The sequence below is a fragment of the Malus sylvestris genome, chromosome 10 (genome assembly GCF_916048215.2).
Source record: "Malus sylvestris chromosome 10, drMalSylv7.2, whole genome shotgun sequence".
Taxonomy (NCBI): Eukaryota; Viridiplantae; Streptophyta; class Magnoliopsida; order Rosales; family Rosaceae; genus Malus; species Malus sylvestris.
Window position 1 is genome coordinate 31,204,701 of NC_062269.1, and position 144,179 is coordinate 31,348,879.

The 144,179-nt window shown below is 37.7% G+C and overlaps 9 protein-coding genes and 1 pseudogene across 11 annotated transcripts; 6 read left to right on the top strand and 4 right to left on the bottom strand.

Moving 5' to 3' along the window:
* Positions 1 to 7,627: 7,627 nt before the first annotated feature.
* Positions 7,628 to 11,780, bottom strand: LOC126585886 (transcription factor UNE12-like). Its single transcript, XM_050250463.1, has 6 exons — positions 11,228 to 11,780; positions 10,299 to 10,418; positions 10,087 to 10,152; positions 9,098 to 9,163; positions 8,451 to 8,528; positions 7,628 to 8,368 (listed from the first exon to the last, which is right to left on the bottom strand). The coding sequence occupies exons 1-6, from the start codon at positions 11,561 to 11,563 to the stop codon at positions 8,138 to 8,140; spliced, it is 897 nt and encodes a 298-aa protein (XP_050106420.1). The 5' UTR covers positions 11,564 to 11,780; the 3' UTR covers positions 7,628 to 8,137.
* Positions 11,781 to 23,814: 12,034 nt separating this feature from the next.
* On the top strand, positions 23,815 to 27,298 carry LOC126585885 (tryptophan synthase alpha chain-like). The gene is made up of 9 exons (XM_050250462.1): positions 23,815 to 24,157; positions 25,019 to 25,165; positions 25,279 to 25,344; positions 25,748 to 25,856; positions 25,999 to 26,075; positions 26,194 to 26,271; positions 26,595 to 26,672; positions 26,813 to 26,872; positions 27,007 to 27,298. The coding sequence occupies exons 1-9, from the start codon at positions 23,963 to 23,965 to the stop codon at positions 27,139 to 27,141; spliced, it is 945 nt and encodes a 314-aa protein (XP_050106419.1). The 5' UTR covers positions 23,815 to 23,962; the 3' UTR covers positions 27,142 to 27,298.
* A 333-nt stretch (positions 27,299 to 27,631) lies between these two features.
* LOC126585884 (light-inducible protein CPRF2-like) lies at positions 27,632 to 30,452 on the top strand. 2 transcript variants are annotated; one of them, XM_050250460.1, is made up of 6 exons: positions 27,632 to 28,134; positions 28,204 to 28,303; positions 28,488 to 28,698; positions 29,328 to 29,403; positions 29,527 to 29,652; positions 29,787 to 30,452. In XM_050250460.1, the coding sequence occupies exons 1-6, from the start codon at positions 27,715 to 27,717 to the stop codon at positions 30,276 to 30,278; spliced, it is 1,425 nt and encodes a 474-aa protein (XP_050106417.1). In that variant the 5' UTR covers positions 27,632 to 27,714; the 3' UTR covers positions 30,279 to 30,452. The 2 variants fall into 2 exon arrangements, with proteins under 2 accessions (XP_050106417.1, XP_050106418.1); XM_050250461.1 differs by having other exon boundaries at positions 27,633 to 28,119.
* A 60-nt stretch (positions 30,453 to 30,512) lies between these two features.
* On the bottom strand, positions 30,513 to 35,031 carry LOC126585882 (histone acetyltransferase GCN5). Its single transcript, XM_050250457.1, has 13 exons — positions 34,328 to 35,031; positions 34,139 to 34,203; positions 33,811 to 33,891; positions 33,599 to 33,670; positions 33,294 to 33,462; positions 33,066 to 33,109; positions 32,699 to 32,798; positions 32,456 to 32,524; positions 32,212 to 32,266; positions 31,922 to 32,034; positions 31,311 to 31,404; positions 30,842 to 30,983; positions 30,513 to 30,763 (listed from the first exon to the last, which is right to left on the bottom strand). Exons 1-13 carry the CDS (start codon positions 34,907 to 34,909, stop codon positions 30,697 to 30,699), a joined length of 1,653 nt encoding a protein of 550 aa, XP_050106414.1. The 5' UTR covers positions 34,910 to 35,031; the 3' UTR covers positions 30,513 to 30,696.
* An 8,327-nt stretch (positions 35,032 to 43,358) lies between these two features.
* Positions 43,359 to 43,812, top strand: LOC126584458 (ubiquitin-conjugating enzyme E2 11-like; annotated as a pseudogene).
* Positions 43,813 to 45,260: 1,448 nt separating this feature from the next.
* LOC126585891 (uncharacterized) lies at positions 45,261 to 46,929 on the top strand. Its single transcript, XM_050250469.1, has 2 exons — positions 45,261 to 45,597; positions 46,364 to 46,929. Exons 1-2 carry the CDS (start codon positions 45,341 to 45,343, stop codon positions 46,782 to 46,784), a joined length of 678 nt encoding a protein of 225 aa, XP_050106426.1. The 5' UTR covers positions 45,261 to 45,340; the 3' UTR covers positions 46,785 to 46,929.
* A 1,197-nt stretch (positions 46,930 to 48,126) lies between these two features.
* Positions 48,127 to 55,551, bottom strand: LOC126585876 (ubiquitin carboxyl-terminal hydrolase 15-like). 2 transcript variants are annotated; one of them, XM_050250447.1, is made up of 14 exons: positions 55,307 to 55,551; positions 54,061 to 54,495; positions 52,961 to 53,417; positions 52,414 to 52,873; positions 52,194 to 52,339; positions 51,964 to 52,052; positions 51,414 to 51,499; positions 51,148 to 51,310; positions 50,852 to 50,975; positions 50,553 to 50,710; positions 50,360 to 50,444; positions 49,804 to 50,088; positions 49,177 to 49,238; positions 48,127 to 48,983 (listed from the first exon to the last, which is right to left on the bottom strand). In XM_050250447.1, exons 2-14 carry the CDS (start codon positions 54,354 to 54,356, stop codon positions 48,296 to 48,298), a joined length of 3,099 nt encoding a protein of 1,032 aa, XP_050106404.1. In that variant the 5' UTR covers positions 54,357 to 54,495; positions 55,307 to 55,551; the 3' UTR covers positions 48,127 to 48,295. The 2 variants fall into 2 exon arrangements, with proteins under 2 accessions (XP_050106404.1, XP_050106405.1); XM_050250448.1 differs by having other exon boundaries at positions 49,804 to 50,016; positions 55,307 to 55,550.
* Positions 55,552 to 69,658: 14,107 nt separating this feature from the next.
* On the top strand, positions 69,659 to 71,849 carry LOC126585879 (cationic amino acid transporter 8, vacuolar-like). Its single transcript, XM_050250454.1, has one exon. It carries the CDS (start codon positions 69,740 to 69,742, stop codon positions 71,507 to 71,509), a length of 1,770 nt encoding a protein of 589 aa, XP_050106411.1. The 5' UTR covers positions 69,659 to 69,739; the 3' UTR covers positions 71,510 to 71,849.
* Positions 71,850 to 86,352: 14,503 nt separating this feature from the next.
* On the top strand, positions 86,353 to 88,487 carry LOC126587457 (gibberellin 2-beta-dioxygenase 1-like). The gene is made up of 3 exons (XM_050252533.1): positions 86,353 to 86,980; positions 87,209 to 87,566; positions 87,982 to 88,487. The coding sequence occupies exons 1-3, from the start codon at positions 86,577 to 86,579 to the stop codon at positions 88,231 to 88,233; spliced, it is 1,014 nt and encodes a 337-aa protein (XP_050108490.1). The 5' UTR covers positions 86,353 to 86,576; the 3' UTR covers positions 88,234 to 88,487.
* Positions 88,488 to 104,505: 16,018 nt separating this feature from the next.
* Positions 104,506 to 105,075, bottom strand: LOC126584460 (uncharacterized). Its single transcript, XM_050248832.1, has one exon. The coding sequence runs from the start codon at positions 105,073 to 105,075 to the stop codon at positions 104,506 to 104,508; it is 570 nt and encodes a 189-aa protein (XP_050104789.1).
* Positions 105,076 to 144,179: the final 39,104 nt, after the last annotated feature.

The following is a 144,179-nucleotide window of genomic DNA, read 5'->3' on the forward strand; positions in this document are numbered from 1 at the left end:
AAGGCAGAAAATATGTCAAAGATGTAATGTATCTACCTGGGTTGAAGGAAAATCTGTTAAGTGTGGGGCAGATGGATGAACACGGTTACTACCTGTTATTTGGGGGAAAGATGTGCAGTATTTTTGATGGACCTTCATTGGATTGTCTTGTACTCAAAGTTGAAATGAAAAAGAACAGGTGTTACCCTTTGACACTGATACCAAATGATCAGGTTGTACTGAGGGCATGTATTTCTAAGTCTACTTGGATATGGCACAAGAGACTAGGCCATCTGCATTTTAGGGGTCTTCAGCAGCTTAAAAACAAAGAAATGGTGCATGGTCTCCCAGTTTTAGAAGAAATGGATGAAGTTTGTGAAGGTTGTCAGTTTGGGAAACAACATAGAAAGTGGTTTCCAAAGAATCAATCATGGAGAGCAAGTAAACCTCTAGAACTGGTGCATGTGGATTTGTGTGGTCCTATGCAGAATGATTCACTTGCGGGCAACAAATATTTCATGCTTCTTGTAGATGACTGTACAAGAATGATGTGGGTTTATTTTCTGAAATACAAGTCAGATGCATTGATATGTTTTAGAAAATTCAAGTCCATGGTGGAATTACAAAGTGACTTTAAGATAAAATGTTTGAGGAGTGACAGAGGGGGAGAATTCACATCTTGTGAATTCAACAAACTGTGTGAAGATGCAGGGATTCAAAGACAGTTATCTATGGCCTACACTCCACAACAAAATGGAGTAGTGGAGAGGAAGAATAGAACGGTTGTAGAAATGGCTAAGGCAATGCTTCATGATAAAAGCATGCCATACTTTCTGTGGGCAGAAGCAGTACACACAGCTGTGTACATTTTGAATAGATCACCTACAAAGGCACTCAATAATTTAACACCATTTGAGGCTTACAGTGGCAGAAAACCAGGGGTTGGCCATTTAAAGGTGTTTGGATCAGTATGCTATGTGCATATACCATCTGAAATAAGACAGAAGCTAGATGCTAAGAGTGTCAAAGGTGTGTTTGTTGGATATGCTACATGTGAGAAGGGATACAGAGTGTTTGATCCATGCACTAAGAAGTTAATTCTTTCAAGAGATGTAGTTTTTGATGAAACTATAACCTGGAATTGGAAGAAACATTCAGAGAATTCTGTTGCTGTGACCCACATTCAGAATTCACATGAGTTGGGTGAGATTCAAGACAGTGCCTCGAGTTCCTATACCTCCTCTCATATTGAAGAACAAGAAAGCAGCATTCAAGAATCTGTTGAGATCCCTCAGTCTTATGATCATACCCCAGTGAAATGGAGAAACATAAATGATATTATGGCACAGTGCAATCTCTGTATTGTGGAACCTGAAAAATTCGAAGAAGCTGCACAAGATCAGGCTTGGATAAAGGCAATGGAAGAAGAACTGCAAATGATTGAGAAGAATGGAACTTGGGAGCTTGTTGACAGACCAAGTGATAAGCAGGTGATTGGAGTTAAATGGGTGTTCAAAACTAAGTTGAACTTAGATGGTTCAGTCCAAAAGAACAAGGCAAGACTAGTTGCCAAGGGGTATGTGCAGAAACCAGGAATTGACTACAATGAGACTTTTGCCCCGGTTGCAAGATTGGACACAATCCGAACCTTGATAGCTCTTGCTGCACAGAGAAGCTGGAAATTATATCAACTAGATGTTAAATCTGCTTTTCTGAATGGAGAATTGCAGGAAGAAGTATATGTAGATCAACCTGAGGGGTTTGTAGTTAATGGCAGGGAGGACAAGGTCTACAAATTGCATAAGGCTCTTTATGGGTTAAAACAGGCACCTAGAGCCTGGTATGGAGAGATTGACAGTTATTTTACTAAGTGTGGGTTTGAGAAAAGCTTAAGTGAAGCAACTCTCTACACTAAGACAAAGGGAGAAAAGGATATACTAATAGTCTCCATATATGTGGATGATATTGTGTATACTGGAAACAATCAAGACATGCTGGATGAGTTCAAAGAAGATATGAAGGAGAAGTATTAGATGTCAGACTTGGGCCTTCTTCATCATTTTCTGGGGATGGGGATAATTCAAACAGAATCTAGCATCTTCATTCATCAAAAGAAGTATGCCTCTTCCCTGTTGGATAAGTTTGGATTGAAAGAATGTAAATCTGTCTCTATACCTCTTGTGGCTACTGAAAAGTTGAGTAAAGAAGATGGCAGTGGTGCAGCAGATGAAGAGAAATACAGAAAGCTTGTAGGCAGTTTACTGTATCTTACTGCTACAAGACCGGATATAATGTATGCAGCTAGTTTATTAGCTCGATATATGCATTGTCCTACCAATAAACACTATGGAACAGCTAAGAGAGTGCTCAGATATGTTAGGGGCACATTGGACTATGGTTTGAAGTATGAGAAAGGCAAGAAGGCAGTCTTAATTGGCTTTTGCGATAGTGACTGGGGAGGATCTCTTGAAGACAGCAAAAGCACCTCAGGCTATGCATTTTCTTTTGGAAGTGGAGTGTTCTCATGGGCCTCTGTGAAACAACATTGTGTTGCTCTTTCTACTGCAGAAGCCGAGTATATCAGTGCTTCTGAAGCCACAGCTCAGGCCATATGGCTCAGATTTGTTCTGGAAGATTTTGGAGAGTTACAAGTTGATGCAACCCCTCTGCAGTGTGATAACACATCTGCAATCTCAATATCCAAGAACCCTGTGTTTCACCAGAAGACAAAACACATTGACAGGAGATATCACTTCATCAAGGATGCCTTGCAGCAAGGGATAATTGACTTGGTTTACTGTCCTACCAAAGAACAAGTGGCAGACATTTTCACCAAGGCATTACCAAAGGACATGTTTAACTATCTCAGGGACAAGCTAGGAGTCATATCAGCTTTGGACTTGAAGGGGAGTGTTGAAGTATAAGTCCAAAATCTGATTAGAAATAAGTTGTGATGTTAATATGTGTATGCACTTATGTTAAATACTAAGTGAGAGGGTATATAGGTATAAAAGGCCATGAGTGCCATGTGTGATGATCTTAGCTATTAGCTGAATGTGTGGCTGAGATCTATTTCAAATTGTACTGATCCAGCTCAGTTTTGTAAAAAGCATTATATCTCTCTTTGCACGTTGTGTGCAATAGAGTGAGAGAGACAATTAATGAAATCAGTTATTCCTCTGTGACTTTGCAGAGAAAAGACCAACCTCATTCTTCTCTCCCTGTTTCATTCCAAAACTATTCATCTTCTCTTCTTCCATAGAATTAACCTTATCAAATTGTAACAGTAAAGAATACCCTTGATGATCTTCCAGACGTTTTACTAGTACTGGTTTAAAGTCTTTGTCTCTTCTCCCTTGGAAATCCTTTGTTCGATGAAAATACACGTCCAAGCATTGGTTGGCATTTCGCTCTCCTCGTCAATAATAATTATCTACATTTCTTAGATCAGGAATTCTGGGCATACTAAAAAATCTCTTGTACTTTAGGGTTACAACCAAAATACGGTGTAAAAGTGAGTTTTTATCTATGTCTAAGCTTTCAAAATTCGAAGCACACATGTTCTTTATAAGTTTCCTCCCTTACTTTCAAGCCAAAGAAGTGCCATGATTAATGACTCAAATCCACACAAGAATTACACGAAGAAATTTTTTTAAGGACTGTATTTGGTCTAAACAACTTTTATAATAGAGATAAGACCTCCTTATATTGTGGACCCTACCTCCTACTTCTATTAGATGAGAGGTTCTTGGGTAGACACCCGGATTGAAGTTGGTGTGAGAGGGGGTTGAGACCGAAAATGGACAGGTTAGCATGACAAATAAAGGGTGGGGTAGGTTAGTTGTTTATGTGTCTTGGGCTGAAGAGATGAGCAGGTACGGTATGCGGATTGGAGATAAGATTTTGGATGTGGTCTCCCTTTCACCACCCACGAAACCAACATGCACGATTAAAGTTACGGGTCATTTTTTGGTCATTTACTTATATACCCACTTATTCGAACTTTTTTTTTCTTTATATAATTGAATTTTTGGATTTGGAAAGTACGTAAATTTCTTCATGGGACTACATTTGTGATACATCGTGCACCCACAACCATATTGATGATGAATTCCAATTTTGTGTTTGGAATATGATTTCCAGTCACTGCTTATATTATTACTGAAAATCAATCAATTCCCAGTCACTAACATTTGAAAGAACAAATCAATTCACTAATAACCAAAAAATGGAAAATGAAGAACTCAATTGTGTAAACTGAAAACTCAACATTGCTATTACAAGAATTGCAAATCCTTATGTGCTCCACAATATTCTCTTATTCTCTTATACCCCAACAATTAAAGAATCTCATTTCGCAAAGAATCAATTATTCTTTTTGTAGTAAAGAAAAAACCAAGAGTCAAATTTTAGGAAAAAGTACTAAACTACACACTTCATATCGGCAGAGAAGCCCGGCCGACCCCAATTAATCTACTCCGGAGATGGTATGCTACTCTCTACGTACTTTGTTTTTCTTCTTCAATCTCCTTTTCTTTCTGGTCAGAGTGTGCTCCTCTAGTTTAGGTACGGATGTTGGCAGCCATGGGAGCAAAACTTGGAAGGCTTGTGAACTGCTGTTCTACCTAACTATCTCTAACGCTCTTGTACGAGTGTTGAACATGACAAGGTTTCACACGTAGATACAAGACATCCTCATTATTGTTAGGAATGTCGGTACTACAAGATAGAGAATGCACAAGGTAAAGTAGAAAATGGACACAAAAAATTTATGTGGTTCGGCAATTTATGCCTACGTTCACCAAACAAGGATCAATCTTCACTATATGAAAAAGATGAGTACAACAAGAGTAGTCTTACCAAGCCAAAGACAAGGCTTGATGGATACAAGAAAGTATAACACATACTTTCTATCACTCTAAACTTCACTCACATAATGTGTAGTGGAACACTCTCACTCTCACTCTTGGAGTGGAACTCTAGCTTTGGACTTGATCCTTTGCTACTCACACTTGGTTCTTAATTGGTTACTTCACTACAACATCACACCCATATTTATAGGTGAGGGTTTGGCATTCTACTAGTTTCTAGTGTATTCTTTAAACCTCTAGCATAGATAATTCTAGACTAGCCACAAAATTGTAGCTTCTGGATCTTTCTATTTGCAACCAAGGAAATTAGTACTCTCTAGCTTCTTCCATCAACTTAATAACATGTTAGAATTGTCTAGCATGCTCCAGCCACCTCACTTGCTTACTAGAATAATCTAGAACATTCATCATGGGCTGGACCATATACCAACAATTATTTGGGTGGACAGCTACTGGCATAATTCGATTCCCCCAGTGCTGGCTTAGAGATATGGCCAAATCCATTTGGTCGAACAAAATCTTGTGTACCAAACACCATTTGCAATTATCCCCTTTTTCTTTCAAATCCATTTGTACTAATTACCCGATTGATAAAATCCAATGCAGCACAAAAATAAGTCATCATGCGTCCCTAATATCTCAAACCGGTCTCTTATACTTGAGTGAAAGCCAGGAAGGAAATCCATACGAAGCCTGCGTGTCTTGAATTTGGCAGAATGGTCAGACATGACAAAAGATTCAATTCCCTGCGGCTTAAAATCTTTATTCAAGGTAAGAAACATGAATTCTTCTTCCTGTCTGCTGAGGCATAGAAAAGGATCCCGGATGAGAGTGAACCAACGCTTTGACACACACTTGCATCGACCAGAAGAATCCCGAGGAAGTCGGCGAAAGATTTCAACCAATAAAGTGTCAGGAAGATTGTCAATTGTGAGAGCATGTGATTGGACTCTTGGTGATAATTTTGATATTCGAGTGATGAGACAGATGATCGGATTTGGAGAGTGCTCCAACGGACTGGCATAGTGTGTTGAAGCGAGTTCCTTTAGTAGCAGTATCGCCACCTTTCATGGTGGCAGAAACCGGTTCTGCAGAAAATTACGTATAGCCCGCTGTTATCTAGGGTTTCAATCAATAATTAAAAATAAAAGGAATGAATCGATCACCAACAAATATAATGGATAAGACATTCAAACTGAATCATGAATTTCAGTTAACACTCCAAAAAACGTAACGCAATAGCGGTCTCAAGGAATATCAAAGAATTGGAACACTTGGAATATCAATGCAACCAAAACAGACGAAACAACAAAAACATAATCGACACTAGAAGTAATTAAATAGATGAAGAAACTAAATTAGATTCAACTAGGACACTGGTTAAAACAAATGTGATCACAAACATTAGGTTAGAATTGAATTGAGGAACAAATATTTAACCTAATTTCAACTGCGTATCTCAGATATATATATATATTTTTTTTTGTTGAGTATATTGCCATGGATCACTCTTCCTTGAGAGGTACGAGACGGGAACTCTACCCACCTGGACCCACTCTTCCATCGATGGTTGTTTCTCCATAGAATGGATGGTGTTCAAAAGTTTGGGGGCGGGTTTAGCCTCACAATGAGTTAGTAATAATGTGGTTCAAATTTGCATTTGATGAGAATTTAACTTAAGACCTCTCACTTGCGAGTGAAAAAGAATATCAGTAGACCGTAGTACTAAGTGACGACCTAATACATTATTTGGATCGCCTCTAAATACAAGATTATTTGGATACGTAGCCAATAATCCCGGAGGACCTGCTCTCTACCAATATAATGAGCTTGAATGTCTACTAGTCCTTAATTTCGACCTAACTTGCACCCTAAATTATATTTTCGTGTCCCACTGTAACATCGCGTTTTCAAAGTTTGCCAAATTTTATGTCAAGAAATAGGAATTGGAATCATTTTAATTCTTAAGTTCCTTGCGTTTAATATGGGTAAGGGAATCATTTAGTTCCTTAACTTTTGCCAGCGTTTACTTACATGTAAGGAATCAGAAAAGTACAAAATTTCCCTTAGAATCGTTAATAAAATACCAAAAAAACAAGACAATCGAATCGAGTAAGAGGGACTACCGGTTCTTAATCCCTTTCTATTTTTAAGCTTTCTGAACAATTTCATCAAAAGTTCTTTCAAACATTTTAAAAGCACTTTCCAAAACGAGATTTAGAGCTCGTTTGGATATGCTTTTAAAATGATTGAAAGAGTTTTTGGTGAAAATATTTTTGGAACTAATTCTCAATAAAAATGCAAATAAATCCTGAAAAAACACTTAAAGTACTTCATGGAAAAAACACATAACTGATGCTTCTTGAAAAAACACTTAAAAGTGTTTTTCAAACCCATACACTTTCTCTAAAAACGCTTTCAACCATTTTAAAAGCACATCCAAACGAAACCTTAGACTTCGAAGGCCCTTATTGTGCTGCAATGCCAAACTTTAACAATAATACTTGACTTCGATGGTTTAATTGCAAAAAAAATAATAACTCAGGGCTAGCGTAGGGTTCTCTCTCTCAATGATTATTATCCTCAAATGATGATTCGGAAGAATTGAAAAATAAGTCTAATTACTTTTCTGTTGGACTTGCACAAAAGAAACGCTAAGGTGGCCGTATCTCACATCTTATTATCAAACACGCTATAAAAATTAAAACACGCATCACATGTTAAGTTCCATATGCTGTCACCTTAACGTTCCTGTTTCACGTGTCTAACACCCAGAATTTTCAAACTAAACAACTATTATTCATTCTTTATCCCAACTCTATATTACATTCCTCTAAACATACATAGGAAGAAATAAAAAACAATAATGTTCATATATACTCCTCTAAATCCTTTTATTAGGTAGGTCCCACAACCCACTAAGCAAAAACAACGAGAGAACCTCCACTACAAAAGGGCTTTCCATCATTTTCCACTACTCCCACCATTGATGCAAAAAAGCAGAGCATATCAAGTGATCTTTGACAATTCCTCTCCTTTTGACTTGAAGCTGGCTAGACATGGAGGGCCAGCTCTATTTTGTTGAGAGCATTGACATCGATCCCTGTTTTGACAAAAGTTGAAAGCAAAAGGCAAAAAGCAACAACTATGGCATCTGACTTTGAATGCAATTTGAAGCTTAAGATATGGCAGGTTGGAAAACGACCAATATGGGAGTGGGACCCCAGAGCATCTAGTGAGTTTTCGGGTGGGACTGCGGGAATGCATACCTACCATTTTCTGGGGTCTTAGGAAGGAGGGTTCATTTCAGGCTTGACAACGCTAGAGGTGTCCGGTGATTGCGTGTGGTAAATTGCTGAGGCCAGTGAGATGGGCATGATGCAGAGAGCCTTTGATTGGAGGAACTGCATTGCAGCCCCAACGTTTTCTTCCATAAGCTTAGCCACTTGTCGTTCTGTGCCATCATTAGACCACTTATCCCACGCCGGTTGGTTTCTACCACCTTCGCCACCTTCTTCCTGCCATTAGATCAGGACCGTGTCTGGTTATAAGAAGATAGAAAACAGACCCTAGGAAATATAAAATGTTATCATCTATTACCTCAACGGAAGATAGTGGAATATCCGTTACAAGTGGTGCCACAGCACCAGCTCCGCCCAATCTACTCATGCTCAAAACCTGTAAAGGATATGACTAAAGCATTAATAAGAAAAGAACAAAAAACCTACACTTCTTTCATTATCATAAGAAGAACTACTTCCACACTATGCCCGCATGCCTAACAAATCAGAATAGTCGTTTGTTTGGGTCTTAAATAATTGGTCAAACAGACCAAAATAAAAAAAAAAATGAAATCTATCCTTTCATTGTGTTGTTCAATATAACAACAATAATTTGATTCGATATCTTACCAAAGAAAACAACACACTTGTATGAACATTAGGAAATCTGAAACCAACTTCCAGTATTTGATTGCACAGCAAATGTCTATGGGAAATATTCAGTTTTTTTCTTTACTATGCTCAATCATGTGGATTTTCTACCAGTTTATCAGAAAATGTTAATATCAAAGGAAAGTAAGCCTTTATGGAATAACAATCGCTTAAAAATTAATGACCATATTAAGTACAAAAAAGTTTCAGTAAAAAATTGAATGTAAAACAGACAAAGATGAGAGGATGGAGTAATTAGGAATTCTATCATGTACGTGAAAAAGAAAACATGCATTAAACTTGAAACAACTCTACCTTTACTTGGAGCCTTAGGAACTTCACGTAATCCATTATCTCATCAAGCATGGCAGCTCTATCCGTCTGCACAAAACATAAGTACATAGAACACAGATGATGAGGTCTCAAGAAGCCGTAACAATATGCAAATCCATAAAGCACCAGCATTGAAATTATTTTGCTACAGCATTTGTCAGATAACAACCTTCTGGAATGCCATTAGTATGTTGTTAAATTTTTTATATATAATCACTAAAAAAGTCACAAGAAACCATTGTGTGGATTAACAAGCTCTGTTGAATTCCTTATGAACAGTAACGCTCAATCACCCAAACTATTAGGCAATGAAGCAACTAGTCGTAACATTTTATTGCGGACAACATATTCAATTTCTTAACTTCGTAGTACCAGAGACTAAACTATTTTTACACAAATAAAACTATCCTATGAGTTGGAGGAATCATAATAAAAGGTCAGTTTTGTAAGCACTATTTCCACATACATACCACTCTTTCATTATGTTTTTCTGTACTGCTTCTAACGACAGTCATAACATGTAGTTTATACATCCATAAAATTTCTTCGAATGCATGCAACATTTGCGACAGCTTAGTAAGTTGCAGAAGAAATTATTTTAAGAAAAACTGATAGCTGAAAAAGGTGAATATTTCTATAAACTTAAGAAGGATTCAGTCCCCAATTTTTTCATTCAACACCGCAGAACAACACTTGAGGTAAAGTATATGTCTCTGAACTTTCTGAACAAGACCACCATATTCACTACATCTAAGTCGGATTTATTATCCGGGTTTCCAAAGGGGTATTCTCTTAAATGATTTAACATATTATCAAATTGGTAACAATTCAAGTTTTACTAGGATAGCTTGTGCACAACTTTTATCAACTTGGAGAACAAGGGAATCCTTCCTTCCCTTCATACTACATAAAACAATATGTTTCTAGTGAGCGTGAAATGAAAAACACGACATGAAAGGAGTGTCACTGACCTTGTTGACGCTAGGAACTAGTTCCTGCAATGCTCTGATTCTTTCTGCTATTCTTTCTCGGCGCAACTGCACAGAAAAGGTGCGAATCAAGAATAATTCCACAATAATCATAAAGGAGGGAAAGGAAAATAAAAGGTACAAAATTAAAAATTAAAACATAGTTTCAGAACATTTCCAAGGAATTTTGTGTGTGTAAACTATAGCAAACTTACCCGCTCGGCAATGCTGTGTGGATCTGTGGCTTGTCCTCTTCTAGCTCGCACCCTTGGTCGCATTGCTGGTGGATGTGGTGCTGCAGCAACTGTATTTGAGATAGGTTGGCCATGGAAAACCTGTAAAACGATATAGTTTATATTACTAAGGACAGTTGTAACGAAAGAAAGTGAGCTAGTTCCTCAACAACGCACAACACCGCAAAACCCAAAAGGTAAATTACATCAAACATTATCAATAAAATAAGCTGGCCTATCCAAGTTCCGAATTTCCATAACCAAACATCATACTTATACATACATAGTTAAAGATTAGTTACGAACTTCTGTTTCCATAATCCAACATCTTCCGAGGAAAGCAGAAATATTATTCTTGGTCTTAAAGTTTCGAAGGCCTGCCGGAATTGTACTCAATTGAGAAACAGAATTACATAAAAGTATAAAAAATTTAATCACTACTGTTAGATACTCTCTCTCTCTCTCTCTCTCTCTCTCACACACACACACACACACACACACACGCTCTCTAAAATCACAAGCAAACCCATCACTTTTCACATGCTTCCATCTTCTCTGACATCAGAATGCTTAAGTATAATTGGTTTTTATGCCAAAAAATTGTGAGTTTTCTGTTTGATTCTGGCCAGCCATTTAGCACCAATTTCTCTCAAGTAACCCAGAAGCATCCTCTTGTAACTTGCTTCTTGTCAGATAGCACTACTTGACTCTCACCCAATCAATCAAAACCCAATTTCTTATAAGTTTCTTGTTTCCATTCCTTTGTCTTCTTGCTTATTAAGCAAACAAATAAAACAGTTAATTAAAAAAATTGATTAACTTTATAATTAAAGCATATGAAGTGTTAAACTTTTGAATTAACAAAAAAAAAAACAAAAAAAACAAAAAAAAACCACCCAAACAAAACTTACATTTTTCACAGATGAGCCTCGACTATCAACGACGTCGTCTTGGAACCGCTTCCCGCTCCCAGAAGCCTCCTCGTGCTTCAAAAACCCAGCTTTCCCCTGCTCCAAGCTCAACCCCAACGGAAACACCCCTCCATGGAACCCCCCACCGCCGCCGCCTATGTGGCCTGAGCCGTTGCCGGAGTTCAGCTGCAGCATCATTGACGCCTGAGACACTTGACCTCCAGCCAAACCCCCATCGCTTCGCGCCAAATTAGCATCGGCGGAAGCGAAGTTCTGAAGGCCGAGAATTTGCTCGAGGAAATCGTCGGCCTGGGCCTCCGAGGGGTTGTTGGCCATGGGAGGAAAAGGAGGAGGTGGTGAGCGAGTAAGGCCGAGTCGAGGTGAGTCGGTGGGAAGCGAGTTAGGGTTTATGAAGAGAGCAGGTACATGCAACAGAGAGAAATGGAAAAGGAAAGCTTTGAGCTTTGAGAGAGCTTTTGAATTTTTTGCTTTGAGCTTTTGTTTTTTTGCCTGCCCGGACTCTCTGAGTGAGCGAAGGGACAAAAGAGGGACGAAAGGTGAAGGTGGCTTTATCTGGTTAAAAATGTTGCATTTTTGTAAAAGGGGCTGCTTTTTGCAAAATTTACCTTTCTGCGCCATTTTATTATTTTATCTTTGTGTTTGATTTTGCTGGTTGGGTTTCTTCGTTGGTTCTTGGCGGGCAACTATTTTGCCGCCCAATTGTTAAGTGAAGCCCCATCATCTGCAGGCCCAACCTCTTAGAATTATGGACTGTATTTCTTTGTTAAATTTGATTGTTTCTTGGACCAAATGGTGAAGTAGGGGGAAAACAAAGTAGGGAGGAAGGGAAGTTATCTAGAGGTGTCTCTCTGAGACGTAAAATCAAAATTTCTGCTAGTTCAGATGTTTTAACAGCGGTGGCTGATGGTGATCAGCCCCGCCGGCCACAATGAGTTACCTCAGTTGGAACTGCAGGGGGCTTGGGAACCTTCGTTTAGTTCAAGCGCTACAACGATTAATATCAAGTAAAGATCCCACAATTGTTTTTGTATGTGACACAAGAAGTAATGTTGCTCAGATAGAAAAACTTAGAAAGAAGTTGAATTTTGATAGAAGCTTTACAATGGCAAGTAGAGGTCGATCAAGTGGGTTATGTGTGCTTTGGAAGGATGATATCGATTTGAATTTACAATCATATTCTCAAAACCATATAGACTTGGATGTGGGTGGAATAGGAGACGTTGATTACTGGCGGATCACATTTTTTTTTGGTTTTCCAGTAGTTCGTGATAGGTACAAATCTCGGCAACTGTTAGATGCGTTGCGGGAAAATGGAGATAAACCTTGGTTATGCTTGGGCAACTTTAATGAGATTCTACAAGCTAGCGAACAGGAATGGGGCAACCCTCGAAGAACATCTCAAACGAAGAGTTTTCAAGATAGTGTGCTGAGATGTAATTTAAATGACCTTGGTTTTGTTGGCAATAAATTTACTTGGTTTACTACTAGGGAAGGGCATTAAGGTCAGACCAGATCGGGCAATGGCAAACCAAGTTTGGACGGACTAGTTTTCGAAATTCAAGGTATTTCATTTAAATAAAGCCACATTGGATCATATTCCGATCTTGGTATGTTGGGATGGGCGGGTTTCGGCTAGGAGAAAGAAATTATTCCGTTATGAAAATTGGTGGAGCTCTCGGAAGGGCTGCATATAGGTTGTCAACCAAGGATGGGCATGTGAGGTGCATGGTGTTTCAATGTTTCAAATTACCCAAAAAATTAAAGTTACTCGCTGTCTCAGTGGGCTAGACAAAATGGGCGACTGGGGCCTAACGAGATTAAGGAGGTTGAGGATAAGATTACAAGTCTTCTCGGTCAACCGTTCATAGAGGAAACAATAGGGCAAAATAAAAAGTTGATGGGTAAGCTCAATATGTTACTTGAACAAGAAGAAATGTTTTGGCGGCAATGCTCGAAGGAAAATTGGTTGAAATCTGGTGATCGTAACACGAGATATTTCCATCAAAAGGCCAATCAGAGACAAAGAAAAAACTTTTTGCATGGGCTTCATGATAAGAACTGTGATTGACATGATGATAAATCATGAATGGAGAAGGTTGTGGTGTATTATTTCTCGAGGTTATTTAATACAAATGGGGGAGAGAATATAGCCGCACTACTTGAGAATATTGCGCCTAAAGTCACACCTGAAATGAATGAGGATCTTATGCAACCTACAACGAATAAAGAATCCCTACGAAGGCTCCAGGTCTGGACGGTTTAACACTAATTGGTGTTGACATTTGTAATGGAGTCAGGTCCTTACTGCAGTTAGGGAGGATGCTTAGGAAAGTGAATTTTACACACATGACTGTAATTCCGAAAGTTAAAAATTTAAAGAAGATGAGTCATATTCGACCTATCAGTTTATGCAATGTATTATATAAGATTGTGGCCAAGGTACTTACGAATAGATTCAAATGTATTCTTCCTCAGATTATATTGCATTCCCAAAGTGCGTTTGTTCCGGGGAGGCTTATTTCCGATAATATTATCGTGGTTGCGGGGATTGCTCATTATATGCATAAACGTATGTCTAGGTGGAATGGAATTATGGCACTAAAACTTGACATTAGTAAGGCGTATGACCGCCTTAAATAAAATTGTTTGGAGGAAATGATGCGAAGATTGGGTTCCTCATAGGGATGGATTTGGCTGATTATGGTGTTTATCACTTCTGTATCATATTCTTTCAAGATTAATGAAAAGCCGGTGGGCTATGTCCAACCTAAAAGAGGTATTCAACAAGGCGATCCGATTACGCCGTTTCTATTTGTAATTTGCTCGGAGGGTCTATCGGCATTGCTCACAAAAGAAGGTTGTGAGGGGAGGATTAATGGGGTAAGAGTTTGCCGAGATGCACCCATGATTCACTACTTACTCTTTGCTAATGGTAGTTTCTTATTTGCTCGTGGGACACTCGAAGAATGCGGTAATATTAAGCGAGCATTGAAGACGTACGAAATGGTCTCGAGATAAGCAATGAACCTTACCAAAAGCTGTGAGTCTTTTAGCTCCAACCCTACGAACATAAACCAGCAGCTATTAGCCAAATTCTTGGGTGTGCAACGAGTGGCCTTCCATGATCCTTATTTGGGTTTGACGATCTTCATTCGTAAGTCCAAGAAGAAACGTTTGCTTATGGAAGAGGCTAAATGGATGGCGTGGTGGTTTTTGTCAGAATAGCAAAGAAGTTCTTGTTCACCATATGTATTCTTGAGAGAGAAAGAGAGATTTGAGAGAATAGCAATCTTAGAGAGAGAAATGAATTGTATCTTGTATGTATTGAATGAATCAAATGTGTTACAATATCTACACATATATATAGACAAGGCTATCTTAGTCACTAAGTAAGTTAACAAACTTTAACTACCTAGCAACCTAATCTACGTACACTTGTCAATATCTGAAACACCTAATACATCTTTACATCCCCCCGCAATCTCATGCTTGATCGAACTAAGCATGAGATTGGAACAATGAGACTGAAACAAAGGTGCAGCAAGGCCCTTGGTGAGAATATCGGCAAATTGTTCCTTTGAAGACACATGACAAACATTCAAATCACCTCGAATCACCCTTTCCCGGACAAAATGGTAATCTATTTCAATGTGCTTCACCCGAGAATGAAAGACGGGATTAGAAGATAAAGCAATTGTCGAAATATTGTCACAGTAAATCACTGGTGCAGTGAAAACATAAACATGCAGATCACACAACAATTGACGAATCCAGGCCAATTCTGCAGCGGCAATAGCTAGGGCTCGATATTCGGCCTCAGTCGAAGATCTTGACACAGTGTGTTGTTTCTTAGAAGCCCAAGATATTGGACTGGAACCAAAGTATACAATATGACCTGAAGTTGATCGGCGATCATTGGGATCACCAGCCCAATCTGCATCACTGTATGCTTGCAGATGTAATTTCCCAAGTTTGAAGCTTAGACCATAGTCCAGTGTTCCACTAAGGTATCGAAGAATACGTTTAACGGCAACAACATGAGAAGTCATGGGAGAATGCATAAATTGACAGCATTGATTGACAGAAAAGGCTATGTCTGGCCGTGTAAAAGTCACATACTGCAAGGCCCCAACAATGCTCCGATAGTGCTCTGGACTGTGATAAGGATCACCATCATCTTTGAGAAGTCTGTGGTATGGTAAGCAAGGGGTAGGACAGGGCTTAGAATCTTGCAAATCAACTTTGTTTAACAGATCTTTGATGTATTTGGATTGAGAGACAAACAGGCCACCAGAATGATAAGTAACCTGCAACTCCAGAAAGTAATTCAACTGACCCAAATCCTTCATTTCAAACTCCTTTGTTAATTCCACAATAACATCATCAATCAGGAGAGATGAACTGCCTGTAAGAATAATATTATCCACATAGAGTAACAACACAACCGTACCAGCATCATTATGTTTAACAAATAAAGAAGGATCTGCAAAGGAGGACTTAAAACCCAAACCAGGCAAAAAGCTTGTAAATTTTTCATTCCAAACTCGGGGAGCTTGCTTCAGCCCATACAATGACTTATTGAGCTTACACACATACTGAGAAGGATAAACGACACTCTGAAATCCAGGAGGTTGAGTCATATACACCTCCTCATTTAACTCACCATGCAGAAATGCATTCTTGACATCTAATTGACGCAAGGGCCAATGAAATTGAGCTGCCAAAGCTAGAATCAACCGCACAGTTGTTGGTTTAACAACAGGGCTGAAAGTCTCACTATAATCAATACCTTCCTCTTGATTATATCCCTTGGCAACCAACCGGGCTTTGTACCGAGCTATAGAACCATCAGAGTGTGTTTTGATCCGATAAACCCACTTACAGCCAACCAAATTCTTCCCAGAGGGTAGAGGAACTAGACTCCAAGTTTTCTGAGCATGAAGAGCATCGATCTCTTCTTGCATAGCTGCTTGCCACTCAGGACTTTGACTTGCAGATTTGTAGGAAGTAGGTTCAATGCCTTATGCAGAGGACTAAACAGTGGCTGTGAACACTTTTCGTTTGGAGATACCACTTTTGGACCTAGTTTGCATGGGGTGCAAACTAACTGAGGGAATGGGAAGAACAACAGGTAATTGCTCGATTTGAAAATCTGGATCAATAGGGATTTGAGACTGTGTAGAACTCTGAGAAGCTGGCTCAGTGGTAGAGAAATCCAAAGATTCTGAGGCATGAGAGGGAAGGGACTCTGAGGGTGGAGGGGAAGGAGCAAGTGAAGAAGATGGTTGAGGAGGTATGACGAGGTTTTGGGAGGTGACTAAGGGTGGTAAGGACCCTGGGATATGAACAGACACCTGTGACTGTGATAAAATGTTATGAGATTGAGGGGATGAGAGCTGAGAAGTGGAAAATGGAAAATCAAATTCATCAAATAACACATGTCGGGAAACCATGATTTTGTTTGTAAGAAGATTAAGACACAAATAACCTTTGTATTGTCCTGCATATCCGATAAACACACACTGAGTTGTTTTGGGTTGCAGCTTAGTGGTGTTATAGGGTTTGAAAAGAGGATAGCAAGCACAACCAAAGATTTTAAGATGAGAAAGTTGAGGAGGTCGACCAAAAAGACATTTATATGGGGAAGACATGTGCAAGGTTTGACAGGGCATGCGATTAATAAGGTACACAGAAGCAGCACAGGCATGAAACCAATACTTAGAGGGCATGGAAGCATTTTGGAGAAGGGTGATGGCAGTTTCTAAAATATGGCGATGCTTTCTTTCGGCAAGACCATTTTGCTCAGGGGTATAAGGGCATGATTTGTTATGAACTATACCCTTAGCAAGGAGGAAATGTTTAAATTGATGACTGGAGTACACCCCCTCCATCACTTTGAAAAACTTTGAGAGGGGCAGAAAATTGAGTTTTCAAAAACTGATAAAACTGAGCAAAGATACTGAACACTTCACTTTTATTAATCAATGGAAAGATCCAGGTAAACCTGGTACATTCATCCACAAATGTAACATAGTATTTGTAACCTTCAACTGAAACAGTGGAAGAAGGTCCCCAAACATCACTATGTATCACCTCCAAGGGAATTACAGTTTTATTTGCAGGGAAAACAAAAGGAAGTTTGGTAAATTTGCCTTCTAAACAGGATTTACAAACAGAAGACACATGAGAAACAGGCATAGGGATATTAGACTGTTTTAACATTGCAGATGTCACAATGTTGGAAGGATGGCCGAGCCTGTGGTGCCACAACGTTATTTTGACTTGTTGTCCAAGAAAACAGGATTGTGTGGTATTGAATGCAGATGGTTGATGTGCTTTATTGATGAGATGTTGAGGAAGAGAGAAGGGAATGGGATATAGGCCAGCTCTACACAGTCCCTGGAGAAGAATTCTCCCTGTGACCTTGTCCTGGATCCAGTAAGAGAACTCATCACATATAAATCGACATTTGTTATCCTTACAAAGTCTATAAATGGATAATAAATGTTGAGATATATGAGGAACATGCAGAATTTTGTGTAATTCAAATGCATATTGAGGTGTTCGTAGTGTACTAGAGCCAATATGAGATATGTTCAAACCTGAACCACTTGCCGTGGTTACGGTATCTGTACCAGGGAGTAGCAAGATTAAGATTTGCCAAATCCGAAGTCATGTGAGATGTGGCTCCTGTATCAGCCACCCAAAACTGGTCCAAAGGCGCTGATGGTTGACAAGTTGTATGCATAGCAGATAGAGTAGAAGATGGAGCCCTTCCTTGATGTGAGAAATCGGTGCGATGATAGCACTGTAAGGCAGTATGTCCAAATTTCCAACAAATTTGACACTGTGGCCTAGAAGGTGGATTAGGAGAGGAAGAATGTCATTGAAAGCAATCAACAGCAACGTGACCTCGTTTGTTACAGATTTGGCATGTTGGAATATCATAACCATGGTCAGGACATGTAGAAACATGTGGCTTTCCTGGACCAAGGATTCCGGCACTGGAATTGGAAAACCCCGAATTGAATCTAGGAGTTGAATTATAGTAGTTTCTGCCTCTTCCTCTGCCTCTGTAGTTGAAACTGTACCCTCCATTGTGATTAGAAGAACCACCATTATAAGAACCAGCATTCTGTGATGGAGTTTGATTAGACCCTTCTCCCAACATCAGAGCCTTTCCTTTGCCTTTGCTATCATTTGCCATCATTGCCGACACAAAAGATTCACTCACAGAATTATTTTCAACAACAGCTTCTTCGGCTAATAACTGAGACCTGAAATCCTTGAGTGAAATAACATTGTCTCTCCCCCTTATAACTGTCCGGAAAGTATTATACTCAGCAGGCAAGCCCTTAAGTGCCAAGATGACAATGTCATCATCTTCAAAGATTACTCCTGCAGCAGAGAGATGATCGCGTACATCCTTGATCCTTTGAAGATATTGAGAGACAGAATCAGAGCCTTTCTTGATATTCTGCAATTCAGTTTTCAACTGAAAAATACTTGCTTTCGTGACTGTGGAGAACCGATCCTTCAAATTAGTCCACATATCATAAGAAGTAAGACACCCAATGATACAAGACATGGCTGTGGGAGATAGGGTAGCAATGATCAACTGCATGAGAGCACGATCATGCATTTTCCAAATCTGAAACTCCTCAGTTTCCACACCTTCAACATCCAAGTCATCTTTAAACCGAGTAGGACATGGACGAGTGCCAGCAACAAAGTCAAAAATACTATGACTTTCAAGAAGTAATCGAATCTGATAATTCCATACCAGATAATTCGTATCATCAAGCTTCACAATAACAGAATTAGAGACATTCGAAATGAGATTGGTGATTGGAGACTGTACAATCTGTAATTGTGCAGCAGTCACCATAATTGCAAGAATTGGAGAATTCGTGAAAACGAGCACAAAACTATGGTTTCAGAGAGAAGAATCGGACAAAAAGATCACAAAGAATGCAATCGTGGAGATATCGTGAAATTTGATATCAATGCAAACAGATCGTGGAAGAAGCAATTAATCAAACACTTGGCGTGCACAATGAGACATAGACGGCAAGAAAGCAACTGCGCAGATACACAACCTCACAGAGCTATAGAGAGAGGAAAATCAAGAGCAGAAATGCACACCAGAACAAAGAGATCAGGAATGCGGAAGCAAACAAAGCAGATCAGGATCGAGAAGTCGTCATCACCGGCGAGGATACCATGTCAGAATAGCAAAGAAGTTCTTGTTCACCATATGTATTCTTGAGAGAGAAAGAGAGATTTGAGAGAATAGCAATCTTAGAGAGAGAAATGAATTGTATATTGTATGTATTGAATGAATCAAATGTGTTACAATATCTACACATATATATAGACAAGGCTATCTTAGTCACTAAGTAAGTTAACAAACTTTAACTACCTAGCAACCTAATCTACATACACTTGTCAATATCTGAAACACCTAATACATCTTTACAGTTTTCTGAGTAATGCAGGGAAAGAAGTTTTACTTAAGACTGTTGCCCAGGCTCTAACGTTGTATACGATGCAATGTTTCTTACTTCCAAAAACCTTTTGTGAAGAGCTAAACATGATGATCGCTAAGTATTGGTGGAACAGTGATCCAGGGAAGAGGAAAATGCATTGGTTAAATTGATGTATATTATGTAAGCCCAAGATTAAAGGTGGTCTTAGCTTTCGAGATTTTTATGCATTCAATATTGCACTACTATCCAAGCAGGCTTGGAGATTTGTCCAAGGTATAAAGTCGCTTGCATATAGGGTGTTCAAAGCAAAATATTTAACGACAACTAATTTTTTGAATGCTCCTGTTAAAGCTAATGCTTCCTATTGCTGGAAGAGCATTGCGACAACAAGGAATGTTATACACCAAGGTTTGAGATGGCAGCTCAGCAATGGGAATGAGGTGAAGATTTGGAAAGATAGCTAGATTCCTAGGGAAAACTTCTTTCGCGTTATTACCCCATGCCCCACAACTTGGAGATTAGAGACCATGGTGGATCACCTAATCTTCCCTATTATGCGATGATGGGTCAAAACTTGCTGAACACCTTATTTAACACAGAGGAAATGGCGCTAATTCTAAGCATCCCACTTAGCTTTCGATCCACTTGTGATAAACTTATATGACATCATGAGAAAATGACAAATTCTCGATATATACTGCTTATCATGTTGCTCGACAAGATGTGTGTCTGATAGGTGTTGAAGCTGAGCGTTCCCGGGCTAGTAGAGATGAGCAAGTGTTGTGGAGGCGGCTATGGAGAGCTCAGGTTCCTGGAAAGGTTCAAATTTGTGTGTGGCGGGGATGTTAGGATAGTTTCCCCACACGTACAAAACTAGTAAGAATATGATTGTTACAAGATATGAAGTGTGTTTTTTGTAGAAGTAACCCGGAAACTATTGAACATATACTACGAGACTGTGATTTTGCTGCTGTGGTGTGGTTAGCGGGATTGGGGCTACGAGTCCGTGAGGCACTTGTAACTAGTTTCAGAGCATAGATTTTGGGTGCTGCACAAAAATGCCAAAGCAGGCTTTTGACTTATGTCTTATGTTGGTGTCAAGTATTTGGGGTGCAAGGAACGCACTACTTTGGTATGTAAATCTTACTCCCCCAATGGAGATTTTGATCGCAACTGAGAGTAGGCTTCAGGAGTATCAGAAATGCATTCTCCAAATGGATCAAGTAAAGCTCAGACATGATAACGGTGGACTAAACCGAACTCAGGAGGGTTGAAGTGTAGTTTTGATGGAGCGTGGCATGAATGGTCACATCGAGGAGGATATGGTGTGGTAATACGTGATTGGGTGGTCATTTTTGCCATGTTAATTCGCCTATACAAGCTGAGCTGCTTGCTGCTAGAAAAGCAACAAAGCTCCTAATGGAATTCCAAAGAGCTAGTTCGAATTCGATTTTGGAGGGAGACTTAAGTGTTGTGCTTGCAGCCGTGAATCGTTCCAAGGATGATTGTTCATTATTCGGACCTATAATTAACAACATCAAATGAGTTTTACGCAGCATGGAGGGAACATTGTTGAACTTTGTGCATCGGGAAGTAAACAACGTAGCATACAGGCTAGCTCGTGCTGGTTTGGGTGTTTCTAGTGAAGATAGGTGGGTTGAATCTCCCCCAGTTTTTATTTTAGATGCTTTATTAGAAGACAATCAAGTGTAACTGTTTACGTTATGGTGAGGATAACTATTTGTGCAAGACACTCTTTTTCTCTTAGACCGGGTTGAAATCCCTGATAAAGTTTTTATTGAGGCTCATTTTAGCACCATATCCTCTCTTTGTACGCGTTTTTTGTATTAATGAATATCGTACTTTCTTAAAAAAAAAAACAAAAAAAGAGTCATTGCTACATATATGCTTGGACCATTTTTTTCCTTTTTGTAGAATCATGCTAAGAATTTACAAGGCAACATATTAGGTGCACCAAACAATTTGATCCATTCCCCTCTTCAAGAAATTACTTTAAAAAAAATATGTGTGCTCTCCAAAAAACACAGAACTTGAAATTAACTTTGAGAACCAGGTGGTTCAGTGATTGGGGATGAATTTCATGCTTGTATTTCACATGACACGTCCTTGGTTCAATTCTTGATGCTCAGGGGTGGGCATAAAAATCATCAAACCGCAAAACCCTATCGAATCATATGAAAAAAAAAACCGAAAAGAACCGTGTTGATCGAAAAAGTCAACTTTGAGTCAAAAACCGAATCGGACCGTTCAAACCGATTCTGGTTCTGGTTTCGAATGAACAAGAACTGGCCGGAACCAAACCGAACCGTTTATTAATAATAAATAAATAAATTATGTATATACACACAAGTCATGGTATAATAGGTTGAAAAATTAGTTTCACCTAGTCGCAAAGTAATGGATCCCATCCCAATTAGGGCTCACTCACCTCACCCTCTCACCTCACTCTCTCACCTCACTCATTGCCTCACATCCCCATTCCCCCATTTCAGTTTCACATAGCCGACCCCACTTGGTTGCACTTTTTTAGTTGTCGCTGCCATTTGGAAAAAAAAAATGTTTGCACTCTATTCTACAGAAACCAATATCAGTGGCTACCTTAAATTGACAATTCTCCCAAGAGGAGTGTCATTGATTTGGTTTAGTGTTCTATGGGTAGAGGAAAAGGGTGGTGCGATGCATCTATTGCTATGCTGTCTTGTTGCTAGGATATGTGATCTCATGTTAGTTGAAGAACATTTTGTTTCATCGCTTTTCCTAGGTTTTTTACATAAACTTTATGCCAAGTTCTTGACAAAAGAACAAGAAAAAAATAATTACGTGGACTTCAAATTGATGATGCTTGTGGATCAGTTTGAGGGACAGTTCAAATGGAAATTAGGTAGTTATTCTTCTGTTTGGCCAAACCCCTTTGTGAAAACGTACTGTACAATTCTTAAGGATTTGTGCCATAAATAATTTGAATGCATGATGATTTGGTGTTCAAATAATTTAGTATTCGGAACTGTAAACCGGCAAAAACTGAATCGGAACCAGTGTAGACCGAACCGTACGATTTTAGTAATAAATTTAAGCGGAATCGCACCGAACCAAACTGTTGATATTTTCCGGTTCGTGTTTCGATTTAGGGGTGGAACCGTACCGAAATGCACCGTGCCCATCCCTATTGACGCTTGTGTATCAAACGATGATGGTCAAGAGGAGGTTGAAATACCTTTGTAAGTCTTTCTAGTCCCCCAGAAGGGTGGACTTCGTGACGAAGCCACAATTTGGTCCCTTTATTTTTTTTATTTAACACTGAGTTTTTATTTAACACTGAGAACCTAATATAAAAAAATCACAGGGTCTAGTGATATTCTTCTTTACTTGTAATTGAGAGGTCTTAGGTTCGATTATTCCCAAATTCGAATTTAAATCATATTATTGCCAGTCCATTGCGGGGTTAAGCTCTCCTTTTTGTAAATAATATCGTTTGTGAAAAAAAAAAAGTAAATTGTAGAAATGGTCTCTCAACTTTAATCAAATTGGAGCAATGATCCCCCAACTAAAAATCCATTACAATTGGTCCTTCAATTCATCAAAATGTGTAGCTATGGTCTTTTTTGACAACTTCATCAGAATTTTGTCAAAATAAGTTATGCTGGAAGGATCATTGCTACAATTGGAGTCCTCCATCTCATCAAAACATGTAGCTATGGTCATTTTCGTCAACTTCATCAGAATTTTGTCAAAATAAATTATGTTGGAATGACCATTGCTACAATTGAGTTAAAATTTGAAGGATCATTGCTCCAATTGGGTTAAAGTTGAGGGAACATTTCACTAGTTGGATTAAAATTGAGGAACCAATAGCAATTGATTTTTAGTTGAGGGACCATAATTGCACATTTTAATGAGTTGAGGGACTTATGGTAATGTATTTTAATTGAGGAACCATTGTTCTAATCGAGTAAAAGTTAAGGTATGATTGCTATAATTCACTAAAAAAATAATCTAAATTCACAAATTTTTTGCCCAATATAAACTGAAAAAAATTCATTTGGGGGAAAATAAAAAATTTGCTGAATTCAACGGTTGAGACAATTATATAAGATAAGAAGGGATCAATGGCGAGTTGAAGAGTTAGGACCGAAGTGTACAGCCACACCTGCAGACAAAGGCTACTGAAAACCCTGCAAAACCCTCTCACTGCTGTGTATACTGAATGGCGGCTGCTTCTTCTCTGAAATCTGCAGCTGGGTTTCTCCAACTGAAGAAACCACAAAATCCTTTGCTTCTTAGCTCTCCCAATCAAGTATCCACCATTTCGACCAAGAAGTTTGCTCCAATAGCGGCTCTCACAGCCACCCCAGTCGTCAGCCTCTCCCAGACTTTCATAAATTTGAAGGATCAGGGAAAGGTAAGCAATTTTTAGGCATCTGGGTCAGGAGATTTCGATTGCATTGTAGAAAAGTTTCGTCGTTTGGTGTGCCTGTTATGCTTGGTTATTCTTTCATTTGAATCCATGTTGAAATTTTGCAGAACCCGCGAATTTTCGTGGCTTTCTATGCACAATGAAAGCTGGGTTTTGAAATTTTCATCATCTGGTGTGACCTTTTCTGCAGTTTTGTTCTTTCATTTGAATCCCTGTTGATAAATTTGCAGAACCCACCAAATCTCGTGCCCTTGTTTGCCCAATGAAATCTGGGTTTACAAAGTTTCATGATTCGGTGTGCTTGTTCTGCATGTTTTGTTCTTTCATTTGAATCCCTGTTGAAAAACTGGCAAAAACCCACCAAATTCACGGTTTTCTATGCCCAATTAAGGCTGCCAAATTCTTTGTAACTCTTAGTCGGGTCTTAATCACTGCCAAATTGCACCTTTTTCTTACCTCCCTTATTGCTCTTGGCATTGCCATGTTCTTAATATATTCAATTTCCCCTTCATATGATGGCCTCATTTCCAATTAGGGTCGGGGAAGAGATGCTGACTGATGAGACGTTGTTTAGTTCTTGTTCTTGAAAACGTTTTGGCCTTGACCAAAATATTCTGCATGTTACCAGTGTTGACAAAGTTGTTATAGACATTCCTTTACATTAATCATTCACAAGTTATGTTTCTGGTTATTTGTTCTGCATGCTTCAGACTGGATCGACATTGGAAAGTTGGTTTTCTTAACTAAATTTCATCTTAGGACTAGGACTGGGATTTGTGGCTGATTTCAGATGAAATGAGTTATTCTGTCAAATTTTGTTGTTCTAATGATTGTCTTCCTTTGAAGGTTGCATTTATCCCTTACATCACTGCTGGTGATCCTGACCTTTCAATCACGGCAGAAGCATTGAAGGTGCTCGATTCTTGTGGATCGGACATAATCGAATTAGGCGTGCCGTATTCTGATCCATTAGCAGATGGTCCAGCTATACAGGTTTGATATGTTTGTCGTTTGTATTGTATACTTCGGCATGTTCTTTTTACAATTTATGTTCAATAGGTTCCTGTTTTGTATCCTCCACTTACTTGTGTGTTATTATTTCTTAGGCTGCAGCCACCCGTTCCTTGGCAAGAGGGACCAATCTCAATGCAATTATTTCAATGTTGAAGGAGGTATATTTGTATGCAATGTTAAAACAACTTGATATTTTGTTGATGTTGTATCTGAAAAAAGTACGTTAGATTTATTACTGTTACTGCGACTACCAACGAAACGTGCATTGCGGAAACCCATGAAATATGTTGATTATAAGCATCCAAGTAATTCTCATATTACCATACTATGTATCTCTATGTGGGATGTAGGAATAAGAATTCATATCAAAACAATAGCATATTCTCCCATGACATTTCTTACTTAAATGAATCTACGAATGATATACATACAGACATCTTGAAGTTGTTGCTAGAGGGGGTATAACAAATTTGTGTACAGTTCTTGTTTCACGTTGGCACCTGTCTCTGTTTCTTTCTCCATCAAACTAATCTTATTATATTAATATTGTTGAATGGACAGGTGATTCCCCAATTGTCTTGCCCAATTGCTCTGTTTACATACTATAACCCGATTTTGAAGCGTGGGATTCCAGAGTTCATGTCCACCATCAAAGATGTTGGTGTACATGGTAATGTATAAGCACTTGCTCTATAATGCATCTGAATATCATAATTAGTTCTGTTTATCCTTTGTCAACTTGATTTAGTCTTAAAATAGTCTATATATCTTAGAGGAATATGACTAGATTCCTATTTCATTTTGGCTTGTAGGGCTTGTGGTTCCAGATGTTCCATTGGAGGAAACAGAAATTTTAAGAAAGGAAGCTGCGAAAAATAATATTGAATTGGTTTGTTTCTTAGTTTTTATCCCTGCACCATTTTTGGATTTTGTAAATAAGTTCAAATTATTTATTCATACGTTTGGATGTAATTGTAATACTTCCGATCCGCTTGTATGATTTACAGGTATTACTAACAACACCCACTACTCCAATTGATCAAATGAAGGCCATTGCCGAAGCTTCAGAAGGATTTCTGTACCTGGTAAGAATAGCATGTATTCTTAGTACTTTATATTCTATATAGGTTTAAGAATCTTTTGAGTCATGCCCAATTTTCCAGAATTATCATTCAGCTTAGAAAATGAAGCTATTGGATACATGCTATACTGGTGTCATGAAAGTGGATGTAAATGTGGCTTTTGTTAAAGAACTTTATTTTTCGGAGAGATAATCTCCTATCAATAACAAGTTGGCAAGTTGTGTTCTCTTCACAGACGTTTTGTTTATGCAAATTCATTCGTCTGTATCTTGGGGTGAGTATGACATTGCTAATTGCAATTTATTGTTTGTTGTTTTGAGCTATAGGTGAGCTCGATCGGAGTTACTGGTGCCCGTGCATCTGTGAATGAACGAGTTCCTGCTCTTTTAAAGGAAATTAAAGAGGTTTGTCTTCTGAACCAGTTCTACGGTCTACCAATGTAAATTTTTACCAAATGGAGCTAGAAAACATTATGCAGTTGACATGATCCCACTTTAACTAACATGTGTGTCTTGCATAATCACGCTTACCTTTTATGCGACAGACAACAAAAAGGCCTGTTGCGGTTGGTTTCGGCATCTCAAAGCCCGAACACGCGAAACAGGTCAGTAGTTTAACCTAACTCAGAATGCCTCACACCTACACCCTACACCCTACACCTTCAGTAGACTATCAGAATGTCTATCCTTGCTAAACGTCTAACCTCAATCGAGATACTTATTCGCGTGAGTTGTACAGGTAGCCGGGTGGGGAGCCGAAGGCGTTATCGTTGGTAGTGCGATGGTGAAGCTGTTGGGCGAAGCGAAAACTCCCGAGGAGGGGTTGAAGGAACTAGCAACCTTCACCAAGTCTTTGAAATCTGCCCTCCTCTGAAGACATTTTATGTGATTTTTCTTCTTATTGTTGCAAGTGCGTTACATTCGAAGCATGTAATCCCCGAATGATGTGAAAATCTTACCATTGTAGTTTCAAAAGTGCGTTGTAAAAAATACAAGATAGAAGGATCAATACAACCATTTTATCCTCTTAATTTAATTTCTCCTAATTTGATTACGGTTACGGAAGCGGGCTTTTAAAAAAACCAAAAAAATCTTTTCAACTTTACATGGGACCCACCAATGTGGATCCCCACTTTCAAGTTTCACATTTGTCCTTCATTTAAGTCTCTTGACTCGTGGGTTTCCTCCGATCAGCCAAAAATTGGCCCTTATCCTCTGCTACACAGGCCACCACATCAATTATTCAACGCACGACACGTGGCAAATACATACAAATCAACGCTGGCCGCCAGAAAAAGTCCCCGTGCATAATTATTACTCTGTACCGTACATCACCAGAATATTCCTCTATTTTGTCCGAAGTCCGATATATAAACACGAAAGTTCGCATCTCGTCGACGAAAACAACAAATATCGGATATTTCGGACACGCACGCGCGCACAGAGTATGCATTCAGTATTCACCGCGGACGACTCCTCCGATCCGTTTTGGGCGCTGTCGTCGCCGGCGGCGGAGATGAATCGGAGCGCTTCGGAGTGGGCCTTCGAGCAGTTCCTCGACGAGTTCTCGACGCCGGCCGCCACTCCTCGGCAATCGGTCGCCGAGCAATTTCCCGTCTCATCCGCCGCTTCCAGTTCCGTCGTGTCTCAGTCGTCGACGTCGAAGCGCGACGATGTGGACGAAGAGGTAGTTGAGATTAAGAAGCCCGATCGTAATCGTCAACAACCACCACCTCAGCAGCTCAATCATCCTCCGCCGCCGACGGTGTTGGATCCAGCTCCGAAGGCTCCGGTTAACTCGGACCAGTACCGCGAATTTCTTAAGAACCGGCTCGATCTGGCTTGCGCAGCAGTAGCTCTCTCTCGCATCAAATTTGTTTTTATTTGATTTTTTTTATTTTTTAAAATTTTTTTTCATTGATGAATGTGATTGCAGGCATCGTCTTTGACGCCTGTGGATTTGGGTAATCTAGCCGAGAATCAATCGCCCGTGTCGAAGCCTTCACAATTAGCCCCTACTCGATCGCTTGATAAAGGTTTGTCATTGGCTCCTTGCTTGCTTAGGTGCTTAATTTGCAATGATTTAGTTGTTTAATTTCGTAATTTGGTTGTGTAAATTAAATTTGGGAACTTTTTTCATAGCATTTCTCTGAGATATGTAAATGATTCTTATATTTGTGTCTAACATTCGAAAACCCATTTGATTTGAGCTATTGCTAGATTCTGGTAATGGTTTGCCAATGACACAAAATGAAGCTGACGCTAGTCCGCTTGGCGTTTCGGCTTCACCTGCAGCTCAGAGGAGAACGCCGGTGCTGAGTAAGCAAACAACAAGTGGATCGTCGAAAGAGGACTCGGATGATGATGATCTCGAAGGAGACATTGAGATTAATGAGAACATGGATCCTTCTGATGTGAAACGGGCTAGGAGGTAACCCATTTCTTTGCTTGTGTTCATTTTGCTTGCCTACTTTTCAAACTAATTAGGCAGTTTAATTTCATATCTTGGTGTAATGTTTTGGTTATTTCATCGGTCTACAAGTAATAGTAGGTGTTTAGGCTTAATTGACACGAGTTATAATTTCTCTACAACAATCGCTATATGAAGGGCATCGACAAATTGATTGCCTTCTTGAATGGATGATTTGTTAATATGGGCTCTGTGTGCAAGAAGGATGAGTAGTTGCTATTTGGCTTAATTGACCTGAATTATAGTATCTCCACAATAATCGATATGTGAAGGGCATCGACACATTGATTGCCTTCATGGTGGATGATGGTTAGTATGAGCCCCTGTATGCACGAAAGATGAGTAGAAAGTTTAAAACTTTAGTTTGTCCAAACAGAAGTTTGTTTTTTTTATTTTAGTAGAGAATTTAGAGCAAGTGCCTACCTGCTTCGGAATCAGCGATTCTTGAAGCAAAATGATCTGATTTGGAAGGAGGGAAATGTTTCCTGTCACATGAACTTTCACCTGATGAATTTGTTTGACAACGGGTTACCATATTGCTAAATCTAAAAACTTAGCCCTTTATCCATTGACATGTTAATGGTGCTCAGGATGCTGTCCAATCGAGAGTCAGCTAGACGCTCAAGGAGGAGAAAACAAGCCCAAATGAGTGAACTTGAGACACAGGTGGTGCTCCTTGTTTCAAATTATGAATTAGCAATAACAACCGTCATCTCTTCTTGATATATATCATAATCATTTTTTGTACGAAGACAACATTATGAAGTTATATGTTTTGCTTTCATTCAGGTTGGTCAGCTAAGAGTTGAACACTCTGGGCTGTTAAAACGTCTCACTGATGTGAACCAAAAATATGATAATGCTGCTGTTGACAACAGAATATTAAGGGCTGATATTGAGACGTTAAGAGCAAAGGTTAACCGCTAAGACATTCTGCGTTTTCAGATTTTGTTTTCGTTTGCATGTTTTTTTCTTTAAATGCCCTGTATACTGTTAATTCAGTTTTCTTATTGATTCAAGGTGATATGTATTTGAAAAAACAAAATCAGGTGAAAATGGCAGAAGAATCTGTGAAGAGAGTGACGGGGATCAACCCGCTACTTCTAGCCATGTCAAATGTAGCTAACGCAGGCATGCCATCAGTGAACAACCCAATGAATGCATCTACAAATGCTGCTGTGCCAATGCAACCGAACTCCAACCACCTCTTTCACCCGGGAGTTCCTAGTATGACCACTACTCCTCTGCATCACCAGAGATTGGACACTGGCTTTCACGTGAACCCCCCAATCTCTCTGGTTGGGAACCGACAGAGTAATGTTGGCCAACCAGTTGTCGCTGGAAGCAACATGACTCAAAACTCTTCAATTCCGCACACAGGCAACATAGATCACATGCAGCAGCCGCAGCCGCAGCCACGGCCACGGCAGCAGCAGCAGCCACGGCCACGGCAGCAGCAGCAGCCACGGCCAGGAGTGAGTGAAGCATTGCCGGGATGGGACCCGCAGCTCCCTCACGCCGTCCCAAAGAATAAGAAGTAGAACTGAATGTGGGGGCCTTCCTATTTTGCAGGACAGAGGGATAAACGGCTGATTGAATATGTATTTATTGGTGGGATTTATACTTTGGCCTTCTGTTTTCGTACAGTTTAAATTTCAATTCCGTATGTGTTCATGTTTTAGAATTTGCCGTAAATGATCTTTTTCTTATCAAAATTTGTGTGCCACGGCCCACGACCATGTTTCAGTTAGACGAGAATTACCTCTGCAAAAGGCTTGTTGCTCAAGTAATTAAGAACATTTCGATTGCTCCTCCCACCAATACTTGAGTGTATCAACAAATGTTCAATCTACAACACATTGTCTTCTGTTCCTATGAGAATTTTGCAACAATCGGGACAGTAGTAAAAACCAACATGAAACATAACGGCATGGGCTTACAATTAAAAAATAAAATTCACTACTGGATTTTGGCACCACCACCTTGGAGACCTAACTGAACCTTGCTTTGAAAATGGGCTTCCAGCCTGAAAGGAGTCGATTGAAATCAGAAACAAGCATAGAGAAGGACGAAAATGGGGAGGGACGCGGACGCACTGCCATACCTTGTTGCGCATTTGTAGTAAATGGTGTCCGGGGAGTTGTAGGTGCGTGCATTTGCAAACATCCTCTTGGCATCTGCAACAAACATCTCGAATGTTACATAATACTGCTCCGACTCTACCCTCTTTGACATCGTCCTCAGATCTGCATCATATTAAATATCCGTTAAAAGCTTCGAATATTTGATACGATATGCGCAATTACAAACATCTATCTCAACTTTGTGCCGACTTTTGAAGTAAATTTAAGAAGTCTTGGCAATTTCACTACTCAGGATGTCAACGACAATGTGCAGATTATGACCAAGCTATAATCGAAACTAGATTTTTCAGAAATCAAATCTTCAAAGTACGGTTTCCATGAAGGCACGTGGAGCAATTTCAGACACAATGCAACTACACAGTGCAGAAGACAGTTAAACCATGTTCTTCGTGGATCGCTGAAATTAATTAAAGAAATTGTCCTTCTTACCCATAGGATCTTTTATGATGTCATAATAATCAGGAACATCACGTGCGTCGACTGGTTCCTTGAAAGGCCAGGCATCAGCATGTTCATGCATACTCTGCGCATATGAAAATTTCTATGGTAAGAATGCATTTGATACTGACAGCAGGACATAGGGTTAAAAATATGAAAGTCTACTATATAAATTAATGTTAAAATAAATTACAATATTCATATGCGTCTTCTATCCATACCGACAAAAATAGTCAATACACCACAAATGGCAGCCTGCCATACATTGTATTTCGCGTATTGCATACAATGATACAAACTCATATTGCTTCCGCCCCCTGGAAAGGCACTTTGCTTTAAGAGACTTAGATGGTATTCTATTGCAAGTGCAGAACCGAAGCATATATTTTCTTTGTAGTTCTTCATGCTTTGTGGAGTTTCCATATATTTAATTTGAAGATAAGGAAACATCCGATTCATTTCTCAAATTAAAAGGCATGCAAGTGAAAAATGCATAGCAACATATGATAGGATCAAACTATCGTAAAAAGAAAAAGACAAGCTCACTATTCTCCACGATAAAAAACTAAAGGCAACTGGAAAAGAAGAGTGAAGAGATTAACCTTTAGAAGTGCTCGCATGAATGCAGTAAAATGCTTCCTGGCACTGTCTGTGGAACCACTCAAAGTTACAAAGCGTGAATGTCCCCATTGATCCGGGGTCCACCCAGCCTCCCCTATTACCAAAATGTTCCATAAAATTCAGATTACCCATTCAACTTCACCAACAGAACTTAAACACAAGGTGAGGTTGGCATGAAATTACAGCTTTTTTTATGACTGATCACAAGTCACAGCTTGAATAACTGATTAAGGAAATAAAAAAACTAGTTAAGCAAAGTTACAGAACTTACTCAAGCCAGGGATTTCCTCAGCCTTGATGATTTTTTTAGGTATACCAGCTTCTTTCTGGATAAATAAATACGTGGTCAGAACTAAGTTTTAGACATTGAAATACTGATTGATCATAACAGTTAATGAACAAGGAACCACTGTGATACCAGATTTTGACAGGCTATGTCGAATACTAGAAAAATTTAAAGAAACCACTGGAAACAAATGGCATTATCTTTAAACTCCAGGATACTGGTATGTTACCTTTTGAAACTCTATGCCAGGATAAACAATGTGGCAGTTTGAGAGCTCTCTTATCTTTTCATCGATTGCCTACCATAAAACCAAAACAAGAAGACAGTTTAGATTGTAATAAATACACCTTTGTTTAATACTCTATAGTCTATACATGATTTATTGATTTGGCATCTATCAAGACCTATTTTAACATGGGAACCAATTTAAACTTTAATATGAAAATCTAAAATCTATTGAACCGACTCTTACCTGCCTCTGACGACGAATCATAGTGGATAAGTCGGTGTATGGAAGCTTTGGGTCAATTCTGCATTCCATTAGGATCCCTCCATCGTAATCTTTTATATAGCTGCAGATAACAATAAAACATTGAGAAAAATTCAAAACTGATATTTTTTTTTTTCACATTAAGTAAGAACATAAATCTGGCAGTGCATCGTATACTGGTAAAGGCCACCAGCTCACAAGTTCATTTGATTGTTTTATCTTTCCCCTCGTTTTGGTAGTGATTTTAGTCAAGGGTAAGAACTTGAAGCATACAAAGGACCTAAGAAACCTAGATCTGAAAAACAAAATTGACAGTCTTTGAACAACAAGAGTTGTGTGCAAAACATACCCGTGCCATCGGTCTTTCTCCAAGTGAATCTCTTTTGTGAAACCCTACAAGTAAATACGCCTTAGTGCAGGTCCTTTACCAGATCCACTCCATAACTCAGGAGCACAAAAAAGAAAAAACATTTGAAGAAGTGTTGAAAAAAATGTCAAAAACTGGCACTATTAGTTTATAAAGAAAGAATCAGTAGAAAACCTAAAAGGTGATTACACAAACAATGGAGAACAATACCTGTTTAATAAAGTAGCCAACAGCATTATTGTCAGCATAAGTCAGGAAATGGGTTAGGCCGTCCTCGTCCCGTGCATGCTGTTTTAAGTGATTCATCAGTCTAGTACCATAACCTTTAACTTGTTCATCAGCTGTAATTGCACAAAAGGCTATCTCTCCAAACCTTTGACTGAATTAGAGGAAAAGGTCGGTAACAGGGTAAATAAAGTATGTCATAGATGAAGCCTCAACTATGTACTGAAGAATGTGAAAAGAAAAAAAAATGCCCATACATGAATATAAAGATGATAAAATACAAATTTAACCTGATATATGGTCGATATGTTATGCCACCGACAACATGATTACGCCTGATAACCATAACTGATTTATGACTTCTGCCATTTCAGAAACCATAAAAGAAATTAGATTCAATAAGATGCATGACAAGGGGTTATGTTTCACATCCCAAATGATATAAACAGCGGTACCCGAATCACTTATTCCATGTGCTTGAAAGATGAGCTAATTGTATTACCTATCCATAACAAGTCGGACAATGTACTCCTTTGGCATGTTTGGTAGTTGCCTGGCAAATATGTTCTTCAATCCTACCAACCTGAGAAAAACCAAAAACAGCGGTCTAAATCAAGCTCCATACCCGCACTGTTAAACAATTTGATAACAAACTGTTTAAGCAGAATCGGTTTCATTTCTTTTTCTTTTTGTATTTCGTTTAGCATTGTGACGTTCTAGAATTCATATAGCCAACCCCACTTAGTGGGATAAGGCTTTGTTGTTGTTGTTTTGTTCAGCATTGTTAAACCATGAAAGATCAGAAATGAAAGTTCATCAGAGACAAATACCAAATCATATGCTGATCAATACCATCATTCGAAAGGCACACAAACTTGAGCCTCCCTGCTTCCTCCTAAAACATCAAATTCGAAAACACATTTTTTATTCCAAATTCAATTTTATTTCGTACTAATTCACATTCCTAAATTTCATAAAATAAAAAGTAATTACAAAAAAATTAATTCAGAGAAGCTTACCTCTCTCTTCAAACTCTCTTCTCTAGCACTGTAAGCTCCACTGGTCTGTATATTCTCAGTGAAAATCTTAGAGGCGTCCTCCTTCACCACGATCCCCGGAACCGACCCTGCGGCTGCGGTGGTCCCCGAGGCACCGGCTCCGGCGGGGGCGCCGCCTTCTTTCGCGCCATCCGAAGGCTCATTCTTGACCGTCGAGTTCTCAATTTTGAGTTTAGAGTTGCGCGCCACAGCAGAACCCCCGCTGTTATCGAGGCGCGCAGCCGTGAAGTTTCGCATGGATGAGTCGTTGTCGAAGTCCTCCTCATCGTCGTCCACCAGAGCGTCGGACTCATCGTCCGAGTCGGAATCGGCGCCGCCGCCGCGAGCAGAAATGCTCTCGAGGTCGTCGTTAGACGTTAACGCGCCGTCGCGAGTGTCGGCCGAGAAGGAAGAGGGAGGGAACGGCGGTGCGTGATCCTCGGACGCGAGCTTGCGCTTGTGGATCGATGAGGTGGCTGAGGCCGAGGCCGAGTGCGACGGGGATGGGGTCTGCGAGCTCCGCGAACGGTTCGACGCGGCGAGGTGCGAGGAGTGCGTGTCCATTTCGATCGAGTCGGTGAGTTGACTCGGAACGAGTTAAGGGTTTTTCGGGGGCGGAACCAGTGGGTTTTCAATAGTTTGGGTTCGCACCAAAAATGTGGATGAGAAAGGCAATCACGTGCCGATCTCCTGCTACCCAGAGACTGACAGCAACGACGTCGTTGCACCGGATAAAGATTCAGCCCAAGCTGGACAAAGTTCGGGCCACTGAACCCGAACAAGTTTGACTTGAGGCGTTACCCAATATTAAAATTGGCCCGAATTTTTTTTTTTTTTTTAAAAGCAATTTTATTTTATCCTCTTCTGCCAACTAATACTAGTATACTACGGATTATTCATATTTATTTTCACTTGTAAATAAGATGTATCATATTGCCAATGCTCTTTATTGATACTATCAATGTGAGTGTCGTTATTCTCCCTTGATAATCTTTGTTCGATATATTGGATTTAAATGAAGACCATTTTAATCAAATAATAGTTGATGAGATACATATTGAGAGAGGGTTGTAAATGGTGATATCCTAAGAGAATTACTAAAGCCAACTTCTCAAAAACAATTTAGGTTTGCCATTAGATTGAACAAATAAAAAGATAATCAAAATCTAAATTAAAAAGAAAATGTGTAGGGTAGGGGAAATGGGTGTGCAAAAATCAACCATTTTTGTAGGGGTTGAAAGCTCTTCTTATCTTGTAAGTTGAATTTTCTTGGTTTGTAACTCCAAGCAAACACATTACCACTAATTCCAGCCATCTTTGTACTACATTTAATTAAGGTCATCTCCAGCCAACGGTTGTAGATCACTTTTGACCTGAATTTGTGCAAAAGTTGTCTTTAACCAAAGGCCAAAATAAATCTGCCAAAACGAATCAAAGCTAAGATTAACCAAGGGCTATACAGAGCAAGCACTCAAACCTCTCGGTGGGCCCCAACATGTGAATGCCGAGTCAAGATGAAAAGATTTAGCCTTGCATAAATGGAAATGAAGAATATTTAAGCCTATAGAGTCTTAATTATTTTTTTAAAATAAAAGGTTAAGGGCTAAAACATATCTAAGGGCTACGTTTAGCCTTACGAGACATGATTGGAGATGACTTAACAATAAGATAGAAACCAACTGGCTTTTAGTAGGAAAACAGTAATATGTGGTACTGAAATATGTCCACCTAGTACTAAACATCCAACGTCGAAAAGAAAAGCATTACCAGAAAAATTATAAGTTCAAATCCCCCATGTATAGAAGGGACCTTAAATATTAGCACCATTAAGTTTACAAAATAAAATGCCCAGATAAAACGAGCCCGAAAGCTCATGAGTTCTGACCAAGCCGAAATAAAGTACTGAAAATAAAATAGTTCTAAAAAGAAACATGCAGCCCCTCACGACTTCAGTTAAGCTTGAGCATCAAACAGAACTTCCTATCAGACCACATCAGGCGACCAAGATCTCTCCCAACACCTGCGCATGTAAAAGAAGAACACCATTTTAATTACATGTGAAAACCAAGATTTGATTAATAAAAGAAAATTGAAATGACTTATAGCTAGAAACTGTATATATAATTAATCATATACTAACCCTACCTAGAACTTGTGCCAATAGTAGTCATCCTCCTTTCGTTCCCTCAACACCAGAGGGACATAGGTCTTGTGGTCTTCAGCCTGCTTACTCTTCCGCTAGCCGGAGCACCAGGTGGTTTGCTTTTCGGGTGAAGCGGGAGCTGGAGAGCGGTTTTTAGGTGCCTCTTCCGAGATATACCTACAGCATACATATATGCACACATTGACTAATTAAGTCTAACCTGTTACAGGATTATAAATATTAATTCAATGTCAAGGTAATTCATACATAAAAATCAGAAAAAATTAGCATAATCTGTAGCTAAACTGCGAAGCATGTATATGTATGTGTAAGTTGAGAAAACATGATAGATTAAGGTTAGATTTAAGTGAGTAAATGTTGGATATAAGTCAACAATCTGTGATTTAAATATAGATATGCTAATAAACAATAAATGCAAATATAAAAATTAACAGAGTATCAAGAAACAAAAATATAAAACAAATAACTTGAAGATCGAGGCTTGCGTACCGCAATGTCCTTGAAACAGAAATTTCGTCCCTACTCAGTGCTTGTAGTTCTACGGACGTCTGCTTCACCAGGATTCAACGATCTAAGTCAGAAATTCCAGCACCGGAAAATTGACTTCTGGCGAATATTAATGTGGTTCTCTCAGAAAGGATGTTTATGATTGCAGGAGAAGATTTATGATTTTTCTGTGTTCTAAATGTCATGCAGATTGATGTATATATAATGTGATTATACATGTTCGCAACAGGTACGAGGAAGGGATGCATCTGTTGGGAGACATCTGCTGAACAAGGTATTTTTGTTTCTGCGTTTTCACACTTCAGACTTCATCTGAAAAGATGAGTCTGTTGGAAAAAATAATTAATTAATTAATATAAATTCGAAATTAAAAATATTTAATTAATTCCGAGAATAATTAATTAATTTAATTATTAGAGCCCAAGGCCCATCTTTTGACAATTAAATATATATTAATTATATATTAATTATAATTAATTAGTACATCCTAAAGCCCAACCCCAAAGGTAAGCCCAATTTTAGTCTCCAGGCATATTACTCCAATCACTTTTTATAAATGACAAAACCTTATAAAGTGATAAAATCTTTTGAGAATGACCAATGTGGAACAAAGAAATTTCTACCAAAACTACTCAAATTTCCAATAGTAAACAATTAGAAAAGCTTCACTTACCCCATCTCAACTGCTGTCTCGACGTCGGCTGGGAGGAACATGTCTGAACGAATCGGGAAATTATTATAATTCCCCCCAATCACCTCCAATTGATCATGGTGTGCAAACCCTGCCAAAGGTAAAATTTGGTGATGGAATTAATAATATATATATAGAGCCTCATGGTAAAAGAAAAGGGATAATTATAAGCTCATATGGTCAAGTAGACTAAAATAAATTTTGTTAAAAATTTTGTTACTAAAAACATGACATTTTGCGACAAAAACTCTTTAATTTAACATGTAGAATAATGAAAATGAAATCATTATACTAAAGTTGTTCAACTTATATCTCGAGGACCATGTAAATCTACGATAATATTCCCGGAGCCATCCCCGAGGACATCATCAATGTCAATTTGCGGTTCCTCGTCATGAATGAGGATATTTTCCAAAAAGGGTTTAGGAGGTGAAGTTGGCCGGGCATCTCTCAATTCTTCAGAGGAAGTTGTATCATCTAATTCACTTTCTTGAGATTTAAACTTTTCTACAAACATGGAAAATACATTACCATCTAGTTAATATACGACACGCGATAATAATATCATATCACATTAATTTTGTTGGGGTAATTAAGCCGTGCTTTAGATCTGAGTCCAATAATCATCATGATTTAATTATTTCAAATTGGGGGTTGAAATAATAATATCATATCACATGAATTAAGAACTGAATGAGAGTTCAGTTAAATATAATCAAAATTGGGGGTTTTTTTTAAATATTAGATCCCTCAAAATTGTAGCAAATCATCACTTTGTGGGGATTAATTAGAGGGCTTATATTATGAAAATTAATTGGATCCCTCTCAATAAAAAGGAGCATTGAGAAATATAATTCTGAAAGGAATTAGAGAAATTGATTTGAATTTCAATAGAATTTCCCTCCACCTAATGCCACACAAAATTTCTCCTTTAATAATGATTTCCTTAATTTTCATATCGTTTTCCTTCTACAAATCGTTCGAATCACACCCTCTTTCTCTTAAAAAAATTATATAAAAAAGAGTTGCATCATATGATTCAACCCTTGTCATAAAAATAAAAAATAAAACGATTCAAATGACTCAATTTCTTGTGTTTAGGTGGTTGATTCAAAACCCCCCTTCACTGATTCAGAACAAATTAAACAAAATGGTTAACCATATAAACCAATTTTTATCTCATCATTAAAAGCCAAACAATGACATGTGTTTATACCATACTTAGGGCCTCCGTATTTAGATCTCGTACAAATACTTGGGGGACTTAAATGTAATTATGTAATAAAAGAAGGGACAAATATGTAATAAGTGAGGAGCCATTATTCTATAAAATGACTCATCACCCTCACAATTAGGAGAGGCCAATTCCTAGGCCTTGAAGCCTCCTTACATCCCCTCTCACATTACAAAGGTTCTCTCCCTCACCCCTCAGATAAATACAATATCAGTGTGGACGTAGCCCAAATCTTGGGGTGAACCACGATACATCTTGTGTTATTTACATTTCTTGCAGAGTCACGGTCGGATTTACGTTGTTCCAAGACCTCCAGTTTTGTGCATCAACATTTGGCGTTGTCTATGGGAAACGATACAAAAAGTTGTGTCGGTTCTCTTTCATTTTTTCACCTCCACCGTGAATCTGCAAAAACCCAGCAACCCTGTCCTCCAAATCAATCTGCAACACTCTTTCAACTCTCCCACCCAATAACAACAACAGAAAAAGCTGAAAACCGAAAGATTGCAATTCCCTTCTCTCACTGGGTTTGCAGAAATTAAAGATGTGGCTGGTATCTGCAAATGGGCTTCTGATAGCCTATCAGCTGAAAGGATTTTGTGGGTCAACCCACGACCATGGGATTTTGAGAGTCTCTCATTCCCTCATTTTCTGGTTTCCGTTTTTACCCTAGTTGCCCTAATCGAGCTCACAAGCTTCGCATCATCAAGCCATGACTACCAAGAGGCATTGTCCAAGGCCATACTATTCTTCGAGGGGCAGAGCTTGGGGGTCTTACCTTAGAACCAGCGCCAATCATAACGTGCCAACTCAGGACTCAGTGACGGGTGGACATACAACACAGACTTGACCAGCGGCTATTACGACGCTGGTGATAATGTCAAGTTTGGCTTTCCGATGGCGGTCATGACGATAATGCTGGCTTGGAGTGTGATAGAGTTTGGAGATTTAATGCCTCCCAATAAGCTGAGGAACGCTCTCGTGGCAATCTGCTGGGCCAATGATTACTTGTTCAAGACTGTGTCTTAGCATAACCGGATTTTTGTGCAGCGAGTAGTACAAGGAGTGGAAGCTTTAGGTCCCATGGCGCTCAGAGGCACTCAAAGTTGAGGAATTTTTCGGTCTGGTCGTTGAGCCCGACTGCTTCGTTTCGGACCCAGGTGGGAACTAGGGAAGGATCGATGATGGCAGCGGCAGCGAAGACGAGGAGGATGAAGAATTCAGGTCCGCGGCCACGACAAAGATTATGGGCAAGCTTCATTTACGATTCCGGCGTTCTCTCCGACGCCTTTTATGTTTTGAAATCATGGCGACGAGAAGTAGCACGTGCTAAGCTTGAGACCACTTGCCCTGGCCCCAGCCGTCGTCGTCGCCACCAAAATGACGCCGTCGCTGTCGTAGAAAGAGATGAAGCAGACGGTGATGTCGTGGTCGTGGTCGCTGGTGTGTAGGCTGATGTTATTTCAGCTGGCCGTGGTCGTGGTCGTACTCGACTTTGCTCGCACCGATGGCCGTGGACGATGTGCTTTCCGCGATGGACCCTACTAGAATTCGCTCTCATGAGCCTCCCCAACGCCATTGTCGTGCTCAAGTCCTGCGAAGATCCCCTTCCTATGACGGAAGACCTCAAAATCGTACAGAAATACGTCAGTGTCGCATTTTCTTTGTAAAAACTAAGAAGAAAACTTTTACAGAGACTACCTACCATCCAGCAGTGAAAACACTCACGAAGGCTGTCAGGTACTTGATGGGTTTTTACAGCTGTAGTACACCAGCTTATGTTCAAATAGCAGAAAAAGAAAAAGGAAGAGGCATATATACCAAAGATGCTTATGTTGGTGCAGATCTTGTCGGCAAGGTTGAAAGAAATATTCCCGAGGATGACCCAAGAAACCCAACTGTAATAGCTGATAATTGCCTGCGCACTTCCTCAACCAATACAGAAGCGTTGTCTGCCATCTGCCAAAAGGGAAAAGAGAAAGCAAAAGCAAGGAATAAACACCCCACCAAAATGATGTGATTTACTTTTCTTGGCAAATGTATGATGTGATTTATTTTTCTTATCTCTCGGAGACATCTATATAAACCCCATCAGAGGGTAATAAAATTTAAAAAAAAAAAACGTCAAGCCCAAAATAAATGGGCTAGAATGTTGTGTGGAGGGCGAAGGCCCATAAGCCCAAAATAACACCAATCAGGTGACCAAAAGTACGTCCAGTATTACAAAAAAAATTATTCGGCAACCTGCCGCTATTATCACAAACCATGTGATCAAAAGTACGTCCAGTACTACAAAAAAAATTATTCGGCAACCTGCCGCTATTATCACAAACCAGGTGATCAAAAGTACGTCCAGTACTCCAAAATTATACATAAGCATTACTCATACATAAACATTCATGAGCATCACTCATGTCAACATTCATGAGCATCACTCATGTCAACATCCATAAGCATCACTCATGTCAATCAACATAAACATTCATGAGCATCACTCATGTCAATCAGCTTCAAAAGCTTCATTTACAGAGCTCTAGCTTCAAAAGCTTCATTTATAAAAGCTCTAGCTTCAAAAGCTTCATTTACAGAGCTCTAGCTTCAAAAGCTTCATTTACAGAGCTCTAGCTTTAAAAGCTTCATTTACAGAGCTCTAACTTCAAAAGCTTCATTTACAAAAGCTCTAGCTTCAAAAGCTTCATTTACATAGCTCCAGCTTCAAAAGCTTCATTTACAAAAGCTTCAGCTTGCAAAGCTTTACCTACAAAGCTTCAGTGTAGGGTATACAAATACCGCTTCCGAACAACCGTCACTTCGGCCCATACATGGATTCAATTTGAAGTCTCCAGCCAACAGACTCTATTGACCGAAGACTTGGGGGACTACATTATGTACCATATATTGGGCCTCAACTGGGCCTCATGAAAAATACTTGGGGGACTTAGCCTATTATTTATGTATTGAGGAGCGAGCCCTTATTCTATAAAAGGGACTCCCTCACTTTCATTAGAGAGCACCCATTATTCATGTACTGAGGAGCGATCCCTTATTTTATAAAAGGGACTCCCTCACCTTCATTAGAGAGCATCGCTGCCAGTTGAGCAACCGCATCGCCGCGATCATCACTCCTAACCCATCACTTATGTATTGAGGAGCGAGCCCTTATTCTATAAAAGGGACTCCCTCACCATCATTAGAGAGCATCGCCGCCTACTGAGCAACCGCCTCGCCACAAGCATAAACTCTAGCCCATATTTATGTATTGAGGAACGAGCCCTTATTCTATAAAAGGGACTCCCTCACCTTCAAACGCCACAAGCTGAGCCAACCAAGGCAACATAAGCAACAAGCAGAGCAGCCTCGCAACATGTGCTACTTCTAGTTGAGCATCATTTCAGATTGGGCACCGCCTCATATCGAGCATCAGTTCAAGATGACATCTAGTTACTTCGGCCCACATATGGACTGAATTTCAAGTCTTCAGCCAAAAGACTCTCTTGACTGAAGACTTGGGGGACTACTGTTTATACCATACTTAGGGCCTCCATATTTAGATCTCGTACAAATTCTCGGGGGACTTAAATGTAATTATGTAATAAAGGAAGGGGCAAATATGTAATAAGTGAGGAGCCCTTATTCTATAAAATGACTCCTCACCCTCACAATTAGGAGAGGCCAATTCCTAGGCCTTGAAGCCTCCTCACATCCCCTCTCACATTACAGAGGTTCTCTCCCTCACCCCTCAGATAAATACAATATCAGTGTGGACGTAGCCCAAACCTTGGGGTGAACCACGATACATCTTGTGTTATTTACATTTCTTGCAGAGTCACGGTCGGATTTACGTTGTTCCAAAACCTCCGGTTTTGTGCATCAACAACATGCATGGATAAGATTAGCTTGCATGGGTGTCTCCAGATTTCACCTTCCAAACTGATAACGTGTTTATCCACCAGATCACTTAGCGGATCACTCATTTCTGAAGTTGCTGAGATCTTGAAAACCAAAAAGGCAAAGATAGCCCTGCAAGTCCACAAGGTTAGATAGATCAATGCTAAACCATGCCATCTTGGAAGTTAATGGTCTTAATTAATTATAATTAGGCAATCTCGAATTTCATATCCACCTTTCATTCTTGTTTTTGTTTTCATTAACGCTAACCCATGCCGTCATCTTAATTGTTGCTAAACCCATGCCATCTTGGGAAATCAATGGCCTCAATTATTGCTCCAAAAAGATATGAAACTAATGTACAAATTAATCCTATAAATTCAAGAGAATGGAGTAGATTGTAAGCTATACAGTACACAACAGTTTCATCTTCGATCAAAGCGCGATCAGTGCGATTCATCAGACAAGTACGTACCAAGGGCTTCGGTAGAGATTTGTTTCATTTCCGAACTTGCTTGCGAAGAGGTCAATGGCTGCCGCAAAACGCATTTTGAAGGAGCTCAAAGATTTACAGAAGGATCCTCCTAATCATATCAGTGCAGGTCCTCAATCCTCCGGAAACCTATTCAAATGGCAAGCTACAATTATGGGACCCCCTGCTAGCCCATATGAAGGAGGTGTATTCTACCTTGAGATTAACTTCCCAGATGATTATCCCTTTAAACCGCCAAGGGTTCAGTTTAAGACTAAGGTATACCACCCAAACATCAGTAGCGATGGAACCATCTGTCTCGATACCCTAAAAAAAAAATTGGAGCGATGCTCTTAGTGTTTCTAAAGTGTTGATCTCAATATGCTCATTGCTAACTGATCCAAATCCCGACGACACTCTCGAAAAGGAGATTGCTCGGCTCTATAAAAATAATCGAGGCAAGTACGAAGAAAATGCACGTATCTGGACTCAGAAGCATGCAATGGGATGATTTTCATGATCAAATATTGCCCAGATTAGAATAAGTAAGAGATGTATCAAAATAACGTCATGAATACATGCATGTATGCTTGATGAAGAATAATATATAGAATATGTTATAAAGAATAACAAGACTCATGAGCAGCTGATCATATGTAATACGCACTCATGCTTCTTTATTTTTGTGACAATGTTTCATAGTTAATAGTTTTCGTACGAATCAAAGTTGAGGACAACAAAAGTATAGATCAGACATGTTACACCTCAATTAGAGAGAGAGAGCATGCAATACGATCGGTTGGGATGGTAAAAAAAGTCATGCTCACAATAAAAATATCTGGAACGAGTTTTTCTTTCTTTCTTTTTTTTTTTTTTTGGAGATTTTTACTAGGTAATTTTACTCTTGGTTTTTCTACCTGATTGTGTTCATTGAGTGTATAGTGTAAGCTATCAATTCCTATAGCTCTTTATTGTGCTTGGTGTGTAAACCTTTATTAATCATCGTCCATAGATCATAACAATCAAGCAATTAATCTACGTTTTCACAACTTTGTGTATATAGCAATAAACCCTAATTGGAGAAGATATTATGGGACTTACTTGCAGTGGAAGACATGACGATTTTGATGAGTGTTTGTTTTCCCTTCTCTGAAATCCTTTAGTGTTCCTTGCTCTCAATAGGACTAGCAATCATAAGAGAACAACCTTGATTTGAGAAGAAGGATCAAGCCACTTATACGACAACTGCTCTACCTATCGTAGAGATATAGTTACCATCAGTTTTTAAGAATTTGTAACCAACTCTAATTCTAAGAATTAATTATATTAATTCACTTGATTAAACCATGTGTTAAGCCTCAATATATCATAATCCCTTATTTACTTGTTGTGTGACATACCAAAATAAATTGTTTGATCAACTCACATATGAAAAACTCTTATACATGGTGATCTCAACGGATCATTTGGGAACTAGATCCCACTGTTTCATCAATATGCTTCATTTCAGTTTCTTTGAAATCTGTATCGGACTCGAACTTCTCTGCATTTTAATTTCTTCTCAATTCTAATTACGAATTAATAAACAAGCAATAAGTACATAACTTTGCTCAAAGTGACAATATTTTTGTTCAAAATAATAGGTTTGTGTTAGAATTTAATGTTAAACTTATAAAGGAGCTATGTACCACTGTGAAAAAGTATACTGCGTTAGGGTGCACAAGATCAAACAAAAACAGAAAAATCTTTACCATCAAATAATCAATCGTGCTTCAACGGCTGGATTTTGATTCCAGAAAAATCGACAAAGATCTCACAAGCGTGTACATTCATGAACCGCTAAAATCAGTTGTAAATGACCCCAAAAACTTGCAAGAATCACAATAGTGCCACAAGCACAAGTTCTAAAAGTATGTGGACCTGAGGCATTGGGATGCTCTTCAGCAGAATCAGCACCATACCAACCTCACAAAGTTTACCCTATCTTTCTGTAGTATATAAATAACAAAAATACATGCATCTTTCTCTACTACTCATCCATGGCTTCTTTCAGCATGTTTAAGCTCTCATTTTTCTTGAGCCTTCTCTCCAATCTGAACCTGGGGTTGTGGCCACAAACTCAAAACAGTTTGGTAATATTCCCACCATCATGTAACAGCATAGAGTGTCCTATCTTCGACACAGTCGAGGTCGGGAATGGCTACGAAGTCCGTCGATACAATTCGACAGAGTGGATGTCGACTTCTCCTATTCAAGATATCTCTCTTGTCGAAGCCACCAGAACTGGCTTCTTACAGTAAGTTTCTTTTTTCCCCTTCAATTTTTCTGTATTCTTGGTATTTTTCCTTTTTATTTCCTTGTTCATATGTTCTTGCTGAGCTAGATTTATTATGGGAATTTCTTATTGCGGATATATGTTATATATACATATATGTATATGTGGGTGAATGTGAATGTGAAAAATAATGGTATGTGGTGGTTGGTTATATATAGCCCTCTTTCTGTCGAACCATACATGTTTCATTGTTATATCTCATGTGTTGTCGATAAACAATGAAATATTTGATTCCTCCTCTCTCTATGGTCAGCATACATGTGACCCCATTCTTAAGAGAGATACCTTTAAAAGGAATACCATTGTGTTTAAATTTCAACATGACAAACTGTCGTGTGTTTAAATTTCCATCTAAAAATCATCCTTGCGAAAAATTATTGAAATCCAAAATCGTTTCACCATTTGATTATCATCATGAATAATTAGTTCTTTTAGAAGAAACATTGTGTCCGACCATTTCTTACGTAATTATTGGATGAAAGAATATTAAAATTCGCATACTATAGGTCTTGCATTCGGATATTCTCCCTCTCTCTCATTATCTCTTGTAACAATATCGCTTGTAACAAATAATCTCACAAGGAAACGATCTAGCGACTCTTGTAGTAAACGAAATTGATTTGAAAGCAGAAACTTATTGAAATGAGGAGTTTTAATACTGATAAAATCAAACTTTTTCTTTAATTTAAGCTACATACGAAAAGTCTCATATATGTTAATTACACAGGTTGTTTGACTACATTCAAGGGAAGAACAAGTACGAAGAGAAAATAGAGATGACTGCCCCAGTCCTCAGCGAAGTCTCACCAAGTGAAGGACCCCTCTGTGAGTCCTCATTTGTGGTGAGCTTCTATGTGCCAAAGAAGAACCAAGAAAACCCACCACCAGCAGAAGGCCTTCATCTTCAAACATGGAAACCTAAATATGTTGCAGTGAGACAATTCAGTGGATTCGTATCTGACTACAACATCGGAGAAGAAGCTGCTGCCTTGCAGGCCAGTCTTGCAGGCACTGTTTGGTCTGCTGCCATTGACAAAAGCCTTGCAGCCAATCACACCTCAGCTTATACTGTTGCACAGTACAATTCGCCGTTTGAATTTGATCACAGGGTGAATGAGATATGGATGATATTTGATTTAGAAGAGTGATTGATGTATAGAGAGAACATAATTACCATGCTTCAAGCCTCAAATCACATCTGTAGTAAGTGAATATGTCCGTGGTTGGCATAGTACTATTTGAAATTAAGCTTCCATCTTTTTATCAGACATACATTACCAGTTTTGCTAAATATATCAGACTGCCCAAATGCACTATTACATATACGGAAATCATGAGTTGTAAACAAACTAAAAACCCTTGAATCAGACTAGTGGCTTCTTGAAAGACTTCATTAACTCAGATTGGAATATTAAAACAAACAGAAAAATGATGCAGCATTTCATTGTCCGACCACCTCCATTCGACGACGACACAACACTATAATTCCTTTACACGGCATCGCACCACATTTCCAGATCGTAAACACAGAAGTTTGTTGTAAACATGAAGAACGAGAACCAGATTGTCGTGGAGCTGCTTTTACATTGCATAAGAGTTTTAAGTGAGAACCAGATTCTTGGTGGAGAATCCACGATTACCAACTCTTTTAAGGAGGTGAGGTGACGAATCCCATCTGGTAGTGAAGCCAAGTTCAATTTCAAGCTTTGAAAATTTAAGGTCCCTGGTTTTCAAAAAGATTGGATTTGTTTTAGGGTGTGAGAGAATAAGCTGCGGAAGCTTCAGCCATGCTGTTCCACCTTGACTTCATTATTGGCTTGCTTTTGCTCTGGATCAAGAACAACTTGGAGTTGAGCAACAATCAGCTGAAGCTTCTGCAACTTATCTCTCACACCCTAAAACAAATCCAATCTCTTTGAAAACAAGGGACCTTCTTAAAACATGTTTTCTTATTCTCAAGGGATTAGATGTTTCAAACAGTACCTATAAAATCGGCATCAAACCCACCACGAGACTTTCATGAACATAGATGCAAAACATTGAATAATGAATCGGCAGATAAGGTAGTCTACCTCAGTATAAAATCTCCATTTAAATATTGAAAGCAAAGAGAGGTGAAACAATAATGTTCCACCTTGACTACTTAACTTCCAGCATGTTGCACACTTGCACTGGGAAGTCCATACCTGCAAATTATTTTTAACTTCTTTTTCTGGTGCAAAATGTTTTTTACTACTTGCTAGTGTCAAACTTTGTTACAGTTTACCATCTAGCAAGGGATTCCAAAGGCAGGCAGCCATGGATTTAACTTTTCCAAGATAGACAAGCCTACAGTGAAATCAGTAAAAGTATAGGTAACCAACGTCTGAAATCAATTCAAAGTTTTCCAACTCATAACAACATTTCCTCGAAAGAACTTCAGCTGGCAGATTGAAACACAAGGAAAAGATATTCCGAAGACAGATTGAGCAGAGACATCCAGTAGACAGATTGAAGCATAGGAAAATCCCAGGACTCTACAATTTCCGGTGATAAGTAGATTGTTACATTTACTTGTTTTGATATAAAACATGCCCCAACCAACAACACATTGAAACCAAAAATTTTGGGGCACAGCTCCTACCAGACTAAATCAACTCTCCAATCAGAATCTCATGGATTAGAGTTTACAATGATCTGAAGTTCGGTCAAGACTATGCATTGGGTTAGTCCCATATCTTACAAACGAGCTGCATTTACTATCCAGAGGGTGTTCGGTTTGTGAATCACTGACCTGTCTTGAATAGTTTCGTTTCTGTACTCTGTCAACGGGATGGGTTGACAAGCATGAATCCAAAATAACACCCCTTTCCTTGGAAACAAATCTAGTGTGTGGCCTACTATTTGAAAATTTTCTACAGGATGCAGAACTGTGAGAATACTCCGGAGCATATAAAATTGAACAGATTGGATCAATATTGCAAGCATCGGCACAATCCACAGTACTGAAAGAGTCTCTTGTACTCTCAGTCGTGAACGAGGCCTCATCAGAACTTGTAAAAAGAGACCAATCACTTGACGTAGCATCAGAGAACTCCACACCGATGGGCCCACCATATGTTTCCATCCTAGGGAAAACATTCCTGTTAGAACTCCTAAGGATATCATTAGTGGTGCTGTTGCCAAAGGCAGCTGCAATCTCTGGCCTGATATCATCTGGTAAATGCTCTGGCCTAGCAAATTGCCAGCTGTGTTTGCTTTGATCTAGCCTTGACTTCTGAGCTTTCAACAGGCATTGATTTTCTAAGCCTGGAACTTGCTCCTTGATAGCTTTTCCAGAAAATCCTCTTTGAGGGCGGGGACAAGACCTGGGAAAGAAAGAAGAATACGTAGAATACCATCAATCAAACCCCTCCCAGTTCACAATTACCATAGTTCGTACTATCTACTTAATGCAATATATTCCAACATACAATCATATGAATGCTACAACCCCCAATAAAAAGAAACGGTAAGGAAAAGAGATCGGGGCAGGTTCTTTTCAATGCCATTTAGACATACCTCATGTAAAATAAGATATATGCTCCTTCCATCATAACCTGGCTCATTGAAACGGGGTGAACCTGTTCATGAAGCATGACCAACCTTAGGACCCAACTCATAGACGGAAAATAAATCAAGAAATGTACACTTCAATCATTCGTTTGTCTGTCAAACACATGCACCAAGGGGAACCATGTCAACACTCAAAAGGCATAAATGCAAGGAGCATATAATAGGAATTCTAACCAATCCATACATTTCCATTTTTTCTTACGGAATAAACTACAGGTCCACTGCTTGTGAATTGGTATAGTGATAGAGGGTATAATATACAGATGTTCCTTAAGCAGCTACACTTTATTTATAGTGACCAAAGAACGTAGAGTATAACAACAAGGCTTCAAAAACCATAATTTATACAAGACAGGTATTGATGTCTTATCAATATCATGACACTGATAATGGAGGCTCTTCCACCCACTTCAATATTTTCAACAAATTGGGATTCTTCCAATATTTTCAAGCACTCGGTATATTCAGGATAAACTTCCATTTTATTTATGTGTTATAGGGAAACAAATTTGAACCATTTTCACAAAATCCCCAAATCCTTGCACTAAAATGTTGATGAGAAAAGGCATTTACCTCAGTGTCATCTATCCTGAACCAATCACCTCGCATGTCTTTCACATATGCCACATAATGTCCAGAGAAAGATGCATTCTGCGTATCCAAATGCACCACAACACCATATAGCAAGTAAAGCGGAGGAATGTCACCCGTTCCAGTCATAAATGGAATCATATCCAGCATGTCTGGAAAAGTGATGCACTTGTTTATTTTTCCATAATTTCCCTCCTGGTGAAGAACCAGTGATGATTCAGTATTCCAGCAACAGAAGTAGTGCCAAGCATAAAAAACCAGAAAGCCCTGCAGTTATCTAGCAGGAAGGTGTCAAATCTGAAATTTCTTTTTAATGGGTGGAAGTTGGAAGCACGACATGACTAGGGATTTGAATTGTGATTTGCATTGGGTTTCAGCAAGTGACAGTTCATAAAATGCCATTCATTAGATTAACTTGATTACCACTCCTGCTTAATACCAAGTTGTAAATCATTAGTTGTATAGACTTTAAAGACAACAACAACAAATCTCAAAAACCAGAAAATTCCTCACTCTCAATTTTAAATCTGATCGATACCTGAAATCTCTTCAAGACAATTGTGAGGATATTTGGCGCCTCATGTATGCTCAATTGCTTCCTGGCTCGAACATAAGCAGCACACCTTTTCCACAAAAATGTGAGTTTGTAAGTCACTGAAGTTGTACCGTAAAACTAAAAACTTAAAAACGTAATCTGGGTTCTAACAAATACTAAATTGAGGTCATCAAACCTTCCACATCTGTACATGTTTTCTCCATCCAAATCTTCAGGGGTTGTAAACTGAGTCAGCGCATCTTCAAGTGACTCAACCCAACCAAATATCTCTAAGGTAAGATCCATGATGTTTTCATATCGTTCTGACTCATGATGACATCTCAAACACTTGACCTGGTGGCATAAACATTGATATATCCATGATCAATGTGGCGGGAAGAAGAGCATAAATTAAAAAACAAGGGGGAAAAAGAGCAGTTTGATGAAAAGATGATTCATAACAACTTGAAAAATGTGCAAGTACTCAATAAGCACCTTTGATCTGAGATGTCCGCCAAATGTATGTTGTATAAAAGTTGTTTCTTGCAATCTAGGATCAACCTTGCTTTCACCACCCAGCCCCTCCAAGCATATAGATTGCATTGACGTAACTAGAAGCCTGGATAAATACAGCACACATGATATACTAAAATTCCTTCCACAAAATTTGGAACTTCAATATTTTGAATTTAATTTCTAAAACTGAATACATACGGAGAGTTGGTACAGATGCAAATGCTAGCACATCAGTTTTAAGAACAAAAACACATAACTAGTAAATTTTGACAGACCTTAAGAATTCATGTGCATCTTCTTGACTTCCATCACCAATTTGGCAATTAATACTCCTCATATGAAAAAGAATTCGACTAGGAGAAAGTGGGCCCCCACTTTCTCGTAGCATCATCACATGTTGCTCCAGCTCACACATGAGACACCAATCTTTACCACAACCTAATACATATTGTAAACAAAAGTGATTCACGTGTGCTTACAAACAAAACGCAGCCATGTATATTTATTGGAAAATTAAGGGGATATGAGGAAAGGTAAGTACAGGCTCTTGAATGTGATCTGCGAAGCAAATAGATAATGAGAGGCTTTGTGCAGGTTAAGCACTGCAAGACGGCATTTGCATAGCAACTGCAAGAAAAAAAAAATATTTAATCCCAATAACCCAATGATACAACACGTCAACTATGAAAAATGAATGTTCCAATTGCAGGGCTTTACTCGTATGAATCCCATGATCAACAACCAGTCTGCATCTCCACAAAGTACTTTAGTCACCTTTTAGTCAAACTTTTATCTCTCTTGTATTAGTTGTATATTCTTTTATGTATTTAGAAAATGTAAAGGTTATAAGAATCAAAATCAGGAAATTACAGGCCGGCTATGTAATCGATCACCAAAAATTAAGATACACGCCAGGTGTTTAATTTGACAAATTACTATAAGCAGTACAATGAGATCAATCCTTGTGTTACTTCTGATCTAGTCATGCCAATCAACAAATCTTCACCTCTTTATTTTACTGATAAGTACGAATGGAGTTTTCATTTCTAATCCACAACCTAATAATGCAAATATAAGCTATCCTAATTTACCTGTTCCCACAATTCAAAAGGCCCCGAGGTGATAAGTCAAAGACTTCGCACTGAAGGTACTTCACAAACTCATCATAAGGAAACAGGACCTGAGAGCACACATCAATGACAACGTCCATTCAACTCAGAACCAGAAGAAGAATATAACTCATGGAAAAGGGCAGTAAATAACTCAGGAGACCTTCCATTCAAAAAATTATATGGGGATCAATTGAAACAGAGATGGTGACCTTAGTTTTCTGTTGGTAACCATTCAATTCGGGGACTTCCTGTCTGGTAAAGTTCTTTGGCTTCTTTAGACCCATCATCTTCATGATCCTTACATTTGCAATTCCATTGCTCCCTTGTGCAGTGGTATCTCTCATTCTAGTGATTTCTGCAGCACAAACAGAGTTATAGCAACTATAATGTGCAAGGCATGTTTACAGAGTAGTGGGCTACTAGACTGACTTGAAACTTCAGCAATTTGTTCCTGCCCCTCTCTCTCTGAGTAACACTGCTCTCCGGAGACTTCCATTGTTGATTTTGGTAATTTAGACAACTTGGTCCCAAGGGAATACGGAGCTCTTTTAGCCTTTACTTCAGTCTTCATTTTCGTCATTTCAGCACATTTGAACTCTGCTGTTTCATAATTGGATAATCTTTCCTCTTTAAGGTAATTTCCTGCATTCGGAATGAAGTCCAACCCATTTTCATGCAAATCTATTCCACTTTTTGAAGAATATGACGAGGATGTTGATCCAGAGTTGCTTCCTGATTCATATATGTAGCCACTTTGACTTTGAGACTTATCAATCTCACGCACCGTATTTCTTGAAGTAGCTTGACCTTTCATATAACTGTCAGAAATATTGAAATTTTGCATCATAGCATTTTCTTCCTCTGCTAAGTGAGAGTCACAATTTCTTAACTGCAGCCACCAATATAGCACAATTATTTGACATCAAATCACAGATGTATAGAAAGATTAATGATAAGAGAATAACATGATACAAACCTTATGCTCCATAAAAATGTCTTTTGATGAATTAACATTAGAAGAGCCCGAATGGGTAGTCCAACCAAAAGATGTTTCTTCAGAAGAATCAAATGCAACTCCAACTTTTTTTCTTAATTCTCTGTGGGATTTTCTGGAAACCCACTTGTCCACACTTCTTCTCTCTGGCATGGAAACTTGAGAGGTATCAACTAAAGAAGCACAATCAAGCATAACGGGGGCACCAGTGCTTGTTGAAGGATAAATTATATTATCTGGTGGTGCTTGCTCAGCCAAAATGTGCTCCATCTTACACCCAAAGTACTGTGAATTGATGCTGTCATTAGGTAAGAACTTCTCATGAAAAGATTCTCCAAATGAGACAGCCTTAGGAGATGAGCTTGAACTAGTAGGTTCCAACTGCAGGCATTCTTGCCTGTGAACTTCCCTCCAGTGAATTATTTGACACTTACCAGAACTGCATATAATCCATGTAAACATTTAGAGACCGAGATCATGTTGCACCTTTAGCTCATAATCAGATATATTTATTTGATAAAATGTTCGTGCTGAAAAGTATGTATCACATGCATTTGCATGTTTCTCTTTTGCAGTTCTCTTTTTTACATTGATAGTACCATATTTGGTAAAAGACGATGAAATCCCCAAATGAGCTACATGAGTTAGCTGAATGTATAACTCCCACAACCATTTAACTACCTAAGTCGCTCTTTCCCCAAAACCTAAATCATGGTTTAATGTAAAATATAAATAGATATTGAGTTCTCTGCTTGAATATGGTGAAGACAAATTTGACCAAAAGGGACCGAATCAAGTTTTCCCTTTTTTTTTTAATTACAAAACCACATTTTGAGCACACAATGAAAGCACCAAATGTAGGTTATATAACCACTGCAAGAAATTAAACAAAATATACAGCTGTAGTAGATCTTGAACAAACCACCAACTCTATAGTGCATAAGTCACACTGGTTGCAATACTGCAATTTTTAATTAAGTTTCAATTTCCTTTATTGGACAAGCAATTTTTTTTATTATTGTAAAATAAAGGGAGAAATACTGACAGAAAATATGTGTTCTTGCTATCAAATTAGAGAATACCAATATCTGATGGATTTGCATCTAGAGCAGCGGGTTGTAGCTGTACTATAGCATCTGGCACATACTTGAAGTCCATTCTTCGAAGGATTTGAAGAAGACACAGGAGGAATAACAGCAGCAATGGCCATTGTTTCTACTCTAAGAGCTTCTTCTGCAGCCAGTTGAGCAAGCAAACTTACCCTCTCTGTCTTCTTAGATGTCTCACTCCATTTTCCAAGTAAAACATAAGCAACTAAAGGGAGTACAACGAAAACCAGAAACAGAGCAGGTATATCAGCTTCCCTTGGCTCAAGCATGTCCTCACCAGCATACTCATGTCCAATACCCCGTCAAAGTCACTAACCGGGAGATGATCTCTCAAAGTTACAAAATTTAAAGTAGGTTGACAGCATAAAGTGCAAGGTAATCACATTCCACCAGGGCCACCACTCAGACCTGTCAAATTTTCAGATTAATATTTTCACAAAACATGGTTTTGATTCAAAACATAAATTCCCATACTACATTTTTCATTTCAGTACAGAACATTACAAATATTTACATACAGGGAGCATGAACAACTTCTGTGCCCTGAATTCAAAACAGATTTGTTCAAATATTTACATACAGGGAGCATGAACAAAGTCTGTGCCTTGAATTCAAAACAGATCTGTTGGTTCAGCTAAAAGGAATAAATGACCTATGTTTACCACAACAGTGTTGAAATAGCAGTTGTCTTTTAAAAATTTTCTTATTCCGGTGAAGTAGCTTATGCCAAACATTGCATCAGTCCGATAAAACAGGATATACGAAAAATTGCTTATCGAAACAATAAAAGAAGCAATGAGCCCCTAATAGAAGCAATGTGAATAGCTACAAAATCTCACACTTATGAGCACACCCAAATTGAAATCTAAAAGAACCCCATTTAAGGAATCCATCATTTTTCTCCCAATCTTTGCAAATATCATGGCATTCTGCTAACCAAATCCCTAAAAGCAGACCAGCAGTTTCCCATAAACGCCAGAAACTCAAAACTATTAAAAAAATCTTTCTGCAAGAACATTACTTTGGCAAACTTTGTCTTCTACAATTGAGCAAACCAGCTAATTATTCCTCCCATTTCAAATTTAATGGGAAAACAAAATACAACCCACTACAGAACAAGCAATGCAAATCTGAGATTCAAGCGCAAAACACTGAAAAACCATTCCAAAAGTACACAGAGAGAGTGAGAGAGAGAATGGAGCAGCTAGAAGAGGCATACCTGATGCACAAGCAAGAAATCTGAGCAAAATCCAACTCACAGTCTGAGCTCTGCTTCCTCCAGTCCTCCTCCTCCACTATCCTCTTCTGGATAAAAAAATAAAAAATGATTCTTTGATTCCTCTGACGGTAAGCTCAAAAAAAAAAACACTCTTTCAGTCTTCCACTCTCTCTCTCTGTCAGTCTTTCACTCTCTCAGTCTCTCTCTCCCCCTCTCCCTCTCTCCCTATTTCACTTCACACTTCCCAAACCCCTTCACACCTCACTTTTTTACCCTCGGGAATTCTCATCTGCGTCCTCAAAAACCCAAATCAATGTGTGCTCATTGAGATCTGGACACGTGGCGCGAAGCCTTTGGAGCCCAAGTCTGCAGGTGCGGGACCCACCAGGCCCATGTTGCAGAAACGTGATAAAGTTGATGTGATTGATTGGTTTGGGGCCGTAGGATCTGGGCCGGGGGGTGGACTAGGGTCAAAATAATTAAATGATATAATTTCGGGGTGGGACCCGCGGGATGATATTCCCAATAATTTTTGGCAGGGGACCACGTTTAATGGTCGATTACTCGATTCCCATGGGATTGAATTGAAATTTGGAAGAGAGGATCATTGTTTGCGGAGGCAGACATGGTGAATTAAAAAATGGAGGGGAGGAGGAGAATAGTACTGCGTTTTTAGCAATAAAGAATTATTGAGGAGTCTACTGATGTTAAGTAATGTACGCAAGATTAAATTTTGTAAATCAAATAATGTTAATGTTAATGTTAATGATTAAATTATTATTTAAATATTGATTAACGTTTTAATTTTTATTGATGATACATTAGTTGGATTATAAATTTAACTTAAACATTTAATCTATGTAACATTATCATGTTATTTTTTATATTATAATTGATTTTTTTTTTTGAAAATGTTCGAGCATCAAAATGTGAAATTTTTTAATATAAATTTGAAATTGACATTTATATGAAATTTTGATATCTTTTAAAATTTTATTTTTCGATATATTAAATTAAACTATTATAATAATAAATATTTTAAAACAAAAATATTAATAAAATCTATTTAATAATAATTATAAAAAAATTTGAAGTTGCTGTCAATTTTAGCAATAAGGGTGAACGTGACAACCCGTCCCTAGTTCTACAATTTTATAAATTTTAAAAGAATGAATTTACGAAAATACCTTAGAGATGAAGGTTTTGACTTTCATTGACCAACGTGTAGAGAAACGTATGACTTATTCACTTAGCGCATTTGTGTAGTACTCGTTGATATGAACGCATAAACGAAAGTCGTTTGCGAGTCCGGATTATATCGGTATAGTTATAGACATTTGAAATTGATTATTTAAAGTTTAGTTATAAATTAATTCAAACTCACACCATGAGTGGTAACCAAACAATTTTAAGAGAGGAAAAGGAGAACCAATCAGGAAGGGAGAAGGAAAGGGAAAAAGAAAAAAAAAAAGAAACATTCCCGTCGGGCAGTGCACCCACACACCCAAGTCGGCCAAAATCCGGCCAAATTCTGCCATTTTGTCTTGTGGAACACCATATCCACCACCTACAACATCTTTCCCAATCTTTCTTCTTCCATCTTCACTCAAGATTGAAGAGTTTTAGGCCCAAAAAAGCAAAGAACATCACTGGAGCACCAGAGGTGTTCGACGGTGATTCCTTCGATCCGGTGAGTTTCACCACCCACCACCACTCTTAATCAACTCCTCTTAGACCTAGGAACAAGAACCAAGCAGTTGTAAGGGTGTTGGAACATTGAGGAAGTCGAATCGAAGAACATCCATCTTAGGTTTCCAGCGGGTTTGAGTGAAATTTGAGCCTTTCCCGACTAAATTGGACTTGGCCACAGGTATAAAACTTGTTCTACTCATTGAGATCTTCATTTCTGTAAAATTTGGTAATTTTTAGAAATAGTTGGAATTTTTGGCGAATCGGGACGGTCGACCGCCACCCGCAGCAGCGCGTGGCCAGCGGATTAAAGATGTCGTTCTAAGTCATTTTAAGTGCCATAGTTCATAGTTGATATCCATATGATGTGAATGGATTATTCTAAACCTAGGTTGCTAAAGGTATATCACTTGATTATTATATAAATCGACGATCTGACCTTTGGATCGTTACTAAACTTTAATATGTGATAACACATAATATTTGAAAATTATAGGAATTGACGGATTGGGAATTCAACATGCGGATCTTCCCGAATTGGATTTGCAAGTTCATAAAATAAACGTTAACCGCCACCTTGTTTTGGCAATTGACAGAGATCTAACCGTTGGATCATAGTGAAATTTTAGGATAATATTTTAGAAGCATAATGTGGATCTTTGGAAGTTTCTGATCGGAAATCTATAAAGTGGATCTTCCGGATCAAGTTACATAGAGTTATGGACCCTACCATCGATCCTTGATCGACGGTTGACTTTTGATCAATTGTTATCAAATCATTCTAAAACATCTTTAGGGATGTGTTTTACGTAAATTACATGATCTATTGATAAGGATTATGAGATGTGGTTTGAAAATTGTCCTAGGCACCGTTCGTCCGGGACGCCTCGATGTACATGCCAGGAAAATGGTAGGGCGGACTCCACGTAAGTGGATCTTTTCCTTTTTATTGTATATATATACATGATTGATAATTTGAAAAATACTCTTAAATTGAATTAAGCAATTTGTGCCATATTATATATATTTATATGTTTTAAAGTACTATGAGACAGTTGAGTTTAGATTATGTCATGGTATATCCATATGCATATTACCTACAAATAATTGATGTGAATTACGATTGGCTTGATCCCTGTTTAGGGTACGTAGACAGTCTAACGAGACGTTAGATGCAGCCATACAATAAATGAGGTTAAATAATCGAGACAAAAGCCTTGTTTGGGGAATTGAGCAATGTGAAGGAATTTGGTGAAAATGTGAGATTTAACCTTATGATTTTGGTGGTCAAATGTTGGTCATAAATCAATGTGTGAGAAATTGAGAGATTGAAGTAAAGAATCGAAAGTAATGATAGTTAATTAAACTAATATTTAGTTAGACTTGTTCCCAATAATTATTCCCAAAATAAATAGTTCGGGAGTGGGGCGTTACAGATTATGCATATTTTGCCATGTTATATATATGTATATATTGGTAAATGCTCTGACATGATTGAATATTAGATTGCATCATGGCATATCCATATGTATACTACCTGTAAGTAATTACTGTGAATGCCTTGAAGTGCGAAGAGGAACGCAGGATGCACCGGTAAGTTCAGGTGAGTTATGGTGTTACTTGAAATGATCGAGTTATGGCATGACCATATTTATACTTTAGGCAACTCCGACCTTGTCGTACAGGTTGCAGTAATAGGCAACTCCGACACAGTCGTACAGGTTGCCCATGAGTCGTACATGTTATAATAAATGCAGTTAGAGCTCATAAACCTGCACCCAGGTGTTAGTGCTTCTGCCCGAGGTTAGGGCCTAGCCTTTACGTGATCATTCACCTCCCACACCACACGCTCAATTTGGATCCAAGGTAGGTGCTAGCCTGTCGTACACACTACATTAGGTGGTTTCGACTAGTAAGTGACTTGCGATACTTCGCACAGCCTTCATGTGATCGTAGCACTTGAGCGTATTTATTTACACCTAGACTGTTGTACAGACCATTTTAGGTGGTTCCGACTCGTGTGTAGGAATTGGTAGATAAGCTATATTAGTGACTCTAACTTATGAGCTAACATTGATTGATAAGATATGAATGAGTCGTACAGGTCACTATAGGTGACTCCGACCTATGAGCTAGCATTGATTGATGAGATATGGGTGCAGTCGCACAAGTCACCATAGATGACTCCGACTTGCGTGTTAGTATGGGTCATTAAGCACATGATTATTTATATTGCTAATGAGATGATGTGCAGTGGTATACTTCTGGATTTACTGTTAGTATACTTTTGATTTCATACTTATACGTAGCATGATTTTCTAGAAACTATACAGGTTTTACGATGAGGGGTTACTACCTTTGATAATTGAAATGATTTTGAAAATCTTTGTATTACTCACTCACACTTTCTATTTTTTCACCCCTCCAGGTTCTAATAGCAAAGTTTCATATCGACAATGACTTGTGACACTCCCCAGTTCAGGTGGCTCCTTATGATGGTATAATTATTATCCTACCTCACTGTATTTTTCTTATGCTTTGTATCACATGTGAAATGGGTCCAAAACCGCTCACCATGCACTTGTGTATATAGGCACTTTTAGGTTTAAATTTATTCACATTTTACACATTATCACACTTTATGACTTCGTCACCTTCTAGGTGTCGGCCAGCACAACTCGATTTGAAGTCCCAGTGAACATTCTGGATCGGGGTGTGTCAGTGAAGGTTGTCAATTCAGTTGAAAAATATTGTCACTACTTTTTTTACTGTTAGTGCTGATTTGGACATTTTGACATCTTCTTTAGAAGTGCACCTAGATGAATCGGTTACATCTTTGTAGTGATGTTCTAATTGATATTAGATCTCTACATCAACGTACATATGAGAATACGAGTATACCCCATTCTTCTTTTATAATTGTACTCTTGTCTAGTCATGTAATGATTTGCTTATATTTTTTTAAACAATACTATGTTGCATTCCCATGTTATTTTTCTAGCTTATATGAGAGGTTTAGATGTAGAGAAATTATATTCACATATCCCAAATTACTTATCCCATATTTTTTAATTTTTTTAATATTTTCTACACACTACTACCACTTGATAGAAAAAATGTGAATGTATTAAGTAGTATGAATATATTCCTGTCGGTTCTGCTTAAAATTTTTGTAACAGTTTTATTATTTTTTTTTATTTACAAAATTTTTACCATAACTTCTATTTTTCATATTTTTTTCCTATAACTTTTATTTTACAAAATTTGTGAAATATTTTTTTTAAAATTCCATTTTTTCCTATAACTTCTATTTCACAAAATTTGTTTCATTTTATTTTAAATTTGTGAAATATATATTTTTTAATTATATTTTTTATCCTATAACTTCATAAGTCATTATACAACATTAAATTAAATTAAGTAACATGAAACAACATTAAACAATATGAAACAACATTAAATAACATTAACCAATATAAAAATTATACAACATAAAAAAAACATTTAACATCATGAAACTTAAACAACATTTAAGTTATAGTTTTCAAATAATAAATTATGTTTGGCCCTATGGCCCTTGGTTGGAGATCGTTTTTTGTGACAGGGCTAAAACGAGTCATCTGGCCCTCGGTTGGAGACAAAGACAAATATGGTCATGTACTGTTCATTAAAATATTAATATCTTGGATGACCAGAGTGCTAAAACAAGTCTTCTAGCCAGCTCTCAGTTGGAAATGGCCTCAAGTCCTAATATAATTTCCAAGTAGCATCTTCCTTGGAAAATCAACCATTGAACTAAAACCTCTATAGCAGCATGGAGTAACACAGTTTCACCCAAATGCCCTTTCAGACATGAAACAAGGAAAACAAGATGTAGTTTAGAGTTTTCTGATAACTTCAACTTATAAGCCACAACACCTACTTGATTTAAAATTTCTAATAGACCATAGAATCTTGGTTGCAGCTTATGCAATGGATGAGAAGTGAGAGACATGTTGATAGGGAATCATTCTCAAGTATACACAATCTCCTACTTCAAACACCTTTTTAGTTGAAAAATATTGTTACTACTTTTTTTTACTATTAGTGCTAATTTGGATATTTGGACATTTTCTTTAGAGATGCACTTAGATGGATGGGTTACATTGTTGTAGTGATATTCTAATTGATATTATTAGATCTATTACGGTACATATGAGAGTATGAGTATACCCCATTCTTCTTTTAGAATTGTACTCTTCTCTAGTCTTGTAATTATTTGCTTATATTTTTTAGACAACACCAAGGTCATGTCGCAATCCCATCTTATTTTTCTAGCTTTTATGAAAGGTTTAGATGTATAGCTTCAACTTTCGAACTTCGAATCCAACACTTTAATTTTTACGATTTTTTTATTATTGTGAAGGAAACTAAACACTGACCCTATTAGCATCTTAACTCATTACATCATTTTATTTTACAGAACTTTAATGAAAAACTCCTAATACTATTTACTTTAACGAAAAATCACATTTTTACACACAAAAATCAATCATAGTACTATTCACTTTACCATTTATTTTGTCTTTATCGTTAAAACTCAAAGTTTTCAAGCCTTTTTTATTTTATCTCACAACTTGAACTAACTTCGAAAACCTAACAATATGTTTACAATGTGCTTTAGGTTACATTTTTTTTTTTTCATATGAGTTGCGAAAATGAAATATATTGATCACGAAAAATGAGTAATACGTAAGTTAAACATGAATTTTAACTCAATCGAATGTATCCATGATTGGTTTTGAACCCCTTTGTAAATTCACCATGGTGAAATTGATGTGTGTCAAAGTGTCATTATGTTACAATCACACGATGTTTTTACTTCTTACATTTGGTATTTTAATTTTGACATATTCCATAGTTGACAAATTAGATTTGTAGACACCTCTAACTGATAAGTATAATTTACACCGTTTTAGGCTTTCCATGTAGCAATACTTTTCGTTGCAATATTTGACTCCCTTTTACTCTTTGAATATGCTTGTTGTGTCCACTGTTTACCTACCTTTTGTATCATTCACGAAGAGCCTGAGCCCTGATAGATCTAGGGATGGGTTTGGTTTCATTTGATTCGGTTTTTTATCAAAACTTAAACCAAACCAAAACTTTTGGTTTCAGGTCGAATTTCTTTCGATTTTTTTTTGGTTTGATTTTATTTTTGTTTGGTTTTCTACGATTTGTTTCGATACGGTTTCGATTTTTTTTATTTTATAAACTTGATCTTTTTTAAAATGAAATTTAGAAAAGAGGCTTGCATTGGTAGACTAATAATAAGAAAATGGGGAAACTGGGAAAGTGGGAAGGTAATTGTACATATACAAGATCATACAATCCAATCCTATTCTATCAACAACCTCAATTGCAAAAAAAAAAAAAAAAAAATGATCATCACAAAAAGCAAACAAATAGAGAAGCTCTTCCAGTTTCCAACGCCTTCTAAAACTTTCATCTATAACCTATGAAATCCTGTTCTTGGATTTCACTGTTATAATTTACGTGTTTGTATTATTGAGATTTTATACTATTTTTTGGGAATTTAAATTAATTTTAGATTTTAATTACTTAAGTACAAAGTTGAATTTTTGAAAAATAATTATTTATAATTTGTAGACCTTAGGAGGTTACAAGTAACGTTTTCGAATAGATCTCGAAACCACGAACGTATAGACGGAAGCCGTTTGCGAGTCCGGATTATAACGGTATAGTTACGAACATTTGAAGTCGTTTTATTAAACTATAGTTTTTAAATTAGTTAAAACCCCACACATGTGGGAATTCGGCCTATCAGGTGTGAGTAAATTTCGGTCCAATCAAACTATTGGACCAGTTTGATTTAAGAAAAAGGGACCAATCAGTTAAGAGCAACTCCACCAGGAATATTAGCCCGATGGATCCGCGACTTCCCCATCCTAATAGCCACAACTGCAAGCTTCAGCCCATGCAAGCGTGTGGGCTGAAGAGGGGCTTAAGCAAGAGGCTCAGCTCAAATTGGTGGCTCGAGAGCCTGAGGGTTGTGTGATGTGTGGCTGACGTTAGGGTGACCCGGGTCAAATTCGTCAATTTTCCTTTGTCGGAATCTGGAAAAAGAATGGGATGCATGCAGGGAATTAAGCCCTCGAATTAAACCACAAGAATTGCAACACAACATGATTTAAAGCTCAAGAACACAAGATAGTGATAGAAACATCAATTTGGCTAGAGATTGAGAGCTCAAGCTCCCGGCTTCAATGGTAGGACCTCGCACTATGCACCGATGCCGCATGCAAGGCCATGGTTGGGTTCCTTAAGTTCCAGGCATTCCAAAAGTATTATTTTTTAGCTTGATTTGTTGAAGGTTTGAAGAGGAATGAGGAAGAGAGCTCACGAGAGTGAGCTGGAAAAAAAGGGAGAAAAAGAAAGAAAAAAGAAGACAAAGATAGAAAGAAAAGAAAGATAGAGACAGAGACAGAGACAAAAAGAAAGGGAGAGAAGGAGAGAGAGGAAGAACCGGTCAAATAAGGGGGGAAATGGAAAGGGTGATGGGGATGTCTGATGGATTGGGTAAGGAAAAAATACTAATATTTTATTACCTATTGTCATGGCTATTCAGTTTATGGGTGAAGATGTAAAAGACAATTACTGTTCATTAAAGACAATTATTGTTCACTTGGTGGATTCAATAGTGAGCTGTCCTAAGGGGCCCTTGCAACACTGTAGTTGCTCTAAAAGGGAGGGAACAACCAATCAAGAAGGGCGAAAAAAAAAAGACCCTTCCCGTCGACCCGTACACCTGCGCACCAACTCGACCAAATTTTGATGGATTCCGCCATTTTTCTGTCAATTCACCTCTATCCAACACTTGCAACCTCTTCCACAACTTCCCATCTACTATCTCCACTCAAATTTGAAGGGTTTTAGGTCCAAAATAGCGTAGAACCTCACCAGAGAACTCGGTGGTTCTCGACGGCGATTCTGCCATTCCAGCAAGCTTCGCCACCCACCACTACCCTTAATCAACTCCCATTAGACCTAGGAACAAGACCCAACCAGTTGTAGAGGCTTTGGAACACCAAGGAAGTCGAATCGAAGAACACCCACTTAGGGTTTTCGACGGGTTTGAGTGAAATTGGAACTTTTCTCGGCCAAATTGGACTTGGTTACATGTATGAAAATTGCTCCCCTTATTGGAATCTTCATTTCTATGAAATTTGGTAACTTTTGGAAATACTTGAATTTTCCTACAAGCCGGGGTGACCAACAACCACCTATGGCAGCAGGTGGGCCGAGGCACCCCCTGACCTTCCTAGACTAAATTTGATACCCCAATTCCATATGTGAAGTCCGATTGATGAATTTCCATTATTTGAGTATATTTTCATTAAGGTACGCCACTTGAATATTCTAACTAACGACGATTCAACCGTTGGATCGGCACCAAACTTTAATACGTAGTAGTACGTAATATTTGAGGACAATAGGAACTTACTGATTGGATTTTTAAGTTTGTAAAACAAAATGTCGACCGCCACTTGAAATTGCAATTGGCGGAGATCCAACCATTGGATCATTCCGAAATTTTAGAATACTGTTCTAGAAGATTAATGAGAACCTTGGGAAGTTATGGATCAAAAATCCATGGACGGATGTTCCAAATTGACTTGTATAGTGTTGTGGACCCCACCTTTGACAAAGACTTAACTTTTGGTCAATAGGCTATGAAATGATCTTAAATATTAAAATATGTATTACTAGAGACTATGTAGGGCTTAGTGGGCCTATATGGGTTAGTGGGTTATCCCAGATGATTTATACATCGGTTTACAAGTATGGGATGTCATATTGTGATATATATGTGTGTTTATTTATCTTTTTAATAATGTGAATGATAAGTATGATAAATGTTATGACAATGTGATCCTATAATTCTATTAGATGTATTCGGTAGAACCTATATGCTTGTGTGACATTAGTTGGTGGCCATGAGAAGTTGATGGTGTAGGTGACTACGTTCTAACTCATAGGAGTTGAGTTGTGGGTAGGTTGTGTGTTGAATTTACTGCACCATGTAGCAGTAGTACATGGATGGTCCTGCTTGGTATATCCATGTTGGGGACCATACGTATTTCAGGGGTGATCATGCTTGGTATATCCACGTTGGGTGAGCACTATATGCACGATGAGATTATGCTATGGTTTTGCTTGGTATATCCACGTTAGGGGACCATACGCATTCTAGGAATGATGATGCTTGGTATTTCCGCGTTGGGTGATCACTACCTAGAGTTATAGGATACAATCATGCTTGGTATATCATCGTTAGGGGACTGTTAGGGGTGATCATGCTTGGTATATCTGCGTTGGGTGATCATTGCCTATGTTATTGGACTATACATATGGTTCTGCTTGGTATATCAATATTGGGGGACCATACGCATTCTATGAGTGATCATACTTGGTGTATCCAAGTTGGGTGATCACTACCTAGAGTTAGGATGTGGTCTTGCTTGGTATATCTGTGTTGGGTGATCATTACTTGCACGATGAAGATTAGTTGTACTTGGTACATTTTGATAGGCCATTATATTTCGGGTTGGATTTCGTTGAGTGGTCCATAATCCCTACTCTTGCTCATTTCCATAAAGTTAGTTCGATCCTAGATTTGAGTGAGTAGGAATTGCTCACAATAGATGTTATGTTTATAAATTAGAATTATCATGTTATTACTTGGAATCCAGGTAGGGAATTATGTAGTATTCCTTTATTAAATTTCGTGCATTGATATGTGATCTTGTTGACTGATTAACATAATTAAATGTTAATATCGTACCTACTTGATTCATGGAATTGGTTACTTGAAGTGATTGTGGAATGATGTTGGATATGATTGTTATTAATACTATTAGATTAGTTAATTAATGTGACTAGAGGATACTATTGTGCTTTGTTGATTCTTTGATATATTACATGCTATGAATTGCGATTTTATGTTGAAACATAGTGATTTATATAATGGATGAAATAGAAACCTTGATTGTCATGTGGGTTCGTTATGTAGCTTGAATCGAATAATTCATGCTTGTTAAGTCCAAGTGATTGATTGATGAATGTTATGCCTTTTGGCTTGAACGGACTGTGATATATTCTAAGGGGTGTGTTATCCACACACCCCTTTTTACTTCTTACACACCCCTTGTTAATTTATGTCATTTTATTTTCTTCAATTCATCTGATCCAACGGCAAAAAATTAGAAGGGTGTGTGAAAAGTGAAAAATGGTGTGTGGATATCATATAATAAGGATTTCCAATACTCTCAAATAGGTGGTGGTGCTCAATTGCTTGGGTTAATTAGAGCATATGCATGAGCTTACTAAATGGTTGTTCGCAATCATGTCCATCAAGAAAAAATGTTTGCAGCTAATGGTTTTAGCTAAATGTGCTATGGAGAGTCATTTAACTCGAGTCTTCTCAATGTTTGCATCCGATTATTGAATACTAATCGTGTTTGTCATTGTTTTTCTTAACCTTGTGTTTCGACTTTCGGGGCATTAGACCACATCCTACTAAAATCCTTCGCTTGGCTGCTGCTACATTTGGTTATGATTTTTGGTCTCTTCCTCTCCTCTTTGGTGAGTCTAATCCTTATATAACCCTACTTCTCGTTCTGCTCTGATGAGTAGACTGCATATTATATATTTTACTCTATTATTAGTATATTTTGGTTAATATTTTGGAAGAATTTTGATATTTTGAATTGTATTTTTAATATAGGACTTTCGACTTCCTCTAGGGCAAAACAGAACCAAATGGATGAATTTTGGAGTAATTCCAGTTAGAGGACGTTCATGAGTTACTTATCTTGATCATATCAAAATTTAGGATTTTTCCACAAAGCGGTTATTTTCTAGCGATAAAATAAAAGAGCGATGCGCGGTGCTGGAAAATGACGTTTTTGGGCTTAAATTGAGTTTTTGGAGCCCAAGATGACCTCGGATGGTTTCGTGGCCTTCTGGAGATGTGTTCGAAACATCCTGATCTTTAAAACAAGCTATCTTGGGCCGGATTTGGAGGAGATCTAAGCCTAAAACGTGGCTGGACAAGTACTTGGCAGATTCTTCTAGTTTAATTAGGGTTTTATTTTCTAAGATATTTTATTATTTTTCTTAGTTTCCTAATTGGAATAAGAGACCTATGTTTTAGGGTTTGTGGATGGCTTAGCAAATATATGGCTCTGCCGTTTTTAGTTTTTGCTACGCTTTCTTTTATTTAACTTTGGAGACAGAGAGCAATTGCTACGGTTTTTGGAGATTTTCTACTTTAAGATGTTTTCATTCTTTTTATTTTTCATAATATTTCCTATGATTTCAATTATGAATATGTGTAACTAATTTCTTTTGTTAGGGCGAAGCTTTGAGCCTTAGCATGAATATGTGATTTTTATTTAATTGCTTATGATTGATTGCATGCACACTTTGAATTATTAATCACCGGTTTAAACTATCTAATTCTGAATGCCTGATCACCATTAGGATATTTAGAAAAGTAATTTGATGCAATTTTGGTCGGAATGTTCTCTGAAATTGACGCTGGCTTCTTGTGATTAATAATTGTAATTTCACTTAGGATGAATACCACGTTTTAAGGGTTGCATGTTAGATATACGTTCTATGTTGGAGATTCCAAGTATAATATGAATTAGGAAAATCTAACTTTCAAAGTGGCATGTGTAGATCATAAGTAATTGGTAAAAATTCATAGGATTGCTAGGTGATGGTGGAACCCTAGTGCTTTCTTAATTTGATTTCTCCAAAATTGGTTCCTTTTCTTTCATCTTTAATATTGCAGATTAGTTTACTTTTATTAACTAAATTCGTTTTTAATTTAAGTAGTTTATAAAATCAATCATCTCAATTTCTACTTTACAATAATTAATTGGATTTTGGTTTGCTTTGAATTATTTAATAATCCATGTGGAGAACGACTTTGCAAGATCAGTTTATACTACAACAACCTTATAATTCTTGCAAGTATTATATGAGTTTTTAACTCGTTCGCGTGTGTAGCAAAATCCTTATCATGCTCCTCCATATATCATAAGATCCTCTCTTGAATGTTGATTTTCAAGATAAATTTCGACACTTATGTGCTTGACTCTTGTTGTTGTTGTTGTTGAGTTATTACGAATGTGGATGTTGGTCGTGCTAATGTTTTGGTTGATGAATGTTGATTTTCAAGATAAATTTCGACACTTATGTGCTTGACTCTTGTTGTTGTTGTTGTTGAGTTATTACGAATGTGGATGTTGGTCGTGCTAATGTTTTGGTTGATGAACCTAATATATTATAAATGGGTTTTCTTCGAGTGAGAGAGATCAGTTAAAATTGATGAACCTAATATATTATAAATGGGTCTTATTCATGTGATTAATGTCAAGGGTGATACGACGTTTTATTTTTTTTGGGAGTCAGATCCGAAGCTTCTTTTAGATTGCATATTTTGTCCAATTTCTTACATTTTAAAGTGAACTGTCAATTTAGTCTCTAAATTATCACTTTAGTGAAAATCAAGTCCCTAAACTATTTTTTTTTTCAGAAAAATTAGTCATTAAATTAGAAAAATCTATCAATTACATCCCTAATATTATATTCCAAGATACTCTATTCAAATTTTCGTCTATTTAAGTCACGTTACTTGCATGTGATAAACATTAGATTAGAGAGTAGATTGGTAGTTTTTCATAAAGAAATAGTGTATGGAGTTAACTTTGGAGGATAAATTAGAAGTTTTTCATAAGAAATAGTGTAAGTTAACTTTGGAAGGAAAATTAGACATTAGATTCGCAATCTCTATGAAATGTTAAGGGCTTAAAGGCGAGAAAATAATGTTATTATATTCTAAAATGTGTCAAGTGACTTAATACTAGTTTGGTACTGAGGTGCTTTTATAAAAAGTGGGTATAAAAAAGTTGAGCTCAAAAAAGTGTTTGGTAAAGACTTAAAAACAACTTATTTTCATAGTTTTGGGTGAAAAAAAAGCTGAAAACACGAAGCAGCAAAAATGAGCTTATTCTCACAGCACAGCAGTAACAGTTTTTTTTCAAAGTACAACAATACCAAACTAGCCCTTAGGTTGACGAAAAATTAATAAAATAGCTTTGAATATAATAATAGAGATGAAATACGCATTTTTTAATGAATTTAGGAATTTATTTTACAGAAATTTTTTTTAGGAATCTAATATTCACTGAGAATATAGTTCAGGAACTAAATTAGCATATTGGTTTGAGAAAACGATTTTGCACTATTTTCTCTTTCTACACAATCTTGTTTAATTTCGCTCATTGATATGGGTAAAAGCAAGAAAATAATATCTGCATTCTATTTTTCACAAATGATAACGATGGTAGATAAGAGAAAGAGATCGGAGCACCATCACAGAAAAATGAATCTAGCTCTAATTCTTGCATTAGAATTTATTCAACAGCAGCCAATGAATTTAGATTGAAAAAGAAAAAGATTATAATATCGTAATTACATCCCAAAATAAAAACAAAAACCTAATTACCCAAATTGAACTGTAATGAACAAGCGCTAATTATAGTTCCCGGTAATTGTCTCCTTCAATAATTCACTCACCGTCAACGACCACTCAGTCTCCCAACTCCAACAACCAACAGCTGCAGCACTTCAAAACCCACCAACCCGCCAACCAACCCACCGTAAGCCGCCATGGATTTACATCCCGAGCAGGAAGGCCAGCAGGACTCAAAACCCAGAAGCTATTGGAGCAGATGGAGCAAACAGGACTTCTTCCCAGAATACACATTCCAGAACTTCAATTCCTACAAGGACGCCCTCTCCCACACCCCCTCCCGCCTCAAGGACCGCCTCCTCCACCGCTCCTCCGACTCCTTCGAGCTCCTCCAGCTCCCCAAACAGAGCGAGAATCTTATGAAGCGCTGCCTCACCTGGTGGGACTTAATCTGGCTCGGCTTCGGCGCCGTCGTTGGTTCAGGCATTTTCGTGATCACTGGGCAGGCAACCCGCGACGACGCCGGTCCGGCCATTGTTCTCTCCTATGCCGTCTCTGGTCTCTCTGCTATGCTCTCGGTTCTATGCTACACGGAGTTCGCCGTTGAAGTCCCAGTTGCCGGCGGGTCATTTTCGTACCTTCGGATAGAATTGGGGGACTTTGTGGCGTTCATTGCGGCGGGGAACATTCTCCTGGAGGCTCTGGTGGGTTCGGCAGGGCTCGGAAGGTCTTGGTCTTCTTACTTTGCCAGCATTTTTCGGACTGATGACACCGATTTTCTTCGAATTCGGGTAAAATCTCTGCCTGATGGGTTTAATCTTTTGGACCCAATTGCTGTTGTGGTGCTTTTGGTTGTTAATAGTATTGCAATGAGTGGAACTAGGAGGACTTCTGTGTTGAATTGGATTGCCTCCATAGCTAGTGGTTTGATCATTGTGTTTATATTGATTGTTGGGTTTGTTAAGGGAAAGACTGAGAATTTGGTGCCCTTTTTCCCATATGGGGCAAAGGGCGTTTTCGAGGCGGCTGCTGTTGTGTACTGGTCTTATACTGGTTTTGATATGGTTGCCAATATGGCCGAGGAGGCAAAGAAGCCCTCGAGGGACATACCGGTTGGTTTGGTTGGTTCTATGAGTTTGATCACAGTGGTTTATTGCTTGATGGCTTTGGTGTTGTGTATGATGCAGAAATACACTCAAATCGATAGAGATGCTGCTTATTCGGTTGCTTTTGAGGCAATTGGGATGAATTGGGCTAAGTACATAGTGAGTATATGCGCCCTCAAGGGAATGACTACAAGCCTGCTGGTTGGGTCTATGGGGCAAGCTAGGTATACCACTCAGATTGCAAGAGCTCATATGATTTCACCCTGGTTTGCTTTGGTTCACCCAAAAACTGGAACCCCCATTTATGCTACCGTATTGGTAACCTTAGTTAGTGCAGTTGTTGCACTATTCACTAGTCTGGATGTGCTGTCAAGCGTCTTCTCTTTCAGTACGCTCTGCATATTTATGTTTGTGGCTATAGCATTGCTTGTGAGGCGGTATTATGTTAAGGATGTGACGCCAACGACTGATTTGGTCAAGTTCCTTGTATGTTTGTTCTTAATAATCGGTTCTTCTACAGGAATTACAACGACTTGGAATACAGGGATGCGAGGGTGGGTTTGGTATGTAGTGTTTTCTGTGATTTGGTTAGTGGGGACTTTGTGGATGGCATTGCTTCCAAAGCACCGGGTTCCTAAGGTTTGGGGGGTTCCACTTGTTCCATGGTTGCCTGCATTGTCGATTGGAATTAATGTTTTTCTCATTGGGTCTCTGGGTTATGTTGCATTCTTGAGGTTTTTCATTTGCACTGCAGTCATGGTTCTCTACTATTTGTTCGTTGGTGTACATGCAACATATGATGTAGCTCACCAGATTGAACAAGAACCAAGAACTCAAGAGGGAAATGAAAATGCTAGTTAAGAGGTGCTATGCTTGTCTACTATTTGATGGCCGGTGTAGATGCAGCATATGATGTGGCTCAACAGATTGAACAAGAACGGAGAACCAACTATTTAGGATATCTAACCAACTATTTCGGATATCTCTTAGGGGAATTTATGAGTACACTTAATTTAGTGAGTGCTTTAGAATGTCTAGTTTTCCTCGACGAGGGATTCACAAAATCAAATATTGGCAAGACTGTTTTCATCCAAAATCCAATTGTATGCGAGTCTTTAGGTGAAGGGGAAACAATTTGTGAATGACTCTGTATGTGCTTTATAGAATTGCTTCAAAGCTTTAGATTAAATGCTTAATTAAACTGTCTCTCAGGTAATTAACAACCGTAAGTAAATGACTGCGGTCACGTAGAAGTTTAAGATAGTGAGATGAGTGCATGAGCAAAGAGAATGATAGATGAAAGTTTACTATAAGGTGCGGTTCTACAAGGAAGCGGATACACTATCTTCACTAACTGGCCTAACATGTATTTGCATTGCTCAAGTTGGTCGTTATTTCTTCATTTGGGTTGGAGCTCAAAATCTTTTAGTTGCCAATTGGCAAAATTGTTGACGTCTGGTTTTTAGTTTTTATTTTTCGAAAACTAAAAGTAGTTACTAAACGATATTTCAATTTTTCAAAAACCAAAAACTAAAAACGAAATGGTTATTAAACGGCCTCTTAGATTTTTATTTTCTTGGTTCACTTCCAATTTTTCTACCTACCAACTAAATCTCAACCCTAATCCCACCATTTATGCATTCACTTTCCACTTCTTTTCACCATCTCCTCTATATCTCATCATCCCCCTTTCCTAAATCCGAAGTCCTTGTAATTTTGGGGTGTTCTTTTTAATTTGGGCTAGGTTTTTGTGTTGACTCTTGGTCTTGCGGCCTTTGTTTATTTCCTCATGACTTCAGTTTTCTTAATCTGGGGTTTTATTGAAAGGTTGTTTGCCTTGAGTCTTCTTTTTCTATTTGGGCCGTGACTTAAGCCTATAAACAACAGCAGCCCATAAATGTCGATTCTTTCTGTTGCGCCTTAAGTCGATTTTCTCATAATTCACACTTTTTCTAAGACAGTCGGCCTGAGGCCCTGAGTTGACCATTTGGCAGTTAAGTGCAAATAGGATTTGCATGTGGTTCATTGTCTCCATCATTATAGTCTTGTTCTTTAATTTATGGGTTCAAATTTACTCTCATCTCTTAGTCTACCATAAAGCAGAAATATTATTTGTAATAAAAAAAGTGTAAATGCTACTTAATATTACGGTTTATTGATATTTCTTTTTATTCATAAGAGCGAGGTCTCAAATATTGAGAACGAGTTTGCAATCAATTTATTCTTATATTCCATTAGTGTAAATATGTCATTGTATTAATAAAAAGTGTAAATAAGATTTGTTCATCAATGTAAAGTTATGTAATAACCTCTCGTTTCCTACAGGTTTTGTATAATATATATGGATAGCGCTTGTGTACTTCTATTGGGGGGACTTACTTGTCCCCACACTTATAATTAACGAGCTTTTACCATCTGAATATTATAATCATAACTGTTCATTTTCTTTTTCATCATCTAAAGATCATATAGTAAAAATTATTTAATTTGAAGATCTTTTAGCAATTCATATGTATAAAACAAATGGACAGTTCATCATGAAGATGTTATTTGTTACCAATTTCGTTGATTGGTTCAACACATGGATAACTAAACGATTTAAATTGAATGTTTTTTTTTTGGCAGATATGATCTTTAGATGATAATAAAGAGAACAAAACGGTTCTGATTATGATGTTTGGACAATAAAAATTCATTAATCGTGAAGTGTGAAGACAAGTAAATCCCCATAGAATGACACAAGCATTATCCATTATGTCTTGAGGATATTTAAGCTAAGCTAAGGAAAACTTTTCCAGAGGAGTCAGCTGTTTCATCACGTTTGTATTTGTTCAGTGCTTAGGTCCCTATCTATTGCATATCAAGAGATTTGGCCCAAAAAAAAGGTATATTGCATCTTAAGAGACAAGAATACACATAAATAAAATAAAATAAAATAAAATAAAAACTAACGAAAAGTCCAATATTTTTTTTTAGTTTTAATAAAAAATGACAAATAAAGATGTAGTGAATAGTACCAAAGAAAAGGTAAAAATGTAATTTTTCGTTAAAAATGAACAATACCGGAAGTGTTTTGTTAAAACTCCTTAAAAAAAATTCTCAACCTAAATCATATAATATAAACACGCACTCATATTGTTTTTTTCGAGACACATAAAAAAATATCTCAACCTGTATATCATGCATACATACACTCATATTGTTACACACACACTGCAATTTCCACGTTTGCTTTCAGGGTGCCACAGGTCCTTGAGCATCCCAACAACGATTGTGGAAAGGTTTTAAAAGATGTTAGGTGCTAGTTGGGCGACAGGTTGAAACCTAACGCCTAGGCAGTTAGACGGGTGCCTAGGAGGATGAGGCGGATTTAAGAAAATATATTATATTTTGTGTAAGTAAATGTTTGTTTATACTTCAAATAAATATAATTTCTTCATAAACTACAAAATAGAATGACGTATACATTATGAAGTATTAGAACATTATGAAGTATTAGAACATAATGAAAATATGAGGAACAAGCATATAATATGTGTTCATTTAAATATTCAACAAGCCTTTTACAATTTATCGAGAAAAATAAAATGCAAAATAGAAGTTATCTATTTTCTGTCTAAGTGAGTTACAACCGAGACGGATGCCTAGATGGATATGAGCGAGCTAGGTGGGTGTCTAGACGGGCACCTCATCAGGTCTAGGTACCCTTTCTTAATTTTCAAACACCTAGGAATTAATCGTGACTATGACCAGCAGTCTAGAGTTTAGACGAAATCTAAACGGCGCTAGGTGAGAATTTTTAAAATAGTGTGTGGGACGCACTTCCTTCTTCAAAACCTTTCCAACTAGAAAAAAAAAAAAAAACTTATTGCTATTGCATCTGAGACGCTCCGTCTTGGGGTCACCAAACACGGCCTCTACCTCCTCTTCTTTCGTTAACTGTAGTTTGCTACGAAACTCTCTCCATCATGGTGTCGCAAACGGCGGCTGCCACCCTAGCCAAGTTTGACTCAAGACTTCTCCACCCTGACGCGAAGGTATTCAATTTTGGTACACGTATGTATTTACATTTTTTTTTTCTAAAGATATGTGTCATTATTTTTTTAATGTCTTCTCATTTAGGTACATTTATAAGGATATAATTGAAGGAAGTTTAATAAAATCGATAAACTAAATGTGCATGTATACTAATTTAGGCAATGGACTACCTAATTTTGTATCGAATTCGTTATCAATAAGATTTGAACTTAATACATTTTACTTACAGATGAAGAGGAATACCACCGTAACTAAATGACAATTCTCTTTAGATCTTATATTCATTATTTTATCTTTATTTTTTCCATTATACATAAATGGAGATTTTTCCTATATTAATCAACGACCCCAGCTCATCATGCCAAAATGAAACATTAAACTAAAGGTGATGTTATTCGCACACCTTTTGTACCGTTCACACACTTTGTTTAATTTTTGGTTATCAAATCAAATAAATTAAAAATTATCAAACAAAATTAACAAAGCGTGTGGAAGTTAAAAAGAAATATGTGGATAACACAAATCTAAATTAATTATATAATAATATTTCATAATTTATTTTATTCAAAAGGTATAATTTGTAGATTGACCAACGACCAAATTCCCTCTTTGACCTTAAACCCGTGATACCTTTCTACCTAAAAACATATTGTGACCCTCTGTCTCTTTCTTTGTCAACTGCATTGCAATAGAAAATACACACGTGGCTTGAAAATAGCACATAGATTTTACACCTTTTATACTCCAAGCTTTTGATGAGTCTTGACTAAGAGAGAAATTAGTGACCTACAAACCATTGTGGATCGTTTAATTAAAGGATCTCCTTTTCGTTGAGGATTTTGGTGGGATATTATATATTCTTCCACAGACGTCTGCCGGCCCTATATGCTCTTTAGCAAAGCTTTCAATTAATTAAGACTTATGCTTCCATTTTAGTTTTCTCAATTAAAGTTCTGGTCTACTCCTCAACTTCCTTATTCTAGGTGATCTTTATTCATTGATCACAGCTAATGATGGGCAAAATTTTACTGAAATTGGCTTATTGTATTTGTATTGTGTATTCTACGTCAACACGCCTATGATATTTTGATAATACTCAACTTACACCGTATTTTAATGTATCATCAACACAACATTGACACATCACCAACTTTCATCTAACACATACATGTTAGTATTACTCTATCCCTTTCTAACACGCATTCTTTCTTGATACCTCTCTAATACTTTCACGTCACGTGTTGTCATATTGTCTTAATTTCTTTGACACTTTTAAGCCACGTGTCCTCATATCGCTATAATCTTTGATAATTTCACGTCATGCGTCGCCATATCTTCATAATACTTTTGACATTTTCATGCCATGTGTCGTGTTGTCATAATATTTGATTTCTACCTAAGAGAAAATGAATAATACAGAAAAGGTAAGAGCGAGTTTTTTTTGGTATTGCAAGAAATGCATTCGATTTGTTTCACTTGAGGGCATAGGAGTAATTGAAACCGCAAATCTCTCATACGTACAATGAATCAAAGATTCAAAACTAAAGGTTGTTAATAAAATGTGATTCCAAAAATGAAACATTGAGGATCATGCATTTGGTTCATTCAAGCTTTTATATCTTCGAAGTAGTGTTTTGTAGAACTAACCCTTACATAGAATTCCGTGTCATTGTCTTACATCCTATATAATGAAATTTGGCCGTATCAGTCAGGATAATTCATTACAAACCAATTATTTGAGCATGGTAAAATGCAGCTACATTTGTAGTGTGATGTTCTCTTTGGATCTTGGGTCTCTATATTTAGCGATTGTGTATTTACCCGCACTTCGTTATATTTTAACTATTCAAATAATCTAACCATGAGCTGATGATCCAATGGTAAATGACGGATTACGAGACTTCCTTAAAATTAAAAACTGGAGGTTTTAGGTTCAAAACCCGTTGCTGGTGTGGAAGCTGGCCAGGGAGAGGCTGAAATGCCTCTATGAGTCTTCCCGACGCCCGGAAATGGTGGATAACCGTGACTTGTCACCAGTTGTCCTCCTTTAAAAAAAAAAACTATTCAAATAATTTAACAGCTTAAGACGTGATACATAAGTTAATAATAGAATTTAATTAGTTTTATTCTATTTTTTAACTTTTAATTATTTTCCTAACTAATGTTAACTTCTCTCTCTCAAAGTTTAAATCATCCTTCCTCTCTCTCTCTCTTGAATCCCATTTTAGCATACCTTTGAAAAAGATCCAACATTCTAGCAAATAACTCATAAACTAATCCGATAATAAAATTGATTTTATTGGGTTTGAGGTTATTATACTATGATGCAATGCCACGAAAGCTTGGGAAGAAAACCAAAAACCCAATATTTATACCGGAAATGATTGTAAACTATCCAAACTTAATCGTTTTGAGAAAGGGAGAGAGAGATATCGTTTTTTGGGTTTTTGCTTGATATGGTTTCACCAGATCAGTTAATGAATTTTGGCGGCCATGGTTTTTTTTCCTTCCTTGACAGAGGTTTTCATTCTTAACGTCTGTTTAGAGAAATAGAAAAGAAAAATAAAACTGATTAAATTTAATACTAGCTAGATGATGTGTCATAATTTTAGCTCGTTAGATTGTTGGGATTATTTACATATAGAGAAATGCGTGTAAATGTACAATCGCTAAATGCAAAAACTCTTGACCCATTCTCTTTACAATATGTTTTTTTATCGTGGCCATAAATAATATCTCAAAGTAAGAATACAAATCATCAAATATCATATTTATACACACACACACACAGAGTCGCTTCATGATACACACACACACGCTTCATGATATATACACACACACACACACATACATCATAATTTCATATATGTGTGTATATTGTCAAGTCTCGTCTCTATATATTTTATTGTTTTTAAAATTTATTGTACGAGCGTGTTTGTATCGCGTCATAACCGCGTGTATCAATGTGGACTCAACAAAACCTTTTTGAGTTATGTATGCACTTTGATTTATATGTCTACATCAACTTACTCATCAGCACATGTAGATCATATATATGCGATAATTCTACCAAATTCAAATTGTGATTTTGTGTTTCTGCTATATATATCCACCTGCATTCATGCATATAAGATAGTTTCTTGGTGAATAATAATTTTGTAATCACACCAAATTCAATACCCTCTCCATCTATGGTGGTATTTATAGTGTAGGGCAGCATGCATACGATGATGAAGGCAAGTGTACCAAATTTTCAAGGGAAAGATGTAAGTCACATCGGAAAGTAGAAACAGAACGTGAGAAGATAATTGTAGGGTTTGTGTGTGTGTGTGTGAAGATGCGAAGGCATTCACATTCCTCATGTCGGAACCGGATCCCCTCCGGATCCAAATAAATTGAGCCTCCTGAGCAAATGATCCGGACCGTTGAAATTTGATCCAATAGCTACAAACAAATGGTCATTTAAAAGTTATAATAATTATAACCATTGAATCCAATTTCAACGAACCGAATCCTTTAATCTTTAGACTCAATTTATTTGAGTCCGTAGGGGATCCAGTTCCCCTTGTGTCAGTTTCCATCTTTAAACCCTAGCTAATGGTGTACAGGAAGAAAAGGGGGGGTTTGATGTCTGTTCATTTTTAGGCCCAAGAGCTCAACAACGTTTAGGTCAAAGGTGAATCTTCATTTCCTCAATATGGGTCACATCAAATTTGAAGCGCATGAAACGTGGCATAATGGACGATGAGCTGTTTTATGTCCAACTTATCCTAATGTTGATCATGAAGTTTCACTTTTTATCCTATGAAGCATGCAATGATTTGTCTGCTGAACTAGAAAACTATAGTTAAAAGTACACATGAATGACAAGCAAATATTTCCTATGATTCTGCGTGGTCCTATATAAATACTATATGTAGTACTTATGAGATTGTAATTTGTTAGTTTGAATACAGTTTAGATACGGATAGTGATTTTCACATTTTATTTCATCCATTTACACATTTTTTTTGCTTTGTTTTTGTAGTGTGAGCGTTTGTTTTGTTACATCGGTTACTAAAGCATAAAATAAGATGAAATTTTCAAAAAGGGTAAAAAGGGAGTGTGAATCTTACTCCTCTTTAGATAATTGTCAACCTTCCTTTTACAAGTTAATTACATCGTCGTTGATCTGTATATATGCAAATCGATATAGGGTTTAAGCTTAATTAATACATTTGTTTGTAGGCCTTCATGTTGTCGTAAGATAAACAATGGTCGTTCGCTCATTTTGCCCAAGATTGGAAGCATTATTTTATATTCCCTAATATAAAATTACAATTTAGGCCCTAAAATGTAAAATAAATAAATAAATAAATAAAATTCTGAATACAGTCCAAGTCATTTTAACATACATTAGATAACTGTATTAATATTTTTATACTTCAAGCTCTCAAACTCACTCCCACCCTTCATATTAGAACAAATTAAAAGCACAAACACGTTGATGAAAAAGAGATTGGTTTTTTATGAAATGGGAGCATGAAATTGATTTTTTGGAAGCTCTACATGAGGTAAGATTTCATATATATATTTTGATTTTGAATCAAATTGAACAACATACGTGTGCTTTTTGAACCCTTAAACTCGATTTAGATTTTCGAAAGGTCCCTATCGAAAAGTTAAAGATATTTCGGTGATTACCTGTCAAAAAATTGAAGCAACACATGTGTTAAATACTCTTTTGTTGGAGCCTATTGAAATTATGCACAATATCGGTATATACCTGCTGAAAATTGGTATAGGGTGTGGGGAGGGAGAGAGGGCAGTTTGGGTAAGTACGTAGATTTAGATAACTTTTAATTCTAAAAGAAAGTAATTTTTTTGTAAATATACGTAGGGTGTATTTAATAAAATGTAAAGTATCAACAAAACAACCCACTCACAATTTTATCCCCAACTTTGCATGCTTGTTTCCCCGTACTTTTTTCTTGGGCTAAATTATTTGGCTTGTCTACATGTCATCATTTCAATGACATAACAAGAGGTAGATGAATATCATTTAGATACTCCACTCATTTATTTGCAATTTTTTTTTCTCATGTTTCATAAGAAATGAGCACATGATGTCCTTTTCAAAATGACAATAACAAATTCTCTTGCTCAAACTTGAAATGCTAAATTATGGAAGATTAGGTCATCATGCACGACCCAATCTTATCACATTATTCTTAAATCCCCAAAATTTATCCAAAACAGTTTGGGTAGGTTATTACATATAGGGAGATCAGATTCGTGAGAATGTGAAATCCTAGTGGGACACATATAATAATCAATGATAAGAAGCATCGGCTCGAAGCGAGTAGGAGTAGCCCTAGTATGAAAGCAAAGCGTGTTTCGGTGTTGTGATGGGATGTGATAATATTTGTGTGTGAGAGAGATGGGATGGGATGGGATAATATGTGTGTGTGTGAGAGAGAGAGAGAGAGTGGGGGAGGGGATTGGCCAAGCTGGCATGCGACCCATAATTGTGCTGGCGCCAAGATCAAAAATAGTAAGAAGTAGTCGACTGGCGGAGTACGACCGACAATAACCAAAAAAGAGCTACGAATATTAAGAGGCCACGTCATGATCGTGAGAGAGACTGACAGATTGGGAAAGCAAAGAATACGGTCTCTCGCTACTGGGCCCTGGGTGGGGAGAGGGAGGGTCTCTCTGCGTCCATTGCAAAAGCGAAGCACGCCTATTTCACACTTTGATAGCCGTCTATTCAACTGGAGGCCTCTCTTTGAACACGTCTACTGTATGATATATGCTCTCTTATTGTCCAAATAATGGGACTTTGAAACGTGGAATCTAATTGTCAACATGAAAATTATTGGGAGAATTTGAGATAGAGAGTTTGTAAGTTGTAACTTTATCTACAAAAGGTGATATTATGAAAGAACGAGAATTGAACAAAAAAAACTTTTACTTGTTTTAAACTAAATTACTTGACTGTCAAATTTTTGTGTGATAATTTTGTTTACTTACAACTATATTCTCATCATTCGATGAATTATTTATTTTGGAGGTAGGACATGATCGAATTAAGGTAAAAGATGAACACAATTATCCTTTCATATATGTTAGGGGTAAATAAACTTTTTTTTACTCCTCAAACATTATTTAAACTACGTGAAAGTTCTAAGTTGAAATTCATCATTCCTTAAAATCGTGTGGTAGAAAAGAAATAATCTTTAGACATCATTTGTAACGAAAAAGAAATTGTTTCAAAAAAGGAAAACCAACTCTCACATGGATATTTTCGTTTTATATCAGTTTTGGCCACCAACTTGCATACGAATCTTTGCATAGGTATAACAGAATGCCAAGATTTCATAAGTGTGATAAATTTTGGCCTCTGTTTTGTGCCCTTCATGATCTTCTAATTTCATCAATGTTTATCTTGAAAGTAGGTGCTTTTTAAGGACCTCTTTCGGTTATTCTTATCACTTAAAAACAGATGGAAATAGCATGTTATGTCATTTTCTAAATAAAATGTTTAGGAATGTTGTTAATTGGGGACATAGATAAGTTGTGCAGAATATTTCTATGTATGCATATGACGTTTTTTCATTGACGAGGCAAGGGAATGAGGGATTCATCACGGTTTACCAACTTCTCCGTTAACATAAGGTTAGAGTTTTACTCATTTCTCTTGCAATATATTAGACTACGTTTAACGGAAGAAAAAAAAAAACTAGAGTTAAAAGGAAAACATTCTTCGATTTAATTATCCACCAATTTGCTTCAACTTTTCGTGAGAATAACTTAATTAATTTGAACGTGTTCTTTTACGTAGGTAAACACTCGATACCAAATGTAAACTTCTTCAACTCGAACTTTATGATTAAGATTTATTAACTTCGTGTCAATTCTAAGGGAGTTCAAATATATTACTACAAAAGGAGATGTGAGGCCTAGTACACCTATTCACTTTGAAATAGGCAACATTGTTTACTTTGAAAGAACAGGCAAAATTTATTCAAGTACAAAATTTTGTTTGATGTAATTGAGCCATCAATACTGTTCAGCTTGTACTATTTCGGATGCTCTAAGAATGGTCTGAGAATGAGTATCCCTCAGAACCGTTTGTGATGGCCATCTTTTTCAATCCGATCCATTTCACCTTTCTGGGATTGTCACTCTACCGTATCCTTGAAAGTTGATACTAAGTTCAAGATTTTTCTTCCATTATGTCCCCACTATCCATGCTCTTTACTTTATTTAGTAGTCAATTAAATTTTTTTTAGTAAAGGAATCATTTTTTTCACACTTTTCACACTTAATTAGAAAAAATCAATTTTTTTTTTCGAAATTTTTGTATTAGAATAAGTTCGGAACACTTCAAAAAAATTCGGATTGAAAATTTAGAATTTTCGGAATCTCTAGTAAATGCCTTCCAATTTCCGTTTCAATTTTTAAAAAATATTCAGATTTGGAATATTCAAGTTTGAATTCGAAAATTTTACTGTTAGAATTGGAAACACCATTCCAACTTGCACCACCATGCCTTACTGTGTTTGTCATTCATTTTGGAAAACGAAAAGGACAAAAAGAAAAACACCGATGCATGCCTATCAATCATATGATGCATCATACATATATAATCCTTCATTCTGTGTAATTACCCTTCATTAGAAGGGAAGTGATTTTCACACTTTTCATGCACCCATTTTTATTTATGTAATTAGATTAAATAATTCAAATGAAAATAACGAACATAATTAAACAAGATTGTGTGTTTATCATTTTTCTTAGCAGAATAAACACATATCTTTGATAGTTTGGAACTTCATTGCTAGATTAACATATGCCTCTACCAATATTCTTCTAATTCTTCTTTTTTTTTTTTTTTTTTGGGAAATACTATTTTATCCCGTCTCATGTGGTACCAAGAAGGGGATTAGTTTGCCACATGGGGAAAAAAAGGCTAAGTTATATTAAGTAGGGAGATTGCTAATATTCCAGTGTGCATGCAATATTAAAAAGTACAATATTTATTGAAGCAAGAAACCTTATGCAGAATTCATGTGTTAACATGCATTTGAAGTTATTGCTCGAACAAATTCAACATGATACTGATAAAAAAAGAAAAAGAAAGAACAAATCAATCTAATATAATTGTCACGTAAGAAGGTTTAGTGGAAGCATCCAATGATGGAGAGTAAATTGAAGATATTGGAAGTAAGAGACTTCAAATTGAGCAATATTATGTAAAATTGAGTGGACTTCCCACAAGAAGATTTGGATAATGGTCCATTAATTAGAGTTCTGTGATAAATTTGATCACACTTGAATAAGTTAGGTTTTGATTTTCCAAGGGTGGAGTAATTAGAGTTCTAAGACTTTGTTTTGGTGAACAAAGTTTGAAGAACTTAGTTTATCCTTATGTTTTTAAATTTCTTACTAGGCATGTAAAGAACACAAAGCTATTGGTTAAGTGCATCCACTATTGGATTGGTGAGGTGTTAAAGTTTGAATCTTCTCATCTCCAATTTATTTCTCCTTTAGCAACACTTGTTACTTTTCAATAGGCTATAAACAAGTCAAACCGAATCAAATAGTACTCAAGTTTAGCTTGTTTAATTTTTTTTTCGAAGTCGAACTAGATTTGGCTTGGATCTTACATAAGCGGAGCTCGAGCGAGCTTAAGAAATTCGAGCCCGATGAGCTCAAGTTATTTCAAGCTTTTTATAATAGTAAGTTGGTTTGAATTGTGTAAAAAAACTTTGCAATATCATGATAGGGTTTAGGCTTAAGAGTTGACTACCATATCAACATTTTTTAGTATAATGCCCCGTTGTAATTACTAATCACTAATCATGATATAACGTTCCGTAGTAATCATTAATCATGATATAGCGTTCCGTAGTAATCACTAATCATGATATAGTGTTTAGTAGTAAAAAAAGAAGTATATCACGATATATTATCATGCAGATTGTATTAATTGAATGAGATAGTGTTTAGTGTACATTACTATACGATAAGTGCGGTAAGTGTATAACATTTATCTTCCTTATAAGAAGTTTTAAAGTAGATACTAGCACTGAGAACAATGAATTCAATAATTAGACTTTGGTTTTGCTTATTTTGTTCTACGGTTTAGGGTTCTTTGAGCGGCAACTTGAAGTCCTATTCCCACTTAATCACATAGAAAGAAAGAATTATGTCAACACTATCATTTCTAGTTTTTTGTAATTGAGTAAGTTCAATTTGGGTCTCCAAATGCATAGTATACAAGAAATACCAAAAAAAGGTTCTTAAAAAAATTTAATTAGAGTTGAGAATATATATATATATATATATATATGTATATTTATTTATTATTACCTGTCAAGCTTGAATTATTGAGATGAGTTCAAGCCTAGACACGATCGGTACGAGCTGAACATAGCAATACTAAAGTTTGGCTTAATTCTTTTACGAGTTGAGCTTCAACGATCCAAATATGAGCCAAATCTAGTGTGACTCGAGCTTTTCAAGCCAATTTATACCCTTATTTTTTAATCTTTTTCTCACAAATATGATTTTAGTAATGTTTCTTATTTTATATTTATCTAGCCTCTTGACCTTCATTCATGCACCCCAATTAGCTTTTATAATTTTTCAATCTAAAAGAGATTTTTATTTTTTTTTCAATTATATTCTTGGGCTTTCTATTTTTTATTGTTTTATTTAAAATGGAAATATTAAAAAAAAAAAAACATGACGTAACGCGTTTGGGTGGGGAAGTGTATACAGTAGAATATGGCACAACATGCAGTTCCCTTCGACCGTAAGCACAGACCTCTTCATATGCCAATTAACTTCATTAGTTTATCAAATACACACGATATAAAATTTGTGCACTCCTCATAAGATATATTTCTTTTTAAATATATTATAGTAACAATAATAATTTTCTATCAAATAGGCATGATACGAAATAAATTTCTATTTGTGTGCATATTAGCGCACCTTCAAAGAGGCCGGTTAGTTCTACTGATTTAATTCACGCATTTTGTTATTGTTTGGAATGCGTGTACAAATGATTATATTAAATATATCTGTGGTTAGTGGCGGAGCCACTTGAGGATCAGGAAAGGCTCGGGCCGATCCTGAAGTTTCTTCATTTTGTAGCTATGTTTGTGTGTTTTTGGTTGGATACTCTGCATTCTTCGAGTTATGTGTATTTGCTTCCAACTAGCTCTATTAGATTTCTTTAATTGACTAAAAATAATGTGTTTAGCAGTAATATTGTTATGAAAATAAAGCCTTACATGAACTAACCTTCCTTAGTTAGTTCACCATTTTGTATGACAGAGTGTTGTTTTACAGTAAAACCACGAATATATGGAATAAAGGAAAAATTTATCTTGAAACAAAATTTTCATAGTTGCAGTTTTGCACCATGATTATTAATTTTTGTTCAACTTCAATGTAGAAACTTATAAAGAAGTCCGGTGATGATGATATAATTATCTCAATGTTAATTTTTTTCGTGACTCCATTACTTTCTTTTGATTAAATGTTTTCATTTGGCTACATAAGAGCAACTCCACTGTTGCTTATTGCCTTGGGGATAGGCAACCCCATCCAATCTCCCCCTCCTTAAAACACTCCAGCCCACTCAGGCAATTGGAGTCAAGGCGAGCCCGATGGAGAAGTCATATAATAATAGCCTATCCGAGCCCCTGCCTATGTGACATCATCATGACGTCAACCACAATTTAAATTATTAAAATAAAAAATAAAAAATAAAGAAATTAAAACAATATTATAAAAAACTAATTAAAAATATAAAAAATTATAATTTTTTTCTTCTATAAATACCTAATCATGTTCTTCCACTTTACACTACATTTCAATATTTTTAAATACTTTTAAACAATCTTTTATTATTATTCAAAATTAAAAATAAAGTTACCTTTTATTATTTTATAAAATAAAAAATACTAATATTTTAATACGAATTGTCTTGGTTATTTAATTTAAGGATGAAGATGCACTTGAACAGTTCATTGCTCAAGTTACCGTTTATTTAAGGGGATTGAATTACTTATTGCCTAGAGAGCCTTCCTAAAGTGCTCTAAAATGAACCTTCAAGTTTTCTCATATTAGTTATTTTGTTTTTGTTCAATTTCTTTTATATGGCTTAGAGATTCTTCCTAACCTCGATTTTTGGTCGCGCACTGTTCGTGCATCCCATATCTTTCTTATACTACTTATCCCATTCAGCTAGAAATGATAGCATTTTCCGTTTTTTATATATTAAACTAAATGACATTTGGAAATAAAAAAATAGAGGATACATATTCAATGAACCCAGCATGCGTGTCCATTTCCTTTGTGTGCTAAATTGACTGTGTGATGTCCTTTTCAGGGGAGCAGCCAGCAAGTAGTCACTGCCCATTAGATAGATACTTGGGAAGGCGGTGACCGGACCCCTGCTTTTATGCCAACTTTTTCTGGTGATGCCCACAGCATTAAGAGTAAACTAACAGTAAACTCATATTTTATTCCGTTCAAAGTCAAAATAAATTTTTATTCAAAGTTGTCAATAATAAATTAATAAAACGGCACGTCATTGTGTTATGTATACACTGAAAAACCGCCTCTTTCTATAGTGCTTACTACATGAAGGTTTCAAGCCCCTTCTCTATGTTTCCCTATAAATAGCCAAGAACCTAAAGCCAATTAACTCCCAAGAGCCCTCCTGCTGAAGCCATATCAACTTTGTTCTCGTTAAAATCCTATCATCCATCACCTCACCAATATTCCCCGATCGTCTTCTCTAGAATTCTTATCTTTCAACCCCTTCTCACTCTCTCTTTCCTCCCTCCGTTTAGACACATTAGATAAAACATATTGATAACAAGTGACAATGGTGTTTGTGACCAAATCAGCCAGTGAACACTTTTCTTATCCTAGAACCAGCACCAAAGTCTCCAAATTGTTTTCTGGGATTCCTCTGGTAGACCTCACAAAACCAGACTCCAAGCAGCTCATTGTCAATGCCTGTGAGGAGTATGGTTTCTTCAAGATCATCAACCATGGTGTTCCAATGGATTTCATCACAAGATTGGAATCTGAGGCCATCAAATTCTTCTCCCTCCCACTTTCTGAGAAGGAAAAGTCAGGGCCTCCTAATCCATTAGGATATGGGAACAAGCATATTGGGAAGAATGGTGATGTTGGTTGGGTTGAGTACCTCCTTCTCACAACCAATACAGAATCCATTTCCCAGAGGTTTCTATCGGTTTTTGGAAATAACGCAGAAGAGTTTTGGTATGTTATTCAATCTTCACTTGAATTTAATTCAAAAGTTTTGATCTTTTCTAACATGGAAATAATTTTTGTACACCCCTTTTTCCTCCTGGCACAACCCCATCTTTGTTATGGTACTTAGCAGAAACAAACGATGGTGTGCGGTAACCATTTTTCCTTTTAAATGATAAGCTCTTAATAAAATTTCTTTTATCTTATATTTTTCTTTTTTTATTGTTGGAATTGCAGTTCTGCTTTGAATGATTACGTATCAGCTGTGAAGAAAATGACCTGTGAGATTCTTGAGCTGATGTCTGAAGGATTGAAGATTCAACCAAGGAATGTGTTCAGTAAGCTTTTGATGGATGAACAGAGTGATTCTTGTTTCAGGCTCAATCACTACCCACCATGCCCAGAGCTTCAAGGTTTGAGCAGTGCCGGTGCCAGAAATGTGATTGGATTTGGAGAGCACACAGACCCACAAATCATTTCTGTGCTAAGATCCAACAATACATCTGGCCTCCAAATTTCTTTGAGAGATGGGAGTTGGATTTCAGTCCCACCTGATCAGAACTCCTTCTTTATCAATGTTGGTGACTCTTTACAGGTACTACTACGGTTATAGTAGATTCATTTGAAAAAATGATTTTCGCACATTTCTTGTCACTTTTAGAATGAGAAAAACGTGTGCGAAAGTCACTTCCTAATGCTTTCCTAATTCATTTCTTTGATTATTTTTTATTTTTCCTTTTGCTAACTGCTACTGTTTTAATAATAATTACAAAGATCACAATCAGTTCCTTTAGAGAAAGATTCCTATTTTTCTGTCAATTCCCTATTACCATGGATAAGATGTGAATACCATCCTTTATTTTTTTTTATTGGGTTCTTAATGATTGCTATTTGCTTTTCTGCCCATCACAAAAATATAAACCCTATGAGAAGTAACCCTGCTTTGTTCTACTTTTTGGGAAGGAGGGAAGTATTATCCTTAACTCATAGGGTTTTTGGTGAATTTGCAGGTTTTGACTAATGGGAGGTTTGAAAGTGTGAGGCACAGGGTTTTGGCAAATGGTTTAAAATCAAGACTGTCAATGATTTATTTTGGGGGACCACCCTTGAGTGAGAAAATAGCTCCATTGCAATCTGTCATGAATGGAGAGGAGGAAAGCATGTACAAGGAGTTTACATGGTTTGAGTACAAAAAATCTGCCTACAGCTCAAGACTTGCAGATAACAGGCTTGGACACTTTGAGAGAATTGCAGCCTCATAAAACACAGCACAACAGAGCAAATAAAACCCTAGTTCTTGTTAAAAGAATTAGGGTTTTTTCAATTTCAGTACTCAGGATTCAGGATAGGTTTAAGACCATAATTTTATCAAATTTTCCATAGATGGAATACTCTGTTCTATTCCCCCCCTGTTTTTCCCTTTTCTCCAATTGTATTCCCCTCCCTTTCTACCAAGTACTAATTCATGTAATTAGCTACCTTTCTTGTTAGATATACAAAATGTTCATCTTTTCTATGTGCTTACTCTTACTTTTTGTAGTTTTTTTCTTTTGAAAGAACCTCGACGGAACGAAATAACTTTTATTTATGATTTGAAAAGGACAACGTGAGAACGTAAAAAATTTTCCTAGACTATAATCATTACACATAACTTTTATTTTGGTGTAATTTTTAAACATGTGGAATGTGTATTTTTTTTGTTTGTGTTTACTATCATATTTTGTAGTTTTTATTAATAGAATTTCAACTAAACAATAGAGTTTCTCATTATTCAAAAAAGACATTATTTGAAAAAGACAACATAAAACTTGGTCAATCATCAACCATGAAAGGTATTTTTTATGTTTATTTTTTTCCGTAGTTTTTAAATCCATGGAAATAGGTGGATTGCGGATCAGCACGTCCCCACAGGAGATTAGTTCATCTTCATCTACAACTGTCTATCATAAAGGTTTTAGTACTCTTTCAATTTATCGTACAAAGTTATTTTCTCACTTCCTTCCCCTCTCTTTCAACTCCCTAATAATCAGGTCAATTGCAAAATCATGGCCTTGTGGAGCACACAAAATCATGACTAATTGTTACCGAAAACAAAAATCCATGACTAATCATTCATTAGTCTAATAAATAAGAATTCGATAATTATCATGTGTGAAAGAGCGGTATTTTAGAACCTATATATATATACTCTTATACTGTTTACTTGCCATATATAATTTAAAACTATTGTGATCAAGGTTCTAAAAGACGCTAGGCGTTAGTTGGGCGGTGGGATAGATGGGTGGAGGCGGACGCTTAGGCAGACTAGACGGATTTAAGTAAATCAATTATATTTTGTGTAAATAAGTGTATGTTTGTACTTAAAATATATATAATTTCATCATAAACTACAAAATAGAATGACATATATATTATGAAATATGGGCATGGGGAACACACATATAATGTGTAATCATTTAAGTATTCAACAAGTCCCTTACAATTTTTTTTTTAATCGGGACGGTTGCTAGCCGCCTAGCACCTAGACGGAACCTAGACGGCACTGGACAGAGATTTTTAAAATAGTGATAGTGATTAATATTACATATATATACTAAGAATCGTTTTTAATTACATTAGATGATTTCTTTTCTTGCTTGTGAGAAGTTGCAGATATCATCTCATGCTATACTATATAGACACCTCTTGTACCATCTCTGTGTCTTCATACGACAGGAGGTGTCATAATTTTCGACACCTGCATGCACCTACAATTTGATGACTCTTATACTAGGTTACCCATATTTATGACACCTCCAGCTTGTGACTAACCTAGACAACCATTATCCATTGAACTACACGAACTCTTAGTTGTTAGAGTTTCCTCTGTCATTGATGGTAGCTAGATAGGATTGTTATAACTCATCTCCTATAAATGGCTTCTACCAGATAGGAGTTTTTATTTGTATTCTTGTAAAGTATTTTTAAGTGTTTTTATCTCTACTTTTGTAGATGGTAAAAATTTCCCGGCAACGGCACCAATTTCTTGATAGGAATTTTTACCACCTGCAAAAGTAGAGATAAAAATACTTAAAAATACTTGCAATAATAGAGATAAAAATTCCGATCAGGTAAGGGATTTTATTTATTTATTATGAGACTAAGGAGAGGGAATAATTTTTTTTTTTTTACTTTTTAAGTTGGACACAGTTGGTCGAAGACCTATCTATTCGGACGTTCCACCGCTTGCAAAGGACATGCCCATTGTCCTGACTAATTGATCAAACCTCCATATGAGCTACGGTTGTAATTAAATCTAGACAGTCACACTATTATAGTTTTGTTTTCATTTTTGGGTAGGCTACAATATTACAACATTATTTATAAGGTACTAAGCCAAGTTTTATATTTGGGCCCGATAGTGGCAAGTCCAGAAAATGAAAATCTATCAAAATATCCGTGGAGCTAAACTCTCCTAGTTCTATTATTCCTTGGTATTTGCGTGTTGATTGGAGCAATTGCTTTTGGCAGATTAGGCATATGCATGTTTTTGTTTTCCATATTTTTCGCAAGGGCAACTTTGTAGCTGATTTCTTAGCTAACTTTAGTGTAGATCATGATGCATATATATTACTGGCAGTCCAACGTTCCTTCATGTGAAACGTCTGCTTATATTCATGATCTTTTTGCTTCATAGATGATTTTTATCATATGTTTTCTTTGTTAAAAAAAAAACAAAAAAAAAACCCCAAAATCTACCCAAACTGGCCCCTTTTAGTTCACATTTTCTAAGATGCCGAATAAAAATTACCGTTTCGAGTAATTTATTATCATCACGAATAAGTAGAAGACTCACTCAGTCCATCTCAATTTGGATAACCACAAAAAAAAAAAAAAAAAATTGTTGATAGTTTTATCGAGGACAAGAGAGGAAAGTAACTGGTAGGCCCTTCCTGAAAGATGGTACCATCCCAAAAAATGTACTCTGAGTCGTTGGAACATGCATATATCCGTAACGGTTGCACATAAATCCGGCTTCTAAGTTATAATTCATTCGCATCATATATGCACAACATCCGTTATCCACCACTGAGTCCTAACAATGCAATTGATCAACAAAGAGGATGCGAAAATTTTAAGCTCTATCTTGTTATAATAAATTAGACGGATCATAAACACGATGTGCATGTAATTGTAAGGTGATATATGTAGTGGACAGTTTGTAGGTCTCAAAAGTATAGAATGCCTAATTACTAGAGCAACCGCAAATTTACAACTCGTTTATTGACATTATTTTTATGAAACAAAAATATAGTAGTCATTTCCTACATAATGATTAATATTGATTCTCTCCTACAAAAAAAATATTGTATTATGTTTTCAAAGTGTAGTTGATCCAGACTAGACGAGATCTAGTTTTAATGTGTGGTTTGAATCAACCCTAAAATTCATACATAATAGACATCTCAAATGAGTTTTGTGATTACCATAATGAGCAGGGTTCTGAACTAGATCAAGAGATGGATTATAGATATCAAGGTACACAAGTCTAGCATGTGGAAGCCTCTTATTGAAAGAGTGCATTTGTGTGGAGAGTTTGGAGTTGAAGAGCTTTGTTGCATTGTTGACAGACTCTGAACATTCTCTATGTATTCCCCCACCCAAAGCCCTCTGAAATGGCACACATCCTAGTACAACATACGCATTACTTCAATCTTGCTCCGAGTTGTTAAAGCTCCTGAACCTTTTCATTCAATTCCAACCCCATTAAAACTTTCGAACAAAAAAAGGAGAAGAAGAAACATATGATTCAAAACAGCCTCATCTTAAATTCCCACTTGTTAGTTAAGCTTCAAGGACAAGCTCTAGGGTTGTAATTCGTATTAGTATGTATACATAATTTCGTGTTTATAACCCGACATGCTTGATTAAAATTTTCAAGCGACTCGACATTAACTCAATCCCTTTATATTTGTGTCAGATTGACAAACACAATAAATAAATGTTACCTGCAAGAAACCTATAGCTGATTTTAGATCTTTTTTTTTTGGTCAACTGGGATTTTCAATATAACAGCCAAAAAGGCAAAATAAAAGAACGACGGAGCAATGATTCGTTAAACAGCAGGCTCCCTCACGAGTCCTGTAACACCGAAGCATCACTAATCTAGCCACAAGTGATAGAATATGAGTATGAAAGTGACATTGTGTCTGGTTGTAGTGTATGAATTGATATGGAAAAGTCTAAATTAACAGGCTGTAAGTAATCCTAATTCTTGTAGGATTGAGAGTACTTATGAGGGTTTGAGTATTTGTGACTTGAACATGGATTGGGATTGTGTTTATACATATGGAATGGATAGTTGAGTCCTATACTGATTCTAATAGGAGAACAGTAAGGATTATAGTGAATATATAAACACTAGCCACTGCTCTTGTAATACACGGCTCATATTGATCTTAGACCTATTCTCAGAGAGCATACTGGTTATTGTCAAAGAGGAGAAGGTTAATTGTTTATAGGTTGATATGGCTTCATCGTCTTCATCAGCTGCTGCAGGTATGTTTCTTGTGTTCTGTCTTCATTAACCCTAATTGCTCTTCTTGTTCTCGTGGCTTAATGGCATGTCTATGATCTTTGGTTCATAGTGATTACTTACATATGGTATCAGAGCCATGGGTGGTTATAGCTGTTAAGACGGAATGTTTTGATCAAGAACTTAAGAGATTGGGTGTGCATTGAGAACTATCGAAACCCAAACCAAGAAAACATCACTTTAAAACCTTGCTGATTCTAATTTGAAGAACGACATCATCTTTGGTTTTAGTATAATAAACGACGTCGGTTTTTAAACTAGCCGATAACTCCCTATAATTTAAAAGTGAAAGATGACCGTTAGCGTTAGCCCCCATTTGGGTCTTCTCCATGGTTCCTCACACATCATCGCGATTCTTGCGATTGAACACAACAATCAATCACCTTTTGCTAACACACCAAAACTTGTTGTCGATGCTGCAGGGGTATGTATATTGATTTGAATTGATCTGTTGTTTGATGAGATTTTCCTTCTACAGTTTAAAATAATTCTAGGGTTAGAAAGCAAGATTAAAGGATTGTGGAATTTAGGAACACGATTATGAATTGTTGAAACTTGCTTAATGTTTTCATACTCTATGATTGCTTCCGCTGCTATTGATGGATTGTATTAGAAAAATCTATACGATTGTGTAATCTGAGCTGCTGCAGAAAGTCGCATACATGTGCTGCAGAGTTCATTGGCATCCCTTTTTGAACATGGACTTATCTGCAGAAAGCACAATGAGTTCTATATGGGGGCGTTTGTTTGCCCTCACTAAGTGGGACTGGACTGGACTGGACTAGCTATTAGTCCAATACCGTGTTTGTTCCATGCTGGGACTTGTTAGAGTATAGTGTTTTAACATTGTGACACTTGTCACAATCTTACAATAGTTTTTTTTTTTTTTTTTTTGGAGAACCTCGACGGTACGAGGGAATTTTATTGATAGGAAAAAAGAAGTTACACCTAGATAGGGGGGGACATAAACCTAACCCCTCATAGAACAAGAGAAAAGAAATACAAAAGAAAAAGGGGGGGACATGCACCTTACCCCTTTTGAGAAAGGAAATGCCGGAAAAAGAGGGGGGGACATAGACCGTACCCCTCTTGGAAAAGAAAATACAAGGAAAAGACTAGGTGGACATAAGCCCAAACCCCTCTATAAACCTTAAAAGGTAATAACCTGCAAGACAAGCTGCAAAACAAAAGGGAATACAAAAAGGTTAGGAAAAGAAAGGAGAAGACACATCAAGAAGAGGAGACAAACCTGTAGGTTGGCATGCCCAAGAAATCTGAGTGCAGAGGAGGGAGGATTTTAATCGAAGGAGTGGAATGCCAGACAAGTGAAGATGATAGAAGCCCTAAATTGGCCAATTTGTCAGCAACAACATTCCCTTCTCGAAAAATATGAGAGCAACGAAAAACCATGTTCTGCAAATGGAGAGTACAATTGTTCCAGCGTGTCTGGAGCGACCAAGGGGGAGAGAAAGATCCAGAAGCAAAACATGATATTACACTCGAAGAGTCACTTTCAAGCCATAAATTTTGCCAGCCCCGCGTGTGGGCCAATTCGACAGTAAGGATGACAGCATGGAGCTCCGCATAGAAAGAAGTACGATGGCCCAAGCTTAGGGAGAAACCACCAAGAAAATAACAGCTATTACAATGTCTTGTGCGATTGGTAGTACTAGCTCCAAGGATCTGTGGTTTAGGTTAAAGGAACAATTCTCCACTGTATCTAGGACTAGCATTTTTCAGATGAAATCCAATTTGCAAACCATTAAAAAGGGGTCCGATTCGATTTCTCAATATCTTCATCGCATTAAGGAAGCTCGAGACTATTTGTCTGCTGCTGGGGTATATTTTGCGGATGAAGACATTGTTATTCTTGCTTTGAATGGTTTACCTGCTGAGTATAACACTTTCAGGTGTGTTATCAGAGGGTGTGAAAGTGTGATTTCACTGAAAGATTTTCGGTCACAGTTACTTGCAGAGGAAATCATTGTTGACAATTCAGTTCATAATCCTCTTATGACAGCTATGGTTGCTAATACAGGTTCCACTTACACAAAAGGGGCTTCGTTTCAGTCTCAGGGTTTCTCTCCTCATCCTGGTCAATCTCCGGTAGCCACTGGAGGTTTTAAACCCTATAATGGGAGCAAGAACAAGGGTAAATGTCGTTTCAATCAGGGCTCGCGGTTTTATAATTCGAGACCCGTGTTTTCTCCTATGGCACATATGCTTCCCACCTCTAATCCTGGAGTTCTTGGTCCATCTCCTGGTCAACAGTTTGGTCGTCCTTCTGCACCTATGCTTCACATTTGTCAGTTGTGCAATTCTGAGGGGCATACTGCCCCATACTGTGGAGCCTCTTCACATGAGAAAACAAAATGTCACATCTGTGGTCGAAGTAATCATACCACTTGGTATTGCTTCTATAATGATAAGGGTCCAAACTACATGGGAATGCATAACCCTTCTTCCGTTTCTCCACAGTCCTCATATGTTATGCAACCACAGCCTGTTCAGTACAATTCATATCAAGCTCCTCCTCAGCCTTACTCATTCACACCTTCTCAGTTTCATGCATAGCAACCCCCTATGCAAGCCATGCACACAGTGCTCAATTCTGCACCTCAGTCATCAAGTTCTTCAGGTCCTTCTCAAGTGTGGCTCACGGACTCTGGTGCCACCAATCATATGACCGCTGATTTGACTAATCTGTCCCTGGCCTCACCATATCCAACAAATGAAACAATTCACACTGCAAATGGGGAAGGTTTGAAAGTATCTCATGTTGGTCATTCTACTATTCATACATCAGTTTCTCCAATCAAATTGAACTCTGTGCTCTGTGTTCCTCAATTAACTCAGAACCTGTTATCAGTACATCGAATTTGCCTTGACAATAATTGCTGGCTTATATTTGATGCTTTTTGTTTTTGGATTCAGGACAAAACCACAGGGAGGATTCTCTACAGAGGCTTGTGCAGTAATGGGCTGTATCCTATCCACTCTTTGTCCACTTCCAATTTCCAGAAGAATAATCAAGCTAAGGCCTTTCTTGGACAACTTGTTCAATCTGATCTGTGGCACCATAGGTTAGGTCATCCAACCAATAATGTTGTCTGTCTGATGTTGCATAAAGCTAATGTACATGTTCCCAAAACCTCATTACCTATGCTATGTCATACCTGTCTAGAAGGCAAATTTAGCAAGCTACCTTTTCCAAAGCATGTCAATAAGTCGGTCATTCCTTTTGAAACTATTCATACAGATTTGTGGGGTCCTGCACCATGTATATCAGTGGATGGTTATAGATATTACACCATCTTTATAGATGAATGTACCAGATATTGCTGGATTTTCCCCTTAATAAACAAGTCTGATTTGTTCTCTACATTTGTTGTTTTTCATTCCTTTGTTGTTACTCAGTTTTCTGCCACAATTAAAATTCTTCAATCTGATGGGGGGGGGGGAGAGTATACCAGCCTCAAATTGAAACATTTTCTTCTTGACAAAGGAATTTCACATCAATTATCTTGTCCCTATACCCCTGAACAAAATGGGGTAGCTGAGAGGAAGCATATACATATCATTGACACCACTATCACACTACTACAAACAGCCAAGTTGCCACATCAGTTCTGGTCTTATGCCTGTCAAACAACCACCTATCTCATCAATAGAATGCCTACTGCTGTACTTCATAACAAATCTCCTTTTGAGATCCTATTTGGGACATATCCAATGCTTACACATCTTCGAATTTTTGGATGTGCTTGTTTTCCCCTCCTCAAACCCTATAATAGTACCAAATTACAAGCAAAAACCACAAAGTGTGTGTTTCTTGGGTATGCCACAAAATATAAAGGTTATCTGTGCTATCATGTGTCTACAAAGAAAGTGTTTGTTTCTAGGCATGTTATCTTTGATGAACAACATTTTCCCTACACAGATTTATTGACTGCATCTTCCAACACAGTTTCACCTGCACATAGAGTTGTCTGTCCATCTCCTAGTTTCAATTGTCATGTACCTGTAGTTACTTCAGAAAATAGAATTGTCTCATTTATCCCAGCATCACCTCATCAACCTTCTGCCTTGGATTTACCTGAAGTCTCTCCAAGTTCTCAGTCCATTACTGCTCCAATCCACGTCTCTTCTCATATCCCTATGGTACCTGACATCAGTTCCAATTCTGCATCAGAAATACCTGGTTTTAATCCTGATACTCTACCAGTAGTTTTGCCCATTCCTCCACTTAATTTGCATCCTATGCAAACCCGAAGCAAAAGTGGGATTTTTAAAAAGAAGGCTCTCTTAGCCAGTGTTCAGGATTCTGGGGGAACTGATCTCTCCTTGGTTGAACCAGCTAGTTATAAGTCTGCCATCAAAGTACCTGTGTGGTTAGCAGCCATGAAAGAAGAAGTTAATGCTTTACATGCTCAAGGCACTTGGAGTCTAGTTCACTTACTAGCACACAAGAACCTGGTTGGATGTAAATGGATTTTCAAGATTAAGAGACACTTAGATGGGTCTATTGCCAGACACAAAGCCCGATTAGTTGCTAAGGGCTTCAGTCAAGAACCTGGATTGGATTATGGGGAGACTTTTAGCCCTGTAGTGAAACCTACTACAGTATGGTTAGTTCTTGCTCTTGCTGCTCAGTTTAATTGGTCTCTTCGTCAGTTGGATGTGAAAAATGCATTCTTGCATGGACTTCTACAAGAGGAGGTCTACATGTCTCAACCTCTAGGTTTTGAAGATCCAAATCATCCTTCTTTCGTGTGTAAGCTGCATAAATCTCTCTATGGTCTCAAGCAGTTTCTTCCTTCTTTGGGATTTGAGACCACATATTCTGACTCATCTCTGTTTGTTAAGCATGTTGGTCATGAAATTGTGGTGTTGCTTCTCTATGTGGATGACATCATTATAACTGGCAATGCTTCTGGGGCAATTACACAGGTTATTAGTGCTCTCACCACTGAGTTTGATATCAAGGACTTAGGCTTACTCCACTATTTCTTAGGGATTCAAATCACTAAGACTGCAAATGGTTTGTTCCTGTCACAAACCAAATATGTTGAGGATTTGTTGGTTAAATCTGAAATGATTGATGCCAAACCGTGTGATACCCCGTGTCTTCCTTACAACAGGTTACTCAAGGAGGATGGGGAACCCTATTCCAATCCTACATTGTATCGAAGTCTTGTAGGAGCTCTTCAATACTTGACTTTCACACGGCCCGACATTGCTTTTTCTGTGCACCAAGTGTGTCAGTTCATGCAGAATCCAATGGTGTATCATTTTACTGCAGTTAAACGCATATTACGATATTTGAAGGGCACAATGCAGTGTGGTATATCATATACTACATGAGATTTGCAGTTGAAGGCTTTTAGTGATGCTGATCGGGCAGGGGACCCTAATGACAGGAGATCTACTACTGGTTTGGTGGTCTTTTTGGGTAATAATCCGATTTCCTGGTCCTCTAAAAAGCAACAAACTGTTTCTCGATCCTCAACCGAAGCTGAATACCGAGCTTTATCGTTTACATCCGCTGAGTTGGATTGGATCAAACAGTTGTTAGTTTTTCTGCACATTCCCTTACCTAGTGTGCCTGTCCTCTTTTGTGACAATCTGTCAGCCATTGCCTTGTCTTTCAACCCTGTTTAGCATCAAAAGACCAAGCACATCGAAGTCGACGTGCATTTTGTTCGAGAAAGGGTCTCACAGAATCAATTATCAGTGCAATTTGTGTCTTCTCAAGAACAGTTTGCCGATATTCTTACCAAGGGCTTGAGTGGTCCTCTTTTCCGAACTCATTGCTTCAATCTCATGCTTGGTTCATCAAAGCATGATCTTGAGGAGGGATGTTAGAGTATAGTGTTTTAACATTGTGACACTTGTCACAATCTTACAATAGTTAGTTAGTTAGCTGTTATATGTAACAGTATATATATAAGAACTCATCATGTAATTACTGACTCATTAAGAAATATAACAGATTGTTCTTCTCTCTCTAGCTTTTCTCTAGTCTCTATTTCTTTCTCCTCTGTTCTTGATTCAATATACAAGATTACAGTATATGTACAATCATTTGATATAGCTTAACAGGACTAACATTAATGAGACTAAAGGGGATTAGCATGGACAAAACCCTTCACTAAGAGGTCTTAGCGAGACCCCCCAATAACCATGGGACTAGCTAAGACTATCCTTTCTCGTCCTTGTCATGCTCAACGACCACTCCCGATAGACTCCTCGTCATCTCCGGTCACCTAGATCATAATAAAATATTAATAATTTATATATTAAATAATATAATATTAGAATTTGTTATTATCCAGCTTCTTAGTCAAACACTGCACCAAACGCTTCACTAAGTTAGTCCAGCTTAGTCTAGTCTAAGCCAATCCAGCTTAGTCCTTGAAGCTAGTCCAGTTCGAGATAATCCGGCGCAACAAACGCCCCCTATATGTCTTTCTTCTGTAAGGCTATATATATGATTGAATTGGTTCATTGTGTATGATTTGGAGTGAAGTAGATAGAAATAAGGAATAGTGCTGATTTCATTATTGATGCTGTAGTTTCACTCAAATCAATTAACTTGGCTTCAATGCCAATACTTACTAGTGGAAGCAACTACAAGATGTGGAGAAGAGAGATTGAGTTGCTTTTGACACTCAATGAGTACGACATTGCACTTGATACACCGCAACCTGCACCTCTTATTGATAAGAGCACTAAAGCAGAAAATGTTGATTTTGAAAGGTGGACAAGGGCAAATAAGTTTGCACTTTCAATATTGGAAAGTGCAATGACAGAGATTGTGCGAGGAGGCATAAAGAAGTGTGACCTTGCGTTTGATTATCTCAAGGCAATTGAAGATAAGTTCAAAGTATCACAGAAGGGAGAGATTGCTCAATGCATGACTTTTCTCACCACTTATAAATTTCAAAGGGGATGATCAATTAGGGATCACATCATGAAGATGACTGATGCAGCTGAGAAACTCAATTCACTAGACATGAAAATTTGTGAGAAGCAACTTGTTTTTATGTTCCTACAAGCCTTGCCGTTGAAGTTCAGTAAACTAAAAGTCTCTTACAACACATAAGACAAAACCTGGACAGTGGATGAGCTTATAGCTCAATGTGCGCAAGAAGAAGTTCGAAAAAAGCAAGAGAAAAACAAGGAAGTAGAATCGATTAACCTTGTACAAAACACCAAAAGGAAGAACTTCAATTATTGTAAAATCTCTAAATTCAAGTTTGGTGATAAATCTGTTGCGCCTGCTAAGAATTTCAATTCCCCTAAATCTAACAATTTTAAGATGAAGACTAAAAATATAGAGAAAGTTAGATGTCATCACTGTAAAACCAAGAGTCATTATATAAAGGATTGTGAAATTTTTAAAGAATGGTTAAGACCTAGAGGGAAGGTTGATGTGTATGTCTGTGAAGAGTCGAATCTCATTGAGATCCCTATTAATTCATGGTGGTTAGACACAGGTTCATCAGTGCACGTCACAAATTCATTACATGGTTTTGAGAAACAAAAGGAAACTAATTGTTTCAACGTTTATGTTGGAGAAGGGACAAGGGTAAATGTAGAAGCTATTAGAATGGTTAGACTAAGGCTAAACATAGGTTTCATAATGCAATTGGATAATGTCTTGTATGTCCCCACCATGAGAAGAAACCTGATATCTACATCAAAATTGGTTAAACAGAAGTATGTGTTCATTGATGATGACAAATGTATTAAGTTTTTCTTCAATGGGTCTTTAATTGGTAAAACATTCATGTTTGATCACCTATGGAGATTATAATGCACATTTGAAGTGAGTCACCTACAAGTTTTACAGGTCACAACCAAGAGGATGCACGGTTCTGATCACTCTTTCATGATTTGGTGTAAAAGATTGGGGCACATTTCAAAAGATAAGATTTCTTAGTTGTCTAAGTCGAATTTGATCCCTACCATTGATTTTAAGAATGCACCTTAGTGTGTAGATTGCTTAAAATGAAAGATGACCAATGTTAGGAAATTGGATGCAAAGAGAAGTCAAAGTTTACTTGAAATTATACATACTGATATCTGTGGCCCTTTTCCTATCAAAACCATATGTGGGAACTCATATTTTGTGAGTTTCATTGATGATTTTTGCAGACATTGCCATATCTTTCTTATAAGTGAAAAGTTATCTGCCCTTGATTGCATCAAAATCTTTAAAAATGAGGTTGAGATACAACTAAATACTGTAATTAAAATTGTTAGATCAGATAGGGGAGGGAAATATTTTGGCAGGTACACATAAGCAGGTCAACAAAAAGTACCTTTTGCTCATTTTCTTAAGCAACAAGGCATTATGGCTCAATATACTACTCATAGAACACCTCAACAGAATGGTGTAGCTGAAAGAAGGAATATAACCTTGGTAGGAATGGTAAAAAGCATGATTTCCAGGTCAAAGTTACCAGGTTTTCTTTGGGGTGAATCCTTGAAGACTACCAACTACATTCTAAATCGAGTTCCTACGAAAGCAGTGCAGTGCCTAAAACACCTTTTGAAATGTGGATAGGAAAGAAACCAAGCTTTGAACACTTTCATGTTTGGGGCTACAAAGCTAAAGCAAGGTTTTATAATCCGAATGAGAATAAACTTGATTCAAGCACCAATTCATGTTTCTTCATTGACCATTCAGAGAAGTCAAAAGGTTTTAAGTTCTATTATCTAGAAGCACATACTAGGGTGCATGAAACACACAATGAAGTATTTCTCGAGGATGAGGACGTGTCAAACATAGTGTAAGACAATTTTGTTTTTGAAGAAATTGAGCAACATATTGACAACTCATCACAGTTGGACTATGAGTCGTCCCAATATTGCCAAGGGTGCATAGATCGAACAGTGATTCAGGTCATGGAATGGATGAAAATGTAGTAATACAAGACACTGAAGAAATAGTAGGTCAATCAAACATTGAGAACATTCAAGTTCAAGATCAATGTCTAAATGAAATAGATAAGCTATTAGTCCAACCCACATTGAGAAAATCAGAAAGAGTTAGAAAACCTGCTATTTCACAAGATTATGAACATCTACAAGAAGCCAAGTTCGATTTGGGAGATATAGATGATCCAGTGACCTTAAATCAAGCAATGCAATGTGTTCAAGAAGCCGAGTTCGAATTTGGACATTGGTTAGTGCTCCATCACACATCAAGCTTATCAGGTGCAGGTGGGTTTATAAAACCAAAAGAGATGCTGCTGGGAAAATTGAAAGATATAAGGTTAGACTAGTTACAAAAGGTTTCACTTCCAGAGAAGGAATATATTACAACGATACTTTCTCACATGTCTCTTCCAAGGATTCTATGAGGGTAATCATGGCTTTAACAACTTATTTTGATCTGGAATTGCATCAAATGGATGTGAAGACTGCCTTTTTGAATGGAGACTTATTTGAAGACATATACATGATTCAGCCTCCCAGATTTGTTGACAGGGGGAAAAAGAGTATGGTTTGTAAGCTTAATAAATCTATTTATGGACTCAAGCAAGCTTCAAGACAATGGTTTCTCAAATTTGATCAAGTAATCACTGCACATGGTTTTACAGAAAACATGTTAGATGATTGCATTTATCTCAAGTTCAAGGGCTCAAAGTTTATTTTCTCATTTTGTATGTTGATGATATTCTATTGACCAGTTCTAATAAACAATTATTGAAAGAAACCAAGGCCGTTCTTAAAACAAATTTCGATATGAAGGACTTAGGTGAGGCTCACTGGGTTACTGAAAAGAAAGTCCTCAGATATTTGCAGAGAACAAAGGGACATATGCTAGTATATGGTAGAGAAAATTCATTGGATTTAGTAGGATTCACAGACTTGGATATTGCAGGTGATAGAGATAAAAGAAAGTCCACCAGTGGCTATGTAGTTATGTTGAATGAAGCTGTTGTTTCATGGAAAAGTGCCAAGCAAACCATTGTGTCAACCTCTACAATGGAAGCCGAGTTTATTGCTTGTTTTGAAGGGATGAAGCAAGCAGTTTGGCTCAGAAATTTTGTCACTGAGATAAGGATTGTAGATTCTGTGAAAAGACCTATGAAGATATTCTATGACAATAGTGCTGCTGTGTTCTTTTCTAAGAATAATAAAAGGACTTCAGCTTCGAGATTGATGGATGTTAAATTTCCTAAGGTTAGAAAAGTTGTCAAGAAAGCAGAAATCGAAATTTTGTATTTGGCAACCAGTTTGATGATTGTAGATCCACTTACAAAAACACTGCCAAATAATGTGTTCAAGGGACATGTTACGAAGATGGGAGTTTTAGAATCGTTTGACAAGTGGGAGTGAACAAGAAATCAAAGCTTTGAGGACTGCATTTGGTGCTTCCTTGATTGTTCTTGGATGCTGAAGTTGCAGACCTTAAGGTACAAGTTAGTTAGCTAGTATAATTTGTTTAGGTAGTGTTCAATCTTATTTCCTTTCTTTGTTGTTATTTTGGTTTTCAATAAGGGTTTAATCTTTCCATTATGGATGATTGATTGTACGAGGAGACAAAATTTATGAATAATAGCTCGTGTTGATGCACAAAATCAGTGAGGACTTTGGTACAATAGAAAAGGTTAAGTTTGTAACCTTCGCTAGATTGCTCCGGTCACTAGTGTGGATAAGTATGTAAATGGATAGAGACAGGGAAGTAAACACAAGATGTACGTGGTTCACCCAGATTGGCTATGTCCACGGATTAGAGGAGTTCTCATTAATTGTGAAGGGTTTACACAAGTACATAAGTTCAAGCTCTCATTTAGTGAGTACAAGTGAATGATTTAGTACAAATGACATTAGGAAATATTGTGGGAGAATGATCTCCTTTTATAGAAGAGAGTTTCTAGCTTTGTTCTGACATTGACACGTGTCGTGTTGTGATTGGCTTCCGATGTTGACACATGTCGCGCTATGATTAGCTTCTGATATTGACACGTGTCGCGCTGTGATTGGCCTCCTGGTTGGAGGGAAACTCTTATGGGTCATTGACGGTATAACGTTGACCGATGCTTGGTATTTTCGAGATTGGTCAAGTATGGTACAAACAGTTTGATTTTCTAGAAAATTGATTATGGTTTTGTTGAGGCATTTTTGGAACTATAGGTTTGCATTGATTAGTTGAGGTTATTTAGCTTTGTTAAGATTAGTGGGAGTCATATGATATGACTTTATATTATGCACATGTTTACAAAATACAAATTGAAGTATTTTTTTGTGATTCTTGAATTAATTTTGTGAATGTACAGATGAAGTTCTAGTTTCCTGTGCTTTGAAATGTATTGGTGAATTTGAATGTGAAGATAAGCGTCTTGGTTAAATTAGACTTAGTGATCACTTCCATAATTCAATAACCTGGTTGTTATATTTCATACTCAAGTGGAAGAATGTTAGAATATGAGTATGAAATTGACATTGTGTCTGGTTGTAGTGTATGAATTGATATGAAAAAGTCTAAATTAACAGGCAGTAAATAATCCTAATTCTTGTAGGATTGATAGTACTTATGAGGAGTATTAGTGACTTGAACATGGATTGAGATTGTGTTTATACATATGGAATGGATAATTGAGTCCTATACTGATTCTAATAGGAGAACTGTACGAATTATAGTGAATATATAAACACTAGCCACTGCTCTTGTAATACATGACTCATCTTGATCTTAGACCTATTCTCAGAGAGCATACTGGTTATTGTCAAATAGGAGAAGGTTAATTGTTAATAGGCTGATATAGCTTCATCATCTTCATCGGCTGCTGCATGTATGTTTCTTATGTTCTGTCTTCATTAAGTCTAATTGTTGTTCTTGTTCTCATGGCTTAATGGCATGTCTATGATCTTTGGATCATAGTGATTATATATTGCTTACAACAAGAGCACTAAAAGAAAGGTAGGCCGAGTTAAGCTTTGCTTAACATTGATTTAAGTTCCTCGGTGGACATGGTAACCCGTCCTTTGACAAAATCAAAACCAGAGAAGGAGGAGGCTGCGTGGCCCACCGTCGACGGCACACCCTATCGATACTATGACTAACTGTTTCATGTGCTACATTGTTTGCTTCTCTATGAATCTGTTTCCACCGAACTTGAGTGAAAGATGACAATAACCTCCATATCTCCTCCATGATGGGGTAAATTCTCCACATGCTTCTAATTGACTTCTTTATGACACTATCCACAAAAACTTTGGAATCACTTTCAACCATGATGTTTTCCAGGCCCATGTCATTAGCTAATACCAGCCATACAAGTGCAGCCTCTGCCTCAATTTCCTCAATAGATGATTTGAGAATATGGCAGTGTTTCCTTCCCAATAACATCCCTCCACAATCCTGAATGACAATACCTAAACCAGCCTTGCCTGATGGTTTCCATGCACCATCAACATTTATTTTAACAAAAATGGATATGGGAGGGTTCCAAATAACATTTCTTGTAATGGTGGCTGCAATCCTCATCTCTGTGTACTGATGTTCAAGCATCTCCGCAATAGAGTAGGAGATTCACCTTAGTGTAGCTATTGTGATAGGATACTGTCAAGTGGCTTAATAAGATGATGACATGTGTACATGGTTGCTAGTAGTTAGTTAGCAGTTAGAAGATAAATAGCAGGTTGTAACAAATGAAAAGTTGTGGTATTATGTTGTTACTTATTGTACAAGCAAGGAAAAAGTGAAGAATGGTTCTAACAATTGGTATCAGCCAATCTTCGATCCTCTCAATCCTTCATGTTGTATGACTCATCAAGCTTCACGAAAAACCATGGAGTCTAGGTTTTCTTATTTGGAATCCAAGATCGATGAATTCCAGGTTTCACAAGAAGAGTTTAAGGCATCGCAAGAGAAATTCAAGTCAACCCAAGATGTGATTCATCATCAATTGCAGTCTCTTTTAGCGCGATGGTGTTTCAATGGGAGAATCTTCTGAAGCCACACTCGGCGATCAACAATATCATGAATAGATGAATTCGAACTGCAATCACCAAGAGTTTAGGCAAAATTCAACCATCAAATGCAACATCCATTCTTGATGGTGGATTTCCAAGATTTACTGAATGTGATGATCCAATGGGATGGATTTACAGAGTAGAACACTATTTTGAGTTCTTCAACATTGAAGATTTGAAGAAGGTAAAACTAGTATAATTTCACATGGAGGGAGAGGTTTTGCAATGGTTTCAAGGGTTGCTTGGAAAACTTTCCTTCATGGGAAGAATTTTCAAAGGTTTTATGCCAGGAATTTGGTCCATCGGAATTGGAGGATTCTGCGGAAAGCTTGGTTAAATTGGGGCAAACTTGTACCTAGTGTGACTATATAATGGAGTTCAGACGCTTAGCAAATCGAACGAGGGAAATCAGCACATCTCTCCTCAAATCTTATTTTATTGGAGGCCTGAAATAAGAAGTCAGGCACAATATGAAACTCTAAAGGCCCAAAGATGTATTGGAAGCTTCAGCAATTGCACATCAAATTGATGCTAAATTGTCTGACTTAAAAGTGAAATCTTTCTCTAATGTTTCTGTAACTCAGTTTTCGATCACCTTTACAAACTTTTAATTCCAACACTTTGCTTGAAAATAAATCTCGAATCCCTACTATGAGAAGACTAACCCCTAAAGAAGTAGATTTTTATAGAAAAAATGGTCTGTGTTTCCATTGTAAAGAGAAATATTTCAAATGGCACACTTGTGAAAAAAGGTAATTTTGGTTGATGTTCAAGATTCTGAATCTTGTGTTGATGAAGAAGTTAACAATAAGGAATTATAAATTACTGTATATGCATTGTTTGGTACTCCTGCACCACCATCTATTAAGACTATGAAGGTCACTGGTTTTGTTAAAAATTGTTCCGTCAACATTCTAATCGACTCAGGGGGCTCACATAATTTTGTATCTACTCAGGGTACTTTGGTCCAAATACTTGTGAAAATTCAGAATTACACTTGCATTACAAATTTGTATGATATCTATCTTGGAGGTTGTGATGTTGTTCTTGGAGTTCATTGGCTGAGAACCCTAGGACCAATTCTCTGAGACTTTGAAAAGTTGTATATGAAATTCCAGAATCGAGCAACCACTTATTGCATTGCTAGCCCACAAGCATCTACTGATCAACTAGAGGACATTTCAGCTTTACAAATAAGCAAACTTTGCAGTAAGAAACTACTGTAGGGGCAGTTTTGTGTCATATTGAATCTACAATCCATAAATCATGTGGAATGAATTGAGTCGCTTGTTCTGCATTCATAGCTGACAAAGATGATGGTGGTGACTATCCATGAAATGAGTAATTTCCTCTATGGAAGCAATCAAGTGCAGAGTGTCCCATTTTGCCACATATTTAGCATTCAACAACAAAACCAGCAGTAGAAGTGTCTGTATTCCTATGAAAACAATTAGCAGCAGTTTGACCCTTCTTATTACAAATTTGGAATTCAATTACAATATTTGTTCTTGTTTCAGTGTTGCCTAACCAAGAACCATTTCCATTATAAGCTTGTCTTAATCCACCTGGATAGTAATTATTACCATTGTTGTATCATTTTCCTCTAAAGCCATTGCTATTTCTATATTTGTTGTTGTTGTTCTTGTACTGACCCTTATTATAAGATCTATATCCATTATTAGAAGACTGAGGCTTCAAACCTTGCTGATTTCCAGAATTTTTGACTGACAAAACCACAACCAAAAGGTGGAGTATGCTGACCTGGAGGATTAGATAATGATGTATCGGGATAGAATGTCTGAGAATCACAAGAACCAATATCACAAGAACTAATAGAAGGATGAGTAGATGAACCATATGGCTGCTGTATAAGGGTTCCCATGTGGTGGCAGGAATGTGATTATGTCCTTGAGGATTAGAAGAGGATGCACCAGAAGAAGAACCTTGACCATACATGTTAGAACCAATGGTAATACTAGAACTTGCACCTTGGACATAGAGAGCAGACATATTCTGAGACAACAAATTCATTTCTCCTTCAATTTCCTTTTCAGTACCAAGTAGTTGGGCAAGAAATTCCCTCAACGGAATAGATGATTCCCTTGCCAAGATAACAGTTCTAATAACAACATACTCATTTGGTAAACTAGCCAAACTAGCAATCATGATATCATTCTCAAAAATTACTTCCCCTGCAACAATTAATTGTTCCATAATGTTTTTCAATCACAGCAAATATTTATCAATACTATTTGTACCCTTCTAAATTGTATACAGTTCAGTCTTTGAGTGATTTACCCTAGATTTAAAGACTGAAGCATATCTTCCAATAAGATTTGACCATGCCTCAAAGGCTGTTCTACACCTAAGAACATATTCCATTGCTTCATCTATTAATATAGCGAGTAACAAACTGATAAGTGCCATATCAGCGGATTCCCAATCAAGAAAAGCAGAAGTGACTTCCTTTGTGATACCAGTTTCAGCACTCACTACAAATTTAGGTGGACGCACAATTGTGCCATCAAAATTACCAAACAGTTTATATCCTTTAAGGACTGATTGAAACTGAAATGCCCACTTAGCAAAATTGTCATCTCTGAGTTTTATAGTAAGAATACCCAACACGTTCTTTATTTTGAATGATGAAGATGCCATAAAAAACAATTGAACTAACACAATCTTGAATGCACACAGACAATCTTAAGAGAATAACATTCCAAGATACAACACTAGAAACACTTCTACTCCAAGAAAATTACTATTACTCCTAGAAAGTCTAACACTTTCTTTATCCAACAACAAACTCTAATCTTCAACAGAATCACCAGAAAGAATGACACTTTCTTTACCAAGACAACAAACTTCAATTTTCAACATACTCACCAGAAAGAATGTCACTTTCTCTACCAATCAAACAGAGTCTAATCTTCAACAGAATCACAAATTCTAGAGAATAATACTCCAAGATAAAAAAAAAATAAAAATAAAAATAAAAAACCAGAAAGAATGACACTTTCTTGAATCAAATTTCTAATAGAAAAAATCCCAAATCTTCAATGCATACGAAACATCTTTTGCATATCAAATCAAGGGTGCATTTTTGCTCACCCACATTAACTTTGGTGTATGCTCACCATACAACTTATTAGCTGCCATGTGTCCCTCCTTCTAACCCTAGTTACTTGTTAATTAAATATATCATTTTCAAATTTTAAAACTAATTTTAAACATTAAACTTAAAAATAAATAAATAACTCAAACCCTGCCCAACAGTGTTTCATTCCCCACCCACGCCAACCATTCAATTGATTCTTCAAAGTTCCACCCACCCACCCATCCAATCTTCTTCTTCGGGTGTATGGCGAATCTGCCATGACTTCGTCCTCCGCCCTCCCTCCTTTTTCTTCCACTGTAACAACATTCGGAGATCACCACGATGGCTGCGCCTTTGCAGCCATGAAATTCAATAGCAACCTCACCTAAAGAATCATCCCTTTCTATTTCTTGCGAGGATATTTCTGTGCACATACAGATTTAATTTTCCAATTTGGGATTATTTTCTTGGTGAGGACATTTGATGGGTTTCTTTATAACCTAAAATAAAATTAGCGTTACAGTGTAAGAAGGAGAATGGAGACATGGTGATTCACCATGGCACGAAGAAGATTGGCTGGGTGGGGGTAGACTTTGAAGAACAAATTGAAAGGGTGGTGTGGGTGGGTAGTTGTTTATGGGGTTTGACTAGGTGGGGAACTTGAAGGGTTTGAGTTTTTATTTTTTATTTTTTATTTTAATGTTTAAAATTAGGTTTAAAAATTGAAAATGATATATTTAATTGGCAAGTAACTAAGGTTAGAAGGATGGACACATGGCACCTAATAAGGTGTATGGTGAGCATACCCCAAAGTTAGTGTGAGTGAGCAAAAATGCACCCTCAAATCAATACCAAAATCACAGCTTCAAGATTACAGAATCATATAGAATCACAAAATCTCAAAAATGAAATCACATGATCTTCTACACGCATCAAAACCCACTTCAAAATTCCAGCACTCTCAAATCTCCCGAGCTCCAAGCGAAATACTCCTTCAGGATTAGAAACAAAACAGCGGAAAACCCCTTTCAGGATCGGAGATGGCGACAAGCCAGCACCAGCGATGATACCATATTAACAGTGGAAGATAAAGCTTGAGAAAGAAGAAGCAAAGGAAGAAAGGAGAAGAGTTTTATATGTTTCAATTGAATGTATTACAACCAGATAATTACAATGAGGGCTATCTATTCCCTTATATAGTCACCTATTACAATTCACAATTACTACTGTGCCCTTCTAACAACCACAACTACATTAACAAACTATTATACTAGAATGATGCCAAGTGTCGTTACAGTTATATCTGTTATTACCGTCCTACAAAATCCCTGCCATAAGGGGGGAAATTTCATTTAATCGAGTTTCAATGCCGTTGTTGCCCGGGTCGACAATCGAATTTCCAAGCACAAGTACTGCTGGAACTGTCCGATTTTTAGGTAGTGTCGACATGATAGCACAATGATTTATCTGAAATAATGTGACTATATATAATTATAATGATCAAAGAAGACAATGATGAATGAGGAGTTTCCTGGGAGAGGGAGAGCAACTTCATTGTACTATAATGTTTTAAGGTCTAGATCATGTTATTTCTTCTCTAAATCTTGCGTGCATAAACAGTTCATGCATGTACAGTCCTTTTGTTATGTTCAGAGCTAGCTGTATCTACATTATCATGCATGAGGTATGTACGTATTCAAGTTTTGGCTCTTTCCTGTATCTTTCCTTTTGCATGGTGTACTCTTTTACTGAAAGCAACTAACAGAAACACGTATAAATTAGCCAACAGCAATGCCAAACTTTGACTGAATGAGCTACGTTTGTAGTTTATACCACGTTGGACTAACGTAACTAGAAATCTCATATCGGATTATTTCCCAAAAGAGGACTTCCACGAGAGTCTTATAAGGCACTCTTTTTCGCACATTAATATGTACAAAAGGAGTTGGCTCTCACGCTCAATTTAAAATGAACCCTCCCCTGCCTTTGCAAATAAGTTGAGCTGCAAAATATAATCATTTAACTGTTAGGCCATGTTTGATATACAGGACTAGACTAGACTAGCTAAGGAACTAGATTTCACTTGCAAATAAGGAAAGGGTACATGATAGTCTTCTTGTTACTTGGAAGATTAAGAGGGAATATTCATAAGAGGTTGATTTCTAAAAGTTATCTAATCCTCGAAGTTAGAAGATAACATCCACATTCTCCCTTAAATCACACATAATTAAATCTAGTCATTTAACTAGTCTAAAAAAGTCTTGTCTAGTCTAGTCTTACATAGAAAATATGGCCTTAGTGGAAACTGGAAACACAAAAGAAACTAGTCAACGTATCTCAATTTGAGTGAATCAGGTGCTAGAATTATAAGATAAGTAAAACTGTAACATAAGATATCTTTCTTAATTGGCTGCGTGAAGAAAATGGGTGTTAGCTACCCTTTCAGTTTATGTAATATATAATATATTACATAACAATTAAGATGCGTATCCAATAATGGGTGCATTTTTGCGCACCTACATTAACTATGTGCTTGCCACATGTAATCCACACTAACCCTAGTTGAGTCTAATTTTTTTTTCTGCTCTAATTAAAAGGAGAGAGAATCCTACTTTTACTCAATTACTTTCATATTTATCCTTTCTTCTTTTTATATTTTATTAAAACTATTCTTTTTTGAATACAAACAAACAACTCGCACGAATCTTATGAGTTTTTCATTCTTCTTGTTGAAACCTACTCCGACATATTGGAAGAACCTGCTATTTTTCTCTGACTATCAAAAGTCATCTCAGCGAAATATCACCAACTTTGCTTGTAAAATCTCATTTTTCATCATTTTGATCCAAGAAAGGTTTCGAAATCTGAATCTAAGTGTATACAATCAACTGGTTCTTTGCATCACTTGAAGATGGAGTAAGAAACTCATCATCTTGGTGTTCTATCTGTATAAGCATCAAATTACTTAATATTGTATTAAATTGACACCCTACAATAATCCAAAAAAACATATATATGGAAACCCTAATAATCCTAAAAAGCAAATAAAAGGGAGCTGCATACCTTTTCTAGTTGGAGAAAATAAGTAGGTTCAGCCAATCTGTTGGCGTAGGTTTCGACAAGAAGAATGAAAAACTCAGAAAATGCGTACAGATAAGTTTTAATACAATATAAGAAGAAGAAAGGATGAATAAGGAAGTAATTAGAGCATTTTTTTTTTAAAATTAGGCTTAACTAGGGTTAGTATAGATTACACATGGCAAGCATTAAAGTAGGTGGTGAGCATACCCTATAGTTAGTGTGGGTGAGCAAAAATACACCCTCCAATAATTTGTCAGAACATATAATATTGTTGGTAAAGGTATTAACTGATTAATTTTTAAAGCATCTCACTCTTTCTTTTTTTTTGTCGAAAATAGCATCTCAATCTATATCGATCTCTTTATTCGTTATACGTCCTCTTCTTGTGAAATATTCAATTCTTGCTTTCAGGACTATTATCTCTGGTGGCATACCGAATTTCCACATCTATAGAAGCTCGATGATTGAAGTGTATATAGATCAGTTTCAGGAATCAGATAGTATACGACGAATCATATGTATATTATATATAAGTATATGCAAAATTTAGCTGAGTTTTGGATTGAGGCATGCATGATGTCACCAAAAGACCGGTTGTAGCGATCATTGAAGGGGAAACCTTACATGGACAAGAATGTACCACTAGGTCGGTCGGGATCCTTAAAGATACGTATGTAGTATGTATATATAGATTCAAGAGAAAATGTCACTGTAGTTTCTTCTTCGTTTTCAGTCGAGGTGTTGTTCTGATCTGCCCTTGAGAACCTAAACTATTCTTCTTGGTTACTTTTTGTAACGAGAATACTCCTCCGAATCGATTTGACCGAACCGAACAGGACAGTAAGACCAATCATGAATGGTCCGATACTCTTAAGTGATTCCTCTTATAGTCCACCTAGCAATGTCCTCAATGCGGCATGAAAGGACATTCTAAAAATCGATTTACGAGCATATTGCCTATCCTGATAATTGAGACAAAACTCGTGATCCTTGCAGTAACAACACGTATGCCTTGATTGTTAAACATATTGTCTAGAAAATATTTGCATTGCTTACTGATACATGCAACGATGGTAATGCTTTAAAGGTTTCTGCATTTGTCATGAATAATCCATATGGATAATTGATTCTGGTGCTACTGTGCATATGACTTTGAATTCTAGACAGGTATAAGCCCTCAAACCATCCACCAAAACTGTCATTAGTGTTGCTAATGGTAAGGCCTTCCCCATTATTGGGGAAGGCACTGTCTCCCTTTACCTTTAGTCTTGATACCACACTTGTTATCCCTTCCCTAGGTTGTAGTTTATTATTTGTTGCTCAAGTAACTGTGTCCTTACGTCTTGTGATCTTTTTTCCTTTTTTTTTTTTTTGTGTTTCAAGGACATTTAGACTTGCAAGACAATGAATTGTGGTATTAGAAAGAGGAAGCTCTACTACTTGTAGCTGGCATCGAACAATTCTAGTTTTTTGACTCAAGCTCTTGTTGTGGAACGTTCTCAAAGGCAGAAGAATAAAGATTCGGAGGTTTGGTTGTAGCTGACATCGAACAATACCAGTTTGCTTATTTCAGTTATTTGCAAAAGTTGTTTCCTCTTGTTTATTAAGATTGACATCTCTAGTTCTAAATATGATTTTTGTGAACTAGCTAAAAGCCATCATATTTCGTTTCCGTCTAGTTTGAATAAAGTTTAGTTCCATTTATGATAATTCATTCTAATGTTTTGGGGTCCATCTAAAACTGCTACATCAGGTGGTGCTCATTGGTTTGTTACTTTTATTAATGATTGCACACGTATGACTTGGGTTTGTTCGATGAAGTTCAAAAGTCAAGTTACTCTTTGTTTCAGCAAATTCACAAAGTAGTGATAGCCCAATATAAGTAAACAAATACAAGTTCTTAAGATTGATAATGGTGGCAAGTATGTGAACCCTGAACTTCATTCCTTTCTTGATCATCATGGTATTGTTTATCAAACTACATATTCATATGCTATACATTGTGTTTGCAAAATGCAAGAACTGTCAGCTTTTGAAGGTTGTTCATATTTCCTTGATTAAGGTGTGTCTCCTATTATCCTATTGGGGAGAAGCTCTCACCTTAGTCGTGTATCTCATTAATCATGTTTCATCACGATTAGTTGATTTTAGACACCATTTCAGGCTCTCCTTTCACATGTCGTTGCTCTTGCAATCACCAACCTTTCACCTCACGTGTTTGTTTGTGTTGTCTCGTTCATCTCCATGAACAACAGAGAAGTAACCTGAACCTTGTGCTTTATGATGTATGTTGTGGGGGTATCCCCCAAATAAAAAAGGGTATCGATGTTATCATCCTCCAACGAAAAAGTTGTTTGTCAATTGAATGTTGCATTTGATGAGAATGATATGTACTTTATCAATCCCGAGTCCTCAATTTAGGGGGAGAATAAAATGAAAGTTCAAACTTTTTATTACAATATTCCAAATACATATATTGTGAATGATTTGGATTTAAGTGTGATGTCTTTGAACAAGTGTTGATTGTTCACAAGAAAATAATGATGTGAATGGCTTGGAATTAAGTGGTAATCTTGGAGACAAGTGGTGAAGTTAATAAGAAAATAGTATTGAAAACCCTGAAAGGGACAAGCCAATACCCTTGGACAACTACTGCCAGCCTCCTTACCGCTAGTTTCCTCATTAACAGTTTTCTCACCGTCGCCAACTAACTCACATTTGGTCTCGCCACCTTTGACCTTGATAACCATAATCAATCGTCTTCAATCTTGATGCACCATCACCATGTTGTCTCCCTATCCATGTCAACCGAGGTATTTGTAAACTTACTTACGAAGCTGACCCTAAATGCAAAACTAGGTATCTGGTGAAGAAGCCCAACCATGAGTCTAATGTGTTAAATTTGTTAAGTAATTATGTGTTTTACGAGTCACCTATCAAAATCAAATAAGTCATTAATGTACTAATTGTCTACCACATCTATTCCTAACAATATGGAAAATGCTTTAATTGGTCCACGTTGGCAAGCAACAATGAATTAAAAGTTAAAGTCATTGAAGAAGAATGTTACCTAGGAAATTATAGACTTTCCAGTTGGAAAGAAACCTAGCGGATGCAAATGAGTCTATACTATGAAGTACAAAGCTGATGGGATGGTGGATCGCTTCGAGGCAAGGCTGGTAAAAAAGAGTACACTCAGAAATATGGATCAACTATACAGATATACATTTGCTCATGTAGCCAAGATCAACACAGTCTATGTTTTGTTGTCCTTGGCTGCAAATCTTAATTGACCCTTAAAGTAGTTCAATGTGAAGAATGTCTTCTTGCATGGAAATTTGTTATTAAAGATTTATATAGATCATCCACCGAGATGTAACACTCTAGATAAATACAAAAGAAAGGGGTGCCAAATCTTTGTATGATTTGAAGTAGTCTCCTCGAGCATGGTTTGGAAAATTCATGAAATATATGAGAACACTTGGTTACAGAAAATGTAACGCCAATCATACTCTGTTCCTGAAAAGACAGAATGAGAAGATTTTGGCACTTATTGTATATGTAAATGATATTGTTGTAATAGGGAATGATCCACAATAACGTACAACCTTGCAAAGATACTTATAGAAATTGAGAATGATCCAAAAGCCGAATACAGAGGTCTAGCCTCAGGGATTTATGAAATTTTGTGATAATAAAAAATGATCAACTTATGAAATTATTTTGTAATAATAAAGATGTATGTGACATTGCACATAATCCGGTATAGTATGATTGAACAAAGCACGTTGAAGTTGACCGATTCTTTATCAAAGAAAAATTAGAAGGGGTGTACCAGCTAGCAGTTGTTCTCACAAAAGCTGTTTCAGGTCATAAATTTTCAAGTTTCTTAGGGCTCGTTTGGAAGTGCTTTTAAAATGACCAAAACCACTTTTGGCGAAAATGTTTTCAAAACCAATCTTTAGTAAAAATGCAAGTAAATCCTTAAAAACACTTAAAAAACACTTCAAGTTGGGCATGTGTGACATATGCACCAACTTGCGAGGGACTTGAATTTTATAGGGTTAATCTCAGTTTATTACCCTGAAGTTTCTTGGATTTCAACACTTGGTATATGAAGTTTTTTTTATCCCAGAATGGTACCTAAAGTCATAATTTTGGGGCAGTCTTATACATCCGTTAAGATTGCTGTTAAGTTAATCGTTAACTGGTGATGTGGAGCCTAAGTGGACAATGACTGAATACCACGTGTCATTATAGGCCCACAGGGATATTAAAAAACTAAAAAAAAAAAAAAAAAAAAAAAAAGAAAACCTAAATCTTCCACCACCATTTTCACCCCAAACTGCTGCAAATGCAGAGCCCCTACCCTATGGCCGCCCTTCCACCCATAACCTCCACAACACTCTCTCCCTCTTACTCTCACCTAGCACATTCTCAGGCTTCCGCACACTCCCTAAACCATGAAAGGATCTTCCTTTTCCTCTTCATTCTTCTTCCCTCTCTCTCTCCTCTTATTCTCTCTCTAAACCTCCATAACTCTCTGCTCTTCTTCCTCTAAGCGAAGAATCCACAAATACCCAACTCGATACAATTTTTCAAACCAAATGTCATGGCGCCGCTAACCAACACGACATTCCACTATCTCAAATCTATGTAACGCAGAAGAACTTTGTCAAATTAACCAACCCTTGAATTCACAACAAGGATTGCATTCCAGATAGACAAATTCTCGTTGACGAATCTGTCAAAAACCCATCTAGATTTTGAGGGAAAAAATGAAATAAAAAGTGGGTAAGATTGGAATGTTCGCTACGATTGCAGTGGTGGAGACATATAAAGCCAATAAAGTACCTATATTGCTTCAAGCGCAGGGCAAAAGGAAAAGGCTAAGGTTTTTGACAGCGCTGATGATCCATTAATTTATGCAGCAGCGCCGAGTAGGGTTATTTGGGTGTCGATGAGGGTGTGTCGGTCATGTGGGTGGGGTTAAAGTTGTAGAGGAGGCTGTCAATGGTTATGGAGCCGATTGGAAGCAATGATATCGAGTTAATGATGTTGTTTTGGTAGTTGTTTAGGGTTTGGGGGTGCACATATGAGGAAGACGAGTGTGTTGTTGTGGGGGTGGGCTCGGGCTTTGTAACGGATGAGAAATTGGAAAGGCATTGGGAGAGATCTAAGCTTCGTGATCTCGACAACGAAGACATTAGCTTCAACGAAGTTTGCTGTGATGGTGGAAAGCTAAGGAGGCCGCACCGAGAAGAGGGAGAAAGGAGGAAGGCAGAAGAAAAGTGAAAAGGGAGAGCGGAGATGGAGAACAGAAAAGAGGGGTTGGTCGTTGGATTGGATGGGAGGGAGAAAAGAAAGCTGGAAGGGGAGCGGCACCGATGAAGGAGGATAGGGAGGGGGAGAGGCAGAGGAAGAGGAAGGATCTTGATTTTCTGTGTTGGGTGGGGAAGAAGAAACAGAGAGATGAACCCAAATTGGTTTTTCAGGTTTAGATTTGGTTTTTTAGTTTTTAAAATTTAAAATTTAAAATTTTTTTTATTTTTTTATTTTTTTTTAATATTCACGTGGACCCATACTGACATGTGGCACCCAGTCATTGTCCATGTGGGTGCCATGTCATCGGTTAACAGAGGTTCTGACGGAAAACTTAACGAATGTATAAGATTGTCCCAAAATTATGACTTTAGGTACCATTTTGGGATGAAAAAAACTTCATGTACCAAATGTTGAAAATCAAGAAACTTCAGGGTATAAAACTGAAATTAACCCAATTTTATACATTCTTGTAATCTTGAGATTCTTAGTTTAGTATGATTTCCTGTAAATTTGCTCTTTCCTTGTTAACATCTTATAAATATGTTTTTGAGAGATGAATAAAAACACACAATTATTCCAAAAGAGCATTCTCTTATCTTTTGAATGCAAATCACATTGTGAATTACCCAATGTTCTAAAACGCGGCCTAGGCGGCCGCCTAGGTGCTAGATGGTGGTGCTCCGTCACGATTATCCCGAAATCATTTACTAAATCGGCAAAGCTATTAGGTGGCGTAAGTCGGATGCCTAGGCGGGCTAAACGGTCGCTGGGCGGGCTAGACGGAAGTTGGAAGATCTGGGCGGCCTGGGAAAATACGATAGCCTACCCAGAAGTAGGTGGACACTGGGAGATCTGGGCGATGTGCATCTCGCTGTCTCCTCTAGGTGTGACGATGGTCTATGATAAAGAGAGAGAGAGAGAGTATGAATCTGCAATTGCAGATATGGTGATAAGCAGATGGCGGCAATGGTTTTTGATGAGCAACTTAGGGTTTTTCCTTCTGAAAGTGACTCGGTGATTGGGAATCGGGATGCCTAAAAACTAGTGTCTTTGGTTATTTTTTATTCTAATAGGATAATACATGGATTGGATGACTTTGGGTTTTTTGTTAGGGTCCATTAAGCCCATCTATAAATGGACGACAATTCTACTCAAATGTAAAACAAGGAATACATGGCCCAACTTGCATTTTATTTATAGCCTTACAAAATGATACAAAACTAACAAAAAAAGTCTAAATTTTTTCATAATTTCATACATATATAATTTTCTTTTTAAGAAATAACATATTATTCAATGTTTATTTACATATTATATAGTAAATTTACTTAAATTCGCCTATGCGCCCCACCTACCCGCCTAAACGTTAAACCCCACCGTCCGACTAGTGCCTATCGTTTTTTAGAATCTTGGAATTACCTAATTAAAAATACCACATTCGCTTTGGCAACTGGAGATAACACCACTCTAATTTCAAGACTCCAAAAGATCCAATTTCAAGACCCGAAAGATCCAAGGGGACCGCATTTTCTGTTATCGACACGTAGTCAATATACTGTCTATTGCAGAATTCTTTTTTTCCAAATGCATTGGAATTTTTTTGGGGCTGTCAGACGTTGGGCGGAAAGCAGCATTCTTGGTATTGTACAAAGAGTCCAATGCACCAATTATTTCATTTCTTTTGACACTCAATACATACATGCCTTGTGGACCACTGTGGAATCTTCAACCTGTGGGTATGACATGAGAGCTGCAGCATCAAAATCTTCTATTTGGCAGTATTATTCCCAAATTGTATTCTGCTGGTATGGTACGCCTAGTCTACAATTCATCTGATATATTCATTTTTGTTTCATCGCTAATTTTTTTTTTCTTATCTGTTCAGTATATGTACGTATGCTGTTTTACGGCTTCTTTGTTATTCCAGCAGAAATGATGTATATGATTGGCCAAGAAAATAACTAATCATATATTTGAGGACACTTCACAAGTAAATACCAGTTAACTTGTTTGACCAACTGGTCGGTACAAACACAGGGAATTTTGATTTTCATTCCCTTGAATAACATGGTTTTGTTTATTAATTAACCCTAGAAAGATACACAATAATAAAAGACAAAACTGATGTTGAATGAAAATGTCATGTAATTAAGGATGACAGCGTGATCATTCTATAAGAGGGGAAGAGAATGCAAGGCTATATTAGGTTTATGTATGATGTGGAGTTGCAAAGTCCTTTGAATTTTCATTGTCAAGAATCTGGATAGAAGCACGGCGTTTTTGTGTTCAACAAGCTTTTATCTCTCAAATAATTTTAGAACATTGAATACATCGATTTTTTTAAATACCATCTTTTAATTAGTAGTGTCTATAACATATATCATTATTGTTTTTGTATTTTTAGATATTCATTTGCAAGCGCTCTCGTCTTGGCGTCATGTTCTTCGAATATCTTATTTCAAGAATGAAATAGACCACTTTTTTTTTTAAATAAAAATAGTTCAGAAATAAGAAGCCCTTGTCAGACTTCGAAGAATTTAGTTAAGTTATCGCTAGGCATAATCCTCTAGTTCTAGACCCTTTTTTCACTAAGTTCTGGACTTATCAAAGAAAGTTCTATACACCTTAGAGTGAGAGTTAAATTTGGCCTTCATCTTTCCTCAAATTATTTTCCTTGGGAGTTATTGGACGAGTGACTTAATCTGAAGAAAAAAAAAATGATTTAATCATTTTTAGGACACATGACAATTTTTGTAAGTCTATTTTTCAGCATGCACTAATTACTACGTTTTGTCGGTCGAATAGCCTTCTTGTGTGACCTTCAAAGCTTGACGAAGCAATGCCACATGAAGATAGAAGGCGTACGAGTCGTGAACTTCTTTTTCTGGAATATCATAGAAGGAAGATAGATTGGGGTGATGCAAAAACCTTTTGAGCCAAAAAGGCGCAATCAAATATGATTTTTGAGGATAGAATTAATTACGTCACCCTATAGAGTTTATTATTTTTTAGTAGATAATTGTAAATAAAAAACAAAAGAAGAAAGAACTCAGTTCGAAGAGGGGTGAAGTTGGTTGAATAACGTCAGGTTGCTTGAATATTAATTCTAGCATGACACTTGTATAGTTGTGTGATTCATTACTGGTTGCATGTGTATCAAAGGCGGCGTTGAGGGGAGCGAAAAGTGCAATCGCACAGGGCTCCAAAATTTGAAGGGCCCCCAAAATTTTTTGGTATTCTATATTTACATGTAATAATGTTATATATTAAAAAAATACTTTTATTAGCATTTTAAAATCTTATAGTGCACTTTTACAAGTGTAAATTTTTTTTTTCTTTCTAAATATAATAATTTGGAGTGCACAATGAGATATTAGGAGTGCTAATAACAACACCTTAAAAATCGAAATTCTTTTCAATTTTATTAATTATATAATAATGCTATATTTTCAAGTGAAACTCTAAAGTTATAGTTTTTGAAGCTTTTTTTCTTTCTTTATTTGATTGCTTAAGATTGAATTGTTTTTTATTATTTAGTGAAGATTATGTTCGCAACTCTTTTTACTTATTTAATGATACTTGTAAACTTACAATGGGTGAGTCTTAAAGGTTGTTTTAATTTAAGTTATTATTTTCTAGTACCAATATATTGTCATACTTTAAAAAAAAAAAAAATTAAAAGGGGCCTTTTATAAATTTCGCACAGGGCCCTCGAAATCTCAGAGACGGCCCTGATGTGTATTTATCTTAAACCCCAATTAACAACTTTTTCATATTTCATTGTATTTGTTTAGGGTCAAATATTTCATATTTTTTACTGACAGAGTATCTTATTGTTAACCAATTTATTCCTTATTGAATGTTTGATTTTGTTTCCCTGCAAGTTGTTTGGTTTTTTTTTTTTTTTTTTGATAACGGTTTCCCTGCAATGGCTATTTCCAATTAATATATTCTGGCCCTAGGCCATTCAATTTCCTTCTGGGGTTTATTGTCATCTTTTTCATGTTAGAACAGTTATATGTTCTGTCGTGGCTTGTAATGTGTACTTCACTTTTCATGTTTTTATTAACTACTATTAGAGCCTTGATTTTAATTTTTCACATGAGCTTAGAAGAGATCACAACTATATTATATAACAATTTCCATTGGCACATAAGTCAGTGACACATTAAGGATTTTTTACTCGAAGGGTCAAACATAAAAGAAATCTCAAATCCGTTTTACATATTAAGTACTGGTTTGGTACTAATGTACTTTAATAAAAAAATGGGTATAAAAAAAAGTTGAGCTCAAAAAGGTATTGGTAAATACTTAAAAACAACTTATTTTCACAGTTTTGGGTGTGAAAAAGTTGAAAACGTGAAGCAGCAAAAATGAGCTTATTCTCACAGCACAGCAAAAACAGTTTTTTTTCAAAACACATTAATACCAAACCAGAGAAGAAGAAGAAGAAGAAGAAGAAGAAATTACAAGCTACAGGCTTGTTGATAACGCTTTTAATGTACATTGAAGAAGAAGAAGAAGAAGAAGAAGAAGAAGAAGTTACAAGCTACATGCCTGTTGATAATGCTTTTAATGTACATTGTAGAAGAAGAAGAAGAAGAAGCTACAGGCCTGTTTAGACGTATCATTCGTGTCGTGTTTTTCGTGTTCGTATTGTTTTTGGGTATGAGAAGTTACAAGCTACATGCCTGTTGATAATGCTTTTAATGTACATTGTAGAAGAAGAAGAAGAAGAAGCTACAGGCCTGTTTAGACCTGTCATTCGTGTCGTGTTTTTCGTGTTCGTATTGTTTTCATGTCATACCCGATTTCTTAACGGGTCGTGTCGTGTAACACTCGTTAAAATAAACGAGTAAAATGACCCGATCTGAAATCGACCCGATAATATTAACAGGTAATATGACTCGACCCGTTACCCGTTAAGGAAAATATATTTTAAACCAATAATTAATCAAATGAAAAACATAATACTAAATAAGTATATACATATCATATTGTCACATCCAAAACATAAAACACATTTTTCTTTTTAAGTATATTTTCACTTACCTAAAGTCTTTAATAGTTTTTTAATTAATGTAGAAGTGTAAAAAAATATAGAAAAATATATAAACGCTCGTAATGACAAACTTTACCACTTTCATGAAGAGCTTAACTTCGAAATTCACCACTATAATCATATAAATCATATATCAAAATTTAACCGTTGATTGTTGTTTACATTCATGCTTCATTGTTCTCATCAAATTTTATTTTTTCATATTTTCTTTTTTGAAAACTTGATCTATTAGAGGATGCATGAAGATGAACAGTTTGGATCGTTGATATTATATTCAGAGTTTTACGGTTAGTGAAAATATTGCTTGATGTTTATAAAGTTTCTACAAACTATATGACATCGACTCATATTTCAGTTAACCGTAAATATCGAAACGTGATATCAAAGATCTGAACCGTTCATCTTCTTACATCCGCCATATGATCATGTTTTCAAAAAAGAAAATTAAGAAAATGAAATTCAGTAAGAAGAATAAAGCGTAAATGGCAATCGACGGTTAAATATAAATTTAAGGCTTATGAATTATAGTGTTGGATTTCGAAGTTGACCCGTTCATGAAAGTTATAAAGTTTGTCACTATGAGTGATTGTATTTTTTTTTACATTTTTTTACACTTCTACAATAATTATTATTAATTTTATTAATTTTTCCCTCAAATAAAAAACATTATTCATGAAGGTTTGGAGGATTTTAAAAATCTAAACGATAATGTAAGTGTAACCATTATCTACTCATGGAGGAATAATGATGAATCACGAGTGTTTATATATTCTTTCACATTTTTCATACTTGTATGTATGTCTTCTTAGTTCTTGCCTATACAAATACCGTATTAGTTTATTTTAATTTTGGACAACAACATGTTGAGTAAAATTTATCCTAGTAATGATAATAAGGAACTCTCATAATAAAAATAAATAATGACTAAAACTTTTTTTTAAAACTTATATAGAATAATAATACAAAACTATATATTTAATATAGAATATATTGTATATATTAATATGGCTATTGTATTTTATAAGAAATCTTTTAGTAATTAAACTTTAAAATTATTAAAATAATTTTTTTCTTAACGGGTCGAAACAGGTTACCCATGTGTTACCTGTGTGTGTACCCGTTATTAACGGGTTCTTAACGGCTCACCCGATAAGTTATCGTGTTGACCCGAAACCCTTTATTTTTGTGTCTTTTTCGTGTCGTGTCAGAAACTGCGGGGTCTAGGCCTGTTGATAACGCTTGTAATGTACATTGTAGAAGAAGAAGAAGAAGAAGAAGAAGAAATTACAAGCTACAAGCCTGTTGATAACGCTTTTAATGTACATTGAAGAAGAAGAAGAAGAAGAAGAAGAAGAAGAAGAAGGAGATAGATAAGATAATAAAAGCACCTAAAAATATATATCCTTTTTATATTCACTGACGATTTGGACCAAGTGCTCATTATCTCGAGCTTCACAGAAACAAAATAATTTCATCAAGTCAATAAAATTCATGAATCATACTAGTCTTTTGTAATTCTGCCTTGTTGATCAGTTAAGAAATTCTTTGACCAAAAAATCACTTAAAACTTCAAGCTAAAAATTACTTTAGAGTTTAGTATGGAACTTGTGATTTTTTTCTCTGAATAATCACTAAGAAAATAAGTAATACATTAATACATAACAAATATACCACGATAATCTTAAAAAACAAGTAAATGAGAATTCACCAGGAAATATGAGACTTCAAAGTTTATGGAATAATAATAGATAAGATAATAAAAGCACCTAAAAATATATATCCTTTTTATATTGTATTTCGGCCCTATAAGTTCTACGAGTCCAAATAGGATAACAAAATACTGAAAATGTCCTTAACATTTTAAAATAATACAATGAAATTTGGTTGAAACAACCGATAAATCACAACGTGAGTTTGATGCACGACACTGCTCTTTTCCGAACGGCGAATCATAGGCCTAAATTGGACAGTAGATTCCAAATCTGCAAAACTTTATTCTCGAGCTTTTGGACTTGATATTTAATCCATTCCGTCATTTGATATAATAGAGAGTTTTTCTATATCATCCTCAATGTTGGAATTAAATTTGCACAGTATCATTTGTGAAGGAGATGCACAAACTCGACTACCTGTAAAAGAGCAAACACACGTAAGACAACCTTGGCACCGGTGAGGTACCGGGCAAAGGCTCTCTGACGGTCAAATTTAGACCTAGCATTCGTGTGGTGTTTCTAATGTTCGTATCGTTTTCGTGTCATACCCGATATCTTAACTGGTAGTGTCGTGTAACACCCGTTAAAATAAATGGGTAAAATGACCCAACCCGAAATCGACTCGATAATATTAACGGGTAATATGACCCGACCCGTTGCCCGTTAAGGAAAATATATTTTAAACCAATAAATAATCAAATGAAAAATATAATACTAAATAAGTATATACATACCATATTATCACATTCAAAACATAAAAACTCATTTGTCTTTCAAGTATTACATATTTACATACCCAAAATAAGAGCATAAATAAAAAAACATTAGAACATTACAAAATATCAAATGTTCAAAACATTTGCAAAATTAAGGGAGTTATGTTTCAAGGTTTGGAACCTTGCACATTTTCTTACAATCAAACTTTTCAATTTTCATCAATCACCATGGGAAACAGCATTGGAACTGTTGATGCACAAAATCAGAGACGACTTTGGTACAACAGAAAGTGTTAAGTTTGTGACCTTCGCTAGATTGCTCCGATCACTAGTGTGGATAAGTAAGTAAACGGATAGGGAAAGGGAAGCAAACACAAGATGTACGTGGTTTACCCAGATTGGCTACATCCACGGAGTAGAAGAGTTCTCATTAATTGTGAAGGGTTACACAAGTACATAGGTTCAAACTCTCCTTTAGTGAGTACTAGTGAATGATTTAGTACAAATGACATTAGGAAATATTGTGAGAGAATGATCTCTATTTATAGAAGAGAGTTTCTAGTTTCATTCTGACATTGACACGTGTCGTGTTGTGATTGGCTTCTAATGTTGACACGTGTCGCGCTATGATTGGCTTCTGATGTCGACACGTGTCGCGCTGTGATTGGCCTCCTGGTTGGAGGGAAACTCTTCTGGGTCCTTGACGGTATAACGTTGACTAGTGCTCAGTAGTTTCGGGATTGGTCAAGTATGGTACAAACAGTGCTCCCCTAAGTTCCCGAGTGAGGGAAGCTTTTCGGTTGGGGACTTGCAAGATCCAAGCCATTGAGTAATCACGAAACTTCTAAGTACCGAAGTGTGATATCATTTTCACTTTCCTTATGTGTCTCATACGTAGATGTGGCATCTTCTTTGGAAGTACTTTTCCTCCATCTAGGGGTGGTATCTTTAACCGATGAAGATGCACAAGGTAATGTATCAATTTCACTTGAAGTTTACTTGTAGTTTCGGGCTTGATCAAGTGCGATACAAAACCCTATAGTAGGAGTCCCCCAAGTCGTCGAGCTAGGAGATTTGCTGAAAGATGTAACAGACAAGGTAAGCAATCAGACTTCCAAGCAAGCAACCTGGATCGGAGGTTCGACTTCGACTTCCGGTTGATTGTTCTTCTTCTCCTTGTGTCGTAAACAGCAACAAGGATAAGGAGAAGCAAATGGAGAAGAGATGATATGAGATACTTTTGCTTTTGAAGAAGTAACTTTCCACATGCTTATTCTTGAACTGGGCTGGAGGGTTTTCTGGTTTCCTCTAGAGTATAAGGCCGACTCAAGAATTTGAGGGTCAAAACAAGTCCATCAAATCAAGAGTGCGTTCGACCTTGATGATATATGATACTTTTGCTGTTGATGAAGTAATAGATGAATCAGCATGTGTTATGTTGCGCTTGTTTCCATATGCTTCCTTGTATCCTTCTCACTTGCCCTATCTGTTCCTTAGGCAGATGTGGTGTATTTTCTGGAAGCATAAGATGTTGAAGAAAAGTACTCGAGGGCAATGCCAGGTAAGTAATCAGGCAAGGGGTTCCAGGCAGTCAGTTCCTGACTGGAAGCTTGATTCCAATTGCTGACTGATTGCTCTCTTTCTCCTTGTCTTGCAGGTAAGAACAAGGGCAAAGGAAAAGATAGGGAAAAAGCATGATATGAGATACTCTTGCTTTTGACCCTGATGATATGAGATACTCTTGCTCTGGTGTGGCTGGTTTGCATAGGTATTATTGGGGGGGGGGAAGAAAGCTGAGTATTTCGAGAGGCTTCGTTGGGAGTGCCCTCTCAGATATGAGGAAAGGTTGAGCATTTTTGCAGGTCTGCCTATCCGTAGAGGATGGAGGTCGACATATATAGGAGTCTCCCTAACAACAAGTAGTAATGCTATTCATTTACCCTTCTTGGTCGTAGCAATGTAGTGGTTGTTGCAAGCTTTATCCAAGGAAATCTGGCTCTCAAAGTTCGGAGAGCGATGCCTCTTTGGTTTTCGAACAAGCAATCCTGTCGGGGATCTGGCTCTCGAGATTAGAAGAGCGGTGCCTCTTTGATTTTTGGGAAAGCAATCTTGTTGAGAGTCTGGCTCTTGAGATTCGGAGAGCGGTGCTTCTTCGATTTTTGAGAAAGTAATCCTGTTGGGATTCTGGCTCTCGAGATTCGGAGGGCGGTGCCTCTTCGATTTTTGAGCAAGTAATAATGCTATTCCTTTACCCTTTTTGGTCATAGCAATGTAGTGAGAGCTGCAAGCTTCACTTGTCTAAACTTTGTCAGAGATCTTTGGCAAAGTTATCTGTGGTACCCGAAGAGCTGATGTTGCGTGTGGAAAGTGGTGCCTCTTCAAAATCCGAAGGGTGGTGCCTCTTCGAAATCCGAAGGGTGGTGCCTCTTCGAAATTCGGAGAGTGGTGCATCTTTGATTTTTGAACCAACGGCCCTGTTGCCCTTTCTTTTATAAGGGCACCAATTATGTGCAAGGAGTTCATTCAGAGAGTTATTGCTTGTAGGAATTTTCCTCTTACTTCAGAGATTTATTGCACCTCATTTCTCCTTCATCATTTCTGAGAATGTCTGGCCCATTCGACCGTCGTTTTGACTTGAACTTTGGTGAAGAGGCAGCCATGCCATCCTCAAGATAACATATTTTCGCTTTGCACGTAGTTCTGGACTCGGAACGTTGCTTGCTCAAGATCAACTGGGACAATTGCCTCTGTACCAAAGGCAAGTGAGAATGGGGTTTCTCCTGTTGATGTCCGATACGAAGTGCGGTTTGACCAAAGAACTTGGGGTATAAATTCTGGCCAACAACCTTTAGCCTTGTCTAAGCTAGTTTTCAAAGTTTGCTTTGATTATTTTGTTGATGGCTTCAACTTGTCAATTAGACTGGGATGAGCTGGGAAGGAAAAACATAATTTCATGTTGAACTTAGAGTAGAACATCCTGAACTTATTGTTGTCGAACTGTTGCCCATTGTCAGTGACTATCGCATTGGGAATGCCGAAACTGCAAAGGATGTTCTTCAATACGAAGTCTTCTATTTTTGCCTCAATAATGGTTGTCAAGGGTTCTACTTCAGCCCACTTTGTGAAGTAGTCAACTGCAACGATTGCATAGCGAACCTTACCCTTCCCTGCAGGCATTGGGCTGATCAAATCAAGTCCCTATTGGGCGAAGGGCCAAAGGCTGATCATAAGAGTGAGCGGCTCGGGATGGAAGTGAGGAATAGTTACGTAGCGTTGACACTTATCACATGAGCGGGATATTTTGATGGTATCTTGGTGGAGTGTTGGCTAGTAATATCCTTGGCGAAAAGCTTTGTGTGCTAGGGATCGAGATCCAGCATGATCTCCGCAGACTCCTTCATGTATTTCCCGAAGGACAGTTTTCGCCTCTGCGGGCGTAAGGCATCTTAGGTATGGTAGGTTAAAACCCCGCTTGTAGAGTTGGTCATTAATGATCAAGTAACGGGTAGCCTTGTATCGAATCTGTATAGCTTGGACTTTGTCATTTGGAAGGGTGCCATGAGCAAGGAATCTATAAATCGAGGTAATCCAACTATCTCCTTGTTGTAAGTTGCACACTTCCGCAACCATGGTGCTTTATGCTGCCAACAATTCGACCTGTATTTTTCTCCCAATCTTGTCTTCAATCGCTGAGGCGAGGCGAGCCAAAGCATCTGCATGACTGTTTACCGCTCAAGGAATTTGGGTGATCTGGTAGTGGAAGTGCTTGAGCAACAATTGTGTTTGTGCCATATATGCTGCCATGGAGCTATCATTAATGTCAAATTTGTTGCTGACCTGGTTAACCACCAATTAGGAGTCATTGAAGATATCAATTCGTTTAACCCCAAGATGTTTGGCCAAACGTAAGCCTGCTAGGAGGGCTTCATATTCGACCTCATTGTTCGACGCCTTGAATTTGAAACGAAGATCATACTCCATCGCCACTTTGTCAGGGGTCGTAAGGACTAGTTTTGCTTCACAACCCTGTTGGTTGGACGAGCCATCAACATATAGACTCCATGCTGGGGCTGTTGGTTCTATTTTCTGAGCTTCCGAGGGTAATGAAACCACTTCTTTAGGCGTAGAAACAATGTCAATATGATATGTGAAGTCGGCGATGAAGTCTGCCACCGCTTGGCCCTTCTCAGCTGGCTTTGGTTAGTAGGAGATATCAAACTCACCTAATGCTATCACCCATTTGATTATTCTCCCGGAAGTGTTAGGACTTTGGAGTATTTGTCGAAGAAGATGATTGGTAAGCACGATGATGGAGTGTGCTTGGAAGTAAGGGTGAAGTTTTTGAGCAAACATGACCAATGCTAGAGCCAATTTCTCAATGATGGAGTATCGTGTCTCCGCATCTTGTAAGGCTTTGCTAACGTAGTATACAGGCCGTTCGACATTACCATCCTTTTGAATGAGAACGGAACTTACTGCTGAAGCCGATACCAACAGATAGATAATGAGAGTGTCACCAACCTCAGGTTTGGAGAGTAAAAGGGCTTTACTCATGTAGTCTTTGAGGTTCTTGAATGCCTCAGCACATTCATCATTCCATGTAATGTACTTCTTACTTCCCTTAAGTGCTTTGAAGAAAGGAGCACATCTGTCTGTGGCCTTAGAGATGAACCTAGTTAAGGCTGCCACCTTGCCAGTAAGGTTCTGGATGTCTTTAAAGTTACCGGTTCCTTCATGTCGAGGATTGCTTTGATCTTCTCAGGATTAGCCTTAATGCCTCGTTGGCTTATCATGAAGCCTAAGAATTTGCCAGAGCCTACGCCGAAGGCACATTTGTTGGGGTTCAACCTCATTCGATACCTCTTCAGAATGGTGAAAGTTTCAGATAGGTTGGTGATGTGTTGGTCAGCATGTTTTCTCTTGACTAGCATATCATCAACGTAAACTTCCATGCTCTTCCCAATCTGTTGGGTGAACATTGAATTGACCAGTCTCTGATAAGTCACTCCTGCATTTTTTAGGCCGAAGGGCATAACTTTATAGCAATATAGTCCCTTGTCAGTAGTGAAGGTTGTGTGTTCTTAATCTGGAGGGTTCATGAGGATTTGGTTGTATCCTGAGTAAGCATCCATGAAGCTCAGGAGTTCACACCCTGTCATAGAGTCTATAAGTCTGTCTATGAGAGGAAGAGGAAAGCTATCATTCGGGCATCATTTGTTTAGGTCGGTGTAATCGACACACATTCTCCACAAGACCTTTTGGAGCAGGAGACTTTCCTTGGTCGGATTCTTCTTAACAAGGACAACATTTGCTACCCACGTTGGATAATTGACTTCGCGGACGAAGCCTATGCCTTTGAGTTTTTCAACTTCTGCCTTCATTGCCTCGTACCGTTCAACGTCATAAGATCTTCGCTTCTGTCTTACTGGCTTGGTCTTGGGGTCAATACTTAAGCGATAACATATTATATCAGGAGAGATGCCTGACATGTCGTCGTATGACCAGGCGAAGACCTCAATGTTCTCTTGCAAAAAAGAGATCAATGCCAACCGAATGGGTGGTGACAAGGTGGTACCAATCTTCACCATGCGATCTGGATAATCTTTTGAGATAGAGACCTTCTCCAATTCTTCAGCGGGTTGTGCTTGCTGGGTGAAAAAGTCATCTCGAGGATCATCGAGTTGACTGTTGCCACCGTGAAGATCTAAGTTGGCTTCTTCTGGGCTGGTCTTTATAACTTGGTCATGTATAGAAAGGGTTTCCTTGGGCACATGCAGGTGCTGTTGCTTGACCAAAGTGTTGTAACATGATCGTGCACTAAGTTGATCTCCTTTGATGTAACCATTGCCATAGGGGGTTGGAAATTTCATCAACAACATATGTGTAGATACCATGGCCTTGAGATAATTGATGCATGTGCGTCCGAAGATAACATTGTATGCCGTTAGGCAATCAACCACCAGGAAGTTAGTGGTAATGGTAGCTGTGTAAAGGCTTGTACCAATGGTGAAAGGTAAGTGTATGTTCCCCAAAGGTTACACGATATCACCAGAGAAGCTTATCAGAGGGGAAATCGAGCAGTCGAGCAAGTGTTCAGCTACATTAAGTGCCTTGAAAGCTTCAGCAAACATGATATTGACCGAAGCCCCCGTGTCTAGCAGGATTCGTCGTACTTCAAAGTTGGCTATGTGAGCTTCCACGATCAGTGGGTCGTTGTGAGGGTAGATGATACCTCTTTCTTCCTCAGGGTAGAAACATATTGGATCCCAGTTAGGCTTTTGATACTTACCTCCCTTGATGTCTTCCACGTGAAACACTTGGTGGCCAGACCTTAAAGCTTGTTCATTATTTTTCATAGCCCTGTTGGAAGAGTTAGATATGGGTGTGCCACCACTTATGGAATATATCACATTTACCTGGCGTTGGTTACGGTTACCCCTTAGAGGGTGAAGGAGGAATTGATCAATTTTTCCTTCACGTGCCAAAGCTTCAATATGATCACGAAGGGTGATACACTTCTTGCCGTCATGGCCATTATGCTCGTGGTAGCAGCAAAACGTGCCTGTGTTCTTCGTGGGCTTGTAATCCGGGTGCCTCAGCTTTGGCTTCAGTATCAAGTGTGCTATGCTGGGGTAAATGGTTATACATGTGGCGTTCAAAGGTGTGTATGCCTCATACCTCGGGGTAGGGGCTGTCCTGACACATGCTTGACCCACTGTGTTGACTGCCTGGGGTCGGGGATTATCATGGCGATACCATTGGTTATCGCGATAGTGTCCCTTACTCCTTTTACTAAAATGAGACTGGTGAGGATGGAAATCTTTCCTTTTGCCCTGAGATTGATATGTCTGTTGACTTGGCAAAGTATTAAGTAAGGCAGGGGGAGTCACCGTTGCCGTTTGGAAGGTCGAGGTCTTCTCATTTGGTTGGATCTGGCTTCCACTCCCTACTTGCTGATAAGGGATGGTTGTTGGGGGTTTCCCTTGATATGTCATTACCTCGGCGGAGGCATGGTTGTAAGCCTGTGCCATCACCTCAGAGTAAGTCTTCCAAAGGTTGGCATTGATCATATACTTGAAGAAACAATCACGTAGGTCTGCCATGAAAGCCTTGAGGGTGGTCTTGTCATCTGCCTCAGCGCAGCGAGAATACTTATGGCTGAAACGACAAGCATACTCTCGTAATGACTCGTCCGGCTTCTGGCAAATAGTGTACAAGTTATCTGCAGAATGCAAGCGATCGGTCTGGAAGATGTGTTGAGAGACAAACAATTTCCTCAGTTCGTCAAATGAGTCTACTGTCTCAGGTGGAAGGCGACAATACTAGTTTAGAGCTCCGCCAGAAAGGGTGGAAGGGAAGAGAAGACATCGCTCTTCGTCAGTGTGAATCCGATATGCCATAGTGGACTCAAAGAGGTTAAGGTGGTCAATTGGGTCCTCCCTTCCAATATAGAGTTGTAAACCAAGATTTTGTTTTGTTTTCGCTTGAAGGGGGTGTCAAGGATCCTCCTTGTGAGAGGGCCATGCCTGGGTTGGTTCCAGTTAGGTATCTCGGCCTGACGTTCCGCCTTCAACTTGTTTACTTCCTCAATGAGCTGTAGGACAATGGGGTTTTGAGTGGAGTCATGTACCACTGGGATTTTCTTTCGTAAGTCTCCATCGCCTCTTTGAAGTAGGAAAGTTTAAGCAAGGGCGTGTGATTTTTCCTTGGACTCGCCGTACTGACTTCTAAGGCAAGTCTATCGGAATACCTCAGAGTCCCCTGTACCTTCATGTTCTTCTAAGACATGTCGTTCCTTCCCTAGATTAGCAGCTGGCCTGGTTCGTAGGAGGGGACCGAGTCTTTCAGAAACCCTTGGGTCATTGATCTTCGAGCATATGTGGAGGGGATTAAATCTCGACGCTGCTTTAGGAAATCTCGGCAGTCACGATAAACGGTTTTCGATCCTTCTAACCCTTCTGCAAGGAGGCGTCTTCCTCCACTTCTCCTGCTTCGGGTCGAAGCAGCTGGGTTGAGAGAAGTCTCATGTTGATCAATGTTTTGATGATTAGCTCGCTCCTCATCAGGGATACCCGTGTCGAAGGAAGATGACCCTCCGTGTTGGGGGGCACCCAGATGATGGTTGATATCCACAGGGGCAACAAGCTCACGTGTTTGAGTACGCATAGTTTGGTGGAGCGTCTCAAAGAGCTTCTCATACTGCTCCCAAATGACCTCATTCTTCATTTCTATCTTGTTGTTTTGAGCTTCTAGCTTATTAACTTTAGCTTGAAGAGCAACCCTCTTTCCTTCATTCTTTCGTTACTTCGCACTAGGTGTAAGAGGGGTGTCATTCTGTGTGTTGTGACTTCCTTCGCTCCTCATGTTGGAGAATGATGCCTGGTTAAAAGAAAGTGTACGAATGGTGGAAACCAGCTTGACAAAGCTGAAGAGAGTTGGAATAAGTGTCGTTCCCACAGACAACGCCAAATGTTGATGCACAAAATCAGCGAGGACTTTGGTACAACAGAAAGTGTTAAGTTTGTGACCTTAGCTAGATTGCTTCGGTCACTAGTGTGGATAAGTAAGTAAACGGATAGGGACAGGGAAGCAAACACAAGATGTACGTGGTTCACCCAGATTGGCTACGTCCATGGAGTAGAGGAGTTCTTATTAATTGTAAAAGGTTTACACAAGTACATAGGTTCAAGCTCTCATTTAGTGAGTACTAGTGAATGATTTAGTACAAATGACATTAGGAAATATTGTGTGAGAATGATCTCTATTTATAGAAGAGAGTTTCTAGTTTCATTCTGACATTGACACGTGTCGTGTTGTGATTGACTTCTGATGTTGACACGTGTCGCGCTATGATTGGCTTCTGATGTCGACACGTGTCGCGATGTGATTGGCTTCCTGGTTGAAGGGAAACTCTTCTGGGTCATTGACAGTATAATGTTGACCAGTGCTCAGTAGTTTCGGGATTGGTCAAGTATGGTACAAACAGGAACTTTAGCTTGATATATTGTCTTTAGTATGGCTATTGTTTAAGTAAAGTCTTTAATAGTTTTTTAATTAGTGTAGAAGTGTGAAAAATATAGAAAATTTATATAAACGCTCATAATGACAAGCTATACAACTTTCATGAAGGGCTTAACTTTGAAACGTGCCACTATAATCATATAGATCATAGATCAAAATTTAACCGTCAATTGTTGTTTACGTTTATGCTTTATTTTTCTCACCAAATTTTGTTTTTTCAGATTTGCTTTTTTGAAAACATGATCTATTAGAGGATACAGGAAGATGAATGGTTCGGATCGTTGATATTATGATCAGAGTTTTACCGTTAGTGAAAATATTGCTTGGTGTTTATAAAGTCTCTACAAACTATATAACATCGACTCATCTTTTAATTAATCATAAATATCGGGACGTGATATCAAAGATCTGGACCGTTCATCTTCCTACATCCCCCTGAAGATCATGTTTTCAAAAAAGAAAATTTTAAAAATGAAATTCAATATAAAGAATAAAGCCTAAACGACAATCAAATACAAATTTAAGGTTTATGGATTATAGTGTCGGATTTCGAAGTTGACCCCTTCACGAAAGTTGTAAAGATTGTCACTACGAGTGATTGTATATATATTTTTATTTTTTTTTACATTTCCTACACTTCTACAATAATTATTATTAATTTTATTACTTTTACACTCAAATAAAAAACACTATTCATGACGGTTGGAGGGTTTTAAAAATCTAAACGATAATGTAAGTGTAGCCATTGTCTACTCGTGGAGGAATGATGAATCACGAGTGTTTATATATTCTTTCACATTTTTCATACTAATACTATACTAGTTGATTTTAATTTTGGACAACATGTTAAGTAAAATTTATCCTATTAATGATAATAAGAAATTCTCATAATAAAAATAAATAAATGAATAAAACTTAATTTTTTAAACTTATATAGAAGGGTTTTTTTTATCACAAATGGTCCCTGAAATTGACATACTCAATCAAGATGGTCCCTGAAATTGAAAATCAATCAATGTAGTCCTTGAAAATTAGTGCAGCAAATCAATGTAGTCTTTCCGTTACAATTCCGTCAAAATTTCTATTATGTGCTGACGTGGCACATAACTGGTCCCACAATTCTAATTGAATATTACTATATGAATTAAAATGTTTAAATATTTTTTTAAGTTTTATATAATTAAAAATGAAAAAAAAAAAAAAAAACTAGAAGATGAACAGTTCATCTTCTTCTTCGCCTCCCACCAGAGCAACTACCTCAGGTACCTCCTCGGCACATTCCTCAGGTACCTCATCCACCCAGTTCCGGTAGTCTTTCGGCGCAACGCCTTCTAACTCCAGTTATATTTTCTAAGACAGGTAGCAGGGTAAACGCAGGGGAAGCAGCGATTCTTCTGGAGATGGAAGCTACAGCGACCGCATTGGTGAGGAGAAGGATAAATATTATGTGCCTACAAGAAACTAAGTGGGTTGGTCGTAAGGCAAAGGATCTAGAAAACTCAGGTTTTAAACTATGGTATTCGGGCACAAATAGAACGAGAAACGGTGTTGGCATCATCGTGGACAAGACCTTGACACAAGATGTTGTAGATGTCAAGAGGGTAGGAGATAGAATCATGGCAATCAAGATTGTAATAGGACAAGAACTTATCAATGTGATTAGTGCGTACGCACCTCAAGTAGGGTTGGATACGAGTTCGAATGAGAAATTTTGGGAAGACCTTGGAGACTTGGTGCAAGGAATTGCTCAGACGGAGAAGTTATTTATAGGAGGAGATTTAAATGGACACGTGGGCAGGGAGACAGGCAACTATGGAGGTTTTCATGGTGGCCATGGTTTTGGGGAGAGAAACGAGGATGGGGAAGCTATCTTGGATTTTGCAATGGCATATGATCTCTTCTTAGCCAACACCTTCTTTAAGAAGAGAGAAGAACATGTGATCACCTACAAGAGTGGGTCGTCAAAAACACAAATAGATTTTCTTCTAATGAGGAAAGGGGATCGTATAACTTGTAAGGATTGCAAAGTTATACCAGGAGAGAGCGTGGCTAATCAACATCGCTTGTTGGTGATGGATGTACATATCAAAAGAGTGAGAAAAAAGAACAAGACTTGGAAGTGCCCAAGGACTAGATGGTGGAATCTAAAAGAAGAAAAACAAGCCATTTTCAAAGAGAAAGTAATCACCCAGTGTGTGTGGGATAGAAAGGGGGAAGCTAACCAAATGTGGGATTCCATGGCTAGTTGTATCCGAAAAGTAGCAAAAGAGGTATTAGGAGAGTCAAAGGGCTTTGCCCCACACCAAAAGGAATCTTGGTGGTGGAATGATGAGGTACAAACAAAGGTGAAGGCTAAGAAGGAATGTTGTAAAGCCTTATACAAGGATAGGACCGATGAAAATGGTGAAAGGTATAGAAAAGCGAAGCAAGAGGCGAAGAAAGCTGTGAGAGAAGCTAAGTTAGTGGCTTATGACGATATGTATAAGCGACTAGATACCAAAGAAGGAGAGTTGGATATCTATAAACTAGCTAGAGCAAGGGAAAAGAAGACAAGGGACCTAAACCAAGTGAGGTGCATCAAGGATGAGGATGGAAAGGTTCTTGCTACAGAGAACGCGGTTAAAGACAGATGGAAAGGTTATTTTCATAATCTTTTCAATGAAGGACATGAAAGGAGTGCTTCTTTAGGGGAGTTGAGTAACTCAGAAGAGTGTAGAAATTACTCCTTTTATCGTAGAATCCGGAAGGAAGAAGTGGTTGTAGCTTTGAAGAAGATGAAGCATAGAAAAGCAGTAGGCCCAGACGATATACCAATCGAAGTGTGGAAAGTTTTGGGAGAGACAGGTATAAAATGGCTCACTGACCTTTTCAATAGGATTTTGAAAACGAAGAAGATGCCAAATGAGTGGCGAACGAGCACTTTGGTGCCTATCTACAAGAATAAGGGCGATGTACAAAATTGCATGAACTATAGGGGTATTAAGCTAATGAGTCATACAATGAAGCTCTGGGAGAGAGTCATTGAGCATAGATTGAGGCAAGAGACACAGGTTTCAGACAACCAATTCGGGTTCATGCCAGGGCGCTCAACCATGGAGGCAATATATCTCTTACGAAGATTGATGGAAAGATATAGAGATGGGAAAAAGGATTTACACATGGTCTTTATAGATTTGGAAAAAGCGTATGATAGGGTCCCAAGAGACATTCTTTGGAGGATTTTAGAGAAGAAAGGAGTACGAGTAGCATATATCCAAGCTATACAAGATATGTATGAAGGAGCAAAGACTGCCGTAAGAACTCATGAAGGACAAACCGAAAGCTTTCCCATAACTGTAGGATTACATCAAGGCTCATCCTTAAGTCCTTACCTTTTTGCGTTGGTAATGGATGAGTTAACAGGACATATTCAAGATGATATTCCTTGGTGTATGCTTTTCGCAGACGATATAGTGTTGATAGATGAAACCCAGGAAGGGGTAAATGCAAAGCTTAACCTTTGGAGAGAAGTGTTGGAATCTAAAGGTCTTCGCCTAAGCCGATTAAAGACAGAATATATGGAGTGCAAGTTCAGTGCAAATGGAGGCCAAAACAAGTTAGGGGTGAGGATCGGAGATCAAGAAATACCAAAGAGAGACCGTTTTCGTTACCTAGGATCTATCTTGCAAAAGAACGGAGAATTAGATGGAGATCTCAACCATAGAATACAAGCTGGATGGATGAAGTGGAAGAGTGCATCCAGCGTGTTGTGTGACCGCCGTATGCCACTGAAGCTCAAGGGAAAATTTTATAGGACGGCAATAAGGCCGGCGATGCTGTATGGCACAGAATGTTGGGCGGTGAAGCATCAACACGTACACAAAATGGGTGTAGCGGAGATGAGGATGCTTCGTTGGATGTGTGGGCACACGAGAAAGGATAAGATTAGGAATGAGGATATCCGGGGTAAAGTAGGAGTAGCCGAAATTGAAGGAAAGATGAGAGAAAATCGGTTACGGTGGTTTGGACATGTGCAAAGAAGGCCTACTGACGCTCCGATTAGAAGATGCGACTATGGGACAGAGGTTCAGGGCCGAAGGGGTAGAGGAAGACCTAGGAAAACTTTGGAAGAGACCTTAAGAAAAGACTTAGAGTACTTGGATCTAACAGAGGACATGACACAGGACAGAACACAATGGCGTTCTAAGATTCATATAGCCGATCCCACTCAGTGACTTGGATTTTCCAAGTCTCCAACCGAGAAGTTTTCCTCACTCGGTAAATTAAGGGAACACTACCTCAACCTACATGCTCCACTCACAAAGCTTCAACATACAAGCTTCAACAAAAGAAAATTCAAGAACTTAGCGAATAAGGCTTTGGTGTATTTAACACAATACGTTGAAATAAAGGAAAGCTTATTTATTAATATCCCCGATAAGTTACAAATATGTACATATACTTGAGTCAAAATAAACAAACAAGAGGGAGCCTTCACAAAGGTTGCTTAGGAGAAGTCTCAGCAGTCGGTAGAGCCTCAGAAAGAGAAGGCACCGGAGGGGGATCAGTCGGAGCCTCAGTACTGGACAGAACCCTAGAAGGATGAGGCATCAGAGGTTGATCATTTGGAGCTTCATTACGCGGTACAGCCCCAGAAGACGAAGGCAATAAATGCCTTTGGAACAAACCCACAAATCTCTGATGATCAAGTAAAACCTGACCATCAGATTCCTTCATCTGGTCAAGCTTCCTCTTCATGTTTGTAGCATAGTCATGTGCGAGCCGGTGCAACTGTTTATTATCATGCTTGAGCCCTCTAATCTCCTGTTTGAGACTCATCACTTCAGCCGCCAATGATTCAACTTGGCGGGTTCGAGCAAATAGGCGTTGGGCCATATTAGACACAGAACCTGCACACTGAACACTGAGAGCCAGAGAATCCTTAACAGCCAACTCATCAGACCGTTTGGAAAGTAGTCTGTTATCTTTGGGAGTGAGAAGGTTCCTGGCCACTACCGCAGCGGTCATATCATTCTTCATCACGGAATCCCCAACGGTAAGAGGACCAGTAGGGGAGACGAAGGATGGGCGCCATATGTTGTCTGGAGAAGGTGGGGCTACCTCTTCAACAAGGTTCAAGTCAAAACGACGGTCGGAGGAGCCAGACATTTTCAAAGGTGTTGAAGAGAGAAGAGGTCGAACAAATCAAGATCTTAGAAGTGCAAGAATGGAGCTTCTACTGGTGGATATTCAAGTGTGCTTTGAAACTTAATGTCAGCCCCTATAAAAATCGGCACTCGACGAAGCTTCAGAAATCGATGAGGCGCCTGCTCAGAAATCGAAAAGGCGTTTGCTTTCTCAAAAGCTAAGCTGCTCAGAGACCATGAGGGTCGATCTCAAAAATCGAAGAGGCGTTTGCTTTCTCAAAAACTGGGCTGCTCAAAGACCACGAAGGCCGATCTCAGAAATCGAAGAGGCTTGCTTTCTCAAAAGCTGGGCTGCTCAGAGACCACGAGGGCCGATCTCAGAAATCGAAGAGGCACCTACTTTTCCAGCCTTGTCAGCACCTGTCACACGCACACTCAGCTTTGCGAAAATTATGGGCATTTTGTCGAAGATTTCTGCCGAAGTAGAAAGCACATGAATCGTACTGTTCAATCACCCACTTCCCACACGCAACAGTAGCTCATGGGTACCACAGATAACTTTGCCAAAGTTCTCTGACAAAGTTGAGACACGTGAAGCTTGCAGCTCCCACTACATCGCTCTGACCAAGAAGGGTAAAAGAATAGCAAAGAAACAACACTAACAAAGTTTAGACACATAAATTTTGAAGGTCTATCTACCATATTATTACCCACAAGGGTAAAGGAACAGTACCACTGCTGGATAATTGGAAAGTCCCGATGTGTTTACCTCTGTGCTTCGTGGCAAGGTAGACTAGCAAACATGCCCAACCTTTACTCACATTCGAGAAAACACTCCCAACAAGATTGCTTGCTCCAAAATCGAAGAGGCACCGCCCTCCGAATCTCGAGAGCCAGACTCCCAACATGATTACTTTCTCAAAAATCGAAGAGAGGGTAAAGGAACAGTACCACTGCTGGATAATTGGAAAGTCCCTGTGTGTCAACCTCTGTGCTTCGTGGCAAGGTAGACTAGCAAACATGCCCAACCTTTACTCACATTCGAGAAAACACTCCCAACAAAATTGCTTGCTCCAAAATCGAAGAGGCGCCGCCTTCCGAATCTCGAGAGCCAGACTCCCAACATGATTACTTTCTCAAAAATCGAAGAGACACCGCTCTCTGAATCTCGAGAGCCAGATCTTCGACAGGATTGCTTGTTCGAAAACCGAAGAGGCACCACTTTCCCAACTTCAAGAGCTGGATCTCCTTGGATAAAGCTTGTCTGTAATCTTCACACGCAACATCAGCTTTCCAGATACCACATACCACTTTTTCAAAGTGCTCTGACAGAGTTAAAACATGTGAAGCTGGCAGCTCCCACTACCGTGCTATAACCAAGTAGGGTAAAGGAATAGCATTATTACTTGATGTTAGGGAGACTCCTATATATGTCGACCTCCATCCCCAACGGACAGGCAGACCTGCAAAAATGCTCAACCCTTCCTCTTATCTGAGAGGGCACTCCCAACGAAGCCTTTCGAAATATTCAGCTTTCTTTCCCCCCGATAATACCTCTATAAACAAGCTATACTAGAGCAAGAATATCTCATATCATCAGGGTTAAAAGCAAGAGTATCCCATATCATGTTTTTTCCCTGTCTTTTCCTTTGGCCTTGTTCTTACCTGCAAGACAAGAAGAAAGAGAGCAATCAGTCAGCACTTGGAATCAAGCTTCCAGCCAGGAACTGACTGCCTGGAACCCCTTACCTGATTACTTACCTGGCATTGCTCTCGAGTACTCATCTTCAACATCTTATGCTTCCAGGGAAGATACCGCATCTGCCTGAGGAACAGATACGGCAAGTGAGAAGGATACAAGGAAGCATGTGGAGACAAGCGTAACAGCACACGTGCCGATACATCCACTACTCTGTCAAAAGCAAAAGTATCCCATATCAGCAGGGTCGAACGTACTCTAGATTTGATAGACTTGTTTTGACCCTCAAATTCTTCAGTCGGCCTTATACTCTGGAGGAAACCAGAAAACCCTCCAGCCCAGTTCAAGAATAAGCCTGTGGAAAGTTACTTCTTCAAAAGCAAAAGTATCCCATATCATCTCTTCTCATTTTTCTTCTCTTTATCCTTCATGCTGCCTGCAAGATAGGGAGAATGTGAACAATCAGCCGGAGCTCTGATTGCTTACCTTGTCTGTCACCTCTTTCAGCAGATCCCCTAGCTCGGCGACTTGGGGGACTCCTACTACATGGTTTGTATCGCGCTTGACCAAGCCTGAAACTACAAGTAAGCTTCAAGTGAAATTGATACATTACCTTGTGCATCTCCACCAGTTACAGATGCCACCCCTGGATGGAGGAAGAGTACTTCCAGAGAAGATGCCACATCTACCTATGAGACAGATAAGGCAAGTCAAGACGATACCACACTCCGGTACTTAGAAGTTTCGTGGTTACGAGATCATTCTCCCACAATATTTCCTAATGTCATTTGTACTAAATCATTCACTTGTACTCACTAAAGGAGAGCTTGAACCTATGTACTTGTGTAAACCCTTCACAATTAATGAGAACTCCTCTATTCCGTGGACGTAGCCAATCTGGGTGAACCACGTACATCTTGTGTTTGCTTTCCTATCTCTATCCATTTATATACTTATCAACACTAATGACCGGAGCAATCTAGCGAAGATCACAAAAAGTGACCGTTTTCGCTACCTAGGATCTATCTTGCAAGATAACGGAGAATTAGATGGAGATCTCAACCATAGAATACAAGCTGGATGGATGAAGTGTAAGAGTGCATCCGGTGTGTTGTGTGACCGTCGTAGGCCACTGAAGCTCAAGGGAAAATTTTATAGGACGGCAATAAGGCCAGCGATGTTGTATGACACAGAATGTTGGGCGGTGAAGCATCAACACGTACACAAAATGGGTGTAGAGGAGATGAGGATGCTTCGTGGGATGTATGGGCACACGAGAAAGGATAAGATTGGGAATGAGGATATCCGAGGGAAAGTAGGAGTAGCCAAAATTGAAGGAAATATGAGAGAAAATCGGTTCCGGTGGTTTGAACATGTGCAAAGAAGGCCTACTGACGCTCCGGTTCGAAAATGTGACTACGGGACAGAGGTTCAGGGCCGAAGGGGTAGAGGAAGACTTAGGAAAACTTTGGAAGAGACCCTAAGAAAAGACTTGAGTACTTGGATCTAACGGAGGACATGACACAAAACCGAGCGCAATGGCGTTCTAGGATTCATATAGCCGACCCCACTTAGTGGGAAAATGCTTTGTTGTTGTTGTTGTTGTATATAATTAGAAACTTAAAAAAAAAAGAAAAAAAAAATGTAATGTTCATCTTCTTATTCCCTTCCCAGGCTCCCATCCGAGCAACCTCGACAGCCCACCCTACCCCGTCGCACATTAAACGTTCCCTTGTAGGTGCAGGTCTAGTCGAGCTGGAACCGGGTCTTGATGACGTTGATGGGTTGAAGACATGCGTCCTCCATTGCCTTCGAGCAAGCTCGACAGCGCCTTCACGTACAACGGAATAGGCGGCTTTTTGGATGGCGGTGGCGGTCTTGTCGGATTCAGAGTTTCGTCGATGTTTTTCTGTGTGGTGGGGTGGGTGGGGACTGGGGTAGTTGCTTCGGTGGGAGGCGAAGAATAAGATTAACTGTTCATCTTCTTGTTTTTTTTTTCATTTTTAATTATATAAAACTTTAAAAAAATATTATTTAAACATTTTAATTCATATAGTAATATTTAATTAGACTTGTGGGACCAGTTATGTGCCACGTTAGCACATAATAGAAATTTTGACCGAATTGTAACGAAATGATCATATTGATTTGTGACACTAATTTTCAGGGACTACATTGATTGGTTTTCAATTTTAAGGACCATCTAGATGGGATGAGTCAATTTCATGGACCATTTGTGATAAAAACCCTATATAGAATAATAATACAAAAAAATATATATTTAATATAGAATATACCAATATATACAATATGGCTATTGTATTTTATAATAATTTTTTAGTAATTAAACTTTAAAATTATAATTTATTTTTCTTAACGGGTCAAAACGGGTTACCCACGTGTATACCTGTTAAGAACCCGTTCTTAACTGGTCACCTGATAATGACCCAATTAGTTATCGTGTTGACCAAAAACCCGTTATTTTCGTGTCGTGTCATCGTGTCGTGTGAGAAACTGCCGAGTCTAGTCAAATTAGTAAGCAATATATGAGACTTAAGCAGTGGGCAAGAGAATAGAGCATGCGATAATTGCACAAGATTCATCATGACAGGGGCTTTTGCTCATGGAGCTATTTTTTTTTTTTTATAAATAGAGATTACAATCTGTCCCAGAGATGAACCTTAAAAGGGTGTATTTATATAGTCGAGAGAGACCTTTTAGGATATGGATTTTGGATTAAGAATCTAAGAGGATATCTAGGAGTAAATCTGCATCCTCTCGGGAGTGTGATTACTTGCACACGTCAATCACTAGATTGTAGGAATCTTTATGGATATAGGAAACTTATCTAATCCCCACTCGGATCAGGTTTCCATATCTTGCAGAACAAGACTGGTCAATATCAGCAAAGTCGGTATACTTCACCTACCTTTCCAAAACACAAAATGATGGTGGCATTGTTGGTCCGTTTGTGCAACTCAATTTGACTAGAGTTGCTAAGTCCATAATCGGATTCTAAAGTATATGTATTACGATTTGTCTTACTCCGACCCTAAAAAATCATGATCTCACCCTCAATTACGAAAATGGGGAATGCACATGCAGATGATACTTGTGTTAATACCATTTGTCCGCTTGCGTGTTGCATCATTAAACCTCCACCCTAACTCCAGAAGGATGGTGATTTACATTCCAAATAAGATTCGTGGTGGCTCATACTTTGACTTATATTCTTACAAAAATTAAATGAGTTTGACTCTTCCGTTAAGAGTAGGAGAGTTCGACTCTTCCGTTAGGAGTAGTATTCTCTACCCTCTTTTTTTCCCTCCCCTTCCCTCTCCTCCTATTTGAACGATCACGGTTAAGCTACGTCAACATCTTATGTTAATTTTTTATAGAAAAAGAAAGACAAAATAGAGAATGTAAAAGGAGGGGATGGAAACGGATAGAAAGAGGTGGGGAGGGAATCCTAGTCCCTTTCATTATCCTCAATCCAAGCATACGACTTCGATCTCTGTAGTAAACTTAAAGAAATAACTAAACTTCTTGAGCATATAGTTTGCTAGGTAGCTAGATTGGTATAAATGGTTGACGTAGAGCCTTGAACCCCTAGAGTATTGCATGTTCATTACATTCACTATATCCAATTTATTGAGAATGAATACCACATTGATGGGGTGAGGAATTTTACATGTGCTTATAAGTAAGTTGGACTACTCTCATGCATATTGTCAATTGATTTATGGTCAAACCCCAACTTCCTTCCTGGTATCAGAGAAGGTTGTCATACGTGTGAAGCTT

Coding starts and splice junctions, on each gene's coding strand:
- LOC126585886 (XM_050250463.1), bottom strand. CDS start 11,563: ATGGCCAACAACCCCTCGGAGGCCCAGGCCGACGATTTCCTCGAGCAA. Junction 10,419..11,227: donor GAGGCTCATCTGTGAAAAAT/GTAAGTTTTGTT, acceptor ATCGTTTTACAG/GTTTTCCATGGCCAACCTAT. Junction 8,369..8,450: donor TTCCACTATCTTCCGTTGAG/GTAATAGATGAT, acceptor ATCTAATGGCAG/GAAGAAGGTGGCGAAGGTGG.
- LOC126585885 (XM_050250462.1), top strand. CDS start 23,963: ATGGCGGCTGCTTCTTCTCTGAAATCTGCAGCTGGGTTTCTCCAACTG. Junction 25,857..25,998: donor CAAAGATGTTGGTGTACATG/GTAATGTATAAG, acceptor TTTGGCTTGTAG/GGCTTGTGGTTCCAGATGTT. Junction 26,673..26,812: donor TTTTAAAGGAAATTAAAGAG/GTTTGTCTTCTG, acceptor TTTATGCGACAG/ACAACAAAAAGGCCTGTTGC.
- LOC126585884 (XM_050250460.1), top strand. CDS start 27,715: ATGCATTCAGTATTCACCGCGGACGACTCCTCCGATCCGTTTTGGGCG. Junction 28,304..28,487: donor TACTCGATCGCTTGATAAAG/GTTTGTCATTGG, acceptor AGCTATTGCTAG/ATTCTGGTAATGGTTTGCCA. Junction 29,404..29,526: donor TGAGTGAACTTGAGACACAG/GTGGTGCTCCTT, acceptor GCTTTCATTCAG/GTTGGTCAGCTAAGAGTTGA.
- LOC126585882 (XM_050250457.1), bottom strand. CDS start 34,909: ATGGACACGCACTCCTCGCACCTCGCCGCGTCGAACCGTTCGCGGAGC. Junction 33,671..33,810: donor GTCCGACTTGTTATGGATAG/GTAATACAATTA, acceptor CTGAAATGGCAG/AAGTCATAAATCAGTTATGG. Junction 30,764..30,841: donor TACTACAAATGCGCAACAAG/GTATGGCAGTGC, acceptor GACTCCTTTCAG/GCTGGAAGCCCATTTTCAAA.
- LOC126585891 (XM_050250469.1), top strand. CDS start 45,341: ATGGCTTCTTTCAGCATGTTTAAGCTCTCATTTTTCTTGAGCCTTCTC. Junction 45,598..46,363: donor ACCAGAACTGGCTTCTTACA/GTAAGTTTCTTT, acceptor TTAATTACACAG/GTTGTTTGACTACATTCAAG.
- LOC126585876 (XM_050250447.1), bottom strand. CDS start 54,356: ATGCTTGAGCCAAGGGAAGCTGATATACCTGCTCTGTTTCTGGTTTTC. Junction 53,418..54,060: donor TGCAAATCCATCAGATATTG/GTATTCTCTAAT, acceptor GATTATATGCAG/TTCTGGTAAGTGTCAAATAA. Junction 50,445..50,552: donor AACATGTACAGATGTGGAAG/GTTTGATGACCT, acceptor TTTGTGGAAAAG/GTGTGCTGCTTATGTTCGAG.
- LOC126585879 (XM_050250454.1), top strand. CDS start 69,740: ATGGATTTACATCCCGAGCAGGAAGGCCAGCAGGACTCAAAACCCAGA.
- LOC126587457 (XM_050252533.1), top strand. CDS start 86,577: ATGGTGTTTGTGACCAAATCAGCCAGTGAACACTTTTCTTATCCTAGA. Junction 86,981..87,208: donor AATAACGCAGAAGAGTTTTG/GTATGTTATTCA, acceptor TTGGAATTGCAG/TTCTGCTTTGAATGATTACG. Junction 87,567..87,981: donor ATGTTGGTGACTCTTTACAG/GTACTACTACGG, acceptor GTGAATTTGCAG/GTTTTGACTAATGGGAGGTT.
- LOC126584460 (XM_050248832.1), bottom strand. CDS start 105,075: ATGCTTGAACATCAGTACACAGAGATGAGGATTGCAGCCACCATTACA.